The sequence below is a fragment of the Gastrolobium bilobum genome, unplaced genomic scaffold (genome assembly GCF_033153095.1).
Source record: "Gastrolobium bilobum isolate Gb01-03AN ecotype WA unplaced genomic scaffold, APGP_CSIRO_Gbil_v1 utg82674, whole genome shotgun sequence".
Lineage (NCBI taxonomy): Eukaryota > Viridiplantae > Streptophyta > Magnoliopsida > Fabales > Fabaceae > Gastrolobium > Gastrolobium bilobum.
This window is the reverse complement of record NW_026897937.1, coordinates 11,601-154,767: the sequence shown is the minus strand read 5'-3', so window position 1 is coordinate 154,767 and position 143,167 is coordinate 11,601. Positions and strand designations below refer to the sequence as shown.

Sequence of the window (143,167 nt, the reverse complement as noted above, 5' to 3'; positions counted from 1 at the left end):
AACTTCTGAGTCATCCAGTCCATAAGCTGAGGAATCAGACATTGACAGTTAAGAGACTGGAACAAAGACAAAAGTCTTAAAACTTGAGTAGAGAAAATATTTATTTAAGAATGGAACAGTGGATCCGTTCCTTCTGTTAAATTGTTTTACACCATCCATCATGTTGTCTTTTAATTACTGTTATTACTATTGTTATTTTTCTATTATTTGTTTGATCTTGTATCTATAACTCTCCCATGAATATTGCTTTTCCTTCTCTCAACAAGAAGGGCATCATACATAACGAAGCGATGAACTATTTGCTGTTAGATTGAACCTACTGTTCTTGAGGAACGTTGTCAAGACAGTAGGGAACATTTGACCAGATAGGTCAATTACTAACTTTTCTTTTCAATTTTATTCTTTGTAAAATAGTATAAGGCACTAATTAGAGTTCCATCATCGTGGGAACGATAATCTGGGCATTAACACTCCCATTTATTACTTGATGCGTGCACTTGCGCACTTGGGTTGAAACTAAGAGAGCAACTGTGTTCTTTCTTAGTTAACTGAGGAACGTCTTCATCGTAGTATATTTTTCACCCAACAGCTTTTGATCCAACAGCCATCATTCTGCGACATAGTCTGACAGGCAACAACTAGCCATCCTCACACCTTTAGTAGGAATAGTTGCTGCCATTCTCAGGAGGTATAACAAAGTGATCACAATAACTGTTGCTAGCATAAATACCCTGCATTTCCAAATTCACCTGGTTCAATCGTGTGTAAACAGGCCCAATAACTATTTGGCTGATCACAACCCTTTTTTTACCGTCCCTTATAATTATGTTTGTGACCATTTGATAAAAATCAAATCAACAGTTACAAAATGACATCAAGTGAGAATCATTGACTTATTTTTTATCCAATGGTAACGAAAATAGTTGTAAGAAATTATAAATAAAAAATATTATAAGTGAAAATCATGTTAGAAAACAAAATAAGAGGGAACAAGAAGAAATCAAAGGGAAATACGGTGGGTATTTTATTCTCATTATTTATTCATTTTCTAATATAAGCAACTTCGATATATAAAATTACAATAATGAATTAGAGAATTAATGCTCCATTAGTGTGATGATTATGAAATTATAAATAAATAATATTTGTATCATTAGTAGTTTAGTACCAATGGTTACAAAATTCATAGTCGAAAAATTTCAAATTATTCATAAATTAATATTTTCCAACATTTCTATATCTATATGAATATTTGATAGTATCCTCAAGTATTTTTTTTGGTAAACTCCTCAAGTATATTTATAATTATATTGTCTCACATTTCACTTGAAAAAATTATTTTTCTTAGTAATATACTTTAATTTATTTTGATATAAATAATTTTTTAGCGATCGGCAATTATATTTTCATCTTATGAATCTTAAATTCCTTTTATATAGTGTTTACTAATTCTAAAATATAATAAAAATATAAAAATATCTTTAAAATTTAAAAAATGTCTATAAATTCATTGAAACGATTCTGTAATGGAAAAAAATAAAAAATAAACGCACAATGTAACATGATTTTAAGTTAACTTCATGTGCATCAACATGTGGCCGCATATACACAAATCACTAATATGTCTCAATGTTATTAAATTCAGACTGATTATTAACTGATTCTGGGTAAAAAACTATTGAAACACATGAACGATATATATAAAGAAATATTTAAAAAATATGATGATAAAATTATTATAAAATAGGGTTCGCTTTTTCTCCAGTTATTAAAAAATGATATTCTCAAACATGTTGCAAAAGTTTCTTAAAAGTTTTTTAATTAACAGATTATTATTTGAAAAATATTAATATAATAAATAAATATATGACTAATTTGTAAATTTTTAAGGGTTTATATATAAACGAGTACAAATTTTTTATTTGTTGAACTAGAAACCTAACCAATAATTGGTCTGGTTCAGTCAATTGATTGGTTCACAACCGATACCAATTTTCTAGTTGAACCACCTAAAGGGAGATAATGTAATATTAACCATTAAATTACATCACTTTTGTTATTATATTATAACTATTTACGTATTTTCTACATATATTTACATAAATTCAATTCAATCTGTTTAACTAGTGACTCACTAGTTGAACCAGTAACTCATTAATTTGGTATCTTGACCAAGTCAATTATCTGCACTGCATGACATAATTACAAGTAAACAAGTTTCATGAAAGCTCTTATTTGAAAGTTAGCTCCAAGTTTAGCTAAAAAGTCTACACAAGTATATTCTTTTACCAAAATATAAAATATATATTCAATATAAGTATTCCATTTTAATTGGCTGGTGTAGGAGATGACAACCCCAAAAGTATGTATGTATTTGATGCAAGTTGATCATGAAAATGAGAGCAATTAGCTTACTCGCTTTCTACAATAGGCTGTGAAATTTCCCAAATGCCAAGTAAGTTCCAAATTCATGAGTTACCCCACATCTTTGTCACTACAACAGCAATACAGACACCAACATTTTTGGAAAGTGGGAATATATTTGGTGTGGAACATAAAGTTTTGATTTTAGAATCTCACATCTTTTTAAAGATTTTTTGCTTTCAACAATGGAAAGTAAATCAGGTCAGGTTTATACTCTACAATCTAAATTGTTGGGACGAACTTAGTCCCTCAATCTCGGCTAATAAGCTTTTGCGAAAGTTAAACGTCGAGCTCGGAGCTTGGCTCAATTAGAGAGGTCAGCCTGAATTTACCAGGTCGACCTATGCGTAGAAGAAACAGAAAATTATGAATAAAAAAAATGAATACAAGCAGATTTTAATGTGAAAAAATCTTTTCCAATATGAAGAAGTAAAAACCCATGGGACACTAGTCCAGAGTCAAACTTTCACTATGAAAATAATGGGTTACAAGAATCAAGCTTCACCAATAATGGTGGTATGCTCAAACCTCACCTACAATGGTGGTATACACTCAAACTTCTCTCAGGAGGTCTAACACTCAAGCATCTCCCTAGAGGTGCTTTCAAATTTTCTCACAAGCCCACTTTACCTCTATCTCACGATTAATGCTTATATAGGGAGGAAGAAGGTTTTGGGTTACTTGAGCCCCAAGTTCCTTGACAAACTTGAGCCCCAAGTTTCATCAACATTGGGTCTTGTACATTGAAGGAGGAAAAGCCCAACAAATCTCCCCCTTCTGACTTTAATGCGTCAGAAGAGGAAGATTTGTTGGGAAAGCACCTAGGCCAAGACCTAGGTGCTTTGTTCTTGAGATTTTTCTTCTGAATCATAGACTCTAGCTTTGTCCATAACTCATACGCATTCGTGAACTCGGACATGTGCTCAAAAAGGCTTTTGTCAGTATATTTTCTGATCATTGCTACTGCCTTCCGACTCAGGATCTCCCACTCCTTATTAGTTTTGCCTTTAGGCCTCTCATCAAGGATGATGGGCTCATATAGGTCTTTGCAGTACAGATGATCTTCCATTATCAGTCTCTAGTAAGTAAAGTTGTCTGCGGTCAGCTTGACCATGTCACCGTTATGTGAAATACCACTATTCTCCATCTCATCTCCCTCAGAATCCATCGAACTCAAGCTCTGATACCATTGTTGGGACGAACTCAGTCTCTCAATCTCGGCTAAGAAGCCTTTATAGAAGTCAAATGTTGAGCTCAGAGCTCGACTCAATCAGAGAGGTTGGCAACTTACCAAGTTGCCTATATAAGAACCCTCACCACCAAGTTAGGTCAAATAAAGAAATTAAGTAAGTGTTCAAGAGATCAAGTTGTGTTCAAGGAAATTGTGACAAGTTGTGTCAAATAATGATCAATTGATCATGAAATTGAGATGATAAGATATACAAGGATACAATTAATGCCAAACAAGTCAATTAGGATTCAACGGAAAATATTAGAAAAGTTTATCAATCAAAGTACAAATATGTATAAGTATAGGGACCATTTAGCAAATAAGAAAAATGAGGTCTAAACTTGATTTGGTTGATATAATTAAATTCCTTAGAGAACTTTATGGTTTTAAAATAGTCTTAGATTAGTCTATTTATGGTTAGATTAATTATTAAAAGTAGGTCAAAGTTGTAATAAAAACAACCAATAAGCCTTATAGGTCAAAGTGATGACTAGTTAACAAAGTAAGCTTAATGGCTAAGTTACTTTGATATTTCAAGTACTTAAATCAGTTTTTCCTCTTTCGATTACTACTTGCCGACATACTTGCAAGGGAAAGAAGATTGGTTAACTAGTTATTCAATTTAATTGGTTAGAAATTTAACAAAAGTGCCTAAAATATCTTTAAATTGTTTTTAGATGATTTTTCTTCTTAGTTCTTCTACTAACCACAAATTTTTCTGCATATTTCCTCCTCCATGACCAGCCACCATTCAAGAGCTTCGAGAGCTAATTTCTCATAGGAAACCTCACAAAAATATCATGACTATTTCATAAGAAATCAATCCTTGGAACCTTAGGATCCTATTTATGGTTTTAGTTTCTTTTCAAAAGCTTTCAGTCTCCTGATTTCTCCTCTTGATGGCCACGACCTAGGTAATGTTCATGGGTCCAAAGTTGAGTGTTTTCGCGGTTTGGAGCTTGGAGAAGGATCTCTAGGTGATTTGGAGTTCATTGGTGTTAAGAAACTCAAGTTTAAATGGTAAGTTTTCAAGTTATGATTTTAGGGTTTTCTGTTGAACATGGACGATGTTTTTATGTTGTGTTTTGTGTATATTCATGGTATTTGATGTTCATGGAGTTGATTTGATTAAGTTTTATTCATTGAAATATGTAAAAATTCGTGAAACCTTAATATACATCAAATCTGCCCCTGTCATGTAAAATTTATATCTGGAGTTGTAGAACTTCAATTTGAGTGTGGTTTGTTGCACATTAAAGGTACTATGTCTAGTATAACACAAAAAATTCAAGGCAAATGGATCAAAAATGGATTTTTCGTGTATTTATTAGTACATACTGTTCATTTTGGAAAATTAATGTTTCCATGGATTATTTTGTTAGTTAATTGTGTTCCTACTCATTGGAAGTTAATTAGAATAATTAAGTAGTCAATTTAAAGTGTGAAAGCTTGACGTTTTATGCATGTAAGAATTCAGCCATCGATAGAAAAAGGACGTGAAATATGATGTAATTCATTTAATTGTTAGAAAACAAGTTTGTGATGTGATTCAAGTATGTTAAAAAGATGGGAGACCTAAATAAAATTTAGGGTTAATATATTTATGATATTATGTAAGATTAAGGTTTATGTTTAAATAGTGTGTTGACTTATTTGGTATGGCATGGATTGACAAGTAAGCAAACATTGATGAAAGACTAAAGTAATGAACTTTAGCATATTTGTTGCACTGAATTAACCCTAATGGTTATTCATTGTTATTGATGGATAAGTCAGGTTTGAATCAAGTGACAGTGGGCTTCCATATTAGAGTTTGGAAGGTTGTGCTTAACTTTCTTGTATCCTAAGTAAGCTTTTCAGGAAAGCTTTTGCAGGTAAGCTCTTGGTTTAAGATTTTTTGCCTTCATTTTTGTTCCACCGTAGTCCAATATGGATAATGGTTCAGACGTGTGTATGCTGTGTTAGATATTTGGTATATGTGCATTTATATAGACATGTATATAAATGATGTGATGAATTTAATTCAAATAGACAAATAGACAAGATGTTGTGATGTGATTGAATGGTATAGTATCAAAATGACAAGTGGGAAGTACAAATGCTTCCGTAATCATTCAATTGGTATTATGTTGACAAGATTACATGTTGTATTATATACTTTATACCTAACCTTTCATACAGAAAGTGAACTCATGGGTGGAGACTACTCTATAAACCCAGAGTCTTATTGGGATTCATTTCTCACCTCGTCGTGGGGCTATAATTTAAATTGCAAGTACATCCGCCACAGGAGAACCCTAAAAGGGCAAAGGACCAGCACAATGAGGATAGAGGACTCAACAAGAGTGGACACTTAGTTATTTTGAATGTTTGTGTAGACATGTTTTGCTAGTGCATGAAGTATATGAGCATGCATGTATACAATTGATAATAATTTTGAGAGACATGTGTTTGCCTATGTGTATTTGTATATTATAGAGACATGATCTATGTGTTTATGTTTTGTACATGGTAGACGTAATCTAAATGGCACGGAGCCATATTTCAATTTATATACATTGGATATGAAATTGTCTGTTATCAGGTATAAGGTTAAATAGTGGGATATAATCCCTAGTTGTCAGTTTACAACCGTTATGTTATCCGATAAACTCTATACTGAATGATATAAATTTTCATATCTGTATAGTCATTGGTCATTGATTATGGTCACATGAAATTTAATTTGAAATTCTGTATAGGTATGAGACTGTACAATTCATTGAAACAAGACATATAATATAGATATAGCAAAGTGTAGAATAAATTAAAAGAAAAAGTTGCATCATGAAATTATATTGATAATTGTGAAAATTTTAGTAAGTCTTCTTCTAGGATAATCAAGTTCGTGTCTTTTATACCATTAGTAAGTTAACAATTCGATTATTAAATTAGGGTGTTACAGCCTATGCGCAGTCGAAACAGAAAATTATAAAGGAAATAGAGAGAGAAAAATGAACACAAAGATTTTAACGTGAGAAAACCTTCTCCAATGTGAAGAAGTAAAAACCCATGAGACACTAGTCCAAAGTCAAACTTTCACTATGAAAATAATGGGTTACAAGAATCAAGCTTCACCAATAATGGTGTATACTCAAACCTCACCTACAATAGTGGTATTCACTCAAACTTCCCTAAGGAGGTCTAACACTCAAACTTCTCCGTAGAGGTGCTCATAAATTTTCTCACAAGCCAACCTTACCTCCATCCCACAACTAATGCTTATATAGGGAGGAAGAAAGTTTAGGGTTACTTAAGCCCCAAGATCCTTGATAAACTTGAGCCTCAACTTTCATCAACATTAGGCCTTGTACATTGAAGGAGGAAAAGCCCAACAAAAACAATTAAAAAATTTAAATCTAGGATTTTCAAAGTATAAAAGCTTTATATTTCAGGTTTATAGAAAGAGTTTGCTATTTCTCATGTCGTTGCAGATAAAATTATCTCCTACGCACACACACACATAAAAATGTGTAGGACCTATGTGATGTTACAGGGGCGAACCAAACAGAGCCCAATGTGGAGATAGACAGTAATCAGATAAGCAGGCCCAACCGTATCAAAAGGGCACCTACTTGGATGGAGGGCTACGTGTAGTCAAGAAAAGAAACTTGAGGCTACTGTTAACCTTTCTGTTAGACGTGTAATAAGGGACGTGGCACTTGCTGCGCATGATATGGATTCTGTCATCTGATAGCTGTTGCCTTGTTATATTGGCCATAGTGGGTTGTAACAGAGGGCATAGAAATATTGGATTGATTTAGTTTTTTTTTAATTTCCTTTTTCTTCTGGAACTTTGTTCCTAACAAATTGGTGCTTTCATTCTGGACTCACAAGAAATATCACCGGTGGTGATGAAGGTCCAAGAACTTGCCGAAGAGGTGCATAACATGCAGTCGGAATTGAACCAATGCTTGGATCAACTGACGGAGAGCATGCTTGCAATCGATCTTCGCTTACGGGAACTCTCAGCAATTCCCACCTCCCCGAATCACTCTTCAGCTGGGAATGGTCATCACTCCTCATCCCGGCATAAGAATACAGAGTATAATCACCTCCTGAAAAGGGTAAAAATGGAGATACCCACATTCAACGGTTCCAATCCTCATAATTGGTTGTTTAAATCGAAAATGTATTTTCGCCTCCAACAGGTGCCTGAACATCTCAAGATCTCGTTGGTAGGGTTACGTATGGAGGGGGTTGCTTCCGAATGGTACCAGTGGATTTTCTTGAGCAACCGTGTGAATTCTTGGCCAGAGTTTGCCTTTGCGGTGAAGGAGCATTTTGGTTCTTCTGATTATTACGATTTGAAGGGTTTATTATCCAAATTATCCCAACAAGGTTCCTTATTTGATTACGTCCGTGAATTCGAAAGCCTCATCAATCAGGTCACAGAGTTCTCAGATGATCAGCTTATGAGGTTTTTTTATCTCTGGACTGCATCTTGATCTTCGCCGCGCTATTCAATTGCATTGGCCATCTTCCCTTCATCAGGCAATGCAGCTTGCTGCTGCTTATGAGGCCCATCATTCAGAGTTGCGTTCTTCATTCACTTCTTCCTCTAAGAAGTATTACAACACTTCCAAGTCTTCACCAATTTCTTCGGCCTCTCCCTTGTCGTAGTAGGTACCTGAGAAAAGTGCGTGCAGATCCTGGAAAAATTGAGGCCATGATTAATTGGCCAATACCTGGGACTTTGAAGCGGCTACGTGGCTTCCTTGGTCTTACGGGGTATTATCGTCGGTTTGTCCACAATTATGCTATGATTGCTGCTCCAATGTCAGACCTTCTGAAGGGGGATGGAAAATTTAATTGGTCTCCTGCAGCAGAGTTAGCCTTTCAACATCTGAAGACCATCATGACTGGGACACTTGTTCTTGCACTACCAGACTTCTCATCCCCTTTTGTGTTAGAAACAGATGCGCCTACTACTGTTGTGGGAGTTGTGTTATGTAAGAACCCGCTCCGTTGATTTAGAAAATTAATTAAAGAAATATGAGAATTAGGAAATAATTCCATAATTGACCATACTAATTATGATAAAGCTTAAATAATTATAGTAAGTATGAAATAATACTGAAAGTCGCTTTTCTGACAAAAAGTGTAGATACTGGTTCTGCTACTCGGTATAAATGCATACCGATGAAGTATCCCGAAAAATTATAACAAGTTCATGAATATTCCTAGAATAATATATAGGACTTGTAAAACAAGTTTCAGGCTAAAATAATGAGAACTGGTGCCAGAACTGAAACTGGCTATGGAAAGGCGCGTACCGGAAATGTGCTGCGAAAAATTAAATAAAAATATGACAAATCTTAGAAAAATGAGTAGGTTCAGAATCCTGAGTTTGGGATTAAAATGCTAAGCGTAGCTATTAGCGCTAATATAGTGCGATTAAAACTTAAGTGACTATAAATAGCAAAGTGGCACATGATCCTAGGTCATTTGTGCAATCCTACGTGAGTCCTTGGAGCTGCTGACCAGCCTCCTCCATGTTCATGCCTTCCTCTCTTTGAAAAACCACCAAATTGTCACCTTTTGCTTGATTTCTTCCCTCTAAACCTTATAAACACTTAGTGAAGTGGCTTGTGAGTGTGTGAGGCAACCATTATTCTGATGTTGAGCCTCTGTTTGCTGAGGTTTGGGGCTGTCTTCATGAGGGAGAGTTGAAGGAACCATTGTGATGACATCTTGAGCTTCAAGAAGCTACCTTTGGTGAGAAAGGACCAACCTTGATCACCATTTTTGTGTTCATTGGAGGTCAGACTTGTGGAGCTGTTGTGAGAGCACCAAGAGCATCATCCACCTCTGTTTTGAGCTTGTGGTATGATAACCACTCTTGTTCTTGAGTTTCCTTGGTTAAAAAAGGAACCTTGATGCATGTAATAAACTAAAGTTGATAACTTAAGGTTGGGTAAGGTTAAACACACCTAGAAATGCATGTTTAAGCTTCTGTAGACGTTAAAAGAGCCACCTTTGGGAAGGATATCTCGCGAAATGCAGAACTGCATTCTGTCGCAAAATATCCGGATATAATATCCGGATATGGGTCTTGAGATATCCGAATATGGATATCCGGATATGATATCCAGATATGGCCTCGACATATATCTGGATATTCTGGGTTTTCGTGAACAGTAACGGTATTGTTCATACATAATGCTATTTTTGGGTTTGTGGACCCATGATTAGTTGATGTGGACTTCTGTGTTAATTAATCTAAGTCAGAACCTAAGTGGTTAAGGGCTTATGGCTTTGTGAGAAGCCCAAAGACATGAAACGTAGAAGAGAAGCGTTGTCTTTTTGTTATATGCTTATGAGCCGTGGTTGTTGATATGATTGCTGGTCCAAAACAGATTGTGATTCTGTTGTGTTTGGGTTTGAGCTTGTGTGGACTCTTGGCTTGGATAACTAGCTTGCAAGGTAAGCTTTCATGTCCTCGATTTAGGCATTGTTTGTTCCACCATACCCCATGGAGGAATGGTTTATATGCATGATGTGTTTGCATGCTTTGATAATTGAAAATGCTGTTGAGCTTTATGTGCAATTGCTTTTAATATGTATGTGTTGTTCCACTTAGATGGTAAGCCTGAGTATGTGGCATCATACAAGACGGTGACATTGTGGGTGGGTGCAAGTGGCGTCTTGCACTAGTGTGGGTAATAGACGTATTCCTGCATTTCTCTGGCCAGTAGAATAATTATAACGCACATGACATGATTATCTGCTGCATTGCACTGGTTTTGGAATTTATATTGTTAAACTGCTTTTGAACTTATATTGCACATGTAAGTGAGCTTGGGGTGGAAAATCCTTGAGGACCCATTGTCTTACTGAGATTTCTGTTTAGAGATCTCACCCCACGTTTGGGGCACATATTTCAGGTTCAGGTAACCCAGGGGTTGAGACCTCGGGCAGCAAGAGGCCGGAGCTGAGTTAGATGTCTGCTGTTACTATTATATGCTGGATGCTGTTATGTTATCTTGATGATTATGTTGTTATTATTGAGACTGTTGTTGGGCCTTGTTGCCTTATTTGGTGAGCATGGGGATTGTCCATGCCACATTTGATTATGTATCGTTGTTTAGACTTGAAGTGTATAAACTATCAGGGTTTGTCCGGCCTATGTGTTGTAATGTCGTGACTAGAGACACAGTTAATGATTTATATATATGAGGTTATTCAGTGTAGATAGCTGTCTTTTGCAATTTACATACATGCAATATTTTGGAAATGAATGAAGTAATTCAACTTGGTAATATTAATGATGTCATAATTGAAAGGAAAAAGATATTCCGCAATTTTAAATTAAGCGTGGCTTAATACGATGACATGATAACAAACCGGGTATACACGAGGTGTTACATTTTATGGTATCAGAGCACTTTATAGGGAAAAGCCTGTATGTATTGCAATAATTTAGGATGTTTTGTTGCGAGTCTGTCTTGTGTGTTTCCTCTGTTGGGTTTTGCTGTGATGATGCATGTGTGACCACATTGCGTGGGCCTAATCAACTCATTTGTTGTGTAACTCATGCAGAGTCATGGTAATGCCTAGGAGAAACCGAGAGACGAACGAGGATCAACCAGATCCTATCTTGACTGCATTGGCTGAGATGCAGGCGGCTAGGATAGCCGATCAGGAGGCCACTAGATTGGCCAACTTGGCGATGATGGACGCCGTTCGAGAGGCGAACCAGAAGGCCACAGAAGATGTGCTAGAGGCGAACCGGCTGGCGAACATGGCTTTGATGAGGGTCATGTCGGAGGTGATGAGGACTGGTCCTGTTGGTGATCAGCATCCTCCGCCACCACCTCCACCGCCACCACCTCCGCAGCCTCCACGTAGCCTTCAGGACGAGAGCCTAAGTCACGTTGAGGGTGCCACTCCTCTTACCGGGGTGATGGAACCCTACTTGGAGGCTGTTGAGGATCGTGATGTGATTGACCGTCGGCTTAATGCTTTCCGCAAGCATAAGCCACCTTTCTTTGATGGGTCTTATGATTCTATTGCTGCTGCGAGATGGTTACAGGCATTGGACATAAGTTGATGTTCGCCACATATATGCTGGAGGGCGATGCTCATAAGTGGTGGATGAACACCTCTCACACTTATGAGATGTAGGGTCATGTGATGACATGGCCATTATTCGAGGACTGCTTTTTGGGTATATATTTCCCTTATGATGCGCAGGAGAGAAAGCAGGGGGAATTTGACAAATTGGTGCAGGGCTCGATATCTGTTGACGACTACCTGGTGAAGTTTAATGAGCTAGTTAAGTTCGCTCACTTTCGTATGGTTGTGCCTACTCTGACCTTTTTGGCTGCTAAGTTTCGCAGGGGACTTAGTGAGGAGATTGCAGAGCGTATTGCTGGAGCAGCATCGAGAGATTTTGGTAAACTGGTACAGCAGTGTAAAGACATCGAGGATGTCTGCATAGTGAGTAAGGCCAAGAGGGCCAAGGTTGCTGAGACGAAGGAAACTGGTAGTTCCACTTCCTAGAGGGACAAGAAGTTTGCTGGCAAGAACAAAGGAAAGCAGTTGGCGGCTAGGCAAGCGCCAAATCAGTTTAAGAGGACTTCCACTCAGGGGAGTGCAGCGAGACCTCCTGCTCCCAGATGCGCGAGATGTGGGAAGGCTCATGTGGGGCCTTGTGCGATAGGCCAGTTGATATGTTTCCAGTGTGGCAAGGAGGGCCACTACTCTAGAGATTGTCCGTCGTCGACTGCGAGAGCTGTAGCGATGTAGGCAGTTCCACTTCATATGGTTCCCCTTCCACCTACAGCAGCACCTGTTGTGCCACCTGCCACTGGGCGAGTTTACACTTTGGATCGGCAGCAGTCGGACCGAGCTCGAACCTTGTCAGAGGTACTGTTTCCATTGGTGATTCGATAGTTGATGTCTTGTTTGACTCTGGGGCTACGCATTCTTTTATTGCAACCCCGATTGCTGTGGGGCTTGAGTTGCCCATTGCTGTGCTTTCTCCACCGTTGCAGATGACTACCGCCACCGAAGAAAAGTGTGATACCTCCACTGTACATCGAGATGTCGTGTTTTAGTGGGATGGCCGTGACTACTCGGTAGATTTGATTGGATTGCCGATGGCTTATTTGGAAATCATTCTGGGCATGGATTGGTTGTCCAGAGATTGTGTGATGATTGACTGTTGTGTAGTGATGGTGTCTCCATGTGATTCCACAGCCAGTCCCTCGCCTTTTATTTCAGTGCTGCAGGCTAGAAGAGCCTTGTGAGCAGGGACATTGGTGATGTCTTGTTGGAAGGTTTGATGATTGGGACACAGAAAGATATCACTGGAATTCCTGTGGTGGGGGAATTCCTCGAGGTGTTTCGTGAGGAGATTCCTAAGCTTCTGCCACAGAGGGTGATAGAGTTCTCCATTGATTTGTTGCCTGGTGTGGCGCCTATTTCATTAGCTCCATATCGGATGTCGCCACCAGAGTTGGCGGAGTTGACGGAGCATTTTGAGGATCTTTCGGTGAAAGACTTCTTTCGACCGAGCGTGTCTCCATGGGGAGCACCGGTCACTTTTTTTAAAGGTAAGATGCCTTACGCTACTACTTAATCGTGATGGTGCCTTGTTTGAGACTGTGAAATTCTCTTCAAGGAATTAAGTGTGTAACACTTGGACTTTGTGGCAAGGCCACGTGCGATCTTGTATTCGCGAGTCTAGTGCGTGTACAAGTAGTTTGTGGGTTGAGTGGTCTCCATGACTCTAGGTTCTTATGTTGATTATTGATATGCTTCATAAGTAGTTGACATGTTAACACCATGGGTAGTGTAAAACATGAAATAAGTACAATAAGTTGTGGTAATGTACCCATGCTATTTCATCTTTAATTGACTCTCGATTTTGCAGATACCATGGAGATTGAGGTATACCGTTGCATAGAGTTTTTGATTTATTATGTTATTGAAATTGAAAATTTTGCAGGTGTACGTGAACTAAGGTACGTTACTATGTGAATCAGCATACTAACTAACATGTATTTGTAGGAATGAACATGATTATGATTTCGTGCTGTGAAAGGTATATGTATTTATTTTGAGAATAATGATTTATAAAAATAGTAAGTCTAGTCGATGTTAGAGTCATGGAATAGGACCAAACTCACTCAAGCCTTGTGTAGATTAGAATTTGTGGGGTCAGGTCACCTCTCTTGAGAAAGTGACTGGTGATCCTAGAGGATCAAATGACATTTTTGATGTCATTGTGAAATTTCGAGTTTTGACGGTGACTTCTTTGTTTGGGGGTGCACTTCTCGAAATGGAAACCATGCAAGTTGAAAATGAGCTCATGGAAAAGATCAAAGAGGCGCAAGAGTAGAGAGAGTGCCTAGATTATGTGAAGAACTAGGACGGTGTACCTTGGAATGAGGACGAATTGTTGACCTTTCAGAAAAGGATTGTGGTTCCTCGAGGTTCGTTGACTATTGAGGTGATGACAGAGGCTCATAAGGGGCAGTTTACTGTCCACCCTGGTGCTACAAAGATGTACCAGGACATGAAGAGAAATTATTGGTGGCCGGGCATGAAGAAAGACATAGCTGTGTTTGTGTCCAAGTGCTTGATTTGCTAGAAGGTGAAGATAGAACACCAGAAGCCGTCTGGTAAACTTCAACCTCTTGAGATTCCGGAATGGAAATGGGAGAGCATTTCCATGGACTTCGTTGTGGGTTTGCCGAAGACTCAGGCTGGTTGTGACTCTATCTGGGTCATTATGAACAGATTGACGAAGTCTGCCCACTTTCTTCCGGTGAAGGTGAGCTTCACTACTGAGCAGTTGGCCAGACTTTATGTTCGCGAGATTGTGAGACTTCACCGGGTGCCCGAGAGTATCATCAATGACAGGGACCCGAAGTTCACATCTCGGTTCTGGGAGGCGCTGCAGGGAGCTTTTGGTACGCAGTTGAGACTGAGTACAACCTATCACCCTCAGACTGACAGACTGACTGAGCGGACCATCCAGACATTAGAGGACATGCTGAGGGCTTGCACTTTGGAGCACGGTTCAGCATGGGATATGTACCTGCCATTAGTTGAGTTTTCGTATAACAACAGTTTTCTTGCTAGCCTGGGCATGGCACCCTACGAGGTGTTGTATGGTAGGAGGTGTCGGACCCCTACCTGCTGGTCTGAGATTGGAGATAAGGAATTGTTTGGCTTGGACCTTGTCCAAGGTTCTACCCAGCATATCCAGTTGATCAGGGAAAAGCTGAAGCAGGCGCAGAATCGCCAGAAGAGTTACTATGATGTTAAGCATAGTGCACTGGAATTCAGTGAGGGTGAGCACGTGTTTGTGAGACTTTCACCTGTCATCGGTGTTGGTCGGGCCCTCGGAGTGAGGAAGCTGAGCCCGAGATTCATAGGGCCTTACCAGATCCTTGGTAGAGTAGGACCTGTTGCCTACCGGCTTGCCTTGCCTCCGAACTTGGCCAACATCCACGACGTGTTCCACGTGTCTCGACTTCAGAAGTACGTAGCGGATCCTTCGCACGTGGTGCAACCGGATGATGTGGAGGTACGGAAGAACTTGAAAACTCCTGTCAGACCACTCAAGATTCTCGATCGTGGCGAGAAGCAACTGAGGAGAAAGAGCATTCTGATGGTCAAAGTGCAATGGACTGGAAGAAATCCTGAGGAGTGTACCTGGGAGCGAGAGGACGAGCTTCTCCGGTAATATCTCGACTTCCGAAACATGTATGTTTCTGATTTTGAGGACAAAATTCTTAAAAAGCTGGGGTGAGTGTAAGAACCCTCTCCGTTAATTTAGGAAATTAATTAAAGAAATATGAGAATTAGGAAATAATTTCATAATTGACCATAATAATTATGACAAGGCATAAATAATTATAGTAAGTGTGAAATAATACTGAAAGTTGCTTTTCTGACGAAAAGTGCAGATACCGATTATGCTACTCGGTATAAATTTGTACCGATGAAGTATCCCGGAAAATTATACAAGTGCATGAATATTCCTAGAATAAAATATAGGACTTGTAAAACAAGTTTCAAGCTAAAATAATGAGAATTTGTGCCAGAACTGATACTGGCTATGGAAAAGCGCGTACCAGAAAGATGCTGCGAAAAATAAAATAAAAATATGACAAATCTTAGAAAAATGAGTAGGTTCATAATCTTGAGTTTGGGATTAAAATGCTAAGCGTAGCTATTAGCGCTAATATAATGCGATTAAAACTTAAGTGACTATATATAGCCAAGTGACATATGATCCTAGGTCATTTCTGCAATCCTACGTGAGTCTTTGGAGCTGCTGACCAGCCTCCTCCATGTTCATGCCTTCCTCTCTTTGAAAAACCACCAAGTTGTCACCTTTTGCTTGATTTCTTCCCTCTAAACCTTATAAACACTTAGTGGAGTGGCTTGTGAGTGTGTGAGGCAGCCATTATTCTGATGTTGAGCCTCTGTTTGGTGAGGTTTGAGGCTGTCTTCATGAGGGAGAGTTGAAGGAACCATTGTGATGACATCTTGAGCTTCAAGAAGCTACCTTTGGTGAGAAATGACCAACCTTGATCACCATTTTCGTGTTCATTGGAGGTCAGACTTGTGGAGCTGTTGTGAGAGCTCCAAGAGCATCATCCACCTTTGTTTTGAGCTTGTGGTATGATCACCACTCTTGTTCTTGAGTTTCCTTGGTTAAAAATGGAACCTTGATGCATGTAATAAACTAAAGTTGATAACTTAAGGTTTGGTAAGGCTAAACACACCTAGAAATGCATGTTTAAGCTTTTGTAGTCGTTAAAAGAGCCACCTTTTGGAAGGATATCTCGCGAAATGCATAACTACATTCTATCGCGAAATATCCGGATATGATATCCGGATATGGATATCCGGATATGGATATCCGGATATGGGATATCCGGATATGGCCCCGACATATATCCGGATATTCTGGGTTTTCGTGAACAGTAACGGCACTGTTCATACAGAATGCTATTTTTGGGTTTGTGAACCCATGATTAGTTGATGTGGACTTCTGTGTTAATTAATCTAAGTCAGAACCTAAGTGGTTAAGGACTTATGACTTTGTGAGAAGCCCAAAGACATGAAACGTAGAAGAGAAGCGTTGTCTTTTTGTTATATGCTTATGAGCTATGGTTGTTGTTATGATTGCTGGTCCAAAACAGATTGTGATTCTGCTGTGTTGAAGGTGTTCGCATTAAATCCACGCATGGCCTTGGTTCCTCCTTCATTATTCGCACGGATCATCGTAGCATTAAGGAGTTATTCACTCAAACTGTTTTGACACCGGATCAGCATAAATATGTGTGAAAATTAATGGGGTACTCTTTCTCTATTAAGTACAAGGTAGGATATTCCAATATAGTTGCTGATAGTCTTTCTCGTCAGTTTGAAGGAAGTCTTGCAGAAGTTATTAATCTGGTTGCATCTATTGTGGGGAATGTCAATGTGTTGTTCTCTCAACCAACATTTGATATTGTTTCCAGAATCCGTGAAGAAAATGCATCTGATCCCTACTTGCTAACCATTCATCAAGCTATTTCTTCAGGTTCTTGTAAGGATTCTGCCATTACATGTAAGGATGGCATATTATTTCACCGTGCTAGATACCTCTTGGGTCCTACCTCACAACTTAAGGCCTTGCTTTTGTCAGAAGCTCATAATACCCCAATTGGAAGGCATGCTGGAGTTACTCGGACACTTTTGCGATTATCTTCGTCATTTTATTGGCAGAAAATGCGTTGATATCTGTATTTTTGTGGAACCTCTCCACGCTACACCAAGTGGTCTTTTGCAACCACCCCCTATACCCAATGGTGTCTTTGAGGACCTTTCATTAGATTTCATCACGGGTCTACCTACTTCTAATGGGTTCACTTGTATTTTAGTTGTGGTTGACCGTCTAACGAAGTTTGCCCATTTTAGGCCTTTACCAACTTCATATACTTCAGCAGTGGTGGCTCGGTTATTTTATGAAATGGTTGTCAAAATCCATGGTTTTCCTCGCACATTGGTTTCTGATAGGGACCCTATATTCATCAGTAGTTTTTGGCGTAACCTTTTCAAGTTGAGTGGTACACAGTTGCTCACAAGTTCTTCATATCATCCCCAAACCGATGGGTTGACTGAAGTGACAAACCAATACTTGGAACAATATTTAAGGGCATTTTGCAGTGATCAAAATAATATGTAGTCCAAGTTCTTATGTTGGGCAGAAATACATTACAACACTGCCTTCCATTCTGCTATTTCCATGTCCCCTTTTGAAGCATTACATGGTAGGGAACCTACTTTACTTCCTCATTACTCTCCAGGTTCTTTGAAGGTGGAGTCTTTGGATTCTTTGTTGTGCCAGCGTAATGAACTCCTTGCCAATCTCAAGAAAAACCTGCAACTTTCTCAAAACCGCATGAAGATGCAAGTTGACAAACACTGTCGCGATCGTACTTTTGCAGTTGGAGACCTCGTTTGGGTGCGTCTTCAATCTTACCGCCAACTTTCAGTGGTGAAACGTAACAACCACAAACTATCCAAAAGGTACTTTGCACCATTCCCTGTGGCACGGGTTATTAGCTATGTTTCTTATCAGCTTACATTACCGGAAGGTGTTCGCATTCACCCTACCTTCCATGTTTCACTCCTCAAGCCTTTCCATGGTTCAAATCAGCAAGTTGTGCCTCTGCCAACAGAAATTGTAGGTAATTGTCCAGTCCAATCTCCTCTATCTATTCTTATGACTCGAGAGATCCGAGTTCATGGAGCTTCTCAACGCCAATTTCTGGTGCAATGGTCAAATGCCTTGCCTGAAGATGCCACATGGGAAGATGATAATGCTCTTAAAATGGCTTATCCTAATCTGAACCTTGAGGACAAGGTCCTCTTTGAAGGGGGAATAGATGTTATGGGGGGCGAACCAAACAGAGCCCAATGTGGAGATAGCCAAGCCCAATGAGGAGATAGACAGTAATCAGATAAGCAGGCCCAACTGTATCAAAAGGGCACCTACTTGGATGGAGGGCTACGTGTAGTCAAGAGAAGACACTTGAGGCTACTGTTAACCTTTCTGTTAGACGTGTAATAAGGGACGTGGCACTTGCTGCGCATGATAAGGATTCTGTTATTTGGTAGCTGTTGCCTTGTTATATTGGCATAGTGGGTTGTAACAGAGGGCATAGGAAATATTGGATTGATTCAGTTTTTTAAAATTTCCTTTTTCTTCTGGAACTTTGTTCCTAACAGAGCCTATGTTAAAAGAAGAGAGAGAAAAAAAAATATGGATCTCACAAATTTTTATATGTGTGTAAGAGGTAATTTTATCTCTTATAACATAAGAAACATTAAAAAGAAAAAAAACACACCTATTTCTTCTAGTAAACAACAGCACAAAATGATTTAAAAAAAAGAAAAAAAAAGAACAAAATGGCATGGCTTCTTTCGCCAAGGTACCAAAACAACACACCATTCGATTTAATAGACAGAGACAAAACGCTAAGCCAGAAATCAACTCAGTCTTCAACATTAGTCTAACATACAATTCTAGTAATCTAAAATATTAAAAAATTTATCTAATAAAAAAAAAAAACTTTGTCTCAGTAGCAGTAACCGATGGCCAATATGCAAATGCATGTAATCAAATTAAATGAAACACATGAGAACAAAAGAATTTTAGAATATTGTGAAAGAGCCCAACTTTGAGTAAAGCAATACTGACAAAAAATAAGCAGAAAATGGATACAATGTGATTTATTCTGTTAAGAGTGATTGTTGAGGTTGTTTCGTCCACAGATTGGGAAGAGGTTAAGCAAAAGAAATATAGAAAATTGGTGTCCAATAAACATTTTTAAAGAAAGAAGAGTGAGCTTGATGCTAATCTATTAATTTGGTGTGTAATTATATTCTCAGTTGTGTTAATTTCTTGTGTGCCATTGTTTAGCCTTATAATGGAATTGCCTCCTTCTCCCTAAGCCCATTGTGCTCGCTTTTCAATGGTATGGACAGTGAGTGATTACAAGCTGTATAGCCTAATCTATTTTATTTTTTTTGAAAGACAGTATAGCCTAATCTATGCATAAACCAGAGTGCTACCACTACTAGTCAACTACAATTAAGACTCTCAAGAACTGACACATTTTGCATTATTTCAGAAATTCAGCAGTTAATCAAGAAAAACAGAGATTGTAAATAGAGGATTTGAAAAGAGAAGATATCAATTATCTTAGAAGATCTTCATAATTCAACACTCAAAGAATGAAAACTGGTGTCCAACATGATGCATATCCTTTGTCTATAACAAATAACAATCTACAAAAATGATACCGATACATACCCATTGTACAAAACAGACTCCATACCTTCCAGGTAAGGGAGTTGGGAAGATTAACATCAATAATTTGTTAAAAAATATGATATAAAATTATTGATTAATTTTCACCTAATAGATTAAGTTTTTGAAGTCTCTATGATCATTTGGTCACAGTACATACTGCTCTCATTCTATTAAAAATAATAATTAAATATTATGGAGTTTAGCAAAAGTAGACGGGATCTAGTGCATTATCCATCCTTTAAGTCCATTAGATTTTGGTGTGAAGGGATATATTAGAGAAATATAATATCAAACTATTAATTTGAGTATTTTAAAATCTTATTAAGGGCAACCCAAAACTTAATTAATTGAAGAACGAGGAAAACCAAAAATTAAAGAAATTAAAAATCAAATTTAGCATAAATTCTACCATCAAGACTTGAGTGAATAACCGACTTGTATAAGCAGAGAAATAAAAACACACACCTCAAATTGGTCTCTGTTTTTCCCAATTGAAGAATTTGCTTGACTAGTCATTTATATGTAGTATCTGTTAATTAGAATGATAGTTCATCAAACCACAAGACGTAGTTTAATAGGTAAATTGAGTTCTATGAAACTATAATTGGAATACAAACTCGAAACCAACTAAAAGTACCTGCTCGACATGTTTGGATATAATCTCACACTTAAAAAATGGGACACCTTATTTTTTTCCAGTCACTCTAAAAATATTCAATAAATTTGTTTTTGAGATAAAAAAAAATTTGTTTGATTGTGTTTTGATATTTTTTTTCACTTAAAACTGTTTTGTAGAATAGTTAATGAATAGTTACTACTTTTTTTACTACTTATTACTACCAAATCTTAATCTTTGATTTCCGTCAATCCAACGGTTACAATTTATTAGAATTAATAATTAATTAATAAATGTGACCCGATAAATTATTATCGTTAGATTGACAGAAATCAACAGTTAAGATTTGGTAATAACAACTCATATATATAAGTGTATTTGAATATGTTTTGGTTTTTGTTTTTTAAAAACTATTTTATAAAATAACTTATACAAGCTGTTTTGTAAAAAAAAGAAGAAAATAAATCTGTTTGATTATAATTACTATAATACCATTAACAAAATGTTGTTTTCCGTGTTTTTATCATTTTTAAGAGTAAAAGTAAGAAAAGAGAACAAAAGCATGTGAGAGTTATTCTCTATTTTTTGTTTTAAAAACTAAATAACAAATGTTGTTTTTAGAATAGCAAACACAGAAAACTCATATTAAATATATTTTTAATTTTTTTTTGTTTTTAAAATTAAAAAACTGTTCTACAGAACAGAAATCAAAGAGTCTTATTAAACGAGTTGATTTTTAATTTATTTTTTTTGAAAATGAAAAAACAAATTTTAGAACAGATTTCAAACATGCCCAGTGAAAAATAGTTGATTTGGTAAGGAGACATCACAATTATATGCGTCCTTATTTGTGGTTAACATAAAAGAGAGAGAAAATTTGTTATCATTTATGTATCTTAAACGCTTCTGGAAGCTGGTTGAGGAAGCTTCAACACGGATACCGCCCAAGGCATGAAAAGTGTTGCGGCGGCTTCCATTCCGCTACGGACAAGGTTATAATCTTAGAAGATGCGAGAAATTAATAATATATCTCAACGTGCTTTGACTTCCTCACTATCGGCACTAGCAGGGCCCTGTATCATGTCTCAATCTCAAGGTTCGTGGAACAGTAATCATAATGTTGCTGTTTACCAAATTTTTTACCTAAATGACACGTGAATAATTTATTTCTCAATCTGCTACGGATACAAGTTTGCTATCCGGTATAGCGAACTCGATTTGTTGACGTGTCACGTTTCTAGTAGACACCAAATTCGCTACACGGGATAGCAAACCTGGTTTTAACCAAGTTCGCTACCCAATGTAACGAACTTCAAACTTTTTTTTTTAACTTGGTACTTGTTATCTGTAAGCAATTTAATCAGTAATTCATGATTCATGTTCAACAGTAATAGTTAATAACATGATACAGGATCTTTAGAATTTATGAGTTTCACATAAGAGTGTACCTTTCTCCATTAGTGCGGAAGAACTTTGATGGTGAAATCCTTTCTCAGAGTCTTAACCCTTCACTATTCTTGTATCTTCTTTGACAGGAATTTGATACAACTCTTCTGGGTAGACAATGATGGAGAGCATTTCTGTAAACCACCTTTTATCAGAAAATCTCCTTTCTCTGAACGTAACTGAACCTGTCACCAGTTACTCCTTTATAAAACTTCCCTTGATAGTCAAAACGTCAATCACCATTAATGCAAAATGTCAATTACCATAAAGCCTCTTTTATTATTAATTAAACCGATTGACACACGTTACACATGAGACACAAATAGTTTTACATTCTCCCACTTGGCTCATGTCATAAGGTGTCCCTTCATGATTTAATTAAAATTCACTATAATGCGCATTTACTAGGCTAAAGGTTCCATACATTGACGTCATCATAATTCATTATTAGAAATAAAATCAACATGAGTCATGGCGGTTGTATGCTATCAAGTCGGCATAGTCCCTTCCATGTACTACTATATTGACTCTTCTTCCTAACATGATACTTTAATAGGAAGTACACATTATGTCCAACAATAATGTCTTCATAACGGACCACAAATATTTTCAATATCATCACATATACTTGCATGCATACATAAATTGAAAACAAGACAATATCAGAAACATATATTCATCAATGAGCTCAGAGTGTCAATACTTTAATACATAACTATAATTTTTATCATTCATTAGCTGACATAATGCCCATTCTACATACATGACCAGTAAATGTCTTGGGCGGTAATCCCTTCGTCAAGGGATCAGCTATCATAAGATCGGTGCTAATATGCTCTATAGACACTCTTTGTTTCTGAACCTCTTCTTTAACGGCAAAGTACTTTAATTCCATATGTTTAGCACCTTTGGAATATTTGTCGTGTTTAGAAAAGAAGACAGCTGCGGAATTATCACAATAAATTTTCAGCGGCTTTGCAATATTGTCGACCAATCCAAGCCCTGAAATAAAGTTCCGTAGCCATTTAGCCTGAATCGTGGCTTCAAAGCATGCCACAAATTCAACTTCCATAGTGGACGCAGCTATTACAGTCTGCTTTGCACTTTTCCATGATATAGCTCCTTCAGCTAAAAAATACAGGTAACCACATGTAGGTTTTCTTGTGTCTACGCATCCTGCAAAATCCGAATCTGTGTATCCAATAACTTCAAGGTTGCTAGACCTTCTATAAGTAAGCATGTGACCTTTAGTTCCTTGCAAATATCTCAGAACTTTCTTTGCTGCTTTCCAGTGATCCATACCGGGATTACTTTGGTATCTACCCAACATCCCAACTGCAAAGCTAATATCTGGTCTCGTACAAGTCTGAGCATACATTAAACTCCCAACTAATGATGCATACGGAATTGCTTCCATTTCTTTTCGTTCCAATTCACTTTTAGGACATTGTAAGAGACTAAACTTATCTCCTTTCTGAATTGGAACTGGAGACGATGAGCAGTTTTCCATTCTGAATCTCTCTAGAACTTTATTAATATATGCTTTCTGAGACAAACCTAACAGTCCTTGTGATCTATCACGGAATATTTCTATTCCTATCACATAAGCTGCCTCACCCATATCTTTCATTTCAAAGTTACTAGAGAGAAACTTCTTAGTTTCAGTTAAAAGACCAAGATCGTTAGTTGCAAGCAAAATATCATCAACATACAGAACCAATAAGATGAACTTGCTCCCACTGATCTTCAGATATATACATCGATCAACGATGTTTTCTTTAAATCCAAAGGAAACAACAGTATCATTAAATTTAAGATACCATTGTCGTGAAGCTTGTTTAAGTCCGTATATTGACTTCTTAAGTTTGCACACCATGTGCTCTTTACCCTTTTCTATGAACCCCATTGGTTGGTCCATGTACACATCTTCATCTAAATTTCCATTTAGAAAGGCGGTTTTCACATCCATTTGGTGTAACTCTAGATCATAATGAGCCACCAATGCCATAATAATTCTTAAAGAATCCTTTGAAACTGGTGAAAAAGTTTCTTTATAGTCAATGCCATCTTTCTGAGTGAATCCTTTTGCAACTAGTCTGGCCTTGTGACGTTCCAAGTTACCATGAGAGTCATGTTTGGTCTTAAAGACCCATTTACAACCAACTCTCTTGCACCCTTCTGGTAACTCAACAAGATCCCAGACCTTATTCTCTTCCATAGATTTCAACTCATCTTTCATAGCATCTAACCATTTATCACCATTTTCTCCATTCATGGCTTGTGAAAACGTTACTGGATCATCCTGAATACCCATGTCAAATTCAGACTCTTGTAGATATACCACATAATCATTAGAAATAGCAGGTCTCCATTCTCTTTGAGATCTTCTTAATGCTATTTGTTGTGGTTCTTCTACTATGGGTTCATTCGGTTCATCAACAATGATTTCTTCATGAATAGTGGGATCATTAACTTGTCCTTCATTATTATTGATTGGTTCAATAGCATAAGGAACAATAACTTTACTAGAGCTACAAGGTAATGGAACTTGTACTCTCACTTCATGAATATCCACTTTACGTGGTGTTTCACTCCCACTAACTTCACCATTCTCAATGAACCTTGCATTTCCAGATTCAATAATCCTTGTAGTATGATAAGGACAGTAAAATCTATACCCTTTCGATTTTTCTGGATAACCAATGAAATAACCACTGATTGTCCTTGCATCCAGTTTCTTTTCTTGCGGATTGTAGTATCTAATCTCTGCCTGACAACCCCAAACATGCAGGTGTCTTATACTAGGTTTCCTTCCAGTCCAAAGTTCAAAAGGAGTCTTTGGAACTGACTTACTAGGAACCCTATTCAATACGTACATGGCAGTTTTTAGAGCATAAGTCCACAATGAAACAGGTAAAGAAGAATTACTTAACATACTCCTAACCATATCCAGTAAGGTCCTATTACGCCTTTCTGATACACCATTCTGTTGCGGTGTACCGGGCATTGTGTATTGAGCACAAATACCACGCTTTTCCAGAAATTTAGCAAATGGGCCCGGATGTTGTCCACTTTCATCATACCTTCCATAATATTCACCACCCCTATCAGACCTGACAATCTTCACCTTTCTGTCTAATTGCCTTTCAACTTCATTAATATAAATCTCCAAAGCATTTGCAGCTTGAGACTTATCATGCAGCAAATAGACATAACCATAACGTGAATAATCATCAATGAAAGTGATAAAATATTTTTCTTTATTGAAAGCATTAACATCAAACGGACCACATACATCAGTGTGTATAATTTCAAGAAGCTGAGTGCTCCTTGTGGCTCCTTTCTTTGTGTGTTTTGTTTGTTTTCCTTTAATACAATCCACACAAATATTTAAATCAGTAAAGTCTAAATCCGGAAGGATTTCATTATTTACCAATCTTTTCATCCTTTCTTTGGAAATGTGTCCCAAACGTTTGTGCCACAAGTAAGCAGAACATTCATTAATTAAGGCACGTTTAGTACCAACATTATGATGCAGAGTCATAAGTGTTTCAGCATAAAGATTATCAAGACATAATTTATATAATCCATCACATAAAGTACCATTACCAATCAAATGATTGTGCTTGTACAAACTAAAACTACCACTACCAAATTTAAAAGAGTATCCAGCAACATCAAGTTTGGAAATTGAAACTAAATTCCTAGATATACTAGGTACATAAAGAGTTTCACGTAAATCCAAATGAAATCCACTGTCGAGAATTAAACGGTACGTCCCAACAGCTTCCACCGGAACTTTCACTCTATTGCCCATAAGGACAAACTTTTCATTTGGCCTTGTGGTTTGGGTCATAAGAAATCCCTGCATTGTATTAGAAACATGAGTAGTACAACCAGAATCAATCCACCAAGTATTATAAGGAACTTCAGCCAGGTTTGATTCATAACATACATAAGCACTAGGCTTACCTTTCTTTTCGAACCAAGCCTTACGTTTCAGGCAATCCTTTTTGAAATGCCCTTCCTTTTTACAGAAATGGCACCTCATCTTTGCATTACTTTCCTTTTTGTGGATTTTAGAAGAAGAGGCCTCATTCACTTTAAGGGGTCCTCCTCCTCCTTTCTTCTCATGCTTCTTTCCTTTATTCTTTTCAACTCCTTGATGCTTTACATAATTGATAGAATGAGCTCCCTGATTCTTAAGTTTGGTTTCCTCCTGAACTAACATACTGTGCAATTCATGCACATTCCATTTGTCTTTCATGGTATTATAGTTCATTTGGAAAGGACCATACTCAGACGGTAATGAGTTCAATACGAACTGCACCAGGAAGTTCTCATCCACATCCATTCCCAATGCTTTCAATTTTGCCGCAATGCTTGTCATTTCAATAACATGCTCATGCATAGTACGCAAACCATCAAACTTCATGGTGGTCAGTGTACTCATAAGTGTCCCAGCAAGAGACTTATCAGCGGTTTGGGAGCGTTCTTCCACAAGTTTCATCATTTCGATGGCACTTTCAGTTTGTGGAAGAGCTGACTTAATGTTGCTTGCTATGCTCATTTTCATGTACATCAAACTTAATCTGTTGGATCTTTCCCAGTTCTTAAAATGGTCCCTTTCATCCTCAGTGCTTTCATCAGTAATAGCACCAGGTTCCTCTTCTCTAAGAGCCATATCCATATCCATTACCCCAAGGTAAAATTGGATTTGCTCTTTCCATTCAGAGAAGTTCAGCCCATTAAAAACTGTAACAGTTGAGAACATGGAATGTGTAGCAACAGGTACTGCAAGGAATAATATTTAAACATTAATGCTTAGAGTCATACATGTCACATACTAACATACTTCACATATTCAACTATACTAACTTCAATGCATATTAATGTTCGCCTTTGGGGATCCATTAACATACAACATAACTATAATGATGCTATATAAATTTCGCATAATTTGGCAATGATGCATACCCCTATCATAAATATTTGTCATCTTTGGATGTCCAAATGCAAGGAAATATGCCAACAATACCAACATTCATGTTCATTTTATAAAACAAATAATCAACCTTTGGGTTGATCCCTAACTGTTCTATAATAATGAACTTCAATATACCACAACATGAATAATTATATCATACTACTCACAGCATCACAGTCATGGTAATTGAAATAAAATTCATAATATTTGGAATTAAAACAACTCTTCAAGATTTGGCCACTTTGGTGACTAACAAATCTACCATAATTAATTCCAAAATTTTAATATTTCATGAACAATAATAAGATTAAATTTTCACATTCAATTTTAATCCAACCACATCACATAATCATAAAATCAATATGAAAACCGTAAGAATGGGATTAGCTTACGTGACTGAATTTGACATGGCTTTTATCTTTCAATTTTATTTCTTAAAAAAACCGTACGGTGGTTATATTTCATTCAAATCAATTGAAAGGCTCTCTTGTTTTTCAATAATTCATAAAAGTTTCAACTTTGTCCATTAAGCACGAAAACCGAGAAGACATTGTGAAAAGAAAACAACTTGCAACTCGGTTCAACACAAATCGGCGACTTGCTTAATATGCACATACAATATCATTCATACAAGAAGCCATAAATATGCATTCGTTTCGTCCTTTTGTGAATTGATCAAAAACCGAGAAGTAATTTACGTTTAAAAATTCACAGAGTACCTTGCTTCAAAATACCAAACAGTGGTTTTCATTTTATGGAAATTCTCATGTAACCGTTTGACTTTTATAAGAATCGAATTCCAATGATAAAACTTTGCAAATCGGTAATTTGGAAATCGTGAATTTTGGAAATAAAATAAGATATGATTTGCAAATCAGAATCGATAATTTGCAAAGAACCCTAACATTTCCAAATCAAGAATCCATTTATAATCAAAAAAACATAAATTCTTAAACACATGCTCTGATACCACATGTAAGCAATTTCATAAGTAAATCAGTAATACATGTTCAATATTCTACATGCAAGAACATGATACAGGATCTTTAGAATTTATGAGTTTCACATAACTTTGATGGTGAAATCGAATCTTAACCCTTCTCTATTCTTGTATCTTCTTTAACAGGAATTTGATACAACTCTTCTGGGTAGACAATGATGGAGAGCGTTTCTGTAAACCACCTTTTATCAGAAAATCTCCTTTCTCTGAACGTAACTGAACCTGTCACCAGTTATTCCTTTATAAAACTTCCCTTGATAGTCAAAACGTCAATCACCATTAATGCAAAACGTCAATTACCATAAAGCCTCTTTTATTATTAATTAAACCGATTGACACACGTTACACATGAGACACAAATAGTTTTACAATATGTTTCAACAGAGAACTTCATCTTCGCATTAATAAAAAAAAAATTTCTATTCACATCTAAGCATGTTATATATCCAAATTTGTATTGAAATAAATTGTATACAAATATATCTTGGTAATATTGTGGATAATAATTTTTATTTTTTTTTGCAATAGTAATTGAAGAAAATCAATGTTTTTATTAAGATCATTTTACCATCGTTATTTTTAGTTTTCCGCTAGAGTTTTTATATTCTGTTAGGATTCTTCGTGAGAATTTTTTTTTTTTTTTTTTTGGTATCCTGGATGGGGTATGACCCCAAGCAGGCTAAAAGGAAGAAATACATACCCAAACTACTTAAATCAGCTAAATACAGCAAATAAACTCCTAGAGGAGGATCAGGAAAGGAACAATAATCCTCTTGCTCTAGATTATCAAAGGAAAGTGAGAAAATCTTTATTTGATGACATCTTTTAATAATGAATTTAATAGAGATAGTAATTAAATTTTCACTTATATTAAAATTTTATTAGCATTTTCACTTGTATATTTGTGTACAAATATTATTTTATTATAAAAAATTAAATTATAAAAAATTTATAATTTGTATAAAATATGTTAAGAAAGTATTAAATATTTATTTGTTAAAATATTTAATGTATTAAGTACGATAAAAAAAATTATGAAATTATAATTTTGGATAGCCTGCGGGTTGACCCTAACCCATAGAACTTTTGGGCCATGCGAACCTTTATTATTGAGTTTCCGACCCCTTGTTTGAGGATCATGAGGCTTATCACTAAACCATTTTTATTTGTTGGACATAATGTTCATAATTTAATATTTATTATATATTAGTTTAAAATCATGTTGAATCCTCGTAGAACCACTAACCCAGTACCTCGATTGAGTCAAGGATCGGTCCAAGTTTTAAAACACTGGTCATGAGACAGGAGACAAACAGGAGTATGAATCAGTATTTTAAAAATCGAATCAGACTGACCGGGTCGACCCGGGTCTCGATGACCTCGTGGGTTCCCCGGTTCGAGTGGCTCTTTGAATCGATTACGCTATCAATCTAGTTTGAACCGGTCTACCGGCTAGGTCTCAGTGACCCGGCGAGTTAAATGGAACCTGGTTTAGACCGGTCAAATGTTTTCTTTTTTAAAAAAAATGAGTATAAACCACGTAGTTGGTGACATTGGGTGTCACCCAAAAAACCTAAATCACTCTGATATCTCATCTCATTGTCCATCGCCGTTCGATTGTTGCAACAGCGTCGTTCTCCTCTGCTCTGTTTCACAGTTTCTCTCGGTTCCCATTTGCATGCGTTGTAAGTTTCGGTAACTCTCAATGGATTTGTTTGGTACTTATTTGCTTCAAAGGAAATTGCAAAAGCTTTTTGCTTGGTGATGTCTCTATAGTTATGTTGGAAGTTGCCATGAAACTTAGATGAATATATGCCTATAAGTTAAATTTGGTTTGTTTGTTCATGCTTATTTTGTAGTTGGTACTATTTCTTGAATATTTTTTCTTCACAATCACTCTGTCTGAACTTTATTAGAACTTTCCTTGACCAAACCGTAAGTTTTCAGAACTGCCACTGCATAAAGTGTTTGATTAAGATATGCATACTTGTATTCTTGATATGCTTGGTCATTTTCCTTGTGGTTTGTATTTTGGGTTCTGCTTGTTATCATGCATATGGTTCCATATATTCTGCTTTTTCGGTTGTCTTTGATTTGTCTTGTTTCTATTGATTTGTCTTATATTTTTCATTTGTCAGTACAAGCAATGTGTAATCTTTTGCAAAGTCATTTGTTAATCTTTCTACCCTGGCCTTTCATCTTTTTCTGTTTCTTCTTGTTACTGTGATAGGATGAGATTGAAAACATTCACATAACAAGTTTAAGTCTCTACATAGAAAAAAGCTTGCCCAGTATTTTCTTTCTAATATTGCACCTAATTTTATCCTCTGTTTTCTTTTCAATCTATTGTCAAATACTGCTTTTACCAAAATCAACATGTTAGACAAAAAAAATTGAATCAGATCATTGAAAAGTGATTCGATAAAAGATGATTACATAAAGTTGTTAAAAAAATGACATTTAATTTTCTTGTCATGTTGCTAGGCTGTTTGCGGTTGTGGATGACATCTGATTGTTTCAAGGCCACATTGAGAATGTTGGTAATCTTAAGCAACAATATGAATACTCAATTGCTACTGGAAAGTAAGAGAATTTATATGAAATTAGGAGGGAAACAGCGAAAGTTTATATTAGTGAAGTGGGTATCGAAAGATGGTGTATGCAACTTTTGTTAAATGGAAAACGAATTGCCAGAGAAAGCTCGAGCATTGAAGCTCTCAGCCTCTCACCAACACAGGATTTAAAGGATGCTAGCATGATGCACTGTTTATCTTTTTGCAACCAGTGGTTGTATTTTTTATTTTATTTTATTTTTAACTCATTAATATTTGTAAAGTATAACTGTATAAGGACAAATCATTCAAAAACAATAGGAACTAATACCTTAGTATGTACGAAAAGAGTGCCCTCATGTAATTATCTTCTTCGTTTGGCCAATACTTACCAAGAGAAGGATAATTACATATGAATGCACCCTTACCTTCCCTTCAGAGTTCAGAACCACAACAATGCGAATCAACTTTGGTAAAATGAGAACACGCCCAAAATATTATGCCAGAAAGGCCAGCAAAGAATAAGGACTGCTCAATAGTCTGCTCTAATTAGAGAATATGTAACTGAAAGACCACAGCCCATTCCCTCAATACCCTCTAAATTTCAATCGTCATTACTTTAATAAAAGGTTTAAACAACATATAACATCACTGACCTTAACACCACTGCTTATGATTTTCTATGGTACAATGCTTTATAAGAAAAGCAATCGAATTCTACACCAACTACTTTTAGGATGAAGATGCTAATTGCTTCAATTTTGCCTGCAAAATAACCCCAGCTTCATCTGCCACATTTTTCTTTTTGGATGTAACCTGCAGTTTTGGATTTTGCTTCTTAAATACAAATTCATTGAAAAGACGATGTGAAAAGGTAATTTAGTTGCAAATTTGCAAATAAAAGGGAGAAATATTGTTTAGTCCATTTTATAAACAGAATATCAATTGGTGCGAAAAAATTGTATTAGAAAAAGTTATTCGTATTTGAATAATCACTTTCCACGATAGAATAACCACATTTAGCATAAACATACAAAATCACCTCATTTAGCAAAAAAAGACAACATTTTATGTTGTGGTTATTCCATGGTGAAGACTGAAGAGTGATTATTTAAAAGATAGTTTTGGGAGATAATAAAATAAAACTAACAAAAGATTGTAACAATATGCCATGGAAAAAAACCACTGCATATGCACATATCATAATTTGGAACAAGACGTGAAACAGGAAGCTTACCTCAAAAAGTTGATCAAAGTTTGACTTCAGTAAGTTGATTTTGCGCTCACAGTAATCTTTTCCTTCGGCCATTGTTTTCTGATTTTGGCATGAAGGAAACATTTAATGAAGTAGTAATACAATTACAAAGCTTCAGTGTACTATAACTAAATATGATATCCATAATATTTCTTTGGCTCCATTTGTTTATAAGGAAAATTCCAAAATAGCTCACAATAAAATTACATTCTACTAGTAGAAAATATGAAGAAAATTCATATTTGAAATTAGCGTCTCTTAAGAAAACAAATACATTCTCAGTGACAAACCATAATAGCTGACCAGGGTTGCATTAAGATCAAGATCGAGTGATTGAAAAAAAAAATTTATGTGGTTTGGATCTAATCAATGAAATTAAACAACGCAATCAACTAATCAAGTGTTAGGTTTTGATCTATTTATAGGATTGATTGATATTAACTAAATAGGTATAAATAAAATAAAATAAAAAAGGAAAAGCGAAGAAGTGACCTCAATGAAATAGCCGGTTCCAACATCGACCAAAACATTATGAGAATCGTGAAGAGTGGCGGGTACATAGAGGGAAGCAGTGAGAGGAACAAGCATTCTCTGACCCTGAGGGCGAAGAGAGAGATCGTGAAGTGCAGAAGAAGCCATATCGAGACGAGTAGTGGCGGTGCGAATGTTGGAGAGACTATCTTGGAGAAGATTAACTTCGAGATCTGCTTGTTCTTTCACTGCCTTAAGCTGTTCTACACTCATCCTCTCCAAGGAAATCGCTCCGCCACCGTTTCCACTCTTCGATGAAGCCATTCTTCTTTCTTTACTCACTCAGAAACCCTCCAATTCTTTCTGTTATATAACAAAGTGTTTCCAAACAACTCCAATAAATATTTTGCTTTTCCCTTCTTCTTTTTTATTTAAAAATACAAACCCTGTTGAAATCACATCCGTAAAGTATTTTGAAAATTAAACTAAATTAATATTTAGGGAAAATATTTTCTCATGTTGCATGAGAATTGAATTCTCATGTTGTGACTCTTCGATTTATTTGCAAAGCTTTTCTTTTCTTTTTCTCTTTTTAATATATGTGAGGCCCATCATTGATTGTGTCACAACATGAGAATTGAATTCTCATTCAACATGAGAAAATCAAATCCCTAATATTTATACAGAAACATGTACATGATTTTTTGAAAAATAATTGATTAAAAGATTAAGTCACTTTCAATGTATTATACTCTGATAAAAATATCTCATATTTTATATAAGATATAAAAAATATATTCTCAGGTAATAAGGATAAATAGGAAAGTATCATTATCAGTTTTTTTTTTTTTTTTTTTTACACATTAACATTATTTAATTGAAGAAATTGTGTTAAATTGCATATTTAATTATTTTACACAATGTGATTATAAAAATTAGAAATAAATTATACATAATAATAACAATTCATAACTACCAAGAATTAATAATTTGCATTAGAGCAAACTTTAAAAAAAAAAAAAAAAGTAGGAGTGCCGTTAACAAGCCAATAATTATAACATTATTGAAGATGTTAAAATATAACAATGTATATACAATTAGTTAATAATATAAAGTATTTTCATGTATTAACATGAATTAAAATCGCTCGACTTCGAGTCATTTTTTATTTTTCAACCACGCATCCTCCAACTCTATCGATTCAATTGCAACCAATTTTTCAAAATAATCAGATAAATGTTTTATTTATTTATTTTGATACTGTTTAATTTGTACGTATGTTTGAAAAATTAAATTAAATATATTTTTAGAAGTAATTTAAATTTCATTATCAATTCAACATTTTCAAATTTTCTAAAAAATATTAAATTTCTCAAGATAATAATAAAAAATAAATTAAAACAAAGAGAGAATGAACTGAAAGAAGAAAAATCTGATATTTATTATTATGTGAAAATAAATAGTTAGAATATGAAAAAGATAATAATAAAAAGGAAAAAGGTTTATCTTTTTAAAGAATAACATCTGAAGATGACTTAACAATAACATCTAAAAACTACAACAATAACATCTGAAGTATTTTTTAAAGGGATAATATGTTTGCCTTAATTTTGTTTTAGCTTAAAAGTTACTTAAAAATAAAAAATTAACAAATAAAATTAAAACTATTTAGTGATTGTATGATTTTTTAACTTCAAAATTATTTTAGAATTCAAATTATAAATAAATTGTTTCGTAAATTAATTTATATAAACTTTTATTCTAATTAAAATTAACATGAGTAGTATATATAATTGAAAATATGTATATTACTTAAAAGCTTCAGATAAACATAAATGTTGTTTAAAGAATGAAGACAAATTCTGAAAAAATAATAAATACTTATTTGTAAATATCTAAAAAATTATATTGATTTATAAATAACATTTAATAAGTATTTTTATTTTTATTCATCAGATATTTATTTATATAAATATTTTTAATATAACAAGAAAAAAATTTAATGACATGTCTCACTAGACTAATTAAATAACCAACAAAAATACAATATTTTTTTATATCATTTTGATATCATGTTGGGCCAAAAAACTTTGCGAGCTTGAACATGATATCTACATCGCTATGCACAAGACAGGAAAAAATGATCACATGTGAAGAATGTGAGTTGGTTTTTGTTTTTGTTTTTTTTTAAATAATAACATAAAAGCCTGAAGATCCCTTTGGCCTATGGGAGCTTTTAATAATAAAAAAAGAAGCTATTTTTCTTGCCTTTTTTTTTTTTAAGATGTGTTATGAAAAAATATTTGATTCCTCTTCTGACAACGAAGACGACGATTCTACCCCTTTTGTCACATCGTTTACTAATCAGCCACCCAATGGGCGTCCCATTAGCAGCCCTACCACCAATAAATAGCATGTAATCTCTTATTGGGTATAAAATAAAGGGCTTTATTAATCTCATCTGACATAAGAGAAGCTCTCTTATATTATAGAGATAGTTATGAGTGGGATCCACTTACTTAAAGAAAAAAAATAAAAAATAAAAATAACACGGAAGTCGATGTACGTATAAAAGAGAAAAATACTCTATAATATTTTCCCTAAAATAAAAGACAGAGGGGTAGAAACATGTAAGCTTCTCTACCGATCTACCCCGGGAGATGAACCCATAAGCAACAATACTAATTTGTGGATTTTTGTGTAAAACTACTGATTTTACAATCATAAATGTAATTATTATTGGATTTGGTGTTTGTCTTTCTAAAAAACATAAAATCGTGTTATTTAAAGTGAAAGAGAGATATATACAATGAACACCATGAGGGAGAAAATGAGTGATTTTTTTATTTTAGATTTTAAATAAAAAACACTAATTTTAACAAAAATGAACATGCTTTAAAAGGACAAATATTTTTTCCATTATTTATTATTATTATTTACACTAATAAATTGCATCCACTTGGACCACTACGCACCACCTTCTATACGAGGTTGTGCTATATTAATGTTTTATAAGCCAGGATTAATTATTACAAATACAATAACATCTAACCGCATTTAATTAATATAGTATTTTTACTCGTATTGAAAAAAAAAAAATTAGACATCATTGAAAAATAAAGTATCCGACATTGTTATGGCAACAATTTTGAAGTGTTAAATTTTAAATTTTCCTTTTTTGATCTTTTTATAAAGACATCGAACCACGCAGAATCCGACCAATTGCAATTCGGATTTGGATACGACCCACAAATATGTTGTGGCATATTGTGTGGCCCAATTACGTAACCCAAGTGCAATGGCCCTAAAAAATAACGTGGGTCCATAATCAGTTTCCATTTTCGAAGCAAGTTCAAAACGTCCATCATACGATAGTTTAAATATTGTCCCAAATCATAACATGGTTTTTAACTTGTTTCACCACGACATTTAGTTCGAGGGACCCATCAATTATTGGGAGCTGACCCTTCTGTTTAGCAATAATTAAGAAAACACGTTGGAATCCCTATATTTGAAAACCCCACCAACAATCCATACTCAGAAAAGTACAAAATGAACATAATGATGAGTTGGCATACTCAACCTCTTCAGTTTCGCTATCTCATGCCATCCATAAATTCTTATCTACTCACAGAGCTACACCAGTCACTAAAAACATATTACTTGACCAAAGCGGTGTAACGTCAAATATTAACTGACCAATGACACATTTTTGCACCAACTCACCTGGACCAAGAAATGAGATTATATTTACAAATGCTTAGCCGTAGAGATGCTCTGAAATTCCTTCTGGGGGCAGAAGTTGAATGCAACAATTCCTTCGTTTTCACTGCAAATATCATGTTTAGTTAACAATATATCATCCATCCAATCAACTACCTCCTATTTCCTTTATATTATGCCTCAAAGGTGTCAGGCATCTTCCAAATGAATTTTAAATTTGGAGGAGGATTGAAATAAAATCCCAAATTAGTTACACATTAAAAGCAATTGTCATGTTAGACACGCTTCAGGTGATCCTTTTTCCACTGCTACTCAGCATTGTGTGTGCTTTCTGAGGAAGGTAAAATAAGCCAGCGTGCAGAAGCACATGATAGTTTCAATGGGTGTGGCAATTAAAAGCCAAAGTCATAACAACCAGTATAAATATGTCATTATTGAGATACAACATATCAGCCAAAATTGAGTTTTTACATCAATAACAACCCAGGTCGAATGTTGAATCAAATGCACCAACACCATATTTGTTTTAACCTAAGGTGAAACAATAAAAATAGTAACCACACCATGTAGGTTAGATCTTTATTGTTATGAATTTAAGACTTGAATACAGGTTGTACCTAACCTTATCTTTCCTTTCCTTAATTACTGAAAAAGCCAGAGTACAAGTTCCCAGAAACAGTACCATGGAAATTACAAAAACTAGCAGAAAACTGAAGATACTACGACGAAATCAAACATGGTGGAAGTTTCAAAACACTCAAATGAATTATAATATAGGCAGGCCATATTCAGAAAGGTCCAATTCCCTATAAGAATTTAATAACAGAAAGCACACTGAATCGAATGACATTCAAAATTGAAAAAAGAACGTGGCAAGTGATTAAAATATAAAGAAAGAAACAGATGGGTTTTTTATTCACACCCAAAACAATCCACTTACATACAAGAAAACATTATTCTCACGCTGATCAATCTAAGAAATGGCTAAGAATTGCAGATAAAAATCTCAAAACAGAGGTCATACAGTGTACAACCAGAGCTTTATCTTTCACACACCAGTGACCTCTGAAACAACTAAGACCAACAAGGAGCGTGAAAGCGGAGGAGAGAAAGCATAACTCACCAGCAGCTGTGCCAAATTCATAACATAGCCACTTTAAACGGACCTCAATCCCTTAAAAGATGCCCCAATTGCAGCCAAGAGAACATAAATTCTCAATCTATACTGGAAAGTAGGGTACTCCAACAAATTGGGAGTGACAGTTTAACTTGAGAAACACAATCACTCAGCTTAAAAACAAGCTTGCAAGCACTAATTACTTCAACTGCAACAATAACCAAACTTCTAGACCCAATTAGTCGAGTCAGTCAAACCTCAAAACCCACTAATAAAGTGAAACAGAAGCAACAATGCAATTCCATCATTCCAAGCTTGGTCTTCAACTTGGAGAACTCTACTCAGCTTCACAACAACAATATGAATTCCACTGTACTTGCATACTGATCAAGGTTCTGAAAACCGCTTCCAGCCTCAATCCGTAGCAATTTATCACCATCACAAATATAAATATTATAATCTCCGTTTTTCTCCTCCAGCAAAACCCCAGAATCTAAACAATTTTGAACTTCTAAAAACCTAACTAATTTTTCCAAACCAGAAGGAAATAAAAATCCTAATTGGATTCCTTGATTGATGGACTTCTCCACTTAAAACTAAAAAAGAAAAAAAATAAACTAACCCTAAATTATACTCAGAATCTTCTGCTTTCCACACACAACAAAGCGATAGCCATAACGCAAAATATATATAAATATATATACGAAGAAAACACCACCACCTTCCACAATCCACCACCAACAAGTAGCTCCGAGAACCAATCAACGAGGCTCATCGTCTCTCCGACCAGAATTTCCAGGACCTCCGGACAATGAAGCTAGCAAATTCAGATGCCCCGGAAGATAATTCCCCAGTCTCGCCGCCGAAGCTTCTCCCATGGCTTGTTGCTGCTGCTGATGATGATGCTGATGATGAACGAACAACGAAGCCTGCTGCTGCTGAGAAACCGACACCGCCGCCGGCTGCACCACCATTTCCGGCGGAGCAGCAGCCGCAGCGAAGCTCCAAAATTGTCCGAAATCGGGCCTCGTGGGAAGGGCCCACAACCCGGCAGGGGCAGCAGGCCCAACCAAAGACCCTACAGAGACGCCATCATCCTTTGAAGCAGGAGAGGCGTCGTCATCCGTGCGTATACGCTTGCCGAGTATAAAGGGCGTGGGAGCAAGCAAGGGCTTATGATCGGAGGTGGTGGAAGGGGAGGAGAGTGAGTTGGAGACGGCGCCGCCGCGGAGGGAGACGGAGACGGAGGAGAAGCTGGCGGGAGTGGTGCCAGTGCCGGTGGCGGCTATGATAGAGGGCTCGGCTTGACGAAGTAACCACTCGATGGTTTGACCGTCGGACTTGTGGCCCAACTCGCGCGTGAGCTGGAAGACACGTGCGGCGCATATGATTGGCATCCTTATACGGCGTCCACGGCCGTCGACCTTGCTGTGACGGTCCTTGGACGGCGGTTTCTTGACGGTTATTTGTTGACGCTGTGGATCAATGATTGAGCCGTTACTGACGCCGTTAGTGGTTCCGTCGGAGCTAGACATGGGGGATTGGGGGGTTGTTGTTTTAAGTAAGAGAGAGAAAGCAATGGTTGGTTTTATTGTACTGAGAGAAGAGAACAAGAGAGAGAGAGAAGAGAAGAAGAGAGAGAGGATGAGGGTTTATGGTTGTTGAGAGTGTTTTGAGAGAGTGAGTGAGTTTGGAGTTTAGAGTTTAGAGAGAGGGGAACAGAGGGGTCTAATGATTGAGCGGCAGGAGCTGGTGGAGACAGAGGAAGAGTGCACATGGGTGGTGGGATCCACTACTCAACCCCCACACTCTCACTCACGCGCCTTCTCCTCCTCCTCCTTATTCTCCACTTTTCTTATTCATATTTCATCCCATTATCCTCACACCTCCTTCTATTAACACTTAAATTTGTTTTTTAGTTAATTATATATTCCAAATTAAATGTGTCTATAAATATTTAGCAAGTTATAAGTTTAAATTTAACTTATTGAGTTTAAAAAAAAAATCAATCAATAAGCTTTTTTTTTTTTTTGTGTGTGGTAAAAATAAGCTTATTTTAGCTTATGGTGATTGTTAGCTTGTTTACATAGATACAAATTATAGAGACAAGATTGGAAAAGCACAATGCGGAATACAAAATTCAAATCAACTAAGCAAATTCTTGCAACACTCCCTTTGTTATTTTTATCCGTTCATTTTAATTAATTTATTTTTTTACCGCTTGCTTTACAAAATTAATCAAGTGACAATTAGTGGAAGACCGGAAGAGGAGATTAATAAGATAGTGATAATATTTTAAGCATTTTAGAAAGAATAATTCAATTGAATGAGCTTATTTATTATTATTATTTATATAATTTAATGTTTTTATTATTTTGTTATAACACATGAAACGATAGTTGGAAAAATAATTAGAGAAAAGTCACTCGGTAAATTAGTGGTGAGAGAGTTAAATAATTTATATAAAATCATAGATTTCAATTTCAATGTTATCACTGTATTAAAAAATAATATTATAGCAATTTTCATGTTTAACTATAAGAATATAATTCAGTACACATTCACACAAACTCATATATATAATAGAACGTAATTAAAAAGCCATAAAGAGTATTTGCAAATGCCAATTGGCAAATTAAGAAAAAACTTTGGATGTCCGAATATGATATAATAGAACATACAAATGCTTGCAATGTTCAATTTGGTGGGATAAAATAACTTCGTAAATTATAATATAATAAATATTTTATTTATTGTGCACATAGAAAACTAATTTTAGACAACAATATTATCATACATGCGATAAACGACTTTACTCCGACATATAATTATGTCATTTTAAATGAAAGAAAGATACAAATAATAAAGATCATGGAAAAAAAGATATTTTTTTAATATAAATTTTAAATACAAAATATTAATTTATATCTTCCTCCCATTTAAAACAACACAATTTTATATTTTAAAAAGACACAAAAAATTTCCATGATTTTTTTAACTTTTTGTGTAAGGTTATTACTTTGAGTATTTAAGAAGTGGCTTTTGAATTTTATTTTTCTTATACTACTTATTAACGGGGGCGGACCTAGAGGGGGGCTCGGGTGGGTCCCCGCCCCCCTAAAATTTGATGGAAAAAAATTATATATATAAATATTATTTTAATAATATTACAAAATGCGTGTTAGTGGATAAATTATTTACATGCGTTAGCGCGAAGAAGAAGCACAAAATCTCAACGACTCAAATCAAATTTATGAAAATTGTTCAGCCTGCAATTGCAAGAGAAGACAACTGAAGAGGAAGCACGAGCATTTTCATTGAAGGGGGCGTGAGACTCAAGTTTGAAACACTCTTCAAGTACCTCTTCACTCTTCAGTTTTCAGTGATAGTTAATAACCCGCCTTAGCCTCTCTCACCTTCTTTTGGGGTAAAATTTAAGAAAAGGATTCAGCTTTTGCATTTTCATTTTTTATTTAGCTTCTCCCAATTGTACTAGTTTTGAAAGTCAAGGACGACTTTGGTTATGAAGAAGACAAATAGAAGTTAAATATTTCTACGATTAAAATATTAAAAAGTACGAGGCTTGATTCGGTAGTTCATTTGTCAATATATAGGTTATGTGTTTCAAAAAAGAAAAAACAAGAGTGTGCAAGAAGAAAACAAAAAATAGTGAAAAAAACAGAAACAGAGTGCCGTAGCACTTAATTGTGAGATTAAAAAATTATAGTGTGTTCTTCTAAATTATTCTTAATCTCTTTAAATTTTTAACAATTTTAGCTATAAAAAGAATAAAAGGACATATATAACTTTGTAGGTATCTAATTTATTGATAATGGATAACGTGATTTATTTATGGGTTTGTCTCTTCTGTAGCAATAACATGAATTTTTTTGTAGCAAACATATTTACACATGTGGATTCTGACATTTAAAAAGAAAGAAAAAAGTCAGGATACGCATGCGTAAAATAAAATCAAGAACAAGCTTCGAAATAAAATGGAAGACCAATTTCTTGATAATTCTTTGATTACATACATTAAAAAAGAAATTACTTTGAGTTTTAACACGAATTCAATTATATATGAGTTTAACAATAAGAAGATACGTAAAATAAGAGTCAAATAAAGTGATCTTAATCTTTGTAATAGATTTTTTTAATTTTTTTTATATTATGTCTTTATTATATTTCAAATATTTTTGTTAATAATATAACATTTTTTTTTTCGTCCCCCCAGTCATTAAAATTTATGCTTCTGCCACTGCTTATTAACATGATAATTTTGTATTATGAAGAAAAAAGAAGAAGTATTATATCATAATCCTTTGTTATTTTATGAAGTTTATAAAATTTATTGTTGTATTTATAGTAAAAAATTAAATCACTTACATTCTGTTCTTTCGTTGTCAGAGTGGAAGTTTCGGTAATCTGCAGCTAGCAAATAAATCTTCAGTACTATTGTTGTACTTAGATTTAATGCATCTTATTAATGAGAGCATTACACATCAGAGGAGAGAAAAAAATCTAACAAAAAAAAAAAATAGCTAACACGTAATATTTTTATTGGTGGAATATACTGAATCTTTGGTACAACAATAGTACAAAAAATTTATTCCCAGCTAGCTGTGGTATCTTTCTTTATCCACTCTTCATTTGCCACGTCAGTTTCGTACAAAGATATATCCAAATTACTCTTTTTTCCTCATTAATGTATACCTTCAGCGTGTAACATGCATTGCAAATTGCAAATGTCACATTTGAGCCCTGTTGCTCTGGGCTTTTACCCAAAGGCTATTCAACATGGGCTGGGGAATTGATTTCTAGAACTTTAAGGGTTCGTTGGACAGGATAGATAAGGGTAGGATATGATATGAAACTGATAAAAGTAAGATATGATATGAGACTGATAAGCCTATATCGTATCATGTGTTTGATGAGCACCTGATTAACAATCGGATAAGATTATGTAAAAAGAGAAAGAAAAAATTAAAAATAAAATATAATACAATAAATACAAATATATTGGATAGAGTGAGAATATTGGGTAACGTATGGATATATTGGATATTAAATATTGGTATCCTATCCTGTTAAATCCTAACCCCGCTCCCCCCACAAGATAAGAAATCATGTATTGGATAGGATAAAATGAGGCAATAGGATAAGCTAATCATATCCTATTGACCCACCAAAAAAAAAAAAAAAGTAGGATATGATAAGTTATCTTATCCTATCTTACTTATCAGATACTCCAAACAGGCCTAAGAACTCAATATTTTAAAATATCAACATATTTAATCTTAGCAGAAAAAAGAAGAAGCTAATTTTGGAGTTGTACTAAATGACTTTTTTTTTTTTTTTGGAGTTACCCAACCCTAATTATCTCTTTGAGACGAATTGGCTCCCTCCGGTATCCCCACGAGCTTCGACTCTTTGAGCCGGCTATGAGACTAATCCGGAGTGCGGGGGAACATTGATGACTAAAGGTTCAGCCCCCTCCCCAAGAATGCATTCAGCGGGAATCGAACACATATCCAACCCCACTAACTCAGCGCCAAGTTACCAACTGAGCTGCACCCATTGGGTACTAAATGATTTTTTTTTAAAATAACACAAGTGTCTCTAAGAAATTATAAATATTATAATAGGAGATTAGGAGTTAATGTTCCGAAAGTAAAATTATCTCTAATGAGATCAAAACAATATTATTTTGGGTTTGAGAAATTAAAAAGTTATATGATAAAGACCGGTATAATTTTAGAATAAATTAAAAATACAAAAATATATTTTTTTCAATCTCAAAACAACATTGTTCTGATTTTATTGGAGATAAGTTATCTTCATTGAAGATACATTAAACTCATTATAATATTATTGAATTTATTTATCACTATTGTACTTAAAAAAAGTTATATTGTGATATATTTCAAATCAGTAACACAGTTTTATTTTCATATCCATAAAAAAGAAGAGTTAGAATTTAGTTCACTATTATTGTAAAACTCTTTTGCACGACAAATAAACATGCTGCGTCGGTAAATAACTACAAATCATCACTAGCAACAAAAGCTTTTGATAATTATCAAACAAACAACACATATAATTTATTTTAATTTTAGATTAGTAATTCATGACTTCATTTTTTACGTGAATGTCGTGGCTGTAGTTTGAGTTCATAATCTTCAATGCAATTAGAGTTGCCATTAATTAGATGTTTGCTATAAATAAGTAACATAACATTCATGCGATAACATACAGATAGAAAAAATTATGGAAGAAGAAAAAAAAAAAAAGGGACTTTGGATGTGTGCTGTTGAGCTTCGCGTTACTATGCTGCATGAATTGTGGTGTTAAGACCATAGTCATTGATTTATTGGAAAGTTTCTTTACCGAATATGGAACTTTTGCTGTACTTTCCAGCTCGGTAAACTCAAATTGAGACCTCATGACAACAAAAAGAAAGGTGGGACCATCCCTTCTTAATCTGCGATACATTCCCCTTCCTATTTAATAATATTTTATAAAATTTAAAATTTAAAAAATTCAACTGTTGAATCATGTGATATTATCTCAATAATTATGTATATTAAATTTTAAATTAATTAAATATTTGTAAGTATGAAATATTAATAATAATAATAATATTTGAATTCTAGATTGAAATATATTAAATTATAAATATTTTATAAAAAAATAATTCAACTCAAAAGTTTAAATTATTAAATGAAATGCACATAAATAATTTTGTATTTATATTTTTAACACATCCCTTCACACAATAATCTATTAAACTTGAATGGTGGACAATATATAAGCCCATTTGATTATCAAAACTCTAATATCATGTAACAAATCTATATACTAATGGTATTCTTTACATTCTGTAATCATAAAATGGGACAGTCCTATATTCAAGAGGAAAAGTAATATAAAAGTTGTAAACATCAAAACTAAATTAAACAAACGTTAAAAAAAAATAAAAAAATCAAAGCAAATATTTTAATGAGATGACAGGGAATTTATTTGATAGGACTTACAAAAATGTAAGAATCTAGTTTGAACTTTGAAGAGAAAGTATGACAGTAGTCTATAGTTTCAAAACTCACGTTCATAGATAAAAAGAAACGAACGTATTATTCTATCACAATTATATATTGCAATTGCATAAGTACTCGTTCGTATTTTTATAAGTACGTGACAAATGTATAAGGACTTAAGTAGTATCCTTCCTCGTAGAGGGGCATATTTGGGGCTAGACATCTTTATATAATTGAGACAGTGATTGTTTTGTCACATTTGATTAAAATATTTATCAGATTGTCACGTCAACAGTAAATTTTTTCAGAATATCATGTGACATCATTCGCTATAATGTGTAGCGAATTATGTTTGCAAATAATTCGTTACACAGTATAGCGAATTATGCCATGTCAGGCTGCACAGTCAGCAAAAACGACACGTGTCAAGCAGGCAGTAATTCGCTACACTGTGTAGCGAATTATGCTTGGATGATTGTCTGCTTGACATATGTCATTACTGCTGACTATGTAGCCTGACATGGCATAATTCGCTACACTGTGTAACGAATTATTTGCAAACATAATTCGTTACACATTATAGCGAATTATGCCACATGATATTCTGAAAAAATTTACAGTTGACGTCACAGTCTGATAAATATTTTAATCAAATGTGACAAAATGATCTGAGTTACTGACAGCCACTTATTGGTCAAACTTACTTGACAAAGATTTTAGAAGTTAACTTCTCATTCAAATGCTTCTATACACGGATGAATAGCGTGTTCCTTGGATTCTCTTTATTTATTTTTAAATCTTGTTTTAATTTAATGTGAAGGATTTCAATAGGAGACGGACATACATACATACATATGTTACGACTTTGTCAAGTGCACCGGTCGTACAAGTAATAAAATGATAAGATTAAGTTGTCGATTTCACGATGACTGATGATCAAGCAATAATTTATCTATTTAACTAAAGCTGGATCGTGAAATGATTTCTTGAAAATATTTTAACTAAATTAAAAAAGAATTTTTAAACTTATTTTTAGTTTATAATAATTTAGAAAATAAATTCAGAATTAATAAAGTTAGAAATTGGTTTTAAGTTTTTAATAAAAAGGACTCGACTTTTCCAATGGTTTCCTAGCGAATCTACCTATTCTTATGATTATATTCAAGATTAAGTTATTAATAGTTTTTTCTATATTTGATCAAATCACAATTCTTTGATAATCTAATCCTTTATTTCAATCCAAAGCCTAATCCCTTAATACTTTTTCGTAAATTAAGCATTAACGCAAGAACCTACGGCTATAGAATTCATAAGTCTATCTCTAGATCGTACAAATTCCAGCAATCAATCAATCGAAATTGGTACACCAACATCCCTATTGTCATGCACGACTCTAATGCTCATTCAAGATTGGTCATATCATAAACAAGACTATAAATTTTAAACAGATTAATTATATAACTTAAATCAAGAATATAAATCATAAGAGAAGTAAATAGCGTTTAAGAACCCATTGGTTCCGTCTCGCCCTAACTACTTAAAGAAAATTAGCCTGACATAGTCAGGAAAACAAGAACAATAGATTAAAAGAAACTAAAATTCATAACAAGGGAAATAAAACCCGGTCTCCACGATGAAGCTTTGGCCGTTCTTCCGCCCCTATGCCTTCTTTTCTTCGCGTCTTCCGAATAATAATTTTCTCAGCTTCACTCGCGTTGTATTTAAAGAGTAAAATTTGGGCTTCTGATTTTGGACCAACTCGCTGAGTAGCTCGCTGAAGCGAGCTGCTTAGCGAGACAATTTCTTCTCCTCGCTGAAGCGAGCAGTGAAGCGAGCTTGATTGTGCTGCTCGCTTACTTGCTCGCTGAATCGAGCAGTAGAGTGAGCGTGGCCAAATAATCTTTTTATTTATTTATTTCCTTATTTTCGCTTGATAATCAACTGATGCCAACTGCCTCCTCATCTTTATCATGTTAGTAATTTGTTATTCTAGTATGAAACAATCTGGAACAAAAACAAAGATTATGATCTTATTTGTTTGTTAAAATTTACTATCTTTTAATGTATATTTTTTGGTAATCAATATTTTATTTAATTAATACTATATTTTTAATTATTTTAATTATTATTTGAACTATATTTAACAATAAAAACATAGCGTCTTGGACACTCATCAACATACATACACACACACACACACATATATATATAGGGTTTATCGTTTATCAAGCTGCTTGAGATAATTTTATCTTCGGCTACAAAATCATAACCATACAAAGATGAATCAATGGTGATAAAGGAAGAGAGAGAAAAAGAAAATCATAACCATTCAAAGGTGAATCAATTAATATAAGGAAATAAATAAATAAAATAATGTAATTTTGAGGTGGCCGGAGATAAACTTATCTCAAGTTGATGGAGAAATGATTTTCCCACACACACACACACACACACACACACACACACACACACACACACACACACATATATGAGAAAAGTGTGTCCTTTTAAAGAATACAAACTTAGGCCGTGATCCGGATAAAACATAAGCCCAATAATTAGAGGCCTATGAGGGACCAAAGGCGGTCGGCGCAATGCCTTCATTGCGCGGACTACCTTATTGCGCAGATCAGACTCAATGCGCAAGCTACCATATTAAGCCGCGAGGCAAAACTTAAAAACTAAGGAAGGATATAGAGATTCGATAAGATCCACCGCGCATGAGAACCAGTATAGACGAGATAGCTCCAGCTTGCCACTACTCTAAGAAAATAGATTAGCATCTAGACTGGTTCATCAAGAAATAGCCTGCGGAGTAACAACTGTGACAGAAGGGCAACCACCCTAAATTATCAATAAGGAGAGATGCCGCCTACAAAGGATGACACAAAGCACATTATAAATACAGAGGGAACAATCACAGGTACACATATCTCTCAGTTAAACAATATACACATCACATTGATACTGACTTAAATGTCGGAGTGTCTTTACATGTACCCTCCTGAGTCTCTTTCATTGCGCCCAAGTTACTACACAAGCACTTCAAGGATAAGCTCCATTTACAGTACCAGAAAGATTCGCAATAGCTTAAAGGCCCATCAACTTCAATCTTCAATCGTGTGTGATTTGGCCCACCCAATTTTGGATTGGTCGGATCAGGTCTTTTCAAGAGATAAATAGATACAAAAGAGGTGTAGGTCCCACTGAAAAAAGAAAGAGGGTATGTTAGGGTATAAAGAGAGATAAACAACTCTTTATGTCTATCTCTCTCTTAAAATTATATAAGTCTGTGTCCTTTAAAAGGATACACACTTTTCTCTCCCTCTCTCTTTACATATATTGCTATTTGCACACTGAAATAGTTGTATTATTTTTTATTTGTTTGAAAAGAAAATAGAAAGAGGGTATATTAGGATTTATTTTTTATTTTATTTTTCATTTGAAAAAAGTAGTGTAAGAATTATGTAACTTTTGATTCTTTATTTAAGGTATTTCTATAAACATTGCTTTAAACTAGTCTTTTAATGGTTAGATGAAATTCTCTTTAAAATGACAATTATAAAATAGCATTCATTTCATAGGTAAGATAGATTGAAATTTTCCATTCTGTTTTCCTTAATTTTATCTCTTTTAATAGAACCAAAATGCACCACTTCTTAAGTTAGTATTATATTTTCTTTAATTTTTAAATAAATTAAATATATAATATTCATTATGTTCTAACATATTTTATCAAGGGTAATATTTCTCTCAAGTTACATAAGAGAGAAATATTTTCCTACACTCACATACAATTGTGGGCCCACCAAGAGAGAAAAAAAAAATAGTAGTTCAATTATCAATGTGTATGAAAATATTTATCTCTTAGCCAACTTGAGAGAAATATTTCCTTTTTATCAAACATTGTCTAAAACTTAAAAACACTTAAAGCGATTTGGAGTGAACTCATGGTGAGGAATTGAGGAGGTAACACACTTGATCCCATAACTGTCATTTTTTTTTAATGTGCAGATATTATATTTGTTAGTTTATACACTAAAACAATGAGAACAAAGAGGTAATTTAACAAATAAGATATAGTAAAACTAGAATTAAAAATATGAAATTAAGTGTGAATTCTAAATAATTAAATACATAAAGTTATCTTACATCATTTAATATTTTTCCCTTTTAAGGTAAGTAATTCGTAGCGGTTCCTATGAAAGACTAGTTTAAAGAAGAAATAATTAACAAGCATAAAACAAAGAAGCCATAATATTAAAATAAAATGCAATAATCAATGCACACGGGGCTTATATTCCATATCTTAATAGCTATTTTCATGCGCTGTGTCTTGCCTCTTTTATTACTAAATATGTAAATCATTGATACTAGTATATGCATTATGTTTTCCTAACCACTACATTTGTTTATTAGTGAAAACAACTAAAAAGGAGTGATCGATAATGATGCCAAGGATTTGATGCACCTTTTCTGGATTTGCATACTCCTAATTCTCTGCTAGAAATGATGGAACATTCCATGCTATCCCATTAAAATATTGGATCATGATCCTATTTTTATATTAATACAAATAATGTGACTAACATATTCTCTTTTGAAGATACTTTTTAGTATTTTTTATATTATCAGATTATATTTCACAATTAGTCAAAAATTAAAAAATAAATTCTGAAACATGTAGGATGTAAACATTTATGCTTTTACGCATCCACACATTGTTGTCACCTAGGAAATAATATTACAGTGAAATGTTTTGAGTTTTGATTACAGTGCGTTGATCAATATTATTAAATGTTACTTGATATGGAGTTAATTGTATAATTAGCCTATTCCAAGCTCAAGGGCCAATTTTTCATGCTTTTGCAATCATTTGGGGTTTAACCATCATCGTTAACAATAAAAAGAGAGGGGGAAAAGCGGCAAAAATGAATAGAAATTGACATGGTATTGAAAAGCATCCAAAGACGAGGCTTATTTCAGAGGTTCTTCAAGTAATACTTTCGTGTCCATGGTTTTAGCCTTCTTCTAATACTTACTATTTGACAGTTATCTCTAAAATGCTTATGGGGGAGAAATATTCAGAGTGGAGCAATTGTGTTATTTTGGATCTAAAACATAGAGATACAAACTATAAAAAAAAACAAAGAGATACTGCTGAATTGAAATTCTGCAAGATAGTAAAATTCAGATACCAGCAGAATGATTGACCAACATAATTTAACCCCTGCTAGGCAGCTACATCTGAATCAGTCAGAGTTCACTTGGGAGAACGTTGAGGAAATGATAAACCTCATCTTCATCAATGACTTGGGAGAACATTGAAGAAATGATAAACCTCATCTTCATCAATGACACCTACCTCTGTCGAACAAACAGAGCAACAAACTTGCTTGAATGTTTCAATATTATTCGAATGTGCATCGCTTCCATCAAGTCTTCCGGTTCTCTTTCTTTTTCCCGATCTTGAAATATTTTGCCTCAAAACTTGGTCATTCTCAATCTTGCAGTTTACAACAAATATTGCCCTATAATGGGTCAAATATTTTTCATGCCTGCAAGAAGCTAATGAAGCTCAGTCATTTAAATTTCAAATCATAGGTCACAACCACAACCAACAACTTAGTTATACCAATTGTCAACAGATAATCCCATGAACGAAATCAGCATCTATTAGGGGGATAACAACAAATAATCAGCTAAAGAAATCCTTCCAAAGACTTCCCAGTTCCCAAGTCCTCATTACATTGCACGCAGCCTTACGCTTACATAATTACAAAAAGATTGTTTCTTGGATTCGAACCCATGACCTTTCAGTCATGAAAGAACAGCTTTACCATTGTTCCAGTTCGTCCCCTTAGCTATCTCATAAATCATAATGCTGGAAAATGAATCTTACATCACAGGCTTGCTTCCCGAATAATGTTTACATCTCACAGATCTTTTGTAGACAAACTAATAACACCTAAAGCAATATCCCGTGGAATTCACAAATTTTTTGAATGTCTGGATATGTCCTTAGATGCAGCCCATCATAAACAACAGAATATGCAGAGGCTAATAAAGTTGAGATGTAATTCTCAGAGAAGAGAAAAGCCAAAATCTTTAGTTTCTTTACCAGTACTTGGACAAAACAGATGGGTATATGAAACCAGGAAACTTGAACAACAAGAACATTAATCAGCTAGTCACTCTCATTCACTGTGTTGAAATAGTGAAAGATCTAACATGCCATAATCTCCTATTCATTCTGGAACGGGATATACTAGTATATAATAACCAAGTGACTTAAACTTGAGAATTCTATACAGAACGAACACAGAAGAACGTACCTTCACTATTTTCATTTTTTTAAAGGAAAAGATCATTATTATATATGTGTAACAAAATGATGATGTGGTAACTGGCCATATTTCTTCATTAGGCTCAGAAGCTTTTGCAAGAAGAAAGAAAAGGCGTATAATTTATCCAATACAAAATTTCTTTGTATATTAGACTGAACTTATCAAATCTCTGTCCAAAAGGCAGATAAAGATTAAACTGTAACTCCTTACAAAGGGAATATGAACTAAGAAGTCTTTCTCTGATAAAGAAATATTAACTGTGCAATTCAAAAAAATAAAATATTAACTCGAGTTCAAATTTTAGGAATTTATTAATATAATTACCCATTGGGAAAAATTACAAGCAAACAAGAACAGGTCATTTTCCAGTTCTCTTGCTATCAAAAGAAGAGTAGTTTCTTTGTTTTATCAAAAAAGAATAGTTACTTCGAATAGTAGTTACGATTTGGTTATAATGAGGATGACTTCATCATAGACACGTCCTGTAACAAGACAACAGTGCAAGAAATAGCAAGAGAAAAAGTAAAATAAAGAAGATAAGTAGACCACAAAAATGGAAAATATCACAAATCAACAAGAAATAAATAGATCTACACTATAACATCAATCTATATCATCATATATAAAAGCATGGACTGCAGGAACTCTTCTTAATTTGCCTAAAATACCCTCATTACTTTTTAATTTACAATATTGTCATTAGTTAATAATGCATTAAATTATATTCTTTACATGGATTTGATATCCATAAAAAAGGTAATTTTATTTTAAACCAAACTTTAGTTTTTTGTGTCGTTGCTATAATAAATTTCTGTGTGAATAGATTTCCAAGTTAAAAGGGATTTAAAATCATGAACTTGAAATGCATATCAACAGTGATTTTAGCAGCTGATTCCAGCTGCTGAATGTATTCAGTTTAGGGATTTAAACCAAATGTCAGAATGGACCTCTCAAGGTTATCATACAACTCATGATCTCATGAAATTTTATGGTACTTGAAATGCATATCAACCGCAGCTGAACATCTGCCAAACTATAATAATGATCCATGAGTAATGCTGTCAATTGATAACAGCTGCCAAACTATAGATGCAGTTGTTACCCAGGACGGGAAAGTGTGGCCGCCAAAAGGTGAACAGGATCTAAATGAAAGTAGTTAGTGGATAAGATATAATGATGGTGCCACAAAAATGTTTCAACTTAAGTAAAAAATCTCATCTTCAAGGAGCAGAAGTACTTTCTCCTACTAAAGGATTAGTTTTTGCTGAATAAAAATTATTTTCTACTGATCACTTCAATTTATCCAGAAAAGGCAAAAAGCCTGTCACTATTCAGATTGCCAGCAATTTCTCCAGATGATTACTGAGCAATTTTGAAAAAGATTTCCGCAACACAATATATTAATTAGTCTCTTGTTTTTATCAGCACCGACTATTTTCTTATTTCACTCCTCTTCTTATAAAAGAACAGGTTTCCCTACATTGAATGGTTATTACTAAACAGCATATGTACTTGTTCCTGTTGTCTATCTCAAATTATCACACAACATAAGCAAAATTTTATAAGGCTTGGACCGCAGTTCATAGTATAATCTTCCAAAATAACCTTCTAGTCCCTTCATATGCACAAGCGACCAAGTATTGGTCTGAATGAGAATTAGATAATTGGATCATCAATCTACTAATTTAGTAATTCCTTATGCAAAATGAAAATTTGAATTTAAATAAAAAATATACATACGTATGGACATGCCAAGCAAAACAATAATCTATGTGTGTGTATTTGAAAGTTTACATGTATGCAAATTCAAGCATATACCTCTGACATTCTAGGCACAAGGTGGTAAAGCAAGCAGGGCAGCTAAGCACAGCATCAGAGTCACGTCCATGTCTTTTTTTGTGAATCCACAGTTCATTCTTATCATCAAGATCTGGATCATAAAACTCTGGTTTGATTGTGTAGTCTATCTCATCATCATCAGAAACTGATATTTAAATCAAATAAACAGAAATTAGATGGTTAGCTTAACACAGCGTTCCATATGCTGCTGGAGACTTAACGGCAGCAAAAAAAGGATAGCTTTCCAGTTATAATCTACCAGTTAAATGATTATATGTAACACATTTTTTTTTTTTTTTTTACAATGGTGGCATGGAGGTTTCAACCTATTACCTCCCACACTACTGCCCAATCCTAGATTCCCAGTGGATTATAGAAAACTTTTCAAATAAAAGAATAAACAACACATGAAAATTAAACATCTAGAAAGACCAAGCAATTTAAAAGGGAAAAAAAGAATTTAATGACATCAGAGTACCAATTTGCAAGTATATATATATGTGTGTGTGTGTGTGTGTGTGTGTGTGGAGTTCATAGATGGTGAATAAATAGAAAAGGGTCCCTAATAAACCCAATCCTTTGTTTGGAGCAAAGGGTTGGAAGTGAGGGCTTGCCACTAAACCAAGAGAGCATGTAGCTAAACTACTAGGAAGATAGTGACTAGGTCATATCATGCTTAACAATTCATTTTAGATATACATTCCAAGTATTTCATCTTCAGTCACTGAAATTTTTTTACACCTAATTTAATGTTCAATATAAGTAGCAAGCTTAGGTAAAATAAAACATTTTTGTTCCCAAATAAACTATTTATTTTAAATTTAACCTCTAAACCATATCTATTAAGATATAATGAATAGACATATTTATTGAAAATCAACGATCAAAAGTCCCCAATTAACAGAGCCTATCTATAGAAGTAGTTTATCAAGTCCCACAATTACATTTTCACTGGCAGGTAGCTTCAAATTACGAAAAGCTTCATAGCCCTTTTCCTATTTTTCTTAAAAATAAAAATAAATAAATAAATTATTGAGCAACCAAAAACTATGACTTGCAAGTATGAAATCTTCTTTCAAACAGGACAGGAGAGTAGAAGAATGGAAATAGAAAAAGAAAAGAAGCTGTAAAACATTAGTACGGTGAAGTTTATTACTAGTCTGTTGTGAATTGGTGGGTGAATCCTTGTTACTTGTTTTGCCATCTCCTTCTTCCATCTCTCTCTCTCTCTTCCTGATACACAGAGAGAAACGAATGGAATCTGTAGCGGATTACTTTCAGTAGGCGGTCTATGCAGCCTAGAAGCCCACAACAATTTGGATTGAACCTTTATTGGGCCTTTTGCATAGAGCATCAAAGCCCAATCACTTGTTGGATTGAACCTTTACTGGGCCTTTTGCATAGAGAATCAAAGCCCAATCCAAGAGATAAATGAAACGAGTTTGACAGCACGGGAAATATATATATATATATATATATATATATATATGGGATAGGTTATTGTGCCTACTCCTATTTTACCTACTTTTGCCTACCCCTTTCGTTACCGTTCGATTACCATCTCATCCAACGATTCATATTTGTGATATAAAATAAACCTTTTTTTCCTTTTCTTTCTTCTCACTTTCTCCCATACCCTTTCTCTCTCCTCTCCTTTCTCTCTTCCTCTACGCCATACCTAATTTTTTTTCCCTTCTGCCGCCATGGACCTCAATCTCCTGACAAACTGTTCGATTCTAATGATATTTTTAATCTTTATAAATTAATACGATTGAATCGATGACTAACAAAGAAGTTTTGATGTGATTCAAAGCGGTGGTGCCACAAGGTCGATCTGTTCACAGAATCCTCCTTGTTTCTGCTTCAATATGTCGATCTGTTCTTCCACATGATAGATACTCTTAATTTCTAATAATTAATTGGCTATCTGTATCAACATAATTGCTGGAATGGCACCAATTAACCCTCTTTCCGGATTTTTCTAATATCAATTTTTTTTATTCTTTAACTTTTTTATTTATTTTGAATCTTTTCCAACTCTGCACAGATCTTTTGAATCACATTAAAACTTCTTTGTTAGTCATCGATTCAATCTTATTAATTTATAAAATTTATGTTGTTCTTCAGATCTAAAAATTTGTTGTGATTTTTCAATCCATTGACACTGGTAATTTGATAGAAACTGATTCAGAAGGAGAAAATTTATATTACAATAATAAAAACAGAGACATTATATTGACGATGATTTCAAATGCTGTGGTAATTGATTTCAAATGCTTCTGCGCCGTTCACCTGGGCAGAGATTAACGATAAAGGGAAAAAAAATAGGTATATAGCAGAGGAAGAGAGAAAAGGTATGGGAGAAAGTGAGAAGAAAGAAAGGGAAAAAATGTTTATTTTATATCACAAATATGGATTGTTGGATGAGATGATAATCGAACGGTAACGAAAGGGGTAGGCAAAAGTAGGTAAAATAGGAGTAGGCACAATAACCTATCCCTATATATATATATATATATATATATATATATATATAAAATGAAACTAGAGAAACTTATGATTCAGGATCACAATCTCAAAATATTATTTTTTAAAAAGATATTTTTTTTTTGTGAATACTGTTTTTTTCTTTGATTACTTTTAAAACATCTTTGTTTATGTATATATTAATTAGGGGTGTTCATCAACCGATCCAAACCGATTCAAACCGCGAAAACCGAACCGAAAAATCGATAACCGAATAAACCGAAAACCGAAAAATTGGAAATCGAAAGAAAACCGCAAATTTTAATTGGATTGGATCGGTTTTCGGATGGGTTGATGAAAACCGATCCAATCCAAACCGATCCAATATATTAATTATTCTCTACCTACTTGTCCTTTCTCCAATCATAGCCCAAAAATTTCTAAACTCAAGACCCATTAACTCATCAACTAAACCCAAAAAAAAAACTTAGTCACGTCTCATCAACTATAGTATTGTTTACTGATATTTTTGTATTTCAATTTTTTTTTTTTACAAAGCCAATATATACAAAAGATGTTATTTGCACAATAATCATGAAACTAATTTTAGGATATTCAAAAAATCGAAAACCGATCCAATCCAAACCGAAAAAAATTGGATTGGATCGGATCGGATTTGAAAAAAAATCTAAACCAAATGGATGATTACATGATCAAACCGAAGGGATTGGATCGGATGAGTTTTGCTTCCAAAACCGATCCAATCCAGACCGCGAACACCCCTAATATTAATTTCCATCAGTTTAAGAACAATCAAGAGAGAAGTCTCTTTAGTTTTTTTTTCAAAATAATCAACATTACCCAACTTTGTAGTAGGGGTGTTCATCAACGGATCCAAACCGATTCAAATCGCGGTGGCCGAACCGAAAAACCGATAACCGAATAAATCGAAAAATCAAAAATCGATTAAAAATCGAAAATTCTAATTGGATTGGATCGATTTTTGGATGGGTTGATGAAGATCGATCCAATCCAAACCGATCCAATATACTAATTTTTCTCTACCTACTTGAGTTTTTCCCTAATTATAACCTAAAAATTTCTAAACCCAAGACCTATTAACCCATCAACTAAACCAAAAAAAAAAAATTAGTCACATCTCATCAACAAAATTTTATCTTTGTAGAGCTTCATATCTCATTGCCAAAAAAAAAAATATATTATAGTTTACTAATGCTTTTGTATTTCAAAAATAAAATAAAATTAAAAAGCCAATATATACAAAAGAGGTTATTTGCACAATAATCATTAAATAAATTTTAGGATTTTCAAAAAATCGAAAATCGATCCAATCCAAACAGAAAAAATTTGGATCGGATCGGATTTGAAAAAAAATCAAAACCGAATGGATAATTATATGATCAAACCGAAAAAATTGGATCGGATGATTTTTGCTTCCAAAACCGATCCAATCCAGACCGCGAACACCCCTACTTTGTAGTTTGTGCTCTAATTTTGGCTACTATCAAAATAACCATACTCATAAAATTAGATAATCATAAGAATAACTAGGAATCAAATGAAAGTGTCCGAATGAAAAATAAACAGTCATTAAAATAAAAAAATATATTTAGCTAAATAACACTGAAAAGATAAGAGGAATAAAAATGAAAATAAATGCTCAATAACAGATCTAATCAGCTTCCATGTTTCGACCAAGCTGTTGTTGGGTGCATGACCTATTATTTTTAGGTGGTGGATCCTTGGCCCATTTCACTAGCCAAACCTAACTAAAAAGAAAAAAAGAGACACAGCCGAAAGACAAGAAAAAGAAGAGGTGCAGCGACAGTGAAGAATGAAGAAGAAGGAAAAAAAGCAGTATCAACATAAGTGAGAAAAAAGAAAAGGAGATGAGGTTTTCTGCGGCGGATTTAATGATGATACTTCATCGAATCGAGCTTTGGGCCGGACGGACCCACAAGGCCTATAGCTTGATCTACGTTAGGCTAGATCTGACCTAGTATATTTCATAAAATAGGCCAGACTCAAACCTTAAAAAAATCTTATTTAATAAATAGGTCATAGACTCACTTTTACAAGGCATGACATATAAGCTTACAGACTGGCTTATATTGTACTTTTTATTTTAAATAAAATAAAATAATTTGACTTGAATAAAAAATAAAAGATATAAATTTATTCAACTAAAATTCTTTATAATTTAACTATATTCGATTAAATTTTGATATAAATCAGACTTTATTTCTTATGTAGGAGGAACCAATATCTCAACATGTTAGATTATGTATATGAATAAATTAAAAGATTTTTGGGAAAGGTTATGGTTACTATTTTTTGTTTCTTACTATCTTTTACTATCAAATCTTAACCGCTGATTTCAGTCAATCTAACGGTTATAATTTTTTGGGTCACACTTATTAATTAATTATTAATTTTCAATAAATTATAACATTTACCGAAATCAACGGTTATGATTTGGTAGTAAGAGGTAATAAGAAAAAAGGTAATAAGTATAACCTCTTAAAGATTTTTTGTTTCTTAATCTTATTTTATTCTTTACATTCTTTAATCTTGTTTTTTGTTTTCTACATTTACAAATTGTTTGCAACCTTATGTAACATTGGAATTGTATTTGCAAAGAAAAGAACATGATGAGAATTTTTTGGCTACAAGCATCATGATGTGTTTGTTGGATTCATGTAGTTATTTTAATTTACATAGTATACATTGGTTTGTTAGATTTAGTGATGGGTAAAGGATTTCTCCCGTCAATGGAGATGAGTTATCTCCGGTGAGCCCAAAACAACGTCATTTTGGGACAGAAATCAAGGTGTTTTTGTAATTATAATATATTGCAGGGTTATATTAGTCTTTATCATTATAATTTTTTAATCTTATAACTCCAAAACGACGTTGTTTTAGACTTACTGGAGATAATTTTATCTCTGGTGACTGGAGAAATACTTTTCCCTTTAATGAAATATATGTTATTTAGTTTGAGCATTTTGCTTTTGAGAAAAGTCGATTATCTCAACAAGCTCATATAAAAACTTAATTTTTGTTCAAATAAACGAGGAAATATTCACTGAAAGTTACACTTGCAAAGTCAATTAAAGCATCGCGGTAATATAAGTTGAACTTGAAGAGGCAAATATCACCAAACTAAAATGACTCTGATCAAGTCAAAATCCTTAAAGCCATGGTATGCGAAGCCAGGCTAAAACAAAGGATGATATCACTTCAAAATTTCGACAATGAAAACAAGTTCGAAATCAATAAAGCCATGGTATGTGAAGAGGAACTAAAATAAAAAGGAGGAACAATTAGACGCCTTCGTAAATAAGACTTCGCAAAAAGATGAGTCTAATAGTTGGAAGTTGCGGTATGCAAAGCCGAGCTTATATAAAAACGTGTAATCCGCGTAAGTAAATAACACAACCCTGGCCAGGTCAGCACAGAACGCCTGTCTAAGATTAAGACGTAGGTAGAAAGCCAAGTTAACAACTCTAAAGCCAATGTACTCAAATGACTTGGTCCGAGTCAAACTCGATAAAACCGTGGCAAATGAGATCGAGTTAAAATATAACGGTGAAAACATCACCCGTGCGAGACAAAGCCTTTGGCAAAAAGCAGACAAGAACAAAGTAGCCAATAAGTAAACGTGAAAACTTCAACATATCAACTCGAGTCAAAACCCGCAATAGGCTGTGGCCAATAAGGTCGGCCTCATTCGAAGAATACAATATGACGAACAAGGCATTCATAAACGAACATGGAAAGTTAAAACGATAAAGTAAAAGATAAAAAACCGAGAACAAATCCAACTATATTTGGTATACAACCAAAAGGGGCTCAAAGGCCCCAAAATTTAAAGGAGAGAAAAATATAGAGTTAGACCGACATTTCAATTCTTCATTTAAGGGGTGTGACATTCTCAGGTTTCTCCGAGATAGCTCAAAGCCACGACATTCTTTTTCCCTCTATTTTTTATCATTTTAAATTTATTGAATGAATATGAATCTTGGAGATCCTCACCTTGTATAAGTTGAAAGATGATATTTTTATGACAGAATATATTTTTTCTTTTTTGGTTTTAATTTGTGCAAAGGAAAAGTCTACTTACGACTTGGGGATTTATGAGATCAGCATAAGTTCAGTTGTGGTTCACATGGAGAAATTGGTTTCATAAAATCCCATATCACTTTGATTTGCGTGGCTGCTTCCTCTAAAAGATAAAGGGGAAGTGATTTTTGTTATGATTTAGCTTTGATATACGAGGAGGAAAAATTGTTTGAATGGGTAGAAGATAGCATGTATCCGACGTATGTGTAGAGGAATGATAAAGCATTGCAATTTTGAGAAGAGGATGGAGTAAAACAATCTAATAAAGCAGAGAAATCAAGCATAATCAAGATTCTATCCAAGTCAAAAGCATGAAAAGTAAAATATTTATTATATTAAAAAAGGCAGGCATTCAGGCATAAATAGACTACAAAGAAAGATGGCATCCCTCCCCTTCATTAAAATATTCCAGCGTTAAATGCAAGAACACTTGACATGCCATTCCTTGGCACATAGGAGGATCAGTATCTTTTGACCGTTTTCCTCAATAGGAAACAAGTCATCACCATACACACATTCTAATGCTGAAAGCGCATAGAAAATGTGGCTAAATAAAAAGTCAAAATTTCATAATAGAGTAACCATTTGGTTTCAAAATAACAAAATTCAAGTCTTGAAATAAGGGACTTAAGCATCCTTTTATAAACTAATTACAAATTGATCCAAAATTCAAAATTCTAAAAATAAGAAAACTTCCTACAATAAATATAACAGTGAATAACTTCTAAAAATAAATAAATAATTACACTTAAATCATTCAAAACACGTTCCAATTCTTAGATCTCAAAATCATGCCAAATGTGTTGTTTTTCTTTTCTTGCCAAACAAATTACAACCTTATCTGCGGCTTCATTTGGACTTGGATTTGATCGTAATTTGTTATATTTTAAATTACTTCTTCTTTCAAAAATTGGGTCATACTTATTAGGCCACAACTCAGCTTCTTTAAAAAATAAGGCCATACTTAGGCCACAACTCTGGTTGACTCCGAGCTTCTTAAATCAATGGTTGAGTCATGTACAATGGGTCATACTTACCATGACCTTTACTGCTGTTGTCGCCACCTCGACTGCCATTGTCATGTTCATCCATTTATGTGACAACCAGAGCTCTGTCGTCGTCCTCGACCCAGATCGCCATTAGACCGCCATTAATTTGTTCAACCATTTATATGACAACCAGAGCTCTGATTACCAAATAATGCCGAATATTGGCTAAATAGAAAGTAGAACAAACACAAGAAGTGCGAGAAAATACTAATTCTCTTGTCTTAATTTTATTCAACAAAAAACAAACTGATAACAATAGGGTTCTCTAAGTCTTAAATAGACAAAATAGAATAACCAAAGGGTAAACAATTATTGAAAAGCCTAAACTGTAAAAAGCCCAAATAAGACAAAATAGAATAACAAAAGAGTAAATAATTATTGAAAAGATTAAACTATAAAAAAGCCCAAATAACAAAAAGGCTAATAACTAATAATTATTAAAAAATCCTAAACTATAGAAAAACTCAATCCAAGTCAGGTCAGGTGCATCACATTCCTACGGGTGCATCACATTCTAGTTGTGGGAGACCACCTGGTCTAGAACCCAGACATTAACCAACTCATGGAATACCTCAATAGAAGAAATAGCCTCATCCCGGATGGCCTTTATGTTGTCGACTATAGCTAGTGAGAAGGTCAGTGATAGACAATTCCCGCCCAAATAATAAACCTAAGTACTGGATATCCAAGTCATAACAGCTCTCCTTGAGATCTGCAAAGATATAATATAAGTCTTCTTGTAATTAAAAAAACAAACACATTTGCAATGACATTGGACAGGAGCAAAGCAACTAGCAATACCTAGTAGGGAACTCCTTACATTCACGAGATCTTGTGGATTAATTGAACCAGCAATAATATTGTTGTCAACTCCTTCATTATGAGAAATATGAGCACATAAATTAAATGGAAAATTATATGCAAAACAAAAAAAAGTATATATAGGTTTAGATACGTGTACCTTGTAATGAACTCATTGCACTTACAGCTTCCTGTGGATTACTTGAACCAGCAACATTGTTGTCTAAGTCCACAACGAGTACAAGACGTAACTTCATTCCCTGTCATCGCAATAATAATTTTACTTTATTTTATTTATTTAAAAAAAATAAAAAAGCATCCATAAGAGTATGCATCAATTAGCTATTATGTTGCCCTTCCCCTGCAGTAATTATTATCTTGCGTTACAGTTAAAGATGCCGTCCTTTAAACAGAAAAATCCAATGAGCTCCGAAAGTTAACGTTCATAGATCACAATCATTTATTAAAAATTAGAGAGAATGTAGAACAAAGAATCTTATACAATATTTAAGCGCTTAATCATAGAAAGTTGAGGTTGCATATATACATAAATAGTACCTGGAAGTTTCATCGGTGTGTTGAAGCTTGAGACTGATCGGCGTATAATTCACGAACGGCGGGGGAGGGGAGCCTGAGACTGATCGCCGTAAAATTTTCAATGGGGGAGGGGATAATTGGGACTTTGGGAGCCTGAGTCTGTTACCTAAACCCTAAATATATACTTATCGGCGTATAATTCTCGAAACGGCTGAGTATAAAATGTTTGCATGAGTATGAAAAGTTCGAATGAGTATAAAACGTTTTGGAGATTGACTTCAAGGATTTTTAAACGCGTATAAAACCTATAATTTTAAAAATTAACATATTCTAATTTATTTCTTTTAGAAATAAATCTACTTTAAAAATATTATACATGCTTGAAAAAAATCTTCTATAAACCCGGAGTTAGAATCAAAATTCAATTATTTTGTGTGTGTGAATGTGAATTAATTTTTTCGTGTTAATATTATTTAAATTGTATTTTTCATATTACATACATAAATATTGAAAATCTTTTTTTTTTAATTTAGTGTGGATAATTTTTTTTTCTATTTTAAAAAACTTTGTAAGTTATTTTTTAATTTAAATATATTTTATTTCAAATCACAACATGAATTTTTTAATAATTTTAAATAAGAATTAATGTATAAACGATTATAGGAAATAAAAATAGTTTACAAATTGTTTTTTTTAAATATATACAATTATGTTGTAAGTAATATTTTCATGTATTTATATCATCTCCTAAACCTTAAACACAAGATATATAGTTTGGGTTTTAATATGTCCATATTCTTTTTTACTCTTTTTCAGCCTCCTAATTTTATTTATCCTTTTCCTATCCTGTCAAACAATTATGCACTAAAATTTGTTTTTTTTTTTTCAGTTTAACAAAAAAAGCTTGTCCTTAAAAGTTACCGAATTAAATTAACCGCTTATTCGCATTACTCACTACTCGTGCTGTTAATTGAGTGGAAACTTTGTTACCTAAATCTAAACGTAAATGTGATCAAAGTGAATGCTAGTTATCAATTATCAATGCAAGTGAAGCCTAGTATTTGGCAACCGGTCAATCATCTAATACCATGGGTTCCGTTTGTAGAAGGCGAAAGGAGAAATATAGACCATAACTAGATCATATTGCATAAATGGTAATCAACATTGGATGATTGGAAGATGATCTGATCTGTCTGTACAAAAAAACAACAGGGAAAAATTGTTATCAACACTCAATAATTGGGTGTTGTCATGCAAATCCCATATACCAGCTATCCAGTAAATAAGAAAAAAAAAAAAAAGGACCTTTGATGGACAAAGTTCCGGGCCACGGATTACAATATTTCCTCCAATCCCTACAAACATTTTTGTAAACATAATGACAGTAATCTATTCACGAAAACTTTGAGCTGCACATGATAGTTTCCAGTTTTTCAACACCAAGTAGTACCTGCAGATATACCAAAAACAACTACCAATGTATCAGCACTCAATATTAACATATACATTTATAATTATTGGATGCACAAATATATCAAAATTTAAAACCCAACATGGATGCAATTTTTTTTTTTTTTTTTGGCCTAGAATATATATGTACTCGATGATCCAGCTACAGAATTTAAAAAAACCAACAAGCAATCTACATATTTGCTTGCTCCATAGGATAATATATAAGAAAAGCAAAATATGAGAATAGAAATGACACCAATTAGATTCTATCCTAATCCATTTTCCCCTTTAATATACATATACGTATGAGAAATAGATAATATGTATCTAAAGAATAGGGGGAAAAAAAGTATACAGAAGGAAAAACCCCTTTTAAATAAAAGTTCAAGACTCCTGAAGTAAATGAAATAGTTCAGAACTTTATGACGAAACATAGAAAGGCTGATTCAAACGTCCGTCCTTCTTTCCCAGATAAACCACTTCTTTGAGGAAGAGTTGGGGACAGGCAGCTCCATAGTTACAAGGTCTCACTAAGAGTTAACATCTCAGATGCAGTTCAGATTATTTATATCTCTAATATAAAAATGAATATAATTATAAGAATATACAGAATAATTTTGAAAACCTATGAGAGTAATGAACTAGGGAAATGGCTAGAGTACAAAGACGCATGTAGATGAGTATGCAAAGACTTCTCACTCTATCCGAAGGCAAGAAAATTAATTTTGACTGGGAGTTTAAGTATCAGAACAACAAACAAAGTTGATCCAAGTAAAAAAACCAAGGCAGTCTATACAAGCCTAGAACTACATAAAATGCCATCACACAAGAAGATCAAAGCAAACAAAGGAATGAATCCAGAAACTATTTTAGCAGCACTATACTAATGCGCTCCAAATACAATACTCCCCCTTCATACTGAACAGTGAAACATAGCAATAGCCAAAAAGAATAGTGGTGATTGTTTGTGGGTAATACGAAAGGTTAAGTTTAAAATGCCATCAATTATCAATTACATTATACAAGCAACAGATTCAATCCCAAATCCTAATAAACAAAATAATGCATCTCAAATCATAATACAATTATGAATGCCTAACAACCAGAATCATATAAAACAAACAAAACACAAATCAATAATCGAACAACATTATTAATAAATTTCTTTTAGCAGAAAAAAAAAAAACTACTTACAATTTCAATCCAAATCTTCTTGCCTAGTTTCCCATCCCCTTTCACCACTGTCCTGAGCAGAGCCACCTGCACCAAAAGGATACCTCAAAGATATTCTGAAAGTCCTGCGGGCAGGTCTATTCTCCACACCGCCACCGCTGCCAGCACCACCACCCCCGCTGCTGCCATTAACATTACCAGCAGACCTCGACCCATCACCAGCGTTCCCCTGCGTCCGATTCCCAGAATCGGCATCGTCGGTGGGCAATTCATATCGACACACAGGGCAAGAGTTATGCAATTCAAGCCAGGGAAGCAAGCACCCATCATGGTACACGTGCTTGCAAGGCATTTGCTTTACCTTCGAACCCTTCTCGAACTCGTCCTGACAAACCGCGCACTGGTTCAATTCCGAGTTCAACAACTCGTCATCAACGGTTACGGTCGGAAGTTTTGCAACGGCGTCTTTGGATGCCGGAGGCGTCCCGTAACGGTTCGGGTCATTCTCGGCCAGCTGCTGGATCAATTGCTCGAGGCCAGGGCCGACGAAGTAATCCCCGATGTTGGCTGGGAGGCGAAACCCCGGTTCGGAAGGGTGATTAATCTCGAATTGAACATTAGCCCCCTCGGCGCGAAGGCCCTGAAGGTGGTTCTGGAGGAAGAGGAACGGGTCGAACGTGTCGCGTTCAGGGAAATCGGGGCGGGTCCTGGATCCAGGAGAATTCGAGAAGAAATGAGGGTTCTGGAGATCAATGGTGGTGGATGAAGCGGAGGATAACAACAGAGGGAGAAGGGAGAGAGGATGAAAGGGTAAATGTGGGTCAGAAGAAGGGTCGGGGATGAAACGGAATGAAACAGCAGTAGGGTTAGGGTTAGGGTTAGGGTTGGGATTAGAGTTGTCTTCTTCGACGAAACCTTGGAGGCAGATCGGGCAGAAAGGATCGGAATCATCGGAGCAGGTAACTCTCTGATTGCATAAGTGGCAGAAGAACGGCTTAACTCCGGCGCCGGCCGCGGAAGACATGGTTCGTCGGAGGAGGAGCGACTCAAGTCACAATGCCTGGTTTGGTTTCCAAACAATTAAATACCTTGTTTCTGATTTTTCTCTTGGGCCATATAACTGGGCCTAATGTTGGACTCAAATTGGGCCAGACCCAAAATATTGGACCAGCCCAATAAATTAACAATGATTATATCTTCTTGTGTCATTTTGATACAAAGCAAAACATAAGCAACCCTCCATTTTTCTTCTTCTTCTTCTTCTTCTTGTGGGTTGTGTTCGTTATGTGTAGCCTCATTTCCAAGTCACACTGCCACGTGGGACAACTCCCTTTACCACCGCTTCATCCAGGGTAAGATTATGGAATTTTGGAAGTGCTTTTTGTTTTTGTTGTTGTTAATTTCTTGGTTGGGTTGGGTTATATGATTCACTCTCTCTCTCTCTCTGTGTGTGTGTGTGTGTGCAGTAAGTCAGAGTATGGAATTGCGAAGGTGAAGATGAGTGGGAGAATGGGTGTGGTGTGTATGGGGATGTTGACACCCAGAAAATTCATGCAGAGGAGGAAGAAAATGGAAGTTTTCAAGGATGACGCCGACGAAGCTGACCAGAAAAATTGGAGGAGAGTCATGAACGAAATCGATGAGGCCGGTTCTGCTGTTTCTGTGCTCTCTTCTGAGAAGATAAAAAACCGCACTATTCCTAAGGACCTTGTCATTGGTACATTAATTAGATTTAAACAACTCAAAAGGTGGAACCTTGTCATTGAGGTATACAACCAAAGATGTTATTTGGTTTTGACTTTGATTGTTGAACATACAGAGAGTTGACTCCGTTACCTGTTTTATAAATGATTCTAACTGCTGCCTGCTACATACATGCTTGTTGTTCTCTTTAGATTCTTGAATGGCTTCGGACTCAAAACTGGTGGGATTTTAGTAAGATGGATTTCGTCATGCTTCTCACAGCTTATGGAAAGTTAGGAGACTTCAATGGTGCCGAGAAGGTATTAAGCTTGATGAATAAGAAGGGTCATCCACCAAATGTAGTGTCTCATACTGCACTTATGGAAGCATATGGAAAAGGAGGCCGAATCAATAATGCGGAAGCAATATTTCGTAGGATGCAGAGATCAGGCCCTGAACCTTCTGCTTTAACATATCAGATAATACTTAAAACATTTGTCCAGGTAAACATACATTTTTATCCTATGCACTTTTATTTCGCTGTGAAATTTAATTTCCCTTACGCCGCATGGTTGTTGTTATACTTTTATTTCTGTATATGTTTGCGAAGTGATGTGTTGAGTTTTGTCATAGAATTCTAAGCTGTAAATATGGGCCCAGTATTGGTTTTTCAACTCCAACACATCCCCTTATATGAATTTAAACATGATAGTATGTGCTTACCAGTTACAACTCCCATTAATTGGAACTAATCATAACTGTCCCAAGAATGTCTACTCGACTCGAATATATCTCCTCATATTTCTTTGATAACTATGTTGAATTCAGTATACATTTCTATTAATATTGTACAGACTGCTGTTGAGTGTTTGACTTTCAGTTTTGCATTTGTGTAATTGATACTCCTGCAGGGGGACAAGTTTAAGGAAGCCGAAGAAGTATTTCACAATCTACTGAATGATGAAAAATCACCTTTGAAACCAGACCAGAAGATGTTTAACATGATGATTTATATGTATAAGAAGGCTGGAAGTTATGAAAAGGCTCGCAAGACATTTGCACTGATGGCTGAACGGGGAATTGAACAATCTACAGTGACATATAATAGCTTGATGTCATTTGAAACAAATTACAAGGAAGTTTCAAACATATATGATCAGGTAAAATTAAATATCTATCTATCTATCTTTTATAGAATCTGTGGTAGATCCGGGATCCTTTCATTTCATCTCGGTTGTGTTCTATGTATGCTTATTACAGACGACTTTTTCCTCAAAACTGAATATACATACTTTTTACATCATATTATTTTATTGCTTCCAAAAGAAGAAGAAACTAGTTTTGAGCTAACTTGCGTAAAATAAAAAAAATGGTCTTATTATCCTCCACGTGAATAGGCATCAGGCTTGGATCTCTGGTGTACTTCTTCGAAAATTTTAGATCTGCCTCGCATAAGATAGCCTGTAATTTATAAGTAAAGACTAAGTTTTAAATTGTTTTGGCGCATTGTGTTTATATTGTAATGATACACGAGTCCTACCTAATTGCCAATTCCTACAAGTTTGTGATTTCATTGCTGTTATGGTTTGGAAAATTTTCTCCATTATAATACAGTCAGAATTTTTTTAAAATATCAAATCTCTGATTGGTGAAATTAAGTCCTTACAGACAAGAGGCACTAATACTGTCAGGACTTTAAGAAAAAAAGAATTTATTTAATCTGAAGTATTTCCAAGACTTTCCACTAGTTTTCATCTTGTTTCCCCCCCTTTAATTTCTTGTTTATAATTAATCATCAGATTTTGAAGTGAATACCTAATTTTAGATGCAAAGAGCTGATCTCAGACCTGACGTTGTGAGCTATGCCTTACTCATTAATGCTTATGGGAAGGCCAGGAGGGAGGAAGAAGCACTAGCTGTATTTGAGGAGATGCTTGATGCCGGTGTCAGGTTTGTTAGAGAATAAATTATTAATGCCTAGACTTAAAGAAAGCTGTATTATTTAGCGCATTAATTTTTTTAAAGTTATTATGAGCGTTGTCTAAAATTAATCTTACCATCATTTGCAATAAGAGTATCATCCTTGAAACCTAGAGATTTAAATTACATAATGCTATTTTTTTAGCAGCCATGCGTTCATATTCCTATCTTTGTAAATACCGTTTGCAAAGCAAAATAATTGTCCACTTTAACATCTGTATCTCTTGGTGCTATTATGAGTAAATCATTGAAATATTCAAATTCCTATCTTTACTATACCAACCACACTAATGTCTTATGTGGCCATACAAATAGTTTTTCTCCTTTAATAAATTTTGATCATGAGAGACCTTTTAGTTGAATTGCTGGCAAATTATTTTGATAGCTGTTTTTTTTCTGATTATGTCGCCAAAATTAGTTGTGTTTTTATCTGCTAATTTTTTTTTATTTTTATTTTTATTTTTTTAAGTCTCAGTATTCTCTTCTTTTTCACAGACCAACTCGGAAGGCTTACAACATTTTACTTGATGCATTTTCTATATCGGGAATGGTAGAACAAGCTCGGACTGTATTTAAGAGCATGAGAAGGGATAGGTAAATTACGTTTCCCATCTTTAGTTTATATTCTAATGTTCGAAGCATTCTGCCATTAATGATATTAAGTATATGGATTTCCATTCTTTAAGCAATTTAAAAGAACCTACATCCAATATACTGTTCTTCATTAATGATTAAGGATAAGGAGGATCCAAACTAAAAATAATAATAATAAAAAAAATCTGCAAGGAAACACGGATCGGCTGAAAGGCCATACCTGTGTCGGATAGTGGTTTATGTTTGGTCAAAAGAAGTAAACAACGAACATTTTTTATTTTTTGATAGTTTAAAATTTATGTACAGAGCAAATTACGAGTTCAGAGAGTATATGTTACTTTCAGACATTTGTTTAGAGCATAACGTGGAGCAATCTCATATCATTGTACTTTTCCATGCAGATACATGCCAGATCTTTGCTCATACACTACCATGTTATCAGCTTATGTTAACGCACCAGACATGGAGGGGGCTGAGCAGTTTTTCAAAAGATTGATACAAGATGGTTTTGAGCCTAATGTTGTCACGTACGGAACCTTAATTAAGGGGTATGCTAAGATAAATGATCTTCGGAAGGTAATGGAGAAATATAAGGAAATGCTTAAGCGGGGTATCAAGGCCAATCAGACTATTTTGACCACTATCATGGATGCATATGGAAAAAATGGAGACTTCGACAATGCTGTTCATTGGTATAAGGAAATGGAGTGTTGTGGGGTTCCTCCTGATCAGAAAGCTAAAAATGTCCTTCTATCTTTAGCAAAAACAGACGAAGAAAGGAAAGAGGCTAATGAGCTTGCAATGCATTCCAATGAAAAAAACAATTTACCTAAAGTTAATGGCGTTGTTGGATTTGTTGAGGAGGAGGATGATGATGACGATGGGGAAGAAGATAATTATGAATCTTTTGATGCCCAGCTGGCCAGGGCTTATGATGAACAATCCGGAGTGATAAGTTGATAACAAACAAGTCCTGGAAGGCCTAGATACTACAAATTTTGTACACTTGCCAATTTAGTGACTTTGTATTGTGTGTGTGGTACTAATTGTATTAGCAAGCAATTGAAAGTATTTAAACTTGACATAATAATACATCAAAAAATGCTAAAGGAATTCAGCTGTGTATTGCAAAGGGAAAATGAAGATGTCTTTTATGCCTCACGAGTCATCGTCCATTTGTGAGTTTTTTTTTACCGATGCCAAATTAGCAAAACTCGTAATACATTTAGCTTACTGGGTTAGAAAAAAAATTTGGAAATGAGGAAGAATTAATTTTCTTTTTATCCAGAAATTTCACTAAATTTCGGTCTAGACTCTAGAATATTACTTTTTTTTTTATTATTATTGAAATTGACGTCACGAATATATTCGCATTTGGAGATATATGTGGCCACAAATAAGCCTAGCATATATGTGTTTGGTCCAGATAGTCATGTTATGGGTCATAAATAACTCTCTGCATTATCATTTTAACACTTACCATTCGAGTTTGAGCTTTTCCTCTTGCGATTCATGGACACCGTTATCTCCAGTTCAGCATCACTGACACTGTCACTCCCTCCGGTTCCAGTGCGTACAGTTGCTTCAATCTCTGCATCCACTTCGTCCTCTCTTCTTCTTCCTCTGGCTCACTGGTCGTCCAGGCTCACCTCTCAGAGAAGAAGAACACACAGGTTCAGGAAATCTTCTTCTCCGGTTCCTCAATTTACAGTGAGTTGCGGTGTTGGTATCGTGGAGATCAATGAGAGCCAGTTCGAAGACACAGTGTTGAAGGCTAACCGTCCGGTTCTGGTTGAGTTCGTCGCCACTTGGTGTGGCCCTTGCCGTTTGATCTCTCCCGCTATGGAATCCCTAGCTCAGGTTATATCAATAACTGTTTGAGTGAATCTCAATGCAAATCTAATGCTTTTGGTAACTAAACAAATTTGAACTTACATAACTGTTATTTCATAATTGAAAAGTTACATGTTCGAATTCAGAAAACAGCTTCTTTGTAATTATGTAAGGGTAAGACTGCGTACAAGGATTTTCTTCACCCCTCACTCGCTAATTGAGTTTAACGAGGAGTGGTTTTTTATAGTGAACTTATGGACAATATCTGCTCACTTAACTAAATTATTTGGCTGTTACATGCAATATTGTTCTCATACATTGCATAAATTATTAGGTTTGAGAAGTTACTCGTCTCCTCAATCCTCTGAAATATGAGATGTGTAGTTTTGGTTGTGTCATTCTGATTTATGGTTCAAGGAACAGAATTTTCACTAAATGATTAATGTGATTTCCCTAGAAGCTTAGGATATTAATTTTTATGGACTGAATTTTTATATGTAATGAATTGCAGGAATATGAAGACAGATTAACAGTTGTAAAGATTGATCATGATGCCAACCCACGGCTAATAGAAGAGTATAAAGTTTATGGATTGCCAACCTTGATACTATTCAAGGACGGGCAGGAAGTTCCAGAAAGCAGAAGGGAAGGTGCAATTACAAAAGTTAAACTGAAAGAGTATATGGATGCTTTATTGCAATCGATGTCAGTTTCATAGTCATTCATTTATGTTATTCAAAATTCTGACCTGTTCTTGGAAACTTGCGACATAGGAGCAGATCTATATATGTTCCCATATCTTTGTTTGACACAGTTTTAACAGGCTTTTACAGTTGTATCATTTCTGAAGCTGGCAAATACAGCATGTTGTTGTGAATGAAGGTTGTGCTAAAGTGTTTCTACTTTCCTTTGTTATTTATTTGATTCAGTTGAATCGATTTATGTTCGTACTGGACTGTCTTCATAGGACTTCCGGCAAGCTAAATGATGTATAATGCTTGCTTAATTCGACTTGTAACTTCAGGGTTTTATTTTATTTTTGATGAAAGTAGAAATTCATTCTGTTTAAGGGAAAATGATTGCGTGCTAGAAAGTTAACAGATTCTCTTCAAAATAAAAGGAATGTATAAGCATCCGATAACAAAGAAAACATCAATGAGGCAAAGCTATTAAAGTATTAAACCCTATAATGTAATTGATTTTAAACAGTTGTCTATAGCTTTTACATTGAGAATTGTGCTACGGATGGTAATTTATTAATTAGACTTCTACAACGTAAAACTGTAGTCGGCAACACGATCAAGCTATCATCTGGGTTAAACTCAGATAGGTTAGTGAAAACCCGAGTTTGTGAAATTTGAAATTAATGGAAATCTTATGGTAAAAAGAAGTAATTCAATCACTTTCTTTCCTCCTGTTTTGCCTTTTGCTGATTGTTCCTCGTTCACTGTACGGCACGGGCATTTTTTGTTCAACTTCAAGCATGATCAGTGGACTGTGTTAGGAAAGAGCTTTGTACAAAACCAATGTGACTTCCATACTCTCTTCATTTCTTCAATTGGGAAGTTCTTAGTCTCAGGCAGGAACAAGGCAATAAAGATGGTCATGATGAGCACAAAGACAGCAAAGAAGAACTTCAAGTGAAAAAGCACAAAGCATGGTGACAAAAAATTGAGCAATGGCAAAGTTGAACAAACATGTTCTTTGTTCACCGCAACCTCGTGTCCGTATGTGCATGACAACCATTTATTCCCTAGCACTGTTTCTGAAAAGAAACAATTCTTTTCTATTTATGTTCCTTAGAACAGTTTCTGAGAAAAATAAAATAAAATGTGTTTGATAACATGTTCTATTTTTATTCCGAGAATGAGAATTGTGTTTGATAACACAACAAATAATATAATAAAAAATAATTCCTAATAAATATAAAAAAATTTCGGATCATCACTTTGTAACGCCTCGTCTACAGCCGGTTAATTAACATTCATATGATAGTAAGCGCAGCATGCTCAACTTAATTATTTCGGAAGCTAACTAAATAAATTTTCCCTTTTTCCTTATGTATTGCAAACCTTTTTACTTCCATGGCCAAAATAAAACGGACAACATTTTCTCTGTATTTTGGACCTTTGGGGATAATTCCCACTATGATAATTTCAACCTGATCGACAGTTTAATATAACTCAGGCATATCACAGCATAGATAAAACATATTGCCCAGTCATCCATGACCTAGGCTATCTCATAATCATACTGTCTCAAAATAATGTCCATGATGTTACTTATATAATTACATCAAATAAACAAAAGAGATGCAATTAAATAAGTAACATAGACCTAAGCATGCATAACTAACAACATATACAGACTATCGACATGGCATAGACATCTTCTATGCTCTCAAAAAAAAAAAATACATGGCACATACAACCCAAAATAAAGTATGTCAGGTACAAATCTAAATATCCGTAAGACCCTGACAATCATGTCAAGTAGTATCTCTCATCTGGCCTCTTGCCACGCGATGCCTCAGTACCATCAGCTCCTGTACCTGAAATGGTAATCCCCATAACGCAGGGTGAGATAATATAATTACCTCAGTAAGCTAGGGACCCTTGGAGGGCTCCTCCACCCCTAAGCTCACTTCTGGTATAAACACAGTATAAAAATCCATGCATGCATCAGAATATGTATGACAATGCAGTGTGCAATAATATAATCCTACTGGCCAGAGAATATAACAAGTATGCATTACGCAAGGAAACACCGTCTTGCAACATACCGTATGAGGAAACACCGTCTCATACTATGCATAAGGAATCACCGTCTTATGCCTCACACAAGGAAACACCGTTTTGTGTGGCACACAAACATACATACATATACATGCAACATATAATATCATTTTCACATACCATATCAAACTACCATCCTCCCTCGGAGTCTGGTGGAACAAACGGGGGATTAACTCCAAGGACCGTAAGCTTACCTGGGAAGTAGTGTCCTCCACTAATTCTCGTGTCCACCGAGTCACGATCTCTCACAAGTCACAACCTAGTTCCAAGATGTGAAGACCATCAGTATTCCCATATATCAGTCTACTACGTTTAATTTTTCAAGACTGCCTATAAAAGAAACCTACACTTGATTTTTAGTCCAATTTATCAAAGTGTCCTAAATGGTGATTTCATAATTTTTCCTTTTACGGGAACCAATCCCAAGCATATTTAACAAAGTAAGCTATATTCAAATCACTCTCTAACTATCCATATAAAATAATCCTATTTATCACATTTAATGCCATTATCTTTCCAAATAATTAAGAGAGTTTGTATATGGTGTCACTTCGGCCAACCTCCAAGCATAATGGATATACCTACATAGTCTCCTTTATCATAATATTATGCTTTCACGAATAACATCTTTCGTGTCTACTATCATTTCACATGAGTACTTTAACATGGCTATAAGATCCATACTTTGGAATATAAATAGGTCAATAGCCTAAGATACCTTCATTTTACCTTGTTAGGTTTGAAAAGTATGCAGCCATGAATTCTCCACTCTTGAGCAAAATCTAATTTGTAGGTAGAGCTTCTTGTAGTCTTCTTCCTAATTTACTTCAACGGTACTACCCCTTATACTCAACAGTCCAAGTAGTGGTTCCATTCTCCTCCTCTATGTGAAAATGTTTTGCTTCTTCTCCATTGGTGATTGTTCCCTCATGTCTTAGTCATCCCTTCAATGATTTAGAGTGATGATAATGAAGCCAAACTCCACCCCTTCCCAACAGCCCACTCACGGTCAAGATGAAGAAGAAAAATATTTTTCTCTAGCAATTTACCTTTCCTAAGAACTACTAAAAGCTAAGAAGGAGAGGAAATGCTTTTCATTAAAGGGTAATAAGGAAGAGACAAAGATGAGGGTTCTTGGAATAGTGACCGTGACAACTTGCAGGAGCTTCTAGGAAGTTAGGTTAGTCTTTCCTCTCTTGCACAAAGTCAAAAATGCAGTGGGTACAATCCCCTTTTTTACGGAAATTTTCAGAAAGTAGCTAGGAGAGGTCAGAATTTATTTTAACCCCTTAGTACCATTTTTGTTTTGGAGAATTTAAAACTTATTCACTTAACCTTTGGATAACTATTCAACCGCGAAAATTTCTGGGTACAAATTTTAGAATGTACCCACGTCCTACTAGATTAAATTTTATTTGATTCTTTACTACTTTACATTAATTTAATTATTCATTAATAAATTTGTAAGCTCATATCTTATAGGTTAGAGTCATTATACACTTTCCTTTTCATATGGTGTGGTTGTAGTGGTGATGGCGGTGGGGTTGGCATGGTGGTGGTGGCGGTGGCGGCGGCGGTACGACGGTGGTGGTGGCAGTGATGTGGTGATGATAGTGGTGGTGGTTGTGACGGCAGTGGCTGCAGCGATGACAGTGGTAATGGTGGTGGCGGCGATGGTAGTGATGAGGATGGTGATGATGGAGGTGACGTCAGTGGCTGCGACAATAGTGGTGGGGATGGAATGGTGGTGGTGGTAGGTGACAGTTGTGGTGGTAGTGGCGGGGGTGGTGTAATTGTGGCGATGGTGGTGGTGGCGACGTCGGTGTCGGTGGTGGCTGCAGCAATGATAGTAGTGGTTGGTGACAGTGGTGGTGATGGTAGCGGTGGCGTTGGTGGTAGTGGTGGTGGATGTGACAGCATTGACTGCGACAATGGTGGTGGGGTGGTGGTTGGTGGCATTGGTGGCGGCGACTATGGTAGCGGTGGTATGGTGGTGGTGGTGGTGGTGATGATGGTAGTGGCGGGGGTGGTGTAATGGTGGCGATAATGGTGGTGGTGACGGTAGTGACTGTGATGGTGGTGGTTGGTGACGACGGTGGTGTCTGTGGTGGCTGCAATAATGATAGTGGTGGTTGGTGACAGTGGTGGTGATGGTAGCAGTGGTGTTGGTAGTGGTGGCTGTGGCGTGGTGATGGCGGCGGTGGCGGTGGCGGCAGTGGTAGCGATGATGGTGGTGGTGGTTGATAGTGATAGTGGTGATGATGGTGGTGACGGTGATAGTGGTGGTGGTGGTTGCAGCGCTGGTAGTTGTGGTGGCGGTGATGGTGATGGTGGCATGGTAGTAGTGATGGGTGGAGGTGGTGGTGATGGTGTTGGTGGCATCGTGGTGGTGGGGGGTCACGACAACACTAGTGGTACGACGACAGCGATGACGATGGTGGCGATGGTCGTGTTGGGATGATGGTGGTGGTGGTGATAATGGTAGAGATGGAGAGTGATTAAGAGAGATAAATGTTTCTCATTTTGTGCCCGGGAACAAAAAAACAGAAATTTTCTAATTCTTTTTTCTGTTCCCCAACACAAAAATTAATCCGGTACATCCCGGGAACAAAAAAATAAAACGATTTTACCAAACGAATTTTCTATCTATTTCTGTTCCCGAGAACAGAAATTAAAAAAAAAATGATTCTGGGAACAAAAAGTAAACTAACAGCAAAGACTTGACTTAACCCCCACTATTACGTCATCATAATTAAATATCACGTTAAAATAGCAAATATCGATAAATAATAAAAGTTAAACATCCAGCAACATTTTTCTTTTTTAAATCAAAATGTTTAATTTAATAACTGTCTGAGAAGTTTGATTTTCAGCTTCACTTTTATTTATAAAACCTTAGGCAATATATTTTTACAAAAATTCTTATTATAGAAAAAGCTTTTTCATATAATGAATAAAAAAATAAAAGCTTAAGGCATAAGATGAGCTTTTTAAAAATATATACTAATATTTTAAGGAAAAAGTATTTCTCCAGTCACTACAGATAAAGTTATCTCCAGTGAGTTCAAAGCAACGTTGTTTTGAGTTACAAAATTAAAAAATTATAATGACAAAGACTAACATAACCTTGCAATATATTAGAATTGCAAAAATACATTGATTTCCACCCAAAACGACATCATTTTGGATTCACCGGAGATAATTTATCTTCATTGACCGCAGAAATTATTTACCCATATTTTAAAGTTCTTATAATTATTTTTCAGTTTCATCTTTATTCTAAAGTTATACATATCAATTTTGATTTTTAGATTAATAATCCATCCTAAAAATAAATTATTTCATTTATCCTCTTTCAAAAACCTCAGCTTTATATAATAATAACTGTACAGCTTTTAATTTTTTTAATTTTTTTTACCTTAAAAAAAGTGTGCCACTCTTAAACTACGTATTGTCATTTCAAGTACCAAACTATAAGAAGGGGAAAACAGAGAAGTTAACAACATCATCCTCAGCCTGATGGCATTCAAGTGTCTCAGGTTCTCCAAATTAATACCTCATCAAAATGATATTTAAGCAAAAAGAGAGATTCATGAAATAAGTAAAGATCTGAGTATAAAATATGTGTCCTGAAAATGAGACGGAACAATCATGTATAAATTTTCTTCAATTTGAAGCGAAGAGCAGCTATTAATCCACCTACAGGCTGCTCCCAGACGCAGATACCTCAGTACTGCAAACAGGGCAAACCTGCAGACAAAGAACCTACAATTACGCCACAGCTTCTCCACTGCAAATAACTCTCAAGAAACTAATTCAAATTTGATCAAAATGACAGGGCAAGTTATGAATTATTGATATATGTTTCCATTAGATTTTGTAAATGGGACATCTGAACTAGTAACGAACTAGACATTTATCATGATATTTAAGCAAAAAGAGAGATTCATGAAATAAGTAAAGATCTGAGTATAAAAGATGTGTCCAGAAAATGAGGCGGAACAATCATGAATAAATTTTCTTCAATTTGAAGCGAAGAGCAGCTATTAATCCACCTACAAGCTGCTCCCAGATGCAGATACCTCAGTACTGCAAACAGGGCAAACCTGCAGACAAAGAACCTACGGTTACGCCATAGCTTCTCCACTGCAAATAACTCTCAAGAAACTAATTCAAATTTGATCAAAACGACAGGGCAATTTATGAATTATTGATACATGTTACCATTAGATTTTGTAAATGGGACATCTGAACTAGTAGCGAACTAGACATTTATCATGATATTTAAGCAAAAAGAGAGATTCATGAAATAAGTAAAGATCTGAGTATAAAAGATGTGTCCAGAAAATGAGGCGGAACAATCATCCATGCTTCACCTCTACTAACTTAAAGTGGTCTAAAACCTGATTTGTTCTTTTAATATGTGGCAACAGGGTAAATAGACATGTGATTTATTCACATTTCAAGCCAAAAAGGATTTTCCAATAAGGCATGCCTTAGTGATAAAAACATTATTGAGGAAGGGTATAATCATACCTTGTTTATTTTCAACCAGTTGTTAATACACTCAGGATGGTAAAGATGTTTGCAGGAAAGAACTGTCAAGGACTCACCATTAATACCTCACCATTAATATGTTGAAGGAGATGCAGGCATGAACCATGGATAAAATATTCCACCCTTTTGTGAAAGAACTATGTGATCATGGGAGGGCTGTAGAAGCACGTGACTTTCTTGACAAAATAGTTCAACAAGGTTTCTGTTAGAGATGTTACACAAGCAAAAGGTAGGGGGCAGAGGGTAAAAGGTTACCCATCGTGGGCTGTGGACCATGTGATATAGTTGAATAGGTCCATGGGCCTTGTATAAGTGAATGCTGGTTATAATAGTGTAATAACTGTATTGTGTAATAGTGGGACACGTATATGTAGTCGTGTCATTAGAAGAGTTTGCATGTATATATAGAAAGACAAGTGTAAAGTGAGATCATTGATCATTGTTAATAAAGAAGTTGGTTCGGTTATTCAGTTACAGAGAGTATCCTCTGTATCATTGGTGCTTTCATTCTTGTGGAGTCAAGCTCTTATACCCATGGCGATCATGAAACTTCAAGAGTTGGCAGAGGAGTTCCTGCAATATCGTGAGCAAAACAACCAACGCATAGAGCAGTTGTTCACTACGATGGAGACTCGCTTTCAGGAGATGCATAATACGATTCGAGATTCGCCTCTCCAATCTCAAGGTACAACTTCTGATGTTCATAGTAATAATGGGGCTTAACCAGTGCATAAAGAAGTCCATCATCATGGAACTGGTACTGAGGATCCACGTTCGGTGCTAAAGTTCATCAAACCAGAAATACCCAAATTTGATGGGAAAAATCCAAATGTTTGGATTTTCAAAACTGATTTGTTCTTCAAAATTCAACAAGTACCAGAGTAATTCAAGATGGAATTAGCTGGATTGCGTATGGAAGGGATAGCAGCCGATTGGTTTCAATGGATGTTTAGTAGTGGTACTCTCAATTCCTGGGAACAATTTGTGAGAGCTGTCAGGGAACGATTTGGGCCTTCAACATACAAAGATAGTCGTGGTGTTTTAGCCAAGTTGTTGCAGTCTAGTTCGCTTGCTGATTATATGGCAGAATTCCAACGCTTAATGAATCAAGTTTCTAACATCAATGATGAGTTGTTGATGACTTTTTTTGTTGCGGGCTTACAACCGGAGTTACAAGGTGCAGTCCAATTGAGATGGCCTACTTCTTTACATCAAGCTATGCAACTGGCTATTGCTTATGACAGCCACCATGGAGAATTGTGTTCTTCATTCCAACCACAATAGAAGAAATTTGTCCCTCGCTCGAATATAGGAACCACACCAGAGAAGGTAACTTCTACTCCTTCAACTTCAATATCTGCTTCGAGTTCCAATTTTCCTATTAAAAAGATGTCTTCTGAGGAGTTAGCCAAGAAGAGAGAATTGGGAATTTGTTATGTTTGAGATGAGAAATGGTCGAAGAAGCATAAATGTAAGGCACGTATGTTGGTGCTGATAGTTGACAATGAGGAATCCGATGGAGAATCTGATGAGGAGATTATATGGCGTAAGGAAGTCTCTTTAGAACCTAAAATGGATGCTGCATTGCACTTATTTTTGGGCAGAACAGATGCAAAGTTCTTGGTGTTGTTGGCAGAAATGGTTGTTGGCAGTGTTAAAATTTTAGTGGATTCTGGTAGCTCTCATAACTTCATTCAAAGAAGTTTAGCTGAAGATTTGCAACTTAGCATGGTTCGCACCCATAGAATGAGAGTATTCATGGGGAATGGTGAATTCTTGATTTGTGACAGAAAGTGTCTCAAAGTACAACTGTTGATTTAGGGTCACACCTTTGTGACTGATTTATATGTTCTGGATTTGTGCAGTCTTAAGGTAGTCTTGGGAATGCAATGGTTAGTCACTTTGGGAAGAGTCACTCACAACTATGGGGAGCTATCCATGGATTTTACTTGGAACAATAAGCTCATCTCCTTGAAAGGAATTGAGCCACACCACATGCCACAATTGGAGAATGAGGATGACACCACATGTCATGCCTTGCTTGTTTTGGAGCAGCATAATCAACAAAGTGAGATGAATCCTGAGCTTCTTCAAATGAAAAGTAAAATTCCAGCAGAATTGTGGAGTACCTTGCTGCAGTATCATGCTGTGTTTGATTTGCCTAAGACACTTCATCCTTTTCGAGAATTAACACATGCCATTCCACTGGTTGGTGAATCACAAGCTGTAAGAGTAAAACCTTATCGATATCCTCATCATCAAAAAGAGGAAATTGAAAGGCAAATTCTGGAACTCTTGAATTCTGGTTGGATACAACAAAGTCACAGTGCATTTTCTTCTCCTGTTTTGTTGGTGAGAAAACATGATCACACTTGGAGAATGTATATTGACTATAGGGCTTTAAATGCCTTAACAGTCAAGGATGCTTTTCCTATCCCAACCATAGATGAGCTACTTGATGAGTTATACAATGCTCAACTGTTTAGCAAGCTGGATCTTCGTTCAGGGTACCACCAAATCCGTATGAAGCAAGATGATATACATAAGACAGCATTTAGAACTCATGAAGGACACTATGAGTTCAAGGTTATGCCATTTGGCTTAACAAATGCTCCTGCGACTTTTCAAGCCACCATGAATAAAATTTTTAGGCCATTCCTTCGCAAATTTATTGTAGTTTTCTTTGATGATGTTTTAATCTACAGCTCTTCTATGACAGATCACATACAGCATTTGGCAGCAGCTTTACATTGCTTAAGTGACAATTCTTTTTTTGTCAAATTAAGCAAATGTGACTTTGGGGTGAGTGAGATTTCATATTTGGGTCATGTGGTGACAGCCAAGGGTGTTAAAGCTGATCCTGCGAAGATTGAGGCTATGCTTGGTTGGCCAACTCCCAAATCCATCAAGCAACTCCATGCATTTTTGGGGCTCACAGGCTATTACAGAAGATTTATTCAAGGGTATGCTTCTTTGGCCCAACCCCTTACTGATTTATTGAAGAAGGATAAATGGGATTGGACTGCAGATACAGCTGCTGCTTTCCAAACCTTGAAAGAAGCAATGTCAACTACTTCAGTCTTGCAATTACCTGACTTCACCTCATCTTTATAGTTGAATCAGATGCATCCAATATAGGAGTTGGGGCAGTGTTACTACAAGGCAACAAACCAGTCTCATATTTCAGCAAACGTTTAGGACCTCGAATGGTTGTGGCTTCTGCTTATGTCCGAGAGCTATATGCTATAACAGAAGCAATCAAAAAATGGCGCCATTATCTCCTAGGTTCTCATTTCATCATCAAGACTGACCACCAAAGTCTAAGAGAACTCTTGAGGCAAACCATTCAGACACCTGAACAACAAAATTATGCCTATAAGCTAATGGGGTACAATTTTAGTATTGAGTATAAGTCTGGCTCTTCAAATATAGTGGTTGATGCCTTATCAAGACAATTTCCAGAAGAGGAAAACAGTACATGTTGTGCCTTTCGGTCAGTACCTTCCTTAGATATTTGGTTGAAAATAAAGGAGGAAAATCATATTGATGCTGAACTCACAGCCATTCATCAATCCTTGGATGATGGATCGCAAGTCAATCCTGCTATATCGAGAAGAGATGGCATGATATTCAACAACAACAGATGCATGTTGGGTTCTAATTCTACACTGAAGGTCCTTTTATTACAAGAGGCACACTGTACTCCAATGGGAGGACATGCAGGTGTTCACAGAACCTTTCTTCGTTTGTCTACTTCTTTTATGTGGAAAAACATGAGGACAGATGTCAAGGCCTTTGTGAATGAATGTTCCATTTGCCAGCAGATTAAGAGTTCTACACAGGTACCTCTTGGACTGTTCCAACCCTTAAAAATACCAGATGCAATATTTGATGACTTAACACTTGATTTTATCATCGCATTGCCCCAAATCCAATGGTTTTACAACCATATTGGTAGTAGTTGATCGTTTGTCTAAATATGGTCATTTTGGACCTCTACACACATCTCACACAGCAGCAACAATAGTTGCCTTGTTTTGTGATATGGTTGTTAAACATCATGGCTTTCCCAGATCATTGGTGTCTGACAGGGACCCCATTTTCATGAGTAAATTCTGGAAACAATTATTTCAATTAAGTGGCACTCAACTACTGGCCAGCTCCTCTTACCACCCGCAAACTGATGGCCAAACCGAAGTTACCAACCGATATTTGGAACAGTACTTGCGCGCTTTTTGTTTTGAGCAGAACACTAAATGGTCTCAATGGTTAGGCTGAGTTGCATTATAATACATCTATACATTCAGCAATCCTCATGTCCCTTTTTCAAGCGGTTTATGGCAAGGTTCCCACTCTCATTCCTCACTATCAGAAAGACTCAGTTCAGGTTGAAGCGGTGGATATGATGTTGCAGCAGAGGGGTGAGGTATTGAAGTTGCTTAAGATTCAGTTGCAGAATGCTCAACAACGGATGAAAACTCAAGCTGACCGCCATCGCCAGGAGCGTTTCTTTCAAGTAGGTGATCGAGTCTTGATTAAACTCCAACCATATCGTCAAATGTCAGTGGACAGACGATCAAATCACAAATTGGCCAAACGATTTTTTGGTCCTTACACCATTGAAAAGGTTATCAGTCCTGTAGCTTATAAGGTCCAATTGCCTGCAGGAAGTTTAATTCATCCTACTTTTCACATTTCTGTTTTGAAACCTTTTTATGGGTCTTCTAATCCTAGTTGTGAACCATTGCCATCATCGAGTATTGAAAACAAACCAGTTCAGGTTCCTGTGGCTGTGTTAGCATCACGATCCATTACAATAGGGGGAAAGATTGTTCTCTAGAAACTAGTTCAATGGTCCTCCACGGTACCAGAAGATGCATCTTGGGAGAATGCTGAAGAATTGCTTCGCACATATCCCAATCTTGAGGACAAGATGGCTTTCGAAGGGAGGGATGATGTTAGAGATGTCACACAAGCAAAAGGTAGGGGCAGAGGGTAAAAGGTTACCCATCATGGGTTGTGGACCATGTGATATAGTTGAATAGGTCCATGGGCCTTGTATAAGTGAATGCTGGTTATAATAGTGTAATAACTGTCTTGTGTAATAGTGGGAAACATATATGTAGTCGTGTCATTAGAAGAGTTTGCATGTATATATAGAAAGACAAGTGTAAAGTGAGATCATTGATCTTTGTTAATAAAGAAGTTGGTTCAGTTATTCAGTTACAGAGAGTATCCTCTGTATCAGTTTCCTTCCTGATATAGTTTGCTATTCTGCAGCAATTGGTGGCTTGATCAAAATTCAAGAAGTGGATCAAGCATTGAACTTATTCAGGGAGTTGTGTTCTCGTGGCCACTGTCCTGATGTGGTTGCATATAACATATTGATAAGGGGGCTCTGCAAGGCCAACAGAGTCATAGAGGCTGAAAATTTGTTGGATGAGATTGTTGAAAGGGGTCTTTCTCCCTCAGTTGTGACCTACAATCTGTTTATAGATAGTTGGTGCAAAAATGGTTCTATTGATAAGGCTATGGCTCTTCTTTCCAGAATGTCTGAAGAAGACAGGGAACCCAATGTCATTACATACTCAACTTTAGTGGACGGGTTATGCAGAGCAGAAAGGCCTGATGATGCTCTCTTGGTTTGGAATCAGATGGAAACAAAAGGTTGTCCTCCAAATCGAATTGCATATATAGCACTTATTCATGGTCTTTGCAAATGCTTTAGGCCAACTTCAGTACTTCATTATTGACAAAACCCTCGCCAAAGACATCATGAATTCACCTTGTTCCTTTACCCCTGGCGCGTTGGGTTTCTTCATTCGGTGTCTGGGCAGCATTGGGTTGGTGCAAGAAGCCAACGAGGTGTTTGATGAAATGGAAATGAAGGGTCTTTGCGTTCCCAATGATTATTGTTACAATTGTTTGTTAGAGGCTATATCAAAGATGAATGAAGGCTGACTATCCTGAAATGCAGGATTTCTACAGTTTTTGAGCAGTAGATTATTATGATCATATCTCCTTCGTTCCTCAACGGAATGAGGCGTATCATATGTCAAATTAAATCCCTAGATGTCTTGTTTAAAACAAAAAAAGGGTTGAGAGAATTATGGGCATTGGGACATGCCTCTCTTTTGAGATGTATGTTCTGCCTTCAGTGCCTTGTATTCACTAATGGCAGTTTGAGAATCGGACGCAGGGTAACGCTGATGATGGGTCGAGGTCTGCTGGTAATGGTAATGACGGCAGAGGGGGCGGTGGTGCTGGCTGCGATTGCGGTGGGGGAAACAGACCTGTTCACAGGACTTTTAGAATATCATTGAGTTATCATCTTGGTGCAGGTGGGTCTGCTCAGGACAGTGGTGAAAGGGGATGGGGAAGTAGACAAGAAGATTTGGATTGAAATTGTAAGTAGTATTTTTTTTCCTGCTAAAAGTAAATTATAAATAATGCTGTTTGATTATTGATTTATGTGATTTGTTGGTTTTATATGATTTTGGTTGTTAGGCATTCATTATTTTATTATCATTTGAGATGCATTTTTTTTTTTTAGGATTTAGGATTGAATCTGTTGTTTATATAATGTAATTAATAATTGATGGCATTTTAAACTTAACCTTTCGTAGTACTTGAAAAAGAGTTTCATAAATAAATTTGAAGAGGGAAAACGACCAGGATTGAAATCAAGCAAAAACCCTAAAAAAAGGGTGACACTACGAAGTTAACTTCATTCCTTGATTATAAATATGGAAAAAGTATTTGTCCTTTTAAAGGATCTAAACTTATGTCATTTTAGATCCTAACCGTTGATTTCCGTCAATCAACGGTTAAGGTTTATTGAGTCAAATTTATTAATTAATTAGTAATTCACAATAAAATCCAATAAATCTTTATAAATATTGCTGTATCATAAGAATTTTTATCACAGAAATCTTTATACATTGTTTTGTGTTTCTTTTCATTGTTGTAAAATTGTTCTTTATCTTACATATTCATTACGTATTAATAAAGATTCTTGAAAATCAGTTTTTCAAAAGAAATTTGGCCTTTTTTAAAAGATTTGCAATTCTCAATTAAACCCTTATGGTTGTTACATTACCAGCAAAAAATAGCTTGTGTAACAGTCAAGAAGAGTGCACACCTTGGGAAAAAGAGTTTCAGAAATAATCTTGAAGAGGGAAATCGACCAGGATTGAAATCAAACAAAGACCCAAGAAAAGGGTGACACTATGACATTAACTCCCTAAAAAGGGAAATGATGCAACATGATCCATAAAATTTCTTGGAGAAGGTCTTAAGAAAGATAACCTGAAGAACAACATCTCTTGAGTCTTGGCAAGTAATTTAGCTGTTCGTTCTGTGTCATTGCTTCAACACACCCAAGAACAGTGCAGGTACTATTTATGTATATCTGCAACTGCAACTTTCATGATTAAGCCACTTAATGTTCTATAACATTCTTTGTTCTACATTCTGCTGATTTTTAATAAATGATGCATACTCTTTATCAATGATTTCTTTTTAAGAAAAGTAAAATTTCTGCAACACTAACACACTGAAAAGTGAAAATCTTATCTTTTCTTTATCTATAAAGAGAGTCATATGTGGTATAATATACTATGCATAAATAAATTATTTAAACTTTTTGTTCAGGAACCATGGGTAGGCCAAAGGAAGTTACGTTTTGGAATCTTGTTGATAAATTGGAAGATGGTACATTGCGATGCAAGCGTTGTAATCATGAGTTCAGGGGAAATGTTTCAAGAATTAAAGTGCACGTGCGTGCGAAAACAGGGAAAGGAATTAGGTTGTGTCCTGGAAATGTAGGAGTTGACAACAATGCTGTTGCCGGTGATCCACAAGGAGTTGACAACAATGTTGTTGCTGGTGATCCACAAGAAGTTGTAGATGAAAGAGTGGACAACAATCAGTGGCGTAGCCACGTTATATTTAGGTGGGGCCTGGGCCCCGCCTACATTTCAATAAATTTTATTTGTTATATATAATTATATAAATAATTATAATTGGGCCTAACTAAAATTGTAAGTTGGTCCTCGCTAAAATAGTAACAATGGTAACATACGAAGATTTGGAGCTGCTTTGCTTGTATGATCATATAACAAATTGCTTTCTTCTTCTTCTTTCATCTTTTTTCAATTAAGATTTTCTTCTAACTTTTTTTTTCTTATTCACTCTCACCACCCGGAACCCAACCATTCTGTGACAAGGTACAATGTTTTGTTCCTTTTTCAAGATTTTAGGAATACATATTCTTGGAATATGCATTGGTAATTATATTGTCCGCTCGGGAAAAAATTGATTTATATTTTTGAACCTTGTAAAAGAGAAATTCTTTGTTTTTGCTGACCATAATTATTTATTGGGTTTTTTAACATGAGTGAAATTCATTCCCCCTTTTTTTTATTTATAACTTTTTTTGTGCGGTTGTATTTATTAATTTTATTTCCTTTGAAAAATGGAGTGCTGGTTTATATTTATCTTTTTTTTAAAAAAAAATTATTTTAATGTAGAGTTAACAGGAATGAGAATTTTGGCTATTAATCAATGGAAATTGTTAAAGAGAAAAATAAATGAAGATATATGTATATATATGGAGTATGAAAATTTCTTGTATATATTCATTAACAACTTCTTTTTTTTGTATTTTTAAAAATTTTAAAATATCTACACATTGATTAAATGATTTATCTGGAACCAATGTCATTTAAATGATTTTAGACATTTGTTGCTGATTGTTCCATGTTTCTTTTTAATTGTGAAGTTTGTTGTCCCTCTACGTTGATGTTCTTCACATGTCACGACTAGGGGTATAAATGGGCCAAGTTAGACCAGGCTTTGACTTTGATAGCCTAAGCTTAAGCCTATGTAAAATATTTAGAGCCTATACTGACCTATTAGTCTATTAAAGACTTGATTTATAGGTCTAGCCTGACCTATTTTAAAAAACTAAAAAATCTAATTCAACTTATAAGGCCTACCAAGTTGCAAATTAAAGTTTATAGGCCTCAAACCAAATTAAAATATAAAAGATAAAAAAAAATATTCACAAAGATCACATGAAATAAATTTTCATTAATATCACATAAAATAAATTTCCATTAACATCATATGAAATAAATTCTCATTAACATCACATGAAATAATATTCATAAAGATCGTATGAAAATATTCATAAAAGTCACATGAAAATTTCATATATGTATATATGCATATAATTTGCACTTTCTTCACTAATTTAATTTTATGGGGAGAGATCATTTGACTCCAGAGTAAGACTTACAAGTCTTACTCCTCATCCTAACCGTTGATTTCCGTCCATCCAACGGTTACAATTTAAGAAGTTATATTAATTAATTAATTATTAATTACACTATAAATGACAACCGTTGATTTCCGTCCATCAACGGCTGAGATGGAGAGTAAGAGTTGTAAGTCTTACTCTAGAGTCAAATGATCCCTCCCCTAATTTTATATTATATTTTAAATTTTAAATAAATATTTTTTATTTGTTAAAGTAACATCAATCCTATTACTTTATAAATTTTAAGTAAACTTTTTTCATAATAGATTTGTATAATTACGAAAATATTTTGATAATTTGATATGTTAAACTTTTTAGCCACAGCTAACAATAAACCCTAGCTCTACCACTGACAACAATGCTGTTGCCCATGATCCACAAGAAGCTGCAGATGGAATGAGTTCACTTCAAGGAGTAACTATTCCTCCTATGGGAGGAGTTGACTACCCTGTTAATGCTGCCGGTTCAAGTAATCCACAGGATAGTTCAAGTAATCCACAGGCTGGTTTTAATGCTGCACTAAATGGTATTGCTAGCTAGTTTTTTTTAATTTGAATATCATTGCTTCTTTGTTTTTTTAATTTGAAAATTTATATTACTCCCAGAACTCAGGAAGTCTTACAAGGACTTGTAATTCGGATTAGGTTCATTATTTGCGATCAGCGATAAAGCTATTTTTTTTTATCGAGATACTCAACAAGTTGAGTAATGTCCAGGTTTCGGACCAGGTCGCCTCCCACAACTTGAACGTGGATGATTATGACTTGTCTCCTTTTGAGGAAAAGGGTCAAACCATACTGATCCTCCCTCGTCCTGCTGAGACCTATGTGACTGGGAACAACATGTCAAATGATGCTGTATCTAATGCCTGAATGTTTTAATGAAATCTTTCTTTGTATTAGAGATGAAAATAATCTGTGTTAACTCTTAGACCTTGTAACTATGCAGCTGCCTGTCCCCAACTCTTCCTCAAAGAAGTGGTTTATGTGTGAAAGAGGGAAGGACGTTTGAATAAGGCTCCAAATATTAATGATGTCATTTTGTATTATGTTACTCTTGTTCTTTTAACAGTTCTGAACTTTTTCATTTACTTCAGGAGTCCTGAACTTTTATATGAAAGGGGTTATCCTTCTGCATATTTTATTTAAGGCTGTGCGTCATAGAAAGGAGCAAAAATGTAGAGAAATAAAAACAGCAGTTGTTGAATTTAAACGAATTATTTGATTATAATCTTGAAGCTTCAGTTTACTTAGAAAGATAGTAAAACAAGAATTAATGGAGTGAGATATAAATTTGCGAACGATATGTCTGAACGGAGAAAAGCTATAAGAATGATAGAGGGATAGACTGTTTTTATTTTTATGTTCACAAAATTTAAAGACACTTTGATTTCCGTTCGAGAATGATGTCATTTTAGGCTCACGGGACTGAAAAAATCTTTTACCTTAATCTAATAGTTGGAATTAAAAATTTGAAATTTTTTTGAGTCGGTACAATGTGAGTTTTGAGAGTGTCAAAGGGCCTGTTTAGTGTGATGTATAAGGCTTGATAGTATAAGCTTATACTATAAGTTATGACATTTTCAGTTGTTTGGTGTGACCATCGTATAGTATAAGCTTATACAGCATGACCCATTTATACATCAAAATGATGTATAACTTAATCCGGCCTAGAAGTGGTGGATTAGGCCTGATAAGGGGTTGATGTATTAATATTGATTACAAGTACAATTCTCAAGAACTAATTTTTTTAATATTGAAAGATATTATCTTATACAATATCATACCAAACACTTGATAATATTAAAATTTAATCAGGTCTTATACTATCAAGTCTTATACTATCAGCCCTTATATTGTACTATGCACCAAAATGGGTAGTGCAGGAGAAAATCGAAATGAAATATGGAAAAAATATCGAGAAGTGTTGGATACACGAGTAAAATATTTTGAAGTGTCCCTCCACAAGTACCAAACTATAAAGAAGAATGAGAAAACAGGTAAGTTAACGACATCATCGTCAGCCTGATGGCATTCAAGTGTCTCAGGTTCTCCAAATTCCATTATTCTTGTTCCATTTCGTTCACCACTACCCATTCTGGTTATGGTTCTGATTCTTCCACACTTGTGGTGGTGGATACCCTCATCTCCATCTTCACCAAAGGACCCAACAGCGACATTAACACCACTGAACAACTGAACCGGGTGGCACCCATTCTCACCTCTCACCACGTGGAAACCGTCCTCACGCGCCTCCGCAGCTGGAAAGTCGCTCAAACCTTCTTCAACTGGGCCTCCAACCAACACCAACATGGCTATCGCCACAGTTGCTACACCTACAATGCCATGGCTTCAATCTTGTCCCGTTCCCACCAGAGCGCTCAACTCAAAACCCTCGCTAAAGACATCACAAATTCACCTTGTTCCTTTACCCCTGGCGCGTTGGGTTTCTTCATTCGGTGTCTGGGCAGCGTTGGGTTGGTGCAAGAAGCCAACGAGGTGTTTGATGAAATGAAAATGAAGGGTCTTTGCGCTCCCAATGATTATTGTTACAATTGTTTGTTAGAGGCTATATCAAAGTCAAAGTCAGAGTCTGGCTGCGTTGACTTGATGGAGAAGAGGTTAAAAGAGATGCGGGTGTTTGGGGGGGAAATTGATAAGTACACCCTGACCCCGGTGATGCAAGTTTATTGCAATGCACGCATGTTTGAACAAGCTTTGAGTATGTACAATATAATGCGGGAGAAGGGTTGGGTTGATGAACGTGTTTACTCTATGCTGGCCTTGTCTTTTAGCAAGTGGGGTGAGGTGGATAAGGCGTTTGAGTTGGTGGAGAGGATGGATGAACAAGGAATGAGACTAAATGAAAAGACTTTTTGTGTTTTGATTCATGGGTTTGTCAAAGAGTCCCGCGTGGATAAAGCCCTCCAGTTGTTTGATAAAATGCGCAAGGCTGGTTTCACTCCTCATGTTTCCTTGTGTGATGTTCTGATTGGAGGACTGTGCAGAAGTAAAGACACTCACAGAGCTTTGGCCTTGCTTTCGGAAATGAAGGAATTTGGTGTTCAACCTGATGTTGGAATCCTTACAAAGTTGATATCGTCTTTTTCGGACACAAGCATGATTGTCAGATTACTAGAAGAAATTCTGGAAGAGGAAGATGACCAAACTCTTGTTTTGGTTTACAATGCTGTTTTGACTGGTTATGTCAGTGACGGGTTGATGGATAAAGCTTATCACCTTCTTAAGATGATGATTCAAAGCAAATATAGTAGTACTGATGCCCAGATGGATACTTTCCTCAAGGTCAAGAGATTGGTTTTTCCGAATACCACTTCCTTTAGCATTGTAATTGATGGCTTCCTCAAAAGTGGTCAATTGGACCTTGCCCTGCACCTCTTCAATGATATGCAACGGTTTATTGGTAAACCAAATGTTTTGATTTACAACAATCTGATCAATGGTCTCTGCAATTCGAATAGATTGGAGGAAAGCCGCGAGCTCTTGAGCGAGATGAAAGAATCAGGAATTGAACCAACTCATTTCACTTACAACTCAATATATGGTTGCCTGTGTAAAAGAAAGGATGTTTTAGGAGCAGTCAATATGTTGAAGGAGATGCGGGCATGCGGTCATGAACCATGGATAAAACATTCCACCCTTCTTGTGAAAGAGCTATGTGATCATGGGAGGGCTGTAGAAGCACGTGACTTTCTTGACAAAATGGTTCAACAAGGTTTCCTTCCTGATATAGTTTGCTATTCTGCAGCAATTGGTGGCTTGATCAAGATTCAAGAAGTGGATCAAGCATTGAACTTATTCAGGGAGTTGTGTTCTCGTGGCCACTGTCCTGATGTGGTTGCATATAACATATTGATAAGGGGGCTCTGCAAGGCCAACAGAGTCACAGAGGCTGAAAATTTGTTGGATGAGATTGTTGAAAGGGGTCTTTCTCCCTCAGTTGTGACCTACAATCTGTTTATAGATAGTTGGTGCAAAAATGGTTCTATTGATAAGGCTATGGCTCTTCTTTCCAGAATGTCTGAAGAAGACAGGGAACCCAATGTCATTACATACTCAACTTTAGTGGACGGGTTATGCAGAGCAGAAAGGCCTGATGATGCTCTCTTGGTTTGGAATCAGATGGAAACAAAAGGTTGTCCTCCAAATCGAATTGCATATATGGCACTTATTCATGGTCTTTGCAAATGCTTTAGGCCAACTTCAGCACTTCGTTATTTTCGTGAGATGGAACAGAAAGAAATGAAAGCTGACTCCTTCATTTATGTTACATTGCTAAGTGCTTTTCTATCTGATCTGAATTTGACCTCTGCATTTGAGGTTTTTAAAGAGATGGTTGATTCAGGATATTTTCCAGAATCCCATGATAAAAATTACTCCATTGCAATAGATGCAATAGTCAAATTTTCTAAGGATCATAGAACGTCCTCAGGAATCCTAGTTCTAATGGAAGAGGGAAAAATTCCTACACATTTTATGTGAAATGTTGGAAGAGAAAAGTTAATCAAATGGAGTCAACCATTTCTTGCTATTGCTGAAGGAATAACATGTTGTACATGTTAAATTGATGGATTTGGGACAGAAATAAATGTACAGAAAAAAAAAAAAAAAAAAAAAAAAACACATCCGCGACAGTCCAGTAATAAGTTGCCTACTAAGAGAATGAGAGCTCTGGAATTAAGATATATGTTACTTGTCAAATTGGTGGCGGAAGAAGAATACCATTATAGATTTATAGCACTCTGATCGGATCTTGCTTTGGGTTTCCAGCGCTACATTCCATTATCATTGACAGCAGGTCGACGGAAGGGAGTTAGGGTGGCCTATTGCCTCCTCCTAAATTTCAAATCTATATTTTATTTTAATATATAGTCTCACTTCGATGATAAATTTTAAAATATATATCAATGCCCTGCTCTAAATTCTTTCGGTGCTGCTTGGAATTGCATACAATAGAGGAAAACAATCTTTTCATGGGATGATTTATATAGAAACAAGGTAGAATCTGGGCACCCAATTCTTTCGAAGGCAAATAATGAAGCAAAACTTAGAGAACCTAGTAGTATCTCAGTTCAATTGATTAATGAAAAATGCCATCGTAACACGGGGAGCAATCAAGAAACTCACTGTACGTCATTACAGCCATTGGTGACTTTTGTAACAGAAATTTGAGCCCATTACATCTCCGAAGTTCAACAACTAAATCAGATCCCCAAATTGAAGACAAGGATCAGGTCCCCTACAATTTTTCATTTAATTTGTTGTTTTACTTGTTTCTATTAATTTTATTTAATTTTTTTTAAAAAAAATTTGCGGCCACTTTACGTTCCCAGTAATCATATCCATAAATGAAATGCGGATCCCCACCCCACTTCCCAAAATCATTGGGACTATTAAATAATGCTTTGTTTGACATAAAACACCACTGTCACGAATCCCCTCTTGCAGTAGCAAGCCACAATAACTAGCCCAGTTTATCCCCTCAGACCCAGTAAATTAAGAACTGCAGAAAAAAAAAAAATGACGACTATAGTGTCAGTCATTTCATTTAAAAAAGACACAATCCAGAGAGCTGATTCCAAGTGTAACATGTTACATTACTGAAGGAGCTGGATACAACAAAGCACAGACTATCTCCACAACATGGCAATGCTACTAAAATAAGAGATAATAGCCCCCAACTTGCATAAATTTTCTTCAATTTGAAGCGAAGAGCAGCTATTAATCCACCTACAAGCTGCTCCCAGACGCAGATACCTCAGTACTGCAAACAGGGCAAACCTGCAGACAAAGAACCCACGGTTACGCCACAGCTTCTCCACTGCAAATAACTCTCAAGAAACTAATTCAAATTTGATCAAAATGACAGGGCAATTTATGAATTATTGATACATGTTACCATTAGATTTTGTAAATGGGACATCTGAACTAGTAGAAAACTAGACATTTATCATGATATTTAAGCAAAAAGGGAGATTCATGAAATAAGTAAAGATATGCTGTGTCCTGAAAATGAGGCGGAACAATCATCCATGCTTCACCTCTACTAACTTAAAGTGGTCTAAAACCTGATTTGTTCTTTTAATAGGTGGCAACAGGGTAAATAGACATGTGATTTATTCATATTTCAAGCCAAAAAGGATTTGCCAATAAGGCGTGCCTTAGTGATAAAAACATTATTGAGGAAGGGTATAATCATACCTTGTTTATTTTCAACCAGTTGTTAATGCACTCAGGATGGTAAAGATGTTTGCAGGAAAGAACTGTCAAGGACTCACCATCCTCATAGTCCACCCGGCAAATGACGCACCTGAAACAGGAATGCAAAAATAAGGAACCATGGTATATCATGATTACAGCTAAGGTTAGAAGTAACAATTTGCACATACGAATCACTGCTTCCATGTTGATCACTCCCGGTCTTGTACTTCACCGAAGGCAAACAGGCAATAGTATCAGTTGAAAGACCTCTGCTCTCAGTTCCAACTACTTCACCCAATGCAAGTAGTTCCTGAAATAATTTGAATCTTACTATTAAAACATGAGATGAAAGTGTACAGGGAGGATGTGGGGCATGAAACAAACTTCCGGTATATATTAAAGTCACCTCATATGAAAGTTCATCTGGATCAACATCCTCCCATGCATCCTGCAGAATCAGGTAGTCAATTAGAAGCATTTATAGAATTGAGTTAACAGTAGCACATGAGTTGTACGGTTAAATGCTACAATCCAAAAAAAGAGTAGCAAAATCAATCCAGCATGATTAAAGTGTGATATTACAAAGACACATTAATGTTGAAGCAGCCAATCTCACACATGGCACAGATAGATAAGAATATTTCTAAGCCAATCTTAAGTGCATCACACATTTAATAAATAAGAATATAAGATGAAGTAACATCAGCAATAGCAATTTTGACTTAAAATCGAAGCAATTAAGCATATTGTTGGTCCAAAGATATTAATATGCCCTCAAACTTCGGGAGTAAATGCTCACGAGGGAGTATTTTAGAGTAGCGGGCTAGGACACAGCAACAGGGACTGTAATAGCAGCCACTATTCTAAAAAGGGAGACAAAGTCCATGTTTTAACATCACTAAAACCCACCGTCATCGTATGTGCTGCACCTAATCCAGGAACTCTAGGTCCATCGTCATTCACAAATAAATTTTTAAGGAATTATTGATGGCAAACTTGCAAATTTAGGTCCATTGCACAGAGGTGGGGCTTCAGATCCTCAACCGTAATTCAAATTACTATGGGCCTTGCTACTTCTCCCTCAACCAGTTCCAGCCTTTCTCTGCTAGCTTTTTCCTTGAGCAGATGCTCCCCTGTTTGTTCCGTTAGGTATTGCTCTGTCTTGCAACTCTTTCGTTCCTTTTTTCCCCTCTTCCATTGGTCTCCTGTTTTATAGTTTTTTCTAGTTACTAGTTAGGATTTAGAAACTTAGTAGTAGTTACTGAATTTTTTATGGTACAGACTTTATAAACTATAGTATTATCAATTTTTATTCTTTACAAATTATAAAAGTTTTTTTCAATGTTGTGACTTTCTTTGATATAGCAAGAGCAGTCTCCTTTGTCACAAAGATAAGCCCTGGACGATAAATGGTCCCCACCATAACCTGTCATCCAATGGCTTTGGTTGCATCCTTATTTGTTTCCAGTGCAAAAGCTGTGCCCTAAATAGCAGACCTCTAATTTTAAATACAAATTATTTATCAAAGTTTGGCTAAATTACATATGTGATAAAGCATTCACAGTAAACAACAGCAAAAAAAAAATCACATGATATTAAACATAATTCATAAATGAAACAAAAAAGATAAAATGCTTCTCACCAATTTAATCATTAAGGAATGTTAGTTCTTAAATATTTAAGACCTGCCTCAAGAATCCACCAGCATAATATTTTTCAAAAGATTCATTTTACGAGCAAAAACATATGTGACCGACATTTAAAATTCCTATAAGAAATTAATCTCATCTCACCATATGGAAATAATCATTAAGATGATCAAAGTGTATATTAATTGGCAAAAGAAACACATGTATAATTGTGCATGTGCATACTATTTTCACTGTTCTGTGAGCACACATATGCATGCAGAAACTTGTTTCCAATAAAGGCAGTAAGCAATTAAGTTCAACCAATCTATCATTTAGGAAAGTTTAACCCTTCAACTTTGCTTCACATGTATATTTTCCAGGGCAGTTTATACACATGAATATTTCACAATGTCTCAATTGCCCTTCTATCTGACCATGTTAAAACCAATAAAAGGAACCTAACAAATAAGCATCATATGACCAAATAACAGCCTTTAACCATGCAACCATATGAACAGATCTCTGTAAGAAATTTAGGTTTGAAAATGAAGCTGGGTGAAATATATCCAGAGCCACCAGAGTTAATTTGGTGCAATTAAATAATTTACAAATTTTTGGCGTATGCACTATACTATCATGAATGGAAGATGAAAAAAACAGTTGATGACCGTAGAACAATTGACACTCAGCAATTTGAGACCGATTTGACTTCTAAACCATTGATTCCCTCTTGCTACCACATAAAACCACTATATCAATGTAATCACAATCAAAGTTGACAATTTTAGTTGGAATGATCTCCCCTTCCTAAGGGTCTCTCGGTCTTATAAAGTCCTATAGCACTCCTCCCCCGGCCTTAGGTAGATCCATAATGACATCAAATTCAACTTGTAGAAAATCAGAATTCAAATATGTTTCCGTTTTTATTTCCTATTAATTAGGATTGATTATGATTGATTAGTCATCGTTGAGTCATTCTTAGCGATTCTTTCTTGTATAAATACACACTCATGTAATTTATTCAATATCAATATACATAAACCTTTTTTCAATATGGTATCAAGAGTGGGTTCGTTCCTACCCTAAATCAGCCACCTTTAAGGCTGAAATCATCCAAAAAACAACCCAAACACAATCCAACCTAAACCCAAATCCCAGAAACCATACCTACAGACCTCCAATCGAGAAGGTAGAGGTACCATTCAACTCAGAAGGCTCCGACGAGTTGAACGCCGCCAGACCCGTCGCTGTCAGACCGCCCACGCGCCGCCACACGGGCGGCCACTCTCCAGCGCGTGTAGTCCACGCGCCGCCTTCCCGGACTCTTTTTCCGGCGCGAGCTGCCTAGATCACCTCGTCGGCCTCTTCTGTCCCTGTTCCAGTGGTTAGATATAAAATCGGAAAAAAAAAAAAAAAAAAATTGGGTGCACGGTCAAACCTTCACTTTCTATTCATGGCTTCCTCTAATCGTTCTTCTGCCTCCTCATTTGCCCCAAATTCTCAGCCCTCTGGAGACAACTTAGGTTTGCAGATCACTTATGACCGGTTGAACGGTAAGAATTTTCTGCAATGGTTTCAATCGGTTAAGTTGGTCATCCGGGCAAAGGGTAAGATGGGCTATCTCGAGGGAAAAATTAAGAAACCTACTGAGGATTCTCCTGATTATGACAATTGGGAGACTAATAATTCCTTGGTCATGGCTTGGCTGACTAATTCCATGGAACCACAGATTGGCCAAACCTATTTGTTCTTCGATACTGCCAAGGAAATTTGGGATGTTGTTCAACAAAATTACTCAGATCTGGAGAATACCTCTCAAGTCTTTGAACTGAGAAATAAGTTGAGAGACTTTCGTCAAAGGGGTATGACTATTACTGAATATTTTACTGCACTAACAAATTTATGGCAGGAATTGGATCTTTATTATGCATCCGATCTTAAGGGATTGGAAGCGAATACCCAATTTAAAAAACACTTGGAGAAGGAAAGACTACATGATTTCCTTGCCTGACTCAACCGAGATCTTGATGAGGTTCGTGGTCGAATATTGGGGCAGCGACCGTTACCCTCACTTGCTGACGCCTTTGCTGAAGTTCGTACAGAAGCCAGTAGACGAAGAGTTATGCTGGGAGAAAAGGAGTCGATTGATAAGTCTGATGATATGTCTGCATTAGCTGCCAACCATACCATTGACCGTTCCTCTGGAGAATCAAAACGGGATGGTCGTCCATGGTGCACCCACTGCAATAAAATTGGTCATACCCGTGAGAAATGTTGGAAAATCCACGGGAAACCTGCAAATTGGAAGCCAAAAGGACAAAATAAAGGTCGTGCATATCAGGTCTCTACTGATGACAAGGTTGATGAGCCTCATGCATCCTCTGACTCTGATGGTGTCTTTCTTAGCAAGACTCAGTTTGAACAACTTCAGAGACTTTTGACTCAACCTCCCAAGGCCACTAGTAATGTGGTCCAGCAAGGTACAACTTTCCATGTTGATAGTCAAAATTATTGGATCCTTGATTCTGGAGCCTCTGATCATATGACAGGTAATCTTGGCTTGTTTTGTTCATACACTCCATATTCTGAACCTTCTCGGGTCAAGATCGCCGATGGCAGTTTTTCCCAGATTGCGGGACACAGAACCATTAAACTTTCTGAGCTGATTAATTTGACATCAGTTCTTTATGTTCCTTCTCTGGCTTGTAATCTCATTTCCATAAGCAAGCTGACTTCTGAGTTGCATTGTTTTGCTAAATTCTTTCAACATGGTTGTGTTTTTCAGGAACATGACTCAGATAGGATGATTGGCAGCGCTAGAGAGGATGGTGGACTTTACTACTTTGAGGAGGATGTGACTCATGAAGCTGTTTTCTTAGAAAAAAACTCTCTATTTCCTTTTGATTCATGTAATGATGTTATGTTGTGGCACCGTAGGCTAGGCCATCCAAATTTTATTTATCTTCAGAAGTTGTTACCAAACTTGTTTATTAATAAAAATCCTAGTTTGTTTTCTTGTGATATTTGTCAACTTGCCAAGCATACTCGTGCTCATTATCCTTCTAAAGTTCACCATGACTCTTCCCCATTTTCCTTAATTCACAGTGACATATGGGGTCCAGCCCGTGTTAAAAATATTTCAGGTACTCGATGGTTCATTACCTTCATTGATGACCATTCCCGAGTTTGTTAGGTATATCTTCTAAAGGACAAGTTCGAGGCTGCATCCGTGTTTAAAAAATTCCATGCCATGGTTCAAACCCAATTCCAAGTTGCTATACAAATTCTTCGTACAGATAATGGCAAAGAGTATTTTAACTCTATTCTTGGAGAATATCTTTCCCAACATGGCATCCTTCACCAAAGCTCGTGTCCTGACACACCCCAACAAAACGGAGTTGCGGAAAGAAAAAACCGACATCTCCTTGAAGTTGCTCGAGCTCTTATGTTTACCACGAGTGTTCCTAAATATCTTTGGGGAGAAGCAGTTCTCACTGCCTCATATCTGATAAATAGAATGTCATCTCGCATTCTAAAATTCCAGTCTCCTCTTTCTAGTCTTTTACGTACCTTCCCTTCCTTCCGAGGCGTCTCCTCCTTACCTCTCAAGTTATTTGGTTGCGTTGTATTTGTCCATATTCCCTCTCATCAAAGGTCTAAGCTTGATCCTAAGTCTCTCCGGTGTGTCTTTATTGGTTATTCTCCTACTCAACGTGGCTATAAGTGTTATTCACCCTCTCTTCGTAAGGTCTTTGTCTCTATGGATGTCACCTTTTATGAGAATGACCCTTTCTTCCCCTTGACTTCTCTTCAGGGGGAGTCTATAGAAACAGATGAAGATCAGTCATGGGAACCTACTAATACCACAGTATTACCTCTACTTTTGGAAACAGAAGGAGCTACAGAATCCTCACCAACAGGAGCCTCCTCAAAATGGGGACAAATTTATAGCAGGCGAAAGCCTCCTCAAAGTGTGAATAACCCAGAGCCTCTACACTGCCAAGATTCTAAACCATGTTCTAGTTCCAGCACCCCAACACTTGAGTGCCATGGTGAAAATGATCTACACTTGCCTATTGCTCTCAGAAAAGGTACTCAATCTTGTACTACTCATCCTATTTCTAATCATATTTCATATGGAAAGTTGTCCCCAGGGTTCCGTGCTTTCAATACTATGTTGGATAGTACAAAGATACCGAGAAATATACATGAGGCTCTCGATGATCAAAAATGGAGGGATGCTGTCTTTGAAGAAATGAATGCTTTAGACAGAAATGAAACTTGGGAGATAGTGACCCTACCCAAGGGAAAACAGGCAGTAGGATGCAAATGGGTGTTTACACTGCCAAGATTCTAAACCATGTTCTAGTTCCAGCACCCCAACACTTGAGTGCCATGGTGAAAATGATCTACACTTGCCTATTGCTCTCAGAAAAGGTACTCAATCTTGTACTACTCATCCTATTTCTAATCATATTTCATATGGAAAGTTGTCCCCAGGGTTCCGTGCTTTTAATACTATGTTGGATAGTACAAAGATACCGAGAAATATACATGAGGCTCTCGATGATCAAAAATGGAGGGATGCTGTCTTTGAAGAAATGAATGCTTTAGACAGAAATGGAACTTGGGAGATAGTGACCCTACCCAAGGGAAAACAGGCAGTAGGATGCAAATGGGTGTTTACAATAAAATTCAATGCAGATAATAGCATCAACAGATACAAGACAAGATTGGTTGCAAAGGGTTTCACTCAGACTCATGAGATAGATTATCATGAGACTTTTGCTCCGGTTGCTAAAGTCAATACCATCCGAGTTCTCTTATCTCTTGCTGCTAACCTAGATTGGCCTCTGCAACAGATAGATGTGAAGAATGCATTCATAAATGGTGACTTACATGAAGAAGTATATATGGATCCTCCACCTGGTTTTGAAAAGGGAAATGGATCAGTGTAAACTAAAAAAGTCTCTATATGGATTGAAACAGTCTCCAAGAGAATGGTTCGACAAATTCACACAAGCAGTCAAAAGAAGAGGCTTCATTCAAGCACAGACTGATCATACTCTCTTCCACAAACACTCTAAGGATGGTAAAATTGCTATTCTTATTGTATATGTAGATGATATAATTCTTACAGGTGATAATATTGAGGAATTGAACACCTTGACGAAATTTCTAGCAACTCAATTTGAACTCAAAGATCTTGGCACTCTCAAATATTTCCCTGGTATGGAAGTTGCTAGGAGCAAAACAGGCATCACTCTCACACAAAAGAAATATGTTCTAGATCTTTTGTTGGAAACAAGAATGTTAGGGTGTAAGCCTGCTGAGACACCTGTGGAACCTAATACCAAGTTGGGTATTGAAGATGGGAATGGGGTGGATAAAGAACAATATCAGCGATTGGTTGGTAAACTAGTTTACTTATCTCATACGCGTCCTGACATTGCCTTTGCGGTGAGTATGATTAGTCAATTCATGCACTCACCCAAGGAGAAGCATCTTAGTGCAGTCTATAGGGTGCTTAGATACCTCAAGAACACTCCAGGAAGAGGATTATTCTTTAAAAAAGGGTATAAAAGGACAATTGAAATCTACACTGATGCAGATTGGGCAGGCTCATCAGTAGACAGGAGATCTACCTCAGGCTATTGCACCTATGTGTGGGGAAATCTTGTTACTTGGAGAAGCAAAAAGCAAATAGTGGTTGCAAGAAGTAGTGCTGAAGCAGAATTTCGAGCTTTAGCTCATGGAGTTTGTGAAGGAATCTGGTTAAGAAGACTTCTTCAAGAGTTGAAGATTTCATATTCCCTACCAATAAAACTATATTGTGACAACAAGGCAGCTGTTAGCATTGCTCAAAATCCTGTGCATCATGATCGAACAAAGCACGTGGAAGTTGATCGTCACTTCATCAAAGAAAAATTAGATGATGGAAGTGTGCGTATGATATATGTTCCAACCAAAGAGCAAACTGCAGATATCCAAGGGCCTACACCGTCCAGCATTCAAAGACTTGATTGGCAAGTTGGGAATGATCAACATTTACCTCCCAACTTGAGGGGGAGTGTAGAAAATCAGAATTCAAATATGTTTCCGTTTTTATTTCCTATTAATTAGGATTGATTATGATTGATTAGGATTGATTGTGATTAGGATTGATTAGTCATCGCTGAGTCATTCTTAGCGATTCTTTCTTGTATAAATACACACTCATGTAATTTATTCAATATCAATATACAGAAACCTTTTTTCAATACAACTACTGGGTCATCTTTACAGGCAGAAACTACGGATAACGTGCCTGAGAAAGTCATAGAACTGTAACGTAACAGCTGCAGATGATTGAAATCCAAGTAGATCAAAAGGTAAAACAAGCAAGAATAAAGAACATCATCGAATTTACCACTTTTAACCCCAGCTGAAGCAAAACAGCAAAGATTCATAGTTTTCATAGACAAGAACAACGAAGAAGAAGAAAATGCAGGTAATGGGGACGTGATCTCAAAACTGGATATCATGGGCTTTAAAAAAAGGCTGATGAAAAATCTTGGGGATTATATTGACAAAATAGCTTCAAAAAGTGAGATAATTAATGCATACAGTAGTGGGTGTATGCAGAAGAAGCAAACACAGTCATAGGGTCCTACTATGGATCTAATGATGCTAATCCAATGGCCTCATGGACTAGCATCAGCACCAATTTTTTGTCTACTTTCAAAATAGATACGCATCTCTGCAGTCGTGGATAAAAATGTGAATCACATGAAAGTATGGAACCAATGAACCAGATTCTGTTAATAATATGGACGATATTCAGACAGCAGGTCCACCAGAAACTAAGATATTTTGCAAGTTGTCACTACTATTCTTGGTTCTTTCTACATCAGGATTCAGGAAACTATATGCAGATGAGACAAAGTTGATGGGAGTTCTGTATGTTGTTTATTTTGAGATAAAAGAGCTTCGTGCAATCCTAGGAATCCATGCCAAGCAATGCATAATTTTGTGTACTTTAGCCACTACCTTTTTGGCCTCCAGAAGGGGGAACAAGAAACAAAAATATATTCTAGAACTTAGAATGAACTAATAGATTTTCCACGCCATGGTATCTACAATATCATATAAAACATCCTCAACTACAATACATAAATCATTAAGTCAACATTATATGAATTTAGTCTTATCCATAACAAGTAAGATAGATGTAAATGAAATCAACTAAGTAATACTAACAAAGTTTTGAAGGAAGTAAATGTTAATATGTCCATAACTAAACTGAATACCTCCACCCAGTGTACCATTTTCCTAATAACCATGAAATATTACCTTATTAATATGGTACTGAGGTTTCACACCTTTTAAATGTTTGGTATACCATCCATGTGTATGTCTGAGTGCACATAAAAAAAAGATATGTCCATGAGTATGTGTGCATGCACATACAAATAAAATAGAGATTTTACCTGAGAATTAGCACCATGCTCATCTGTGTCCTCAACCTCCCCTATAATTGAAAATGAAATAGTGGTTCTAACCGGATAATTTCAAAAAATAAAATAAAAATCCTCAGATTTACATTCATAGCCAAGAAAACTTACGATCATTTATCCCAGCAAGAGCCAACAGTCTAGCTGCCATTTCCCTCTCTTCAGCCTCTTGTAATGCTCTTGCATAGGCTTCATCATTTGAAAATACATCTGGGTCATACTCAATGATGGGATTATCATGTTCTCCGGCACTACCATGAGCGTTGACATCAAATGCATCTTCATTCTCATATTCCTCCTCATTATCATCTTCATCCTCATCCTCATCCTCATCCTCATCCACATCAGTGCCGTCATGTAGATCATCAAAATCATCCCCATCATCATGCAAATAGCTTCCACCTTCCCAACTTCCATAGTCGCTTCCTTCATTATTCAGTCTCAGCATCATATATGCTCTTTCCTATTTAACAGTTAAACCACACAATATAAACCAGAAAGAGTAAGAAAATCAAAAGAAAAATCAACTGTATTTGTGATACATGACTTTAGAGTTAGCATGTGTTGAGTATATTAGACTGCGCCTGTCTGTAAATATACTTGTAGTTCACTTGGTTTATTAGTATAAATAAACACGTAGGGAGCCTAACGAAAACTAGTGCATGTGCATCCCATTATACAACAACATTCATTCCTTATCTTTCATGCTCTTTCTCTCTGTCTATAGATTTCTACATGGTATCAAGATTTAGGATATAAAACCTAGGTCAGCTGTCTAGGGTCCTTCCATTGTGGGACTGGTTGGGTTTTGTGTGATCAAGCTCGGGGAGGGTGATCAACATTAGAAAGGTTATTTTTAAATAATGGGAGGTTTCTATGTTTGAGGCACAAAGTTCCTGGCGAGAAGTTTGTCTTTCATTTTTTCTCTCTAAAGAGGAAACTGCTCAATGGATAGTCGTTAATTTTATACAGCTAAGCTAAATCGGCACAGCTTCGTCACACACAGACGTAGCTATTTGATAAAGACATGTGGAATTGTAAACAAAGAATGCAAGTCAGGGACATGCAGGTGCTATTTTATGTATTGAAATTCATAAATATAATAAAGAATTACATTTTAATACACTTTCAGTAAAACTAAATTTCCTTAGCATAGATATTAACGACTGGTATCTTCATGTCCTTGGGCTGCTATCATTAAATACATATACAGTAGAGAAACAATGATAGTCCATGCTCCACTGCTAGCTATGACAGCGAGAAGCGTAAGTGTCAGAAATTTTTGGTAAGGAGTATGGGGTTTAAGCAGTTTTTAGCATTCTGATGAAGAAAATAATTTTGATTATTTAATATTCGTATTGAACTTGATCAATTTTAATTGCTAAAGATTATAATTGACTTGATTCTCGTTTCCTTACCCACCAAACACACACAAAAAAAGGAATAAAGAGAAACAAGTAATAGAATCGAAAGAAGAAGAAGAAGGGAACCTGTTCCTGAAGGGTTCGGGCAAGGGCGAGGTCAGCATCGACCTGGCTGAGATTAGCGAAAGGGGTTCTTGAAGGTTGGCGTGCGGTGGGTACAGATCCAGTTGGTTCTTCATCATCTTCATCTCGATCTTCTTCTTGTTCTTCCACTTGTTCTTGCATGTGTTCCTCGCCATTCAAATTAGAAATTTCTTCTTCAGGGCTTTGATTGTTGGATTTGACTTCTCCTCCACCTCCTGAACCCACTTTGGTGGTGGCGGTGGTGTTATTGTCGGTTGCGGTGGTGTTATTGGTGGTGGCGGTGGTGGTGTCGTTTTCCATGGGAACGAAGAAGAAGAAGAACACAGAGCGTGCAACAGAAAAATTAGACGAAAACGAAGATGGACGAATCCTAGAATCAATGACAGAGAATATTAATATATAAATACTCGGGGTTATTATATTTTCAAATTTTTTTAATTAAATCTTAATTATTAATTTTTGTTAATTTAATAATTATGATTTATTATATAATATTTATTAATTAATATTTAATAATAATATATTATATTTATAATTTATTTTCATTTATAATTTCTTTTTTGGAGTTACCCAACTCTAATTATCTCTTTGCGACGAGTTGGCTCTCTCCGGTATCCCCACGAGCTTCGACTCTTTGAGCCGGCTATGGGACTAATCTGGAGTGCTCATTTATAATTTCTTCCAACTATATTTTAATGCTTAATTTTCATTAATTAATAGTTATTATTTATTATAATATAATTGTAAAAATTTATAAATAAAAATAGATTATAAGTATAATTTTTTTCAATTTTAATTTTTAAAAAATTATAACAGTTAAATTAACAACAATAAATAATTAAAATTTAGTTGTAAAAATTTGTAAATAATTTATAAATATAGTTTTTCACGTAAATATTTATTAATAAATATAATTAAAATTTAAATAAGTAAATAAATTGGGGAATGGAGGTGACTTAGAAAGAAGCAGCAAAAGGAAGAAAACGGCAACGAAAATCAAAACCAAAAAGAAAAGGTCGACGAAGAAACACACACAGTCTGTGGGCTCCACAGGTTTCGACAAAGCGTCCGTCCATGCTTACGGGTCCCACACCATATCAACGGCTTCCATTGCGGATTCCCATTTACTTCAAACTTGAAGAAAAAAAAAAAGACGCAAACAAATATAGTTTTTTTAATGATAGTCTAAGACAATATAGTTAAAGCATCAATCGAATTTAATTTAGATTTTATCTTAGATACGATTTTTATTATTACTTTCGTGTATAGGGAGAAATTTTTTCCATTTCTCATTTTAATATAGGAAAAAGTGTGTATTATTTTAAAAAATGTAAAGTTGTGTCATTTTAAATAAGAGAAAGAGATAGATCATTGAAAAAAGAGAGTGAACAAAAAAAAATAAAGATGTAAGTCTCACTTCTTTATAAGAGTGAAATGACACAAGTTATGTCTTTTTAAAAAGATAAATATTTTTTTCTTTTTGAGAATATTCCAGCTATCTATAAATTTTAATAAAAAAAACAATGACTAGCAATTAAAATAATTATTTTCTTTATTTTGTTCTTTAATACGGTAATTAAAAATTATATAATTATGATTAAGGCTAATCAATATTTTATATAGACCATCGTGATATTAATTATGAATTCATCATTAAAAATTATAAATATTTGAAGTATTCTAACATGTTTTATATTAAAATAAGGCATGAGAAAATGCTCTCAATGTACTAATGTAAAGAATAAATAAAAGTGGTGGATAATTGATAAAAATGAATTCATGATTTAAAATCCTCACATGTTAAATTATTGGCCTTAGCGTAGCTTTTATATGTTTGGCTAACTCACCAAAAACTCAGTTTAACACCTCGGTCAAGAATATTTTCATTCCATATACTCTAGAGCTACGATCTCATCTCGAGTAATTTTGTTAAAATAAATCATTGTATAATTTCTTTTCGTGAATTTGATTTAAATCGTTCTTAAAAAATATCCACAGGTACTAAACTCAAAAAGAATAGAAAAAGACTTCCTTCGATGAAATGGTCGTTTGACCCCATCACGGGAAAGATACGCACTATTTAAAGCCACTACTAAATAAAATTACTTTGCCCCCACAGTATAAAAATTAACACTTTACCCTCGTATGTTTTGTTACATTATCAGATAGTTATCCATATTTTCTATGCATTAAAGCCACATTAGAGTTATTAAGAGTTTTTTTTTTATATAAAAAAATTCACTACCAAAATTCCTCGCTTTGAAAAATGAAATGATAATTTGGTGCTAATTAACTGTACTCTATGTAAATCTATAATGGTTAAAGCTTACCGAATTGAATAGGATTCCATGTTTAAAAGAAATAGAGAGGTTATAAGAACAGATAGATAAGATTACATTAGACATGATTTTTGGGATTTTAAGAAATTGTCATTTTTTTTTATAAAAGTGGTGGACAAAGTCCAAAAGAAACTACAAAGAGAGATGTTGCATTTCAGAAGTAACATGCTCCATCGTCAATTTAGATATAACTACATTCCAAAAAGGAAGAATGCTAGCTTGGGGAGAAGAAATATACACTGGCTCCTCAACATGGAAAGAAAAATCAAGCTTGGCTAAACTATCCGCACAATTATTAATCTCCCTAGGAACATATTCCGGATGAAGACAATCAAAGACTTGAGCATCACTTTTAATATGATTAGTTAGAGAGGAGTAACCACAAATAGCTGATTGGGTCTTTGAGCAAAGCAAAGCTTATTTGGAATCACATCTAAGCCAAATATTAGAGCAATTTAGATTACTAGCAAGAATTAAACCTTGCAGCAAATCCCATAATTCAGCTTCCAAAGCGGAACAAGGGCCAATATTAAAGACAAAGCCACTCATCTAATCTCTAGAGGAAGAATAAATAAAACCACCACAAGCACCTTTGTTACTAGATGTGTTGAATGCTCCATCCACAAACAATTTGGCGCTAGTTTGGTGATTATTCTGCCCAGAAAAGCAATAAAAACTAGGCAAGACAAAATTATCAGTAAAAGGAGTAGCTCCATTGCAATTCTTCATATCAATCGGGTAAAAGAGAATACGATGGTTAGGATCTTGAGGTTTAGAGAAATTCTCTTCGTGAACAGTAGGGTTTCTCCTTTGCCAAAGAAACCAACATGTCATATAAAACGCTTCCTTCCAAGAAGGCCAAAAGTTGATGGAGATGGACTGAAGAGATTAAGTTTGGACCAAGTTTCACAATCTGCAGAGAAGAAATTAAGAGTGATATCTTCAGCAAATCATCTCTCCCAAATATTTCTAACAAAACTAAAGTCTTTAAGAGTATGGATGATAATTTCAGGCAAAATCTGGCAAGAATGATATAGATGATCACCTTCACTTTCAAGTTTTGTCTTTAACATGAAGTTTATTCAAACAAGCCATCCATAAGAAGACTGCAATTTTGAAAGGCCTTTCCACTTCCAGATAGAAAACCAAAGCTTATCATCACTGGTGTTGGTCTCTGTGAGATGACAATAGACATTTTTCACAAAAGATTTATTTCAGCTGCTCCTCTTCCACTTTAAGCAATCAGAAGCATCACTAGAAAAATGGGGAACAATTGCTTTCAATCTAGTAAGAGTTACAGTATCAAGAAAGGTTGAGAGGTAGGTCCATTTCCAGTCTCCTATTGTTGATTCTATAGTATGGGCTAAGTTCTTTTTAGTAGGCAAAGGGATGTAGAAGTATCCCTTTAGGTTGAGCCTGTAATGAAAGCTTGCCACCATTAACGGATTTTGAGATGTTTCTGTATTACTGCACCGGTTAACTAGCGTTGAGGGAAATTTTAGAAGATTGGCTCTCTAGCGAGAGGGATTTCCAGAACGAGGAGCATATCTTGTGTTTAGAGTTGTTTTTAGCATCTTCTGCATTCTACCTTAGAAATAAGGAGCTAGCACAATCTTCCTTGGGTCTTAAGTTAATGGGACTCTTAAGGTTGTTTAGGCATATAGATATGAACATACCACACCACTTTAGGTAGCAAAACTTGCTACTAGAGAAATTTGTATCCAAGGCAATATGAAGAGCACCCGAAGTAAAACCCATTTATGGGAGCAGTGTTGAGTCTCAGAAGCAACCTAGTGAGGGGAAAATACTGAACTTAGCCTATGTCTTTTTATCACTTTTTAACACCATACCTCTGCTTTCTTTGCTATTTTACTAAGTTGTATTAACAAATCAACAATTCATCAAACACACAACTTTCAATTGCTCTTTGTTTTCTGCCCTGATCTCAACTGCTCTTATTTCTACAAAAAAATTGCTATTACCTTACTGTTTTCACGTTTGCTCTCACTAACCAAGGTGTATTGTCTCCCGACACAGCATTCTCCTTGCTGGTGACTTTTGCAAAGGATTTTTGTTTATCGTTCATTGTAGCTTCAACTTGAAAGCTCTTAATAGCTTCCCGAATCAATGATTCCGTTGGAATTTCTTCACCATTCTTTGTTCACTTGGTACTCTTTCTTGACATAGACAGTAACTCGATGTTATTATCTGTAGAAACCCCCATGAGAGCTTCGATGATCCACAGACGACAAAACTTTGATAGAAAGGGGTTTTTTTTTTTCACTAGCATACATACACGTGACTAACCCATTCTTCTGTAATTGTCGTGTTTTATCATATAATCCTTTAGACTTCAAAACGTTAAGGCTTGCTCTGCAGTTTATATTATTTATGCTAAAAAATTATTTCAACCGAAAAAATTTGCTAGTTGGATGATGAATCTTATATTTAATAAAAAATTACTTTAATCAAAAAACTTAAATGGTTAGACGAGACTATATTAATAATTACATATTTTTTTTAAATTTCCTTTTCATAATTTTGAATTGTGGAATAATTAATTGTATGCATAACATGAATGCGAAGGGAACATAGTCACATATATTAAGATTACTTTTATTCCCATCATGAATTGATGATAAAATTAATATTATTATTCACATTAATTAATGATTATATATATTCAGAGTTTCAAACTCAAACAAAAAATCAGCTTGTATAATGTATATAAATCATCACTTATTCATTTTTATTAAAATATTAAAAAAATACCTAATATTGAGCACTCAAAATCTAATTTAGATAAAGCTTATTACGCTTTTATGAGCCATAATATTATTTTTTTTGTATCAAATGTAACTTAAGGATTTAAAAAAGTGATTATAGGACGAGAAAATGCAATAATGCAAAATATTTATATAATAAAACGAGTGCGCTGTTGTTTTACTAATATTTGTGCAAGTAGGTGCAAGTATACGCAATAAATAATATAAGATATATTTGAGACCCAAGTATTGTTTCCATCAGGATCATGGCACCTTTCATGTTGCAAGGAAGTCTAAAACTAAAATAAAAAGGCTGAAGCAGAAAATTGTTTTTGAAATTTTATAGTTGAAATTCAAAATTTAAATAAGCTATTACAATAAACAGATGAAAGTCTCTATCAGCTAGGAAATATATAAATATTTCTTCTAAAAGGATTAATAAACTTTAAAATCAGAGATGCTGATGAATAATAATGGATGAGTTAAAGTGTAGAAACTTGATTAAAAACAAAGGAGCAGAAGCAGGTTCAGGTTTTCTCCAAACACCAGAGCTAGAACGCATGAAAAAGTAAGTTGCTTCTCAACATTTTCAGTTCAACATGGGATTTATGTTGCTAATGTTTCTCAACACATAGCATTTTTTTCTTAAAATTACAGCCCACATATTTTCACTGCAACTGCGAATTTTAAAGTCATTTAATACCATCCCATAAGTTGTATGGTGATGAACTCCATCTCTAAAGTTTCATATCCACTAAATAATCTCTTATTTAGTGTCCATATGCTTGAAGTGAGTTCTAATGTTCGTTGTTTCTCTACAACTAACACTTAAAATTAATTGCATGCTTTTGGCATGAAAACAAACAATTTTACCTTAAAATCTACTTGCAATCAAACAGGATTTATATTAAAAATAAAAAATTTCAATAACAAAGGGCGATGGGTACTCAGTCTTCCCCACACCTGTGGTGTTCTTTAGCTCATACCCATAGGGTTATGAGCATGCAAAAACAGTAACAAGAAAAGCAATAAAAAATTAAACAAAAATCAAATAAAATTATCCCAGAAGATACACCATATTATGAGCTCTGTTATAACCTTTCAAAATAAAAATACCTAAAAAGCACAAAATAAAAACCCTTCAGACAAAACTAAGAGCACCCTATTTTATCCTTTAAAATTCTTCTCTTCTTATAGCCAGGCCCCCTCTCTACTTTCCAATTTCAGCTCCACAACCTCTCTCTTTTGTCTTTTTGTTTTTTCAATTTTCCCTTCTGAGATAGCTGCGTCCATTGGGTCATAATTTGGCCTTTTAAAACCTGCAAAAGTCAAAAATATATGTTAGCCCATCTGTCTTTTCTTCAGGATGATTCATGAATTGGGCTGGTTCTTTTAACAAAGAGACCCCAAAATAAGATTTTAAGTTTCTTTTCAGAGATTTATCATGCGCGAAAGAGATAGAGATTTTAGGTACAATATTCTATAATTATTATTATTTAATATTTTTGCATTTAATATTTTTTTAAAACAAAATAATGAAAGTCCTTAGCAATAGTTCTTCACTCGTCTTATGATCAATATTCAACGTCACTAATAGCATTTACTCGAGTGATTTTACAAAAAGAGAAGAATTCAATCAAGCTAATAATATTACGTGAAAACGTAGCTAACAAGTTTGTGTGATAAGGGATAAATGTTATAATTAAAATAGAATATAATATTCAGAAAAGGGAGTTTAAAAATCACAACACCAATTGACGGAAAAAAAATAAAATCAAACACCATTGAATTCACTCAAACCTGAGGTTACCAGCTTTAGTTTCCTCCTCTGGTTTCTTCCAAAGGTAAGACAGGCCTTGGCTCAAAGCTTCTTTGGTAGTCAAAGAAGCCCACAACAAGTTTAGTGCCTGACCATTTAGAGATAATGTAAGTCAGACTTTAAACCAATAATAATTCTCAGTAAATTCATTAATAATCATTAAATTTTAAAGTATCAATATTCAAAGTAAAAGATAAAATTAGTCCAAAAAATGTATTTGTTACCTCTGTCTCCCCAATGCTCACCACATGTTTCTGCAGATCATCCAATGGTACATTCAGCTTTTGAAGAAAGGAAATGCCAGAAGTATTTCCACATGGTGTCACTTGCAGATCATTCCATACCGTAAATAGTGATGAACTCCTCACAAATCCACCAATATTATTAGAGGATATTATTAGATCTCTTATACAAGCAAAGGGAGTGCGTGAAGGCCTTGTGAACCCCAATGAATTGAGCTCATTCACACTTTGGTAAACAAATTTCTTACCAAATAGCTCTAGAATAGATGCATAAGGTGTTGTGAGAACCCTACATAAAAAATCAACAAAGTCATGCTCAGCCTCAGCATACAGGATCTCGTTCTTTGACTTTCTCACCATTACAGCGAGGTTCATAACACAGTTAAAATGCCTGCCCTCAAATTCAGATTTGATTTTTTGCTTTATTTTTGGCGAGTGAACGTATGTTTGCTTAGATTCTCCATTCATCAAAAATAAATCGTTGAGAGGGGATTCCGAGAATAATGCTTGATTTACTATGTCCAACATCTAAAAAAAAAAAAAAACAAAGGTACGTATAAGCACATTAATTCATCAAACAGCTCACAATACGTACCAATTTAAAAGAAATATAAATTAAAAGACATATATATATATATATATCACCTCCTTCAAGCCAACATTTATGGACATTTCAGTCAGCTCATTGAAGTTTTTGTAGCCAAGTTGGACAAGTTGGTCCACACAGTTGTTGGGAGAACTTTGAAGCACCTTTAAATCATTAAAAATTAAGTACATGCTTTTCTCGTTAATAAAACCAGTATTCATACGGGTTTCCTCAGAGTGCCTACAGCTGAGGTGCTCTCTTTTAAGCTCTTGATCATTCACAATCAATCTCAGTTTCTGGCAAAGGTCTTCGCTAGGGTTGCACGGAAAAAGGAACCTATTTTTAAACCTTGCAGCAAAGAAAACATCAGCATCAAGATTTATCACGCTCTGGTACAGATTGTTGATGCAACCGATCTCTCTAATTGAACCTATCTTATTTGGTTGATCATCGAGATTTTCATCAGCGGCAATACTCTTCATGCTCTTACGTTGCAGACACATGATAGTTCCCAATGGAAGTTTGAGCAAACCAAACAAAATGCCTATCAAGTCTCCACCTGCTTCTGCCATAACTACATGATTTCTTTCTTTGTCCACGAAAAGTTTCAAAGGAAACTTTGTTTCTCGCTCAAAAGCCATAAATCTGGAGAACCCAACACAACCCTACTATTGTTTGAGAGAGAGAGAGAGAGAGAGAGAGAGAGAGAGGGATCAATACGTTAGGGTTTGCCACTACGTACTATTTAAGTATAAGAATATCCAGGGGTGTATTTGGATTGGGATTAGAATTTTAATGGTTTATTTTGGACAAAAAAATCCATTGGTATTCAATTAGAATTTTAATGGATAAAAAAAGAAGTCACATGGTATATTCGATTAGGATTTTAAATGAGTATTTTAGAGTTCGTTCAAATCCGTTGGTATTCAATTAAGATTTTAAACAATGAAAAAAATTAATCTTGTGATATTCAAAAATCTAACGATTTTAATGAATTTTCTATTGGTGTGGATTCGTGAGATTTTTTAGTAAAAAATATAAATAGGATGTCTCTCACAATCTCACCCTAACCCTTAGGATTTCTTGAGATTTCTCTATTGTAGTGTTTTCTTCTTCCTTCGTCAAGTTGACCCGCTCGAAATCGGATTCGCCATAGGAGCTTCCTCAAAACTCAAAAATAGCATATTTTTTAGCGATTTTCATCACAAAATAACCCAGAAACAACAAACCAACGAGATTTTAATATAATCTATCTCAAAAATAACATATTTTTGAACCATTTATGAAATTTGTTGGAAGTTTAAAAAGTGAATTTTTAAGTTATGGGTCGCGTTTTTTTTCTTGGCACAAAAAGGTGTGATCTTTATATTAAAAACAACATAAAACAAAGGGAAAATAACAGGGGAACTATAACCATCAAACCAATTTTCGTTTTACATCAATGAAACAATATCAATTTAAAGAAAGATTGAAACTTTCATTATATGAACCCTATATTTCATAATAATACATTCGTGAACGAAATTTTTTCACCATAGGAAACAATTTCAAACAATTTTTGTGTCAATAGATAACTAAAAACTTGTTTTTCCAAAAGCCCCAAAGTAATTTAAGGTTTCAATGTATCGATTAAAAAAAATTGAAAAACTTTCTAAACTTTCATGTAATAAAACCCAAAAATTCAGATTCGAAATATTCTTAGAATATTCAATGAAAATATGCATATAATATATGGTTAGAAAACTCTCATCACGTAGAATAAAAATCTCAAAATTTTCAAGATCAATTGCAAAAAATTTCAAACGAGATTTTATTATGAATTTTAGGTTCTATATGCAAATTTAGAATTATTTTAATAATTAAAAAAAAATTGGGTCTTATAATCATATATGCATAGCTTTAGGTTCTATATGCAAAATGTTGATGCATGAAAGATTAGTATAACTTTAGATATGTGAAAAGCTGTTCTTAGTAATTTTGAATGTTGTTAAAAATTATATTATGTTTTACTGATTGGGAAAATTATATTAGGTTTTATTTTTTTATTAATTTCATTGCATTTCTTTGTTTATTTTTTTATGGGAAAGGTTATACATACAACCTATTTTTGTTTATAACATTTTACAACCACATCTTAACCGTTGATTTTTGTCAATCAACGGTTATTACTTTCACAAATTAAACTCATTAATTAATATTTAATTCGCAATGATAACCGTTGATTGACGGAAATCAACGGTTAAGATATGGTTGTAAACAAAAATAGGTTATAAGTATAATCTTCCCTTTTTTCCATTGACTCTTGTAATTTTGAATTTTTGTTAAAAATTCATATGATTTTTTAAAATCTTATAAATCCATATTGTCCTTTCAAATCTTATAAAGTCTATTAAAATCCTTTAAAATCTAATCTTATGAAATCTTGATGGTAAGAAAAGTCTTTAAAATTTCTCCAATTCTAAATAGTTTTTTAAAATCTATAAAATTTTGTAACTCAAATAAGTCTTTTAAAATTCTAATCTAATACACCCCTTAATTACAAAATATTGATTGATGACTTCAAACGATATCTCAAATTTTGAATTCTGAAAACCATTAGCATTCATTCCCTATGTATAATTCTTTTTATTACCATTCATTCCCTAATTTTCTGTCTAATTTCTACTTGTTTTTCTCCTATATGAATCATTTGATTTGATACCTCAATTATTTTCTCATATGAATTTTCTTCTCTAAGACCTCTTCTATCACAACACATGCACATTTTTTTTTTTTACAAATCTCCGTCATTAATGAACCTGCCTTTTTTAAAAATAATTTTATATTATTCAAATATTAAATTCCAAATTTAGGATCCATCTCCATTAAATACTCAATTAGAACCAATCTTCTTTTAAACATAACAACGGTGATTCTCCATGATTTAAGCCTCCGAATAGTTTCGCGGGATTTTGTAATCAATTCAAATAATGTGAGACCCGCAATACTACATACGTTGGTTGCAAGCTTCATAACCAGGTCCGGAACATATATGAACACTAAATATTTTTTTAATAGATAAAATTTTAAGCAATGATGAAAGGGAATGTAACGATTTTTTTGCCACCTTAATCTTTTTTTTTTTGTTTCTTCCTTTATAATTAATATTTTTGCAATCCTAATTCTTCTTCCGAGTTAAATTTTATTTTAATTTTCTTTGATTTTTACATATATATTGCTTATCAGTAGGGGTGTAAATGGGTCAGGCTAGTCCAGCCCGGCCTACATTAAGCCTGGCTTGGCCCGGCCTTTCAGAAAAGTAGAGTAGGCTTAGGCTTTTAAGAAAGTTTTTATAACAAATAGGCCGTAGGTCAATTTTGTCAAGCCTTGTAGGCTGACCTATCTAATTTATTAAAAATAAAATAATATTTATTTTATGTGGCATGGCAAAGTATCAATACCAACCCTAATTTTTAGATGAATGACATTCTCTTGTAGATTTTATTTTAGCACCCAATAATTGTATTTTTCTTATTTTCCCCATTTCTTTGACTCTATTCCTCTATGATATACATTCTAAAGCTGGGTATTATGTTTACTCCTTCTTGTTTGTTATTTTTTCTTATGAGAACTACTAGTACATTCATGAATGAAACTTTCTTTGCTCTAACAATTATTTTCTTTGCTTAGTATCTACACTGGTAGGCCTACAAAGCCTGTAGGTCATGTCGGGCTTTCTTATTTTTAAAAATAAGTCGGGCTTGACTTACAAATAAAGTCTTTAATAGGCCAGTAAGTCAGATAGGTTAATTTTTTTTTACGTAAGCTTGGATCAGGAAGGCCAAAGTCCAACCCAGCCCATTTATAGCGCTACTTACCAGCGTTGTTTTGCAGCTTCTACATTTTAACCTATTGAGATGATAAAGAGAAGAGGGTTTCACGATAGAAGAAAAGGAGTCTTGGAGTAAGCGGAGGTTGTCACTACTTCAATGCTTTTTTGTGGCTATATTGTTTTTTTATATTTTAATCGAGATAATTTTATTTCAAAATTTAATATCCGACTGAAAGTTTATTCCAAATTTATAAAATATTATTTAAATATAAACTTGTTTTTTTGGTGACAGATAAATATAAACTTTCGAAATATATAAAAGAATCATTTAGTGATATTCTTTTTTTTTCAATTTTTATAAGATTTATTACAAACAATCAACATAACGAATGTTTTAATTTGATGGTTAAATCGATAAAAAGCTATATTTTTTATAAAAATAATCCTTCTTGTTATATATATATATATATATGGGGTGAAATTCTTTGACACCGATGACAAATTTTAAAATTTGACATCAAATCCTATCCGTTTATTTCCTCCAATCAAAGGTTATCATTTATAAGGAATTAATAATTAATTAATAAGTGTAATTCTCAATAAATGATAACCGTTGATTGTCGAAAATAAACGGTTATGATTTGGTGTTAGAATTTGGTGTCAAATTTCAAAGTTTGACATCGGTGTCAAAGGATTTGTCCTTATATATATATATATATATATATATATATATATATATATATATATATATATATATATATATATATATATATGAGGTAGATCCTTTAACACCGGTGTCAAATTTAAAGTTTGACACCTCATCTGAGAGCCGTTAGATCAAAAAAGATCAATGGTGTCACATGCTTACAAATCAGAGTCGTTGATCTTTTTTGATCAAACGGCTCTCAGATGAGGTGTCAAACTTTAAATTCGACACCGGTGTCAAAGGATCTTACCTCTATATATATATTTCTGCAACCGCTTTATGTACAACAACGACAGGTGTATGGTTATAATTTCTCACATTTAATGCTTTCATCTTTTGCATGGTTATGATTTTCCGCATTTAATGCTTTCAAGTATATATATGGCAAGTATTTGATTGCTGCACGTACAGCAGCTGCTGCAAAAATGTAAACCCCTATATATATATGAGGTATAATCCTTTGACATCAGTGTCAAATTTAAATTTGACACCTCATCTGATAGTCATTAGATCAAAAAAGATCAATGGTGTCACATGCTTACAAATCAGAGTCGTTGATCTTTTTTGATCTAACAGCTAAGGGTGTTCATCAACTGATCCAAACCGTGATAACCGATCCGAAAAATGATAACCGAAAACTGAAAAAAAAAAATCGCAAATTTTAATTGGATTGGATCGATTTTCGGATGGATTGATAAAAACTGATCCAATCCAAATCGATCCAATGTATTAATTTTTCTTTACCTACTTGGGCCTTTCTGCAATCATAGTCCAAAATTTTTTATACCCAAGACCCATTAACCCATCAACTAAATCCAAGAAAAAACATAATCATATCTCATCAACAAAATTTTATTTATGTAGAGCTTCATATCTCATTGCCCAAAAAAAACTATATTATCGTTTACTGATGTTTTTGTATTTCAATTTTTTTTTTACAAAGCCAATATATACAAAAGATGTTATTTGCACAATAATCATGAAACAAATTTTAGGATTTTCAAAAAACTAAAAACTGATCCAATCTAAACAGAAAAAAATTGTATTGGATTGGATCAAATTTAAAAAAAAAATCAAACTGAATGGATGATTACATGCTTTTATCTTTTGTATAGTTATGATTCCCCATATTTAATAATTTCACACACACACACACACACATATATATATATGGGGGAAATGTTTCTGCAGTTAATGCAGATAAGTTATCTGCATTTATTCTCAAAACGACGTCGTTTTGGTATTGAAATCTTAAAAAATTATAAATATAAAGACTATTATAACCCTGAAATAAATTAAAATTACAAAAAACCATGATTTTCGCCCCAAAACGACGTCGTATTGAGCTTACTGCAGATAAGTTATCTGCAGTAACTGCAGAAAAAGTGAACCCATATATATATATGGTAAAATCATTTATGTAGCCGTTTTACGTACAGCAACGACAGGTGTGTGGTTATGATTCCTCACATTTAATGGTTTCATATTTTGTATGGCTATGATTCCCCGCATTTAATGCTTCACATATATATATATATATATATATATATATATATATATATATATATATATATATATATATATATACATGGCAAGTATTTGATTATTGCATGTACAGCAGCTACAGAAATGTAAACCCCTATATATATATATTGTTGGAAGTATTCAAGTATGAGTTGTAAAGAAGTACTACATTGACTAGACATAGACCAAGTGATGACCATATAAGTGCAAAAGACCTATAAACCCAGAGTGAGAAAGTTTTGGGTTGAGATGTGGTGTCAGTCTACTTATTGTGGTTTATCACTTGGCCCATGGATGTATCCCTTGCAAAGGATTTTGGGCTCCCTCGTACCATTCTTAACATATATATATATATATATATATATATATATATATATATATATATATATATATGGCATGATATCCTTACACCAATGTAAGAATAACAAATTTTATACCAAATCTTGATTATCGATTTGTTTGCACCCTATATATATGCGGGATAGGTTATTCTACCTACTATTTAGTACTGTTAAGAATAATTTCAATCCAAAAATTTTGCTTGTTGGATGATGCATTTGATAGCATGTAAAGAACTATTTCAACCTAAAAATTTAAAATATTAGGTGAGACTACATTGCTAATTTTTATTCATAATTTTAAATTGTGGAGTAATGGTTGGTATGCATAACATGAATTCGATGTAAGGCATAATCAAATATGTAAGTTTACTCTTCTTTCTAGTGGATTTGGATGAGAAAATTCCCCATGATTTTCTGTACACAAAGGTAACAGTTTCCCTTTGATATCAATGAAGATATTAATCCAACCAAAGCAACTTATCCAGGAATGTCCCCATCAGACCTTATATTGGCTAGAATTGAATGCCAAGAACTGCTAAAGCAAGGACTGATAGAGCCTAACAAATCTCCATGGGCATGTCAAGCCTTTTATGTGGAGAAAAGGTCAGAAAAATCAGAGGCAAGAAAAGATTAGTGATTGACTATAGGCCTCTAAATCATTTTTTGCAGGATGATAAGTTTCTTATTCCAAAGGTTGACACACTTCCTATCCTTTTTAAGGAAGCTCATATCTTTTCCAAGTTTGATATGAAAGCAGGTTTTTGGCAACTTGGATTAGATCCTGCTGATAGATACAAGACTGCTTTCTGCATTCCGAATGCCCAATACCAATGGAAAGTGCTTCCATTTGGTCTCAAAGTAGCTCCTTCTCTTTTCCAGAAAGCAATGACCAGAATTTTTGCTCCACTTTTAGATACAATTCTTATCTATATTGATGATGTTCTTCTTTTTTCTAAAAATATGGAAGAACACAGGAAACTGCTCAATCAGTTTGCAGAACTAGCTAATCAATACGGACTTATGCTCTTCGAGAAGAAGATCCATATTGCCCAAACTGAAGTTGATTTTCTGGGAATGCATTTCTCAAAAGGAATGTATCAGCCACAGCCACACACTGCAGAAGGACTTGCAGAATATCCTGATGAAAATCTCACTTTTAAACAGATTCAACAGTTTTTAGGAATTGTTAATTATGTGAGAGATTTCATTCCTAATGCAGCAAAGTATACCAGTGTACTGTCCAAGCTGTTAAAGAAAAATCCTCCTCTGTGGGGTCCAGAACAAACTCAAGCTGTCAAGGAACTAAAGAAGATTGCTCAGAATCCACCAGCCCTGAAGATTCCCAGTACTGGTAAAAGAATTCTTCAGACAGATGCTAGTGATCATTTCTGTGGAGCGGTTCTCATTGAAGAAGCTGAAAACAAGAAGTACTACTGTGGACATGCAAGTGGTCAATTCACAGATGCAGAGCTACATTATCATACCACTTACAAAGAAGCCCTAGCAGTCAAAAATGGAATCAAGAAATTTGATTTCCATCTTCGTGGTCATAATTTTGAAGTCCAGATGGATAATTCTTCTTTTCCAAAAATCCTGGAATTCAAGAACAAAATGCCACCAGATCCTCAAATCCTCAGGTTAAAAGATTGGTTTTCCAGATATGATTTCACCGTCAAACATATCAAAGGAAGCCATAACATTATCCCTAACCTCTTATCTAGACCTTCCAGATCAACCAAACCAAAAGCCCCTGTCCAGGTCATTTCTAGCATAACCAGTGCTCCATTTCCTCTGATATACATGAATGAACCATTACCTAGAACAGCCAAACAAAAAAGAGTCTATCCTCCAGAATTAGGCCAACCTACCTCAGTCTACCAGATCCAAAAGTTTTCCAAAGACTTTTATTTTTATTACTGTTATAAGGTAGGAAAAGAAAAAACACAAGAAATTATTCCCTCTGTCGTTAACCCAGAAATTCATTTCCTGCACATCCTAGAAGTTTTTCCTGCCATAGGATGGGATATTTCAAAAAACACACTCTGGTGCATTTGGTGTCTCACAGTTAATTATTCAGTTCCTCTTGCTCTTAAAGTCCAAAGGGCTTATGAGATCCTTATAACTCCTGATGCAGTAGATGCTTTCTTATGGACTTTGTTGGAATGGTATTCTCCTATACCATGGTGGAGAAAAGAACTACACAAGATTATTCTAGCCAAGGAAAAAGAAGGAAAAATTGAAGAAGAGATCTCAAAGATCACTGCCATTTTCATTATTCACAGACCTTACTGGCAAAGGCCCGATGGAATTCTTTGGTCTCAGAATATTGCATATCTTTGGGGATATTTCAATGATTATCCATTAGATCCATGTTCCAAGAAGACTTTGTTGAAACATGTCCAAGAACTTAATGGATATGTAGAACCAGAAAACCAGCCCAGTTCATCACATGACCCAGGCCCAAGTTCATAATATAGCCTAGATCCAATGCAAGTTGATTTGATCTTTGATGATGTCATGAATCCAAATGTTGATGTTATGAAATAGATAATTGAGGAAAAAGCCAAAGCAGACCCACCTTGGTGGAAAAAGATGTATGGTGAGGTCCACGGAGAAGAAAAAAAAGCTCTCAACTTGTCCATTAGCACAGACACTAATGATGATGTCTAGGACACTTGTGTGGTTATGATTTAAAGTGTGTGCAATAAATCAACTTTTAGAAAAGTTGTTTGTCTTATTGTATAATTATGTCTAGTGTGATGTAATTTCCTTTTTTGTTGTTATTATGGGTTCCTTGCCTATAAAAGGAACTTAGTGTGTGCTTGTATTCTCAGAATGAGTTTGAAAGAAATAAAAGCTTGTGTGTTCTCTATGAGTTTCTAAAGAGTTCTTTCTTCTCTCCGAAAGCTTAGTATAATGTTCTTACTATAGTTACTAATCTCTGGATGAGAAAGTTAGTATGCTCTACGCTTACCCTGCAAAGGGATCCTGTGTATCAGAAAACGGACTCTGTGATGATCCAATCTTACAGTCCTCTCATCTTTAAGGATTCATGGATGATAGTCTCCAAGGAAAGAGTTAAGAGACTAAGAGATGCCGTGAAATGCTCAGATAGATGGATGACTAGTTCATGGATTCTTAAGGATTGTGAGGCTCCCGAACACTTTCTGCTTTTATGGGAAGAGCTATTCATATTATTATTTCATATAATAATGATTAAAGGACAAGAAAATACAATGATGAATGGGAAAAATCCATATAATAATACATCAGTGGGTGAAACCAATATATGAAGAAAAGGATAAAGTCACTACACGGGATTTAGCGGCGGCTTTTTTGGATTTACGGTGGGTTGAACCGCCACTAACAAATCTAGTGGCCAATTGAAAACCAGTAAGTAACAAAATGCATGCATGTATTTATAAGAAGAAGGAGATCACAAATTATCTAAAACTATATGGATTAACTTGTCAATACAAAAGCTGAAAATTTTTGTAACAACCGGTGTTTTAAAACTCGGATCGGTCATCAACTTGGTCGAGGTATTGAGTCACTGGGTCAGTGGTTCAACCGGGTTCAACCAGATCTCAAAATAATATATAATAAATATTAATATATTAATTTTGACATTTCCTCAAACAGGTTATACACAAAAAATTTGAATACTAGCATTAGTTTTAAATTAAACAAATCAGTATATCAATTAAACAAATTAGTTTTAAATTTCAAATCAGTATATCCTCATATTAATATCTATCTTCTTTTTGTTTCGTTTTTAGTTCCTTAAACTTGTAGTGATGATTTTTGCCACATGATGAGAAAAATAAGAGAACTCGTGAGCTATCACGTTGTTGTGCTTCATATGAACAATTAAATATGATTCTAAACGATTTGGAAAAGCACACAGAACACATCTCTGAAAAAGTTGCTGATATAGTTCAACGTATAAGGGAGATTGAGGAGGAAAATAAAGTGACTCATTGATTGCCTGAATCTGAGTGGGAGAGAATCTCACGGTCACTGTGCTCCTCCGGCGGCGCCACCATGTTGGTCCTTAGCCTTAAGGCAGCCTCATGTGCTGCCATGTATATGTGGTCAGCGTTGTTGCTCATGGGGCGAGGAAGTGTTCTAGCAAGTTGAGCCTGGGTTCGCGCTCCCTGAAATGTAAGGCAATGATGTCAGTAAGTATGCAGCTACTGCCATCTCTGGTGCCTTGAAGCTCCCTAACCAGATTCTGGTCTTGGTTTGAAGGTTGAGAAGTTCCACATCGACGAGGAGATCAAAAAGATACATGTTTATAAACTGCTTTGGATGGACCCATAACAAGTTGCGTTGCTCATGTTAAGTATTTGGATGGGTTGCTATGCTAATAACCCAGCGGATCTCAGGCTTTTACAAAACTGGTTGGTTGAACCCGATTGGGACTGGGCCAAAATGGTTAGACTATCTTATCACATCCAATGTGTAACTCGAACCAGCCAAAGGATAACCCGGTTACTGGGTTGACCCAGCTTTCTTATGTCTTGGTTAAAAACTGAATGCAACTCGATACATAAATATACATACTTCTAAATAATAATAGAAAGGGTAAATCTCAACATCGGATAATTTTTTTAAATACTAATAATACTTTAGTCTAATGTATATTAGGGTTTTTAGCTTAAATAAAATATTTTTAACTATACATACATGTATGTATGTATGTATACCCAAATTTGGCCAAGTAATAAGTAAGGGTTTAAATAAATAAATTTAAAATATTTAATAATATAAAATTCTACTTAAAAATATAATTAAATCTAAATAATTTCAAAATTAAAATGAGTTGAACTCGAAAAAAAAAATTAATTTGCATTGAACCAAGTTTAAGTTAAAATATATATATATATATATATATATTTTTAAATTAATTTATCCTAGGTTAAAAAAATTAATCAAAATCTTTTTTTTTAAAGTTATTTCTTTATAGGATCCTTGCCCGCTTCTTTTAAAAATAACCATTGCCGTATATTCATTTTGGCAAAATGGCTCAGCTCGAATTAGTTGATACTTTAATATATTACAGCACAGTGGCGGAGCTAAGATTTCATTTCAGCTGGGGTCAAAAAATTTGACACATCAAATTATTAAAATTATTAGGAAAAAAATAATCATGAATTCTAGCATATTTATCTAAATTATTTATTAAATAATATCACTTAATATTAAAAATTTAAATAAACAATAGACAACTATTACATATCAAAACAAATAGCCTAATACAACTAACGTATTCTTTTAAAAGTTCTCACTATTTAACGTTATATATCAAAAATTCTCATTATATATCACATTTAACGTTACAAATAGCCTAAACGTATATCAAAACAATAGGCTATTAAATGAAAAATAATTTTTAAAAAATTCAGCAGGGGCCAGGCCCCATCTATGCACTACGTGGCTACGCCACTTATACTGTACTTGGGAACTAGCTAAGCCGATGAAATTCAAGTGGTTAATATTGTGATGGTTCGATGAAATTGACTGAGTTAAGAAATGATTTGAACTCATGAAATTGAAATGTTGAAGAACAAGTGAAGTGCAGCAAATCAAATCACTGTTAAAATAATCTCTTATTTAGTGTGCATATGCTTGAAGTGAGTTCTAATATTCGTTGTTTCTCAACAACTAACACTTAAAATTAAGGAAAATCATTATCTCATTTTACATTTTACGTGAGATATAATTATCTTATGTTATTCTCGTATTAAAAATTGTGCTATCATTTTTATTTTTATTTTAATAGGTGGTGGGTCTCATCACATCATATGTTTATAGTAGGAGATAACTATACAACATGAGAAAATAGAATCCCTAAAATTAATTGCATGCTTTTGGCCTGAAAACAAACAATTTTACCTTAAAATCTACTTGCAAGCAAACTGGATTTATATTAAAAATAAAATAGCATTTCAATAACAAAGGGCGTTGGGTACTCAGTCTTCCCCACTCCTATGGAGTTCTTTAGCTCATACCCATAGGATTATGAGCATGCAAAAACAGTAACAAGAAAAGCAATAAAAAATTAAACAAAAATCAAATAAAATTATTCCAGAAGCTACACCATATGATGAGCTCTGTTATAACCTTCCAAAATAAAAATACCTAAAAAGCACAAAATAAAAACCCTTCAGAACATACCCAAGAGCATACCCTCATTTTACCCTTTAAAATTCTTCTCTTGTTATAGGCAGGTCCCCTCTCTACTATCCATTTTTTTTTTTTAAATACAATTAGGGGCTAAAGCCCCAAGAAACAAAACAAAACTAGCACATAGAATCCATGGCCAGCAGCGGCCCAATCCCCATAGGGCGATCCTTATACAAAATAAAGTTTTCCTCTCCTGGGAAGCTAATTTTAGCCAACATATCAGCACATCTGTTTCTACCTCTGGCAATGTGAATGAATTGAATATGCCACTCCTCTTTTCTCCATTCTTTAATGCAGTTTACCATGTGTAGGGGGGCACCTTCCCCATCGTTCTTGTTAATTGCCTCTATGGCAATAGCCGAGTCGCTTTCCACAATAAGCTGCTTAGCTCCTTTATCCCAGGCAACTTGCAGCCCTTTGTTGATAGCCCATAACTCAGCAATCAAAGGGGAACATCTTCCTATCCGATACGAAAAGCCTGATACCCACATCCCATTCTCTTTTCTTATGAGGCCACCACACGAGGCTATCCTTTGATTCTTCTCAACTGCCCCATCAACATTCAACTTCCACCATCCAGTGGGTGGGAGACACCATTTCTCGTTGCTAGTGATCCTGGCTGGGATGGAATTGCGCATGTTGTTGTCCAGAGCTGACATAATATCACTAATATACCTTGAGATAGTGAGTATTGGTTTAAATGGCCGGCTCTCCTTGGGATTGCGTATCTCCTGGTTTCTCCAATACCACAAATGCCAGATTGTTGTCATGAAAACATCTATCCATCTGAGGTTGAGACTGCTATTCCACTCTTCATTTAAGTTCTTTGCCAGCCACTCATCTAGTCCTACCGTGAGGAACTCATCAGGAACCGCATTACTAAACCAGTCTTTCCAGACCTGAGTTGCAGCTGGGCAATCTCTCAACACATGCAGAGTATCTTCTACTTTGTTAGTGCATTTGAGGCAGAAGGCATCTCCTCCCCACCTCGAAGTTGTACTCTTTGTAAGCAGTTTATCATGTAGCACAAACCACGCAAAGGTTCTCATCCTCATAGGACCTTGCCACTTCCATATAGACATCCATATATGGTTGGTAGCTAAGTATTCAAAACCCATAATAGCCGTGTAGGCATTTTTGACAATTCTCCCTTCCCCTACGTCCTTTTTCCAAATAAGCTTGTCCTGCCCCTTGTTAGAATTGGGAGGGGGGATAGCTCGAATTATCTGAACAGTGTCCTCTTGAAGAAATCTTCTGATCAGCTCGAGGTTCCATTCCCCAGTTGTACTATCCATAAGCTCCTCACACGTTTGGATGAGACTTGTATTATCTAGAGGCCTACTGGTTAACACATTCAGAGGGATATCCAAATCTGTCCAGCAGTCCTGCCAAAACAAAGTATCTTTCCCATTTCCTATATCCCATTGAAGCCTGTTCAGAAACTCATCCCAAATCCCGCAAATACCTTTCTAGAGGCTTGAATCATACCTTTGAGCTTTCACTTGCCTTCTCCAGTCCATTTGTCTGCCATATTTCCCTCTTAGGACTCTAACCCAAAGCTCCTCACTCTTATTCAGAATTTTCCAAGCAACTTTGCACAGAAAAGCTTCATTATGAGCTTGGAGATTCCGAATACCCAGCCCCCCCAGCATTTCTGGGTCTGCAGAGGTTTTCCCAAGCCAGTAAGTGAGGTTTTCTCGAGATGTTGGAATCCCCCCATATAAAGGCGCGTTGGATTTGCTCCATTTCCTTACAAATAGCCACAGGCAGCACCTCGTGCTGCATATGGTAGGACGGAATGGTGCTTAGCACTGAGTTCGCTAGCGTTGTTCTACCTGCAAAGGATAAGAAATTACATTTCCAGCCCGCTAGCCTCTGCCTCACTCTTTGCAAAACCCCTTCAAACTTCCTTTTCCTTCCCCTTCCATTGTGGAGGATGGTCCCAAGATACTTGCCCAACGAATCAGCTTTCTTGAACCCACTAACACTACAGATGGCCTCCTTTAACTCCTCTCTAGTATTTTTAGAGAAAAATATCACTGTCTTCTCTATGCTCACCTCCTGCCCAGACATGTTACTAAACTCCTGGAGACAACCGAGCATGACATCCAGCTGATCGAGACTAGCTTCTCCAAAGAGCACCAGATCGTCTGCAAACATGAGGTGAGAGATACCCGGGCCTTTTTTCCCCACTTTCAACGGCTTCCAGTTCTTCTTGCGGATCTACTCAGCTATTAAGTGTGTTAGCTTGTCCATACACAGTACGAATAAACAGGGGGAGATAGGATCTCCTTGCCTGATACCGCGAGTCGGGGAGAAGCTAGACGTTTTGTTGCCATTCCACAGTATCTGGAAGCTGGGAGAAGAAATGCAAGCTTGGATTAGAGTTATTAGAATGGTAGGGATACCAATCTCCAAAAGCACCTTTTCAATAAAAGACCAGCTTAATCTATCATACGCCTTAACCAAGTCAATTTTGATAGACATGAACGCCCTATTTCCTCTCTTCCTATTCATCGAGTGTCTGCGCTATGATAATATTATCCTGAATGTTTCTACCCGGAACAAAGCTTGACTGAAAGGGAGACACCAGTTTCTTGATAATAGGTTTTAATCTGTTCACTAAAACTTTCGTGACAGCTTTGTAGAGAACATTGCAAAGCGAGATCGGTCTGAATTGACCAAACTGCTTAGGAGCTTCAATCTTAGGGATCAGCACTAGGATTGTGTCGTTGATGGCCTTTATTCCATCCGGGTGATTAAGCAGAATCTTCATGTCTTCAAAAATTCTAGACCCCAAAGTTTCCCAATTCTTCTGGTAAAAGATTGCAGGGAACCCATCCGGTCCTGGGGCCTTGTTTCCCCTCATCTGAAAAAAAGCCACCTTGACCTCCTCTTTTGATAAAGTTCTGTTAAGCATTCTCAGATCCGAGTCCTCAAGAAGGGGCCAGCTGACAGGAGTGTTTCTCCACTGCCTCTGCTCCCTTTCCTCTGAGAACAACTTCGTATAAAACCTTAAAGCCATGCCTTTAAGCCCTTCTTCCTCGTTGATCTAAATGCCAGCCTCATTCCTCAAAGTCTCAATCCTGTTCCTCTTTCTTTTAGATATGGCTAGCGTGTGATAATACTTCGTGTTCCGGTCTCCCCCTTTTATCCAGTCAGTTCTAGCCTTCTGGAACCAGAGAAGCTCCTCCAGAGAGAGGATCTCCTCCAGCTCTTTTCTAAGAACAGACTCCAGATCTTCTAAGAAATCACACTGTCGTGTTTCTAGACTGATCTGGATACCGTTGAGCCTGCGTAAAATGGTGTTTTTCCGCTGGTTGATGATCCCAAACGTGTTGGAGTTCCAATTTCTCAGCACTGGAACTAGCTGTTGGAGGTTAATGTGAGACATCAAGTCGTGACTCCAGTTCTCTGAAAGAAGCTGCTTGAAGGATGGATGGTCCAGCCAAGGGGGAAACAAACGGAACGGACGCTCTTCCCATCTAGTACGATTCGAGAAAAGCTTGATCAACAGAGGATTATGGTCCGAGTAGACTCTCGGAAGAGTCTTCACTGTAGCCTTATCGAATCTCGCGAGCCAATCACCGTTAGCCATAGCTCTGTCCAACCTTTTGAAAACTCTATCCAAGTGGGCGAATTTAGGCCCCTTCCAGGTGAAATAAGGACCATCCGCCCCCAAATCAAGAAGCTTGCAGTCATCCACTGCCTTCGCGAAGGAGAGACACCTGGCCTGATCAACTGGAGCTCCTCCTTTCTTTTCATGAGCGCCAATGATATCATTGAAGTCGCCAGCAATGAGCCACGGATCGCGGGTTGAGTTGCTGAAATTGCGAAGATCCTCCCACAGAATGGCTCTCTGGTCTAGCTGGGGGCTAGCATACACCGCAGAGAGAATGAATGTCTCTTTGTTATTCCACTCAATTTTCATGTGGATCACCTGATGACTCTGCTCCAACCGATGGATAGTGAAGTTGGGCTGGTTCCATAAGGCCCATATGCCACCCGCATAGCCTCTAGCCTCTTCTACTAAGAAATTCTTGAACCCCAATTTCTTAATAACATTTTGGGCTTTAGGCCCACTAATCCTGGTCTCCAGCAAAATGACAATATCCACTCTATGCTTTCTTACGTACGCAGATAAGATGCTCTTGAGCCTGCTTTTACCTGCTCCCCTACAGTTCCAGATGATAATATTCATTTAAAACTATCATTTTCTTGGCCTCCCATCAAAGAGCTGCCCGTATTCCTATGTAGATCCCCCATCATATTGCTTATGGTCTCACTTGTCCTACCATTCTTCTTACCATCCTTGTCCGCTATCCCATTCTGGGGCCCTTCACCCGTGTCTTCAAACTGGGGTACGTCAGTATCACCTCTTTTCAGAATTCTGGTGGGGCTCTTCTTCTGATTTGAAGATCTTTTCCTATTAGCTAGAGGAATAGCCAACATCTCTCCCAACGACTTTTCGTTTTGCTCTTTTGTCATATATCTCATTACCTGAAGCATTTCGAGCTCTTTCTTTGCTTTTTCCTCTTTCATGTCTTGCTGGTTGTCTTCTGAACCCACATTGGGTCCTATGTTTTCTTTGTTAACCTTTACTGGCATGATTCCTTTTTCATGAAGGATCTTGCTCTTCGAGCTGGTAGGGTCAGTATGATTTTCCTTGGGGGGCTCACCTACTCTCTCTTTTCCTGACATACTTTTACTCCCAAGGGTAGTAGCTGCCACTTTTCTGATAGATTTGGCCTTAGTAGGGGTTGGCTTTGTACCTTCCCCCACCTTTTCCCCAGTATTAGCGTATTTTAATCTTCCTTCTGTCGCATCCACTTTAGGGTCCTTGATCCTATCTCTTGCTTCCGCCTTGGTGTTCGTGCTCTCTGCAACCTTTTGCTTAGCTTTGGAACTTGCGATTTCCGCCTCCATCGTCCCCCTGAAATTTTGTCCAACCGGCGAGATGCTGCCCTTTCTGGTCGGAGTTGAAGCAGCCACCTTCCCTTTTTTGCCCTTCCCCTTTCTTTTAACCACCATCCACTCCCCAAATGCTTCCTCTGGTTCCTTAATCAACTTCGTGTTCTCTTCTATCTCTCCGGAAGTATGGTCTTCCTTTCCCTTGCTGGTTTGGGCTTCATTCAGTTCCTTTCCTCCGTTACAGACTTCCATCCGGTGACCATATCTACCGCATCCGAAACAAATAAGATGCAATCCTTCGTACGCAACTGGAAGAAGTCTTCCTAATACCTCAAACTTAGATATGAAGCTCTTCCTCAAATCTATCTCCACACATATCCTTGCGTATTTTGCCTTTTCTGTGTATTCTCCTACACCACCATCAGATTTCCTTAAAGAATTCCTGTCGACTTTTAGCGTTCTTCCAAACATGTTTCCTATCCTCCACAGATGTTGTGATGTGTAAAATTCCAACGGAAGTCGTGGGATTCTGATCCACACGGCTAGCCTCTTGAATTGATCGTCGAAGGGGTCGAACATGGGTCTCTAGCGTTGGACTGTCACATAGTGATCCACTACAATCCAAGGTCCTTCATGCAGGACATGGGTATAATCCTTGGCATCGTGGAAATTGATTAGAATGTAGCCATTATCCAGGTCTATCACCTCATATTTACCAGTAAGACACCACATCCTCAGGAGTCTTGCCATCAGGAACCTGTTGTTGATTCTCTTTCCCAGAAGTTTGATTATCAGAGAGTTCCTCCATTTCTTGCAATCTTCCTTGTGTTGTTTCAAGGAGAAGTTGTATACTGGACACAGAGGGTCTATCTGATGCCCATTTGTCTCTTCCTCCATTACGTCGTCTTCCTCTTCCTCCCTTCTCTGGATCTCCATCCAGTCCTCCTCGTCACTCTCCAGTTCGTTATTCTCTCCATTAAGTTGAAGCACCACGTCTTTGTAAGTAACCACTTTTTTCTCTCCTTGATATTCTTTCATGCATCTCGCCCCTTTAGAACCTGACTCTTCCTCCGGACTCCTGTCCAAGTGACGATTCTCTCTCATTACCTCATCCATCGTCGAGTCTTCCACAAAGTTTTCCTTTGCTTTTTTCACGCTTCTCTCCAGCAGGTCCTCTTCTTCGCGTTCCGGTTCCTTCCTTGTTCCATCCTCCTTTTCCATCTTCTGGCAGAATTTCTTGAACGGGAACATTCCAGTCCCTTCACCACCGCAACCGGTGGAGGTTGACGGGGACAGAGAGTAGTGGACTAATCAAGAGCTTTTTTTTCTCTACTTTCCAATTACAGCTCCACAACCTCTATCTTTTGTTTTTTTGTTTTTTCAATTTTCCCTCCTCAGGTAGCTGCATCAATTGGGTTATAATCTGGACTTTTAAAACCTGCAAAAGCCGAAAATATATGTTAGCCCATCTGTCTTTTCTTCAGGATCAGATTCATGAATTGGGCTGGTTTTTTAACAAAGAGACCCCAAAATAAGATTTTAAGTTTCTTTTCGGAGATTTATCATGCGCGAAAGAGATTTTAGGTACAATATTCTATAATTATTATTATTTAATATTTTTGCAATTTTATTTTTTTAAAACAAAATAATGAAGGTCCTTAGCAATAGTTCTTCACTCATCTTATGAGCAATATTCAACGTCACTAATAGCATTTACTCGAGTGATTTTTTTTAAAAAGAAGAAGAATTCAATCAAGCTAATAATATTACGTGAAAACGTAGCTAACAAGTTTGTGTGATAAGGGATAAATGTTATATTTAAAAATAGAATATAATATTCAGAAAAGGGAGTTTAAAAATCACAACACCAATTGACGGGAAAAAAAAAAAAATCAAACACCATCGAATTAATTCACTCAAACCTAAGGTTACCAGCTTTAGTTTCCTCCTCTGGTTTCTTCAAAAGGTAGGACAGGCCTTGGCTCAAAGCAGCTTTGGTAGTCAAGGAAGCTCGCAACAAATTTAGTGCCTGACCATTCAGAGATAACAAAAGTCATTACTTGTGCCAAATATTTTAGAGGATAAAATGGGAGATGTATGTCTTAGGGTGGTTCTTCAAAGCCAAGCCAGTCTTTAAACCAATAATAATTCTCAGTAAATTCATTAATAATCATTAAATTTTAAAGTATCAATATTCAAAATAAAATATAAAATTAGTAAAAAAATGTATTATTACCTCTGTCTCCCCAATGCTCACCACATGTTTCTGCAGATCATCCAATGGCACATTCAGCTTTTGTAGAAAGGAAATGCCAGAAGTATTTCCACATGGTGTCACTTGCAGATCATCCCCTACAATAAATAGTGATTGCCTCCTCACAAATCCTCTCTCCCCAGTTCTATAGGTCATACAGGATGTTGGATCTTTTGTACAAGTAAAGAGAGAGAGTGAAGGACTTGTGAACCCCAATGAATTGAGATCATTCAAACTTTGGTAAGAAAAATTCATACCAAATAGCTCTAGGATAGATGCATAAGGTGTTGTGAGAACCCTAAATAAAAAATCAACAAAGTCATGCATGAGCTTCAGCATACAGGATCTCGTTCTTTGATTTTCTCACCATTACATTGAGGTTCATAACACTGTTAGAATGGCTGTCCTCAAATTCAGATTTGACTTTTTGCTTTATTTTTGGCGAGCGAACGTATGTTTGCTTAGATTCTCCATTCATCAAAAATAAATCGTTGAGAGGGGATTCCGATACTAATGCTTGATTTACTATGCCCAACATCTAAAACAAAAAAAAAAGCCAAAGGTATAAGCACAATTCATCAAACTCACAATACCAACGTAAAAGAAGGGAAAAGTATCTCTAGTTATATGCAGTGAACTCAATTGTTGTACGTTATAACGATTAAAAAATTATAATGATAAAAAGTAATATAACCTCGCAATATATATATTAAAATTACAAAAACACTTAATTTACATCCCAACACGAGTCTCACCGAGAGATTCTCGAGAGATCAGTAAAAGAAATATAAATTTAAAGACATATATATATCACCTCCTTCAAGTCAACATTTATGAACATTTCTGTCAGCTCATTGAAGTTTTTGTAGCCAAGTTGGACAAGTTGCTCCACACAGTTGTTGGGAGAACTTTGAAGCACCTTTAAATCATTAAAAATTAAGTACTTGCTTTTCCCGTTAATAAAATCAGTATCCCTACTGGTTTCCTCACAGTGCCTGTCCATTAATATTTTCCCACACATGCAACTTGTTCCTGCAAGAGTACCCTGCGACCAAACACAACAGCACTTACACCTGAAGGACTCTCTTTGAAGCTCTTGATCACTCACATTCAATCTCAGTACTTTCTTCTGGCAAAGGTTTTCGCTAGGGTTGCGCGGACAAATGAACATATTTTGATAAATAGTAGGAAACAAGAAAACATCAGCATCAAGATTTATCACGCTCTGGTACAGATTGTTGATGCAACCGATCTCTCCAATTGAACCTATCTTATTTGGTTGAGTACCATCGAGATTTTCATCAGCGGCAATAGTACTCTTCATGCTCTTACGCTTTTTTGGAGAATTCTTCATGCTCTTACTTTGCAGACACATGATAGTTCCCAATGGAAATTTGAGAAAATCAAACAAAAGGCCTATCAAGTTTCCCTCTGCTTCTGCCATAACTACATGATTTCTTTCTTTGTCCACGAAAAGTTTCAAACAAAACTTTTTTTCTAGCTCAAAAGCCATAAGTCTGGAGAACCCAACACAACCCTACTACTGGCTTATTGTTTGAGAGAGAGAGGCGGATCAATACGTTAGGGTTTGCCACTGCCGGCACTGGACACTATTTAAGTATAAGAATATCCATTTAATTACAAAATATTGATTCATGACTTCAATTTGTATTTTGAAACGGTATTTCAAATTTTGAATTCTGAAAACCATTAGCATTCATTCTTCTATTTATGATTCTTTTTATTACCATTTAAAGTTGTAATCGTGTTAATGAGGTAATTTTGTTTTTTCCGAACACATTCTTCGTCTTCTCTTGAATTACTTCCTAATTTTCTGTCTAATTTCTACTTGTTTTTCTCCTGTATGAATCATTTGATTTGATACCTAAATTATTTTCTCATGTTCGATCATCTCCAATACCACCTTTGGGAGGAGTTTAAAACATTAATCCTAAACCCGCACCGAATTGGATTAGTCGCAAAACGATGAATTGATTGGAATATTTTCAAAAAAAAAAACATATATGAACACTAAATATTTTTTTAATAGATAAAATTTTAAGCAATGATGAAAAAGGGGATGTAACGATTTTTCTGCTACCTTAATCTTTTTTTTTTTTTCTTCCTTTATATTTAATATTTTTGCAATCCTAGTTCTTTCTCCGAGTTAATTTTTTTTTTTTTTAATTTTCTTTGATTTTTACATATATAGAGCTTGCTTACCAGCGTTGTTTTGCAGCTTCTACATTTTAACCTATTGAGATGATAAAGAGAAGAGGCTCTCACGATCAAGATAGTCAAAATCGGGATTTTACCTAAAATCGAAAAGGAAATAAAAAATCATAAATAGTAAAATCGTAATAAAAATTGTAGATTTTACCTGCACTCCTGTGCGATTCTCCTTCACTTAATGAAGATTGAATTTCAGGAATCGTTGATGTCTATTAAGATTTGGAACTAATAAGATTCATGCTTAAAAAACAAAAAAAGACAAAGCAATGGCTAAAGTTTAAGCTTTTAAGCTTTTAATTGTAGGGGTTGATTGAGTTGGGCCTATCTTTACTTTTTTTCTTTCAATCTTTTTTTTTTTTGAGTAAATACTTTTTTTGGTCCCTAACAAAAATACGGTCCCCACTTTAATCCCATACAAAAATTAATTAGTCGGTTGGTTCCTATAAAATTCAAAGTGGACCCATTTTAGTCCTTTTGAGGGACTAATCTGGGTCTTTTTTGAATTTATGAGGGACCACGATTTCAACTAAATGGATCCACTTTGAATTTGTTAGGAACCTCGAGATTAATTTTTTTTTGTAAGTGACTAAAGTGGGATCATATTTTTTGTTAGGGATCAAAAAAGATATTTACTTTTTTTTTTGTATAAAGGATATTTACTTTTTTTTTTTTACTTGACACTTGCAACCAAGCAAGTCCACCGTTGGGTATGCATAACATGAGTGCCATGTAAGGCATAATCAAATATGTAAGTTTACTCTTCTTTCTATCATAAGTTGATGATTAAATTAATATTATTATCCACACTAAGCAATGATAATATATATTCAAACTTGTAATTCAAAAATATATATGAGGCAGGATCATCTTACACCGGTGTAAGAATAAGAAGTCTTACACCAAATCTTAACCATTGATTTTCTTCATCTAACGGTTAATATTTATTAGGTCTCACTCATTAATTAATTTTTAATTCCCAATAAATCTCAACCGTTAGATGCACGGAAATCAACGGGTAAGATTGAGTGTAAGAGTTATTAATCTTACACTGGTGTAAGTTGATCCTGTCTCATATATATATATATATATATATATATATATATATATATTCAAACTTAATGTATTTCATATAAATCATGAAATAGTTTATTTTTATTAAAATTTAAAAAAACTACATAATATTGACCACTCGAAATCTGATTTAGATAAAGTTTATTCTGCTTTCATGGGCAGAGTTATTCGTATTATTATTTCATATAATAGTGATTAAAGGACAAGAAAATGCAATGATGAATGGGAAAAATTCATATAATAATACATCAGTGGGCGAAAGTGATGTTGCATCTATATTCACTGACGCTGAAACCAATATATGAAGAAAAGGATAAAGTGTATAAATAACAAGATGCATGCATGTATTTATAAGAAGAAGGACATCACAAATTATCTAAAACTATATGGATTAACTTGTCAATACAAAAGCTGGAAATTTTTGTAACAACTTTCTCATGTCTTGGTTAAAAAATGGATGCATGTTATCAAAAATAAAAAAAAATAAAAAATGGATGCAACTCAATACATAAATATACATACTTCTAAAAAAAAATGGATGCATGTTATCAAAAAAAAATAATAATAATAATAATAAAAAAGGGTAAATCTAAACACCGGATAAATTTTTTAAATAATAATAATACTTTAGTCTAATGTATATTAGGATTTAATTTTGTCTTTAGCTTAAATAAAATATTTTTAACTCTATATATATATATATATATATATATATATATATATATATATAAATACACAAATTTGGCCATGTTATAAGTAAAGGTTTAAATAAATAAATTTAAAATATTTAATTAATATAAAATTCAACTTAAAATAATTAAATTTGAATAATTTCAAAATTAAAATGAGTTGAACTCGAAAAAAGAAATTTAAATTTGTATTGAACCAAGTTTAAGTTAATATATATATTTAAATTAATTTATTCTAGGTTAAAAAAAGTAATCAAAATCCAAAATGGCTCAGCTGGAAGTAGTTGATACCTTAATGTAATAGTAATACTGTACTTGGGAACTAGCTAAGCCGATGAAATTCAAGTGGTTATTATTGTGATGGTTCTATGAAATTGACTGAGCTAAGAAATGATTTGAACTCATGAAATTGAATATGTTGAAAAACAAGTGAAGTGCAGCAAATCAAATCACTGTTAAAATAATCAATCTAAACGCTTACACATGCAGAAAGAATTAACATTGCATTTTGCGTGAAAGGAAAGCTCCTTAACATCAACACGTCTCTTTGTCTCCAAAGCACTTTTTGTGGGTATGTATCAAGGTCTTTACTTGGACTTCACTATAGTGTGGGTTTTGCTTTTTGATTTGCGTACTTTAATGTTTCATTTGTAGTTATTTTTGAAACTGCATCTGTTTATAAACTGGCTAGGTTCAAATTTGTTAATGCTATTCTCTGGAGTCAGAGACAGTGCTAATGACTGCAAATTGCTTGATAAAATGACTGAGAGAAACTTGATTTCATAGACAACAACTTGCTAAGGAATATATCAATTATACGAGTTGGACTGCATGAATGTATTTAGATGCATTGCTATACTGAACCTTTTAATCTCACTCGTTCTGTAATTTTGTTGTTTAAAACGAGTACAGATGATAACATAACAAGTTAGAGAGGAGAATGCTATGCACTAAAGTTGACTTTTACAGCAAAACAAACGGAGCCCTGTAAATTTTATTTTTCTGCTCTACTTTTCGGTTTTGGATTATAGTTGAAGTTGAATTTGATATTATCCATGTGTTTAGTTGAGAGATTAGAATGGGTAAATAAATTTAGTTGACTGGGTTCCAATTGAAGGATGTTACTTTCAATTATTTTTTTTTGTGATTTGAGAATGAAGCATATTATGTGTTTGATTAAATGTCTAATGGTGCATGATCCCTGTTTCTTGTTTAATGCTTGGTTTTTATTCTTTATTGTGATGGTTCAGTCTTAATCACTGTGGGAATTCATTATTTATTTTTTAATGGTGATGAATTATTGGTGGAAGTACTTTGAAGTCAAGAAATATGAGTTAGGATTATTCTTCAAATTTTGTCCTCGGATGTGAATTTTTGCTATGCTTAACTGGGAGTTAAACCTTTAGGAGAGTATTCATGCATTCTCATAATCCATGTGTCGTACTTGGCTGTTTGATTTGGGCCAAATTTCTTAGGGATATTTTGATTGCCCCTGGTTTTTAAGGGGGGGTTTTTTCCTGGTCGTGAGGCATGAAGACTAAAATCTTTTTGTTTTTCTGCATTTTATTGAAAGTGATATAAAAGTGTGGACTGTTGGAAGGTTGAATTAAGTTGCTTTATTTTCTAAATGAAAACAAGCTTCCATTTTATCTCAATTTGTTCAAGTAATCTGTTTCACATTCATGTTTAGTTAGGCTTAGGTCGGAGGGCTTCCATTATATCTTAATTTTACTTCTTGTGTACATGGCTGGCTCTATTTAATTGATGAACAACTTCTTGAATTCAATTCAGAACTTAAGTTTCCAATGATCCCTAACCATTGTATTCCGTGTCTCTGAACAGTGTTGCCTTGGCTCAGCCTTGCTTGGATGACACAATTGAGCTGCAGGTGTTACAAGATTTATCTGTAAATGCTTGGTGCGTCACAGTCATGTAAAATTGCAAATATACACCAAACTCTACTCAGCCTCCTTGTTAAATGCAAATCAATGCTTGAACTGAAGCAACTTCATGCTATTGTAATCTCTTTCGGCTTATCACAAGATGACCCATTTATATCCAAAATTCTTTGTTTTTCTGCTCTGTCCAATTCAGGCGACATTGATTATTCCTACAGGGTTTTCTCCCAGCTTTCCAGTCCAGCAATTTTTAGCTGGAACACAATCATAAGAGGCTACTCAAATAGCAAAAATCCAATTCATTCCCTATCAATTTTTTTGAAGATGCTGCGACTTGGGATTGCACCAGATTACTTAACATACCCATTTCTTGTGAAGGCATCAGCTCGTCTTTCAAACCAGGAAACTGGTGTATCTGTGCATGCCCACATTATAAAAACTGGGCATGAGTCTGATAGATTTATCCAGAATTCTTTGATTCACATGTATGCTTCTTGTGGGAATATTGTGTGGGCTCATAAGGTATTTGATAATATGCAGGGAAAAAATTTGGTTTCATGGAATTCCATGTTGGATGGCTATGCTAAGTGTGGAGAAATGGTTTTGGCTCAGAAAGTTTTTGAGTCCATGTCAGAGAGGGACGTTCGGTCATGGAGCTCTTATATTGATGGTTATGTTAAGGCTGGGGAATACAGTGAAGCTATGGCTATCTTTGAAAAGATGCGGGCTATTGGGCCCAAGGCCAATGAAGTGACTATGGTGAGTGTCTTGTGCGCTTGTTCACACCTGGGTGCTCTAGAGAAGGGGAGAATGATGCACAAGTACATAGTTGACAGTGGATTACCACCGACATTGATTTTGCAGACTTCTCTTGTGGACATGTATGCCAAATGTGGGGCAATAGAGGAGGCTTTGCTTGTATTCCTTGGTGTCTCACAGAGTCAAACTGATGTGTTGATTTGGAATGCAATGATTGGAGGTCTTGCAACACATGGGTTAGTAGATGAATCTCTTAAATTGTTTAAGGAAATGCAAATAGTTGGTATCTGTCCTGATGAGGTCACATATTTGTGCTTGTTAGCTGCCTGTGCCCATGGAGGGTTAGTCAAAGAAGCGTGGTACTTCTTTGAGAGTCTTGGTAAATGTGGCATGACACCTACAAGCGAACACTATGCTTGCATGGTAGATGTGCTGGCACGTGCAGGTCAATTAACAACTGCATACCAATTTATTTGTCAAATGCCCATAGAACCAACGGCTTCCATGTTAGGTGCTCTTCTTAGTGGGTGTATTAACCATAGAAATTTAGGTCTCGCAGAAATAGTTGGCAGGAAGCTTATTGAGCTAGAACCAAATCATGATGGAAGATATGTTGGCTTATCAAATGTTTATGCAGTTGTCAAACGCTGGGATGATGCAAGAAGCATGAGAGAAACCATGGAGAGAAGAGGGGTGAAAAAATCGCCTGGGTTTAGTTCTGTTGAAATATCTGGAGTCCTTCATAGATTCATTGCTCACGATAAATCGCATCCTGATTCAGAAGAAACTTATTCTATGCTAAATTTTGTTGTCTATCAAATGAAACTTGGCTGTCGCCAAGACAACAAGGAAAGTTCGTTGAATGATAGCTTAACAGAAGATGATTTGCTTCTCTATTGAGTAGATGGTATCGAAGTTTGTAGCAATTAAATTTTTTGGAAGAATTATTGCACAGAACCTAGAGTTCAATGTTATTTATCAGAAGTCCTTTTGTTTTTGGGTTTAGCAAAATGTCCTCATATTTTATCGCAGCTTGGAAATCCTTGCAATATGGAGTAGGTTGGGTCCCCAACTTCGCATGTCGTTGCAAAATTCTTCCTCTTATGCCATCAATTACAACTATTTCTTACCAATAAAACATAGTTGTAATATTAAAGTTGTTTTTTCTCTTTCCGCCACGTAAGACGACAGCCTTCTGAGGAGAGAAACAAAAATCAGTTTTTAAAATTATAACTTTATCTTACAGATAAGACATAATTGTAATTCGTTGGAAGAAACTTCTCCTCCAACACAAGAAATATATATCCCATGTAGATTACAACTTGCTGAAAGTAATTTTGAAATGTAATACCATTAAACGAGTGGGGAAAAAATTGTGTGCTCTAATGAGTAAGGACAAGAGAAAAGCCTTGGAAAACCTGATGCTCCTGGAATCATTAGCAATGAGTTAACATAGTGGCATTTAACCATTTTGGTCTAATGATGTTCCAATTATTTTATATCTATATAGCATAAAAATGAAAATGTTTGGGAAGAACTTAGATGTCTTGCTTCTTTTTATATAATGTTTTTGTGTCTTTCACCACTATTGCAGATATATCCTTATCTAAAATTAAAATGATCAGTAACCAATAATCAACTTATTGGAATCGGAAAAAGCGAATTGCAGCAAATTATATTTAGTCTTCTACAATTCTTGTCCCCTGAAATGAACTTGAAGTTCCATGGTTCAGGTGTTTTGCATGCTAACGTTTCGTTTGTAAATGGAACAGCAGAAATTTAACACTAGTGGAGCTGCCGAGTCAAGGTAAAAACATCAACGTTTTTTATTAAAGAAGTTTGATTATTTGATTGTGTTGAAGTGTATAATTCAAAGTAAATTTCTTTTCTTCTCCATTTAACTATAGTTCTGTGAAACAGATTTTTTTTTCCTACTCCATAAGAGGGTGCGAGCAAATAACTACTTTAGTAGTCTAGATTATTGATGAGTTGATGCTGTTTCATCTCTCCATATGAAGTTGGAACTCTAGTGCTTCGCATGTACTTTAGGTTACAGTCTATTATTGACTTGAATAATTAATTTTCTGTGCTGTATAGAAGTCTCAAACTTATCATCTTTTGGTTCCCAAAATAGCTAATTGCTTCATTTTTGTTATTCAGAGAACTCAAGTCCCCCGAATATTAGGGGGCACATTTGGACCAAAATCATTTATATTGTCATTGGAGGCATTGCTATTGATATTCTACATCTTCATTTGCTTGAGTATCCTTCAGGACATATTGCTCTCCCTCTTTACTTTTTCCCCATAGAAGAATGTACATGCCAGCAATAACCAAGGCAGATCCTGCAACACTGCTTATTGCAGATAGGGATACATTAGGTGAAATGGAATGTAGAAAGGGAAATCATAGAAGAGTGATAAAGGGAATCAACCTTCCCATGTAAATTTCCTCCTTTAGTATATAGAAATCAAGCACGGCCACAAATATCTGCACAAGGGGAATAAATGCTGCAGTAAAAACTGGACCCCTTTGTTTGACACACCATGACATTGCCACATAGCACAAGCCCGACCCCACCAATCCCTAGGTTCACATGACAAATTTGAATGATAAGTATGTACAGGTAATCATAATTGTTGAATATTCTACTTGAAATGGAAATCGATATTTAGATTTGAACTTGGAATTTGCAAAGAAACTAACAGACTACTTCAAAAACATTCTAAATGGCGTATGTCATTGGAAAGAATATACTCACAGCATATATAACACTCATTATTTCTAACTTCCCTTTGAGAATCCACGAGGTATGATTTCTCTTGATGATCAAAGTTGATATTGCTGATTGAATGCCAGAAAAAAGTGACAAAATAGCTGTGCTAGAGTACTGACATGGATATTTTTTGCTAATTTTTGCTTGTATAATAAACCATGAAGACCACAAGAAGCAGCCGGCAGTCAGAAGTATTGAACCTATAATCCATTTATCTAACTTGGCAGCTGGAGGTGTTATTGTAGCTTTGTTTGTTTTGTGCTGCGATAGTGGGTTGATTAAGGGCATTCCTTTATAAAGGACCAATAACAAAGCTCCACCAATGCACACACAGGTTCCCAAGACTTTGGCTTTACCACTGTTGCTTTTCATGTTCACCTTCTCTATCCTAGAAAATTTTCAGGACAAAAGGATCAAAATTATTGTAGTTATATTCCACAATCAAGTAATATCCTTTTGTTTAACTTACCCAAATAGCAGTGCCACAATGAATGTAAATACAGGCACCATGTTGAGGAATGCACATGAGAACGTGACAGAAGTATATTCAAGTCCAAGAAGAAATAGGTATTGGGGCAGTGTTACTCTGAAAGGCATTGATAAAATATTAAAATAAAAAAATTTAGTGTCTAATTGTAGATATTAAAATTAAAACAATATCAGTACAGACCTTGATGCGTGTATCTTTGGTTACAAGAATACTTACCCGACAAGAGCAGCGAGGAAAAGAAGACATATTATGTGAGCCTCAAGTTTGTGTTTCCTGTAAAAAGTAGAAAACCTTTAAAATTTTGGGGGGCGAAGAGGAAGAAGAATAAGAAGAAAGAAGTGAAGAGAGAAAGTGGTTCTTACCTTTCATAGAAGCAGGCAATAGGTGCCATGAAGATAAATGAAATTGCCTGTCGATATGTTACAATGATCATGTTGTCCATTCCTTCATTAAGAACCTTCTTCAGAAGTAAATTGACAAAAGCCAGAGCTAAGTTAACTAAAATCATGATAAAAACTGGCTTGTACAATTCATGGCAATGCATCAACATCATGACTTTTTTTTTTTTTTATGTACTTTGTTGTTTGTTGAGCTTTGGAAGAATGGTGTATTGTCTGCTGTCGTCTTCAATATATATATAGAGGAATTAATAACCTCCCAGAAGAGAGGAACAAACATTATGATATATTCCTCATCACATCAACATTCCGAACTTCACTATTTACTTGCTTTTTATTTTTCACGTGGAAATTTACTTGGAATCTTATTGGGAACATATCAGACTCATCACATCAATATTTTTGAGGTCACATTGCCATATTTTACTGGTTGATTCCTTTAATTTTTTTTCTCTAGCTTGAATTTTCTGCAGGTTAGATCAGTGAAATGAAATGCTGTATAAGATCACGTTTTATTTGTCTACATCAATTGACATAAGAATTAGCTTCTCTTATGAAAAAATATAATCCAAAATATGGTGCCCGTTTTAGAACCGTAAGCTTCTTACCCTTTCGAATGAGTACGTTGAATTAGAATTTCAAAGGTGGTCGTAACTTGTAAGCATCACTTGAAAGTAGAGGCAGATATGACATTGTCTCCATATCTTTTAGCTAACTGGGAATCTGTTTTTCGGCATTGCTGGGCACGTTAATGAATTGTTTATTATATTTATCACAAGCAAGAACAAGATGTCAAATCTTGGCAAAAGGGCAGAAGCTAGTAGAAAGTTGAAGGATGCTCTCTAACTGGAATGCATGCAAATTGCTCGTAAACGATATGGAAGGTCAACATTGTAAGAATAATAGCACTTATAAAAGAGATATTAAGTTTGGGAACATTGTAAAATGAATCATTTTAGAATAGCACTTATAAAAGAGGTTTTGACGAAATTATTGAATAAATTATTAAGGACAAGAAAAGCACATAATATTCGAAATTTTTTTGGCTAAAATAAACTATGAAATATAAAAAAGACCTTAAGAGCATATACAGTTTGTTTTTCTTTTTTTATTTTCCTGAGAGCTAGATGTAAAATAAAAAAGCAGAAGCAGGGAAAAAATAAAAACCATTAATGCCCTTATCCTATGAAGCACTAACACTTAAAAAACTCTGACGTGTCGTGTCAAACATTTTTCGACACTCACCGACACTTCAATACTCATTACAAAGACTCAGAAAATATTCAAAGGTTACGTTGCGTTATGTTGCATTTTGAGTTCCAACTATTAGATTCGTTAGATTACGATTACTATTTTATTGAGTTTAATATAAACATTCGGAATATCTTATGTTTCTTTGCAAAATTGATGGGTATTATAAGTTTAGCTTTATTTTTTTATTAAATTATTGAATATTAAATATAATATACGCTACATAAATTAAAAATATTATATAATATCAAAACGTATCCTAACATGTCGAAATTTAATATTTTATAGAATTAACTTGTTGGAGTATCGTGTCGTGTTATATCGTATGATCTGTATCAATGTCGTTGCAAAGTAACCCTTAGCATCTGCAATGAGTTCAACTCCAAACCTTGCAAGGAAGTGAGCACAACAATGGCCTTCTCTCAGAGAGTGCTAAAATCGGACTTCCCGATTCTTCATCAGCAGGT

The 143,167-nt window shown here is 35.2% G+C and overlaps 15 protein-coding genes and 1 long non-coding RNA gene across 20 annotated transcripts; 6 read left to right on the top strand and 10 right to left on the bottom strand.

The window, feature by feature from the left end:
* The first annotated feature begins 7,824 nt into the window (after positions 1-7,824).
* On the top strand, positions 7,825-8,666 carry LOC133311583 (uncharacterized). Its single transcript, XM_061512641.1, has 2 exons — positions 7,825-8,114; positions 8,198-8,666. Exons 1-2 carry the CDS (start codon positions 7,825-7,827, stop codon positions 8,664-8,666), a joined length of 759 nt encoding a protein of 252 aa, XP_061368625.1.
* Positions 8,667-31,050: 22,384 nt separating this feature from the next.
* LOC133311592 (prefoldin subunit 5) lies at positions 31,051-32,728 on the bottom strand. The gene is made up of 3 exons (XM_061512655.1): positions 32,373-32,728; positions 31,863-31,940; positions 31,051-31,441 (listed from the first exon to the last, which is right to left on the bottom strand). The coding sequence occupies exons 1-3, from the start codon at positions 32,673-32,675 to the stop codon at positions 31,358-31,360; spliced, it is 465 nt and encodes a 154-aa protein (XP_061368639.1). The 5' UTR covers positions 32,676-32,728; the 3' UTR covers positions 31,051-31,357.
* A 3,734-nt stretch (positions 32,729-36,462) lies between these two features.
* Positions 36,463-39,033, bottom strand: LOC133311585 (transcription factor TCP7). 2 transcript variants are annotated; one of them, XM_061512645.1, is made up of 2 exons: positions 38,430-39,033; positions 36,463-38,363 (listed from the first exon to the last, which is right to left on the bottom strand). In XM_061512645.1, exons 1-2 carry the CDS (start codon positions 38,724-38,726, stop codon positions 37,953-37,955), a joined length of 708 nt encoding a protein of 235 aa, XP_061368629.1. In that variant the 5' UTR covers positions 38,727-39,033; the 3' UTR covers positions 36,463-37,952. The 2 variants fall into 2 exon arrangements, with proteins under 2 accessions (XP_061368629.1, XP_061368628.1); XM_061512644.1 differs by having other exon boundaries at positions 36,463-39,033.
* Positions 39,034-49,170: 10,137 nt separating this feature from the next.
* On the bottom strand, positions 49,171-53,693 carry LOC133311595 (uncharacterized). The gene is made up of 3 exons (XM_061512657.1): positions 53,568-53,693; positions 52,391-52,556; positions 49,171-49,783 (listed from the first exon to the last, which is right to left on the bottom strand). Exons 1-3 carry the CDS (start codon positions 53,626-53,628, stop codon positions 49,531-49,533), a joined length of 480 nt encoding a protein of 159 aa, XP_061368641.1. The 5' UTR covers positions 53,629-53,693; the 3' UTR covers positions 49,171-49,530.
* Positions 53,694-62,550: 8,857 nt separating this feature from the next.
* Positions 62,551-65,069, bottom strand: LOC133311589 (E3 ubiquitin-protein ligase RING1). The gene is made up of 2 exons (XM_061512651.1): positions 64,054-65,069; positions 62,551-62,857 (listed from the first exon to the last, which is right to left on the bottom strand). Exon 1 carries the CDS (start codon positions 65,054-65,056, stop codon positions 64,058-64,060), a length of 999 nt encoding a protein of 332 aa, XP_061368635.1. The 5' UTR covers positions 65,057-65,069; the 3' UTR covers positions 62,551-62,857; positions 64,054-64,057.
* A 191-nt stretch (positions 65,070-65,260) lies between these two features.
* LOC133311586 (pentatricopeptide repeat-containing protein At3g59040) lies at positions 65,261-69,641 on the top strand. Its single transcript, XM_061512646.1, has 7 exons — positions 65,261-65,384; positions 65,499-65,799; positions 65,928-66,218; positions 66,627-66,875; positions 67,541-67,665; positions 68,191-68,289; positions 68,691-69,641. Exons 1-7 carry the CDS (start codon positions 65,317-65,319, stop codon positions 69,247-69,249), a joined length of 1,692 nt encoding a protein of 563 aa, XP_061368630.1. The 5' UTR covers positions 65,261-65,316; the 3' UTR covers positions 69,250-69,641.
* Positions 69,642-69,722: 81 nt separating this feature from the next.
* LOC133311587 (thioredoxin X, chloroplastic) lies at positions 69,723-71,024 on the top strand. Its single transcript, XM_061512647.1, has 2 exons — positions 69,723-70,149; positions 70,634-71,024. The coding sequence occupies exons 1-2, from the start codon at positions 69,802-69,804 to the stop codon at positions 70,838-70,840; spliced, it is 555 nt and encodes a 184-aa protein (XP_061368631.1). The 5' UTR covers positions 69,723-69,801; the 3' UTR covers positions 70,841-71,024.
* Positions 71,025-72,474: 1,450 nt separating this feature from the next.
* On the bottom strand, positions 72,475-73,957 carry LOC133311576 (uncharacterized). The gene is made up of 3 exons (XR_009751565.1): positions 73,647-73,957; positions 73,112-73,176; positions 72,475-72,673 (listed from the first exon to the last, which is right to left on the bottom strand). It is a non-coding gene; the product is annotated as an uncharacterized LOC133311576 (long non-coding RNA).
* Positions 73,958-82,407: 8,450 nt separating this feature from the next.
* On the top strand, positions 82,408-83,877 carry LOC133311581 (putative pentatricopeptide repeat-containing protein At5g08310, mitochondrial). The gene is made up of 4 exons (XM_061512640.1): positions 82,408-82,456; positions 82,755-83,141; positions 83,203-83,372; positions 83,656-83,877. The coding sequence occupies exons 1-4, from the start codon at positions 82,408-82,410 to the stop codon at positions 83,875-83,877; spliced, it is 828 nt and encodes a 275-aa protein (XP_061368624.1).
* A 4,946-nt stretch (positions 83,878-88,823) lies between these two features.
* LOC133311580 (putative pentatricopeptide repeat-containing protein At5g08310, mitochondrial) lies at positions 88,824-91,298 on the top strand. Its single transcript, XM_061512639.1, has one exon. It carries the CDS (start codon positions 88,824-88,826, stop codon positions 91,296-91,298), a length of 2,475 nt encoding a protein of 824 aa, XP_061368623.1.
* Positions 91,299-92,157: 859 nt separating this feature from the next.
* Positions 92,158-104,013, bottom strand: LOC133311590 (E3 ubiquitin ligase BIG BROTHER-related). Of its 2 annotated transcripts, XM_061512653.1 has the most exons (7): positions 103,632-104,013; positions 102,253-102,604; positions 102,118-102,158; positions 93,424-93,465; positions 93,206-93,327; positions 93,018-93,126; positions 92,158-92,597 (listed from the first exon to the last, which is right to left on the bottom strand). In XM_061512653.1, the coding sequence occupies exons 1-7, from the start codon at positions 103,947-103,949 to the stop codon at positions 92,547-92,549; spliced, it is 1,035 nt and encodes a 344-aa protein (XP_061368637.1). In that variant the 5' UTR covers positions 103,950-104,013; the 3' UTR covers positions 92,158-92,546. The 2 variants fall into 2 exon arrangements, with proteins under 2 accessions (XP_061368637.1, XP_061368636.1); XM_061512652.1 differs by having other exon boundaries at positions 93,206-93,465.
* A 6,530-nt stretch (positions 104,014-110,543) lies between these two features.
* Positions 110,544-112,041, bottom strand: LOC133311579 (uncharacterized). Its single transcript, XM_061512638.1, has 3 exons — positions 111,460-112,041; positions 110,797-111,342; positions 110,544-110,660 (listed from the first exon to the last, which is right to left on the bottom strand). The coding sequence occupies exons 1-3, from the start codon at positions 112,039-112,041 to the stop codon at positions 110,544-110,546; spliced, it is 1,245 nt and encodes a 414-aa protein (XP_061368622.1).
* Positions 112,042-127,023: 14,982 nt separating this feature from the next.
* Positions 127,024-128,172, bottom strand: LOC133311578 (uncharacterized). Its single transcript, XM_061512637.1, has one exon. It carries the CDS (start codon positions 128,170-128,172, stop codon positions 127,024-127,026), a length of 1,149 nt encoding a protein of 382 aa, XP_061368621.1.
* A 2,622-nt stretch (positions 128,173-130,794) lies between these two features.
* Positions 130,795-132,580, bottom strand: LOC133311577 (uncharacterized). Its single transcript, XM_061512636.1, has 4 exons — positions 131,951-132,580; positions 131,478-131,674; positions 131,119-131,434; positions 130,795-130,911 (listed from the first exon to the last, which is right to left on the bottom strand). The coding sequence occupies exons 1-4, from the start codon at positions 132,578-132,580 to the stop codon at positions 130,795-130,797; spliced, it is 1,260 nt and encodes a 419-aa protein (XP_061368620.1).
* Positions 132,581-135,537: 2,957 nt separating this feature from the next.
* LOC133311596 (pentatricopeptide repeat-containing protein At5g08305) lies at positions 135,538-138,685 on the top strand. Of its 3 annotated transcripts, XM_061512658.1 has the most exons (3): positions 135,538-135,699; positions 136,041-136,115; positions 136,971-138,685. In XM_061512658.1, exon 3 carries the CDS (start codon positions 137,039-137,041, stop codon positions 138,683-138,685), a length of 1,647 nt encoding a protein of 548 aa, XP_061368642.1. In that variant the 5' UTR covers positions 135,538-135,699; positions 136,041-136,115; positions 136,971-137,038. The 3 variants fall into 3 exon arrangements, with proteins under 3 accessions (XP_061368642.1, XP_061368643.1, XP_061368645.1); XM_061512659.1 differs by lacking the exon at positions 136,041-136,115; XM_061512661.1 differs by lacking the exon at positions 136,041-136,115 and having other exon boundaries at positions 135,538-135,711.
* A 1,332-nt stretch (positions 138,686-140,017) lies between these two features.
* LOC133311599 (WAT1-related protein At3g30340-like) lies at positions 140,018-141,604 on the bottom strand. The gene is made up of 6 exons (XM_061512663.1): positions 141,414-141,604; positions 141,268-141,324; positions 141,031-141,147; positions 140,550-140,949; positions 140,220-140,371; positions 140,018-140,138 (listed from the first exon to the last, which is right to left on the bottom strand). The coding sequence occupies exons 1-6, from the start codon at positions 141,602-141,604 to the stop codon at positions 140,018-140,020; spliced, it is 1,038 nt and encodes a 345-aa protein (XP_061368647.1).
* Positions 141,605-143,167: the final 1,563 nt, after the last annotated feature.

Bases quoted from the DNA above. Each gene is read 5' to 3' on its own strand.
- LOC133311592 (XM_061512655.1), bottom strand. From the start codon at position 32,675: ATGGCTTCATCGAAGAGTGGAAACGGTGGCGGAGCGATTTCCTTGGAG. The intron at 31,941-32,372 runs GTCACTTCTTCG...TGCCAAAATCAG, and splicing joins GAACCGGCTATTTCATTGAG to AAAACAATGGCCGAAGGAAA. The intron at 31,442-31,862 runs GTAAGCTTCCTG...CCAAAACTGCAG, and splicing joins ACTTTGATCAACTTTTTGAG to GTTACATCCAAAAAGAAAAA.
- LOC133311589 (XM_061512651.1), bottom strand. From the start codon at position 65,056: ATGTCTTCCGCGGCCGGCGCCGGAGTTAAGCCGTTCTTCTGCCACTTA.
- LOC133311595 (XM_061512657.1), bottom strand. From the start codon at position 53,628: ATGGAAGAAGGAGATGGCAAAACAAGTAACAAGGATTCACCCACCAAT. The intron at 52,557-53,567 runs GTAATAAACTTC...TTTAAATATCAG, and splicing joins CACCAATTCACAACAGACTA to TTTCTGATGATGATGAGATA. The intron at 49,784-52,390 runs GTATATGCTTGA...AGCTTCTTGCAG, and splicing joins TTGTGCCTAGAATGTCAGAG to GCATGAAAAATATTTGACCC.
- LOC133311577 (XM_061512636.1), bottom strand. From the start codon at position 132,580: ATGGCAGAAGCAGAGGGAAACTTGATAGGCCTTTTGTTTGATTTTCTC. The intron at 131,435-131,477 runs GTATGCTGAAGC...TTTTTTATTTAG, and splicing joins AAATCAAAGAACGAGATCCT to GGTTCTCACAACACCTTATG. The intron at 130,912-131,118 runs GTAATAATACAT...CTGAATGGTCAG, and splicing joins TGAGCATTGGGGAGACAGAG to GCACTAAATTTGTTGCGAGC.
- LOC133311596 (XM_061512659.1), top strand. From the start codon at position 137,039: ATGCTTGGTGCGTCACAGTCATGTAAAATTGCAAATATACACCAAACT.
- LOC133311599 (XM_061512663.1), bottom strand. From the start codon at position 141,604: ATGATGTTGATGCATTGCCATGAATTGTACAAGCCAGTTTTTATCATG. The intron at 140,372-140,549 runs GCTGTGAGTATA...ATGTGAACCTAG, and splicing joins AAATAATGAGTGTTATATAT to GGATTGGTGGGGTCGGGCTT. The intron at 140,139-140,219 runs GTTGATTCCCTT...TGCAATAAGCAG, and splicing joins GAGGAAATTTACATGGGAAG to TGTTGCAGGATCTGCCTTGG.
- LOC133311581 (XM_061512640.1), top strand. From the start codon at position 82,408: ATGGCTTTCGAAGGGAGGGATGATGTTAGAGATGTCACACAAGCAAAA. The intron at 83,142-83,202 runs GTTGTCCTCCAA...CAAATGCTTTAG, and splicing joins GAATCAGATGGAAACAAAAG to GCCAACTTCAGTACTTCATT. The intron at 83,373-83,655 runs GTTCCCAATGAT...CACTAATGGCAG, and splicing joins TGGAAATGAAGGGTCTTTGC to TTTGAGAATCGGACGCAGGG.
- LOC133311587 (XM_061512647.1), top strand. From the start codon at position 69,802: ATGGACACCGTTATCTCCAGTTCAGCATCACTGACACTGTCACTCCCT. The intron at 70,150-70,633 runs GTTATATCAATA...AATGAATTGCAG, and splicing joins CTATGGAATCCCTAGCTCAG to GAATATGAAGACAGATTAAC.
- LOC133311579 (XM_061512638.1), bottom strand. From the start codon at position 112,041: ATGGCTTTTGAGCGAGAAACAAAGTTTCCTTTGAAACTTTTCGTGGAC. The intron at 111,343-111,459 runs GTGATATATATA...TTTTTTTTTTAG, and splicing joins TAAATGTTGGCTTGAAGGAG to ATGTTGGACATAGTAAATCA. The intron at 110,661-110,796 runs GTAACAAATACA...CTAAATGGTCAG, and splicing joins TGAGCATTGGGGAGACAGAG to GCACTAAACTTGTTGTGGGC.
- LOC133311583 (XM_061512641.1), top strand. From the start codon at position 7,825: ATGTATTTTCGCCTCCAACAGGTGCCTGAACATCTCAAGATCTCGTTG. The intron at 8,115-8,197 runs GTTTTTTTATCT...CAGGCAATGCAG, and splicing joins TCAGATGATCAGCTTATGAG to CTTGCTGCTGCTTATGAGGC.
- LOC133311585 (XM_061512644.1), bottom strand. From the start codon at position 38,726: ATGTCTAGCTCCGACGGAACCACTAACGGCGTCAGTAACGGCTCAATC.
- LOC133311590 (XM_061512652.1), bottom strand. From the start codon at position 103,949: ATGGAAAACGACACCACCACCGCCACCACCAATAACACCACCGCAACC. The intron at 102,605-103,631 runs GTTCCCTTCTTC...ACTGTTAAATAG, and splicing joins CCCGAACCCTTCAGGAACAG to GAAAGAGCATATATGATGCT. The intron at 92,598-93,017 runs GTATGATTATAC...CTTTGTCTGCAG, and splicing joins ACTGGTTGAAAATAAACAAG to GTTTGCCCTGTTTGCAGTAC.
- LOC133311586 (XM_061512646.1), top strand. From the start codon at position 65,317: ATGTGTAGCCTCATTTCCAAGTCACACTGCCACGTGGGACAACTCCCT. The intron at 66,219-66,626 runs GTAAACATACAT...ATACTCCTGCAG, and splicing joins TACTTAAAACATTTGTCCAG to GGGGACAAGTTTAAGGAAGC. The intron at 68,290-68,690 runs GTAAATTACGTT...TTTTCCATGCAG, and splicing joins AAGAGCATGAGAAGGGATAG to ATACATGCCAGATCTTTGCT.
- LOC133311580 (XM_061512639.1), top strand. From the start codon at position 88,824: ATGGCATTCAAGTGTCTCAGGTTCTCCAAATTCCATTATTCTTGTTCC.
- LOC133311578 (XM_061512637.1), bottom strand. From the start codon at position 128,172: ATGAATATTATCATCTGGAACTGTAGGGGAGCAGGTAAAAGCAGGCTC.